Here is a 143,594-nt window from a genome sequence, read left to right as displayed (position 1 = left end):
GGTATCATTTATATGTGGAATCCAAAATATGACATGAACCTATCTACTAAACAAAAACAGACTTATAGACAGAGAACAGACTTGTGGTTGCCAAGGGGGAGGGAGTTGGGGGAGGGATGGAGTGGAAGGTTGGGGTTAGCAGATGTAAGCTATTATATATAGAATGGATAAACAACAAGGTCCTACTGTATAGTACAGGGAACTATATTCAATATCCTGTGATAAACCATAGTGGAAAAGAATACAAAAGAAGAATGTGTATATATATATATATATGTATAATTGAATCACTTTGCTGTACAGCAGAAATTAACACAACATTGTAAATCAACTATACTTGAATAAAAATAAATTAATTAATTAAAAAATAAAAGAATTTGAGTTTTGAAAGATATTTTCTTGCTTGAGGCTGAAGATCCAAGCAAAACACCTGGACCCCCAGGCCAGCTCAGTTACTTTGCTTTGCCCTAGGGTTAGAAGTTTGGGAAATCTTGATAATCAGGATGATCATTAAAATCTGTTCCAGTTCTTGGATTCTAAAGGTACCTCCTCCTTTCTTTCCTGGGGCAGTTATTCTTTCCAGAAGTGAGACAAAGATATTTCATTAGGTAAAAACTACTTCTCTCCATGTTCATGCTGTACCATCTAAACAAAGAGCCACCCTGATGAGATACTGTGAAAATTGTGGATTCAAGGACACGTAAAGCCCTAAGTGGTGAGTGTGCAAGGTCACTGGAACCAGGGGTTCTGTTCATGATCATCTAATACTACTTCACAAGGAGCTACCACTTCTAGCTGGGTGACCTTGGGCACATCCCTTAACCTTGGCTGTGTCTCAGCTTCCTCATCTGTAGAATGGAGATAATGATAATAGAACACACCTCATGTGGCTGCTAGAGGATTGCATGACTCAGTATGAAGTGCTTAGAGCAGTGCCTGGCATATATCCAGTTCTATAAAAATGTTTTGATGAGTAAATAAAATTTATTTTGGACCTGCACCTTTTACAAGATATTTTCAAACTTTTAGTTCCAATAAAAAGCTTTCCGTTACTTACTGCTCCCACCAGACTTCCCCACAGCAATTATTATGTGGATGAGTGGTAGGACAGAGTTCTTACTCCCCCTTCACCATCGGCAATTTTTCTTCTCCTTACAGGTGGTGGGGTGGAGAATTTGCATATTAGCTTGTGCTAGTTATTCTAAGCAAGGCTGCCCATATTAGCAAGAGAAAGGCGCGTTTGATTTATAGATGCTTGTGATAGGCCTGGATAACGACCTCCAAAAGAAGTCCTCATCCTAATCCCCAGAACCTGTGAATATGTAACTTTATACGGCAGATGTGATTAAGTTAAGGAATTTGTGGTGGGGAGATTATCCTGGATTATCCTGGTGGGCCCAATGTAACCACCAGGATCTTTATAAGAGGAAGGCAGGAGGTCAGAGAGGAGAGAAGATGCTATTGCTGGCTTTGAAGATGAAGGGAGGGGCCATGAATCAAAGAATGGAGGCAGGCTTTAGAAGCTGGTAAATGCAAGGAAACGGATTCTCCCCTCAAGCCTCTAGAAAGAATGCAGCCCTGATTTTAGACTTCTAACCTCAGAACTATAAGGTAATAAATTTGTGTTGCTTTAATACACTAACTTTGCATTAATTTGTTACAGTAGCAGCAGGAAAATAATACAATGCTCTATACCAAAGACTTTCTCCAGATGGAACCTGGAAAGTTCAGAGAACTTGACCTTGCAGCAAGGTGCCCAGAGTGAACCACATCACAAGCGGAGAAAGAACTCAAGAAGACAACTTTTTTTTAAAAGAAAGATTTGGCATCATCCTCTGGACTCTGTTTCACGATCAACTAAGAACGAGATCATTTGCCATCTGGCCATGAATTGTTACCTGCAGGTGCTTCTAAACATAGCAGGAAATTTTTTCCTTAGAACATACTTGAAAAGTTCTCATTTCTCCTTTGTGCCATTTCTTCCGTTGTTTTTGTTGACTGTTGCCTAAACCTTTTATTTACATTTTTACATATGTATATAATAGTACTAACAACTATCATGTATCACAAGTCTTCTGTGTATCAGGAATTGGCCAAAGCATTTACATGCATTCATTCTTTTAATCTCCACAATAACCTTGGAAGTATATACTGCAATTATGCCCATTTTACGGATGAGGAAACTGAGGCATTGAGAGAATTAGTAACTTTCCCAATGTGGCACAGCTGGGAAGAGTGTGAGCCATCCTTCAAAACCAGGTCATGTGGCTCCAGAGTCCATAAGTCTTACTGCTGCATTATCTTGTCCATCATAAAAATGAGCTTCCTAAGGGCCAAGACCCAGTGTTATTCTCCCAGTTTTTTTATCTGCCCCACTCCCACCCTGCCATGCCTAGCACATTTATTGAGCTCCTGTTATTGTTAATGCTGTGGTAGACACTTCCACTTACATTACTTCACCTAATCTCTACTATAACCTCAAGTGCCTTGTCCAAGGCCCTACGAATACTAAAGTGGGAGAACCCCAACTCCATACTCTTTCCAAACCACCATGCTGAATTATAGAAATGAAAGCACCGGAGTGCTCTGATTAGAGCCTTAGTGCTTCCACTTATTACCAGCTGTGCCACTTGTGCCCGTCTCTTCACCACTTGGGTCTCTGTTGCTTTACCTCTAAAAAATGAAGGTGATTAAACCTACCCTGTAGATTTTTCAAGCTCCTCCTGGATGCGGCTGGTGGCACATCACAGCTGGGAGACAGAGCTGCCCCCCCCCCCCCCCAAGGCAGCAACAGGTGTCTGAGGTTGGCTGGCTGATGGAGCAGAGCTCCGGAGGGCACTCTACCCTTTTCCCAGTGACGCCCAGCTCTGGTCCTCCTTCCTTGCCTTCTCCAAAAGGAGCCACCATCTGGTTGGAGATCTTAGAGATTACTTCCTCTCTAGGAGCAGCATTGCATCACCTGCTCCAACTCCCACACCATTCATTTGGTACAAATGCTGTTTCTCCCTCCCTCCACCCCCCAACCAGGGTCTCATTGCCACAGGCATTGGCAGCAGCTTAGAGAACCTTACTGTCACATAGGATGGGGGCAGGAGGCGAACACCTACCTGACCCTTTCCTTGACCATGGTTCCAGACACCTATCCAGGCACTGAAGGGAATTTGAAAATGAAAGGGCTACGAGACCTTCATGTTTGAGATGAGGGAGAGGGTCTCAGTGCCTGGGAAATAGACATGCCACCACTTTCTGCTACTTCTCTAACCCAAGGATAAGGGAGAAAGGAAGCAGCCCAGAGCAACCTCCAATCCCAACTCCAGGAACCAGGAAAGATCCTCAGCTACCTACCAAATTGTTTAAAACATAATTCAGGAGAGAGCGGCCAAGATGGTGGGGAAGAAAGACCTGACCATACTCCTCTCACGGGCACATCGACATCGCAACGCAGAACAACCATCAGTGAAAAAGACCAGAACCTGCCAGAGAAGATCTTCTACAACTAAAAACATAAAGAGGAAACCACAATGAGACAGGTAGGAGGGGTGGACGCGTAATACAATCAAGTCCGGTTACCGCCCGGGGTGGGCGACCCTCGAACGGGAGAATAATCACATTGCAAAGGTTCTCTCACAGGACTGAGAGTTCTCGGGGCTCCCACGTCGCGCCCCCCAGCCCAGGGACTCCTGCCCCAAGAAGACGAGGCCCCCAGAAGATGTGGCTTTGAAGACCGGGGGGCTTAACGGCAGGAGCCCCGCCAGACTGGGGGAAATAGAGACTTCACTCTTAAAGGCGCACACAAAATCTCACGGGCACCGGGACACAGGACAAAAGCAGTCATTTGACAGGAGCCAGACCTACCTGCTGGTCTTGGAGAGTCTCCTGGAGAGGCAGGGGCAGCTGCGGCTCACGCGGGGGGCGCTGGCCACAGCCATATTTGGGAGCTCATCCTTCCGCGTGGATGCTGGCGGGCACCAGGTGGGCTCCTCCTTCTCACTCATCAGCGCTAAATGCGTGCCAAGATCTGGCCCCGCTCAACAGCCTGTCGGCACAGGTGCTGGGATGCCTCAGGCCAGACAACTAACTGGTAGGGACACAGCCACAGACACTAGCAGACAGGTTGCCTGAAGACTTCCTGAGCCCACTGACTCCTCTAGACACGGCCCTGCCCGTCAGAGGGCCCAGGACCCAGCTCCAGCCACCTGTGGGCCAGCACCAGTCCCAGAACCCCCTGTGTCCTAGCTGCAGGACACGCCGGGCCCATACACAGCCGTGTCAGGAACCGCCCTCCCCCACCAATGATCTGACACCAGCTCTGGGATCCCTGGGCCCTGCCGCCAGACTCCAGGAGCCAGCTCTGCCTGCCAGGAGTCTGGCACTAACCCCAGGACCTGGCTTCACCCACCAGTGGGGGGCAACAGCCCCAGAATCTTCGGGACCCTGACTCTACCCACCAGTAAACTGGCACTAGCCCCGGGGCCTACTAGAGTTCTGCAGCCAGCCACCTCATGACCAGGCCCCACTAGACAGCAGCCAGCAGCATCCACGCAAGGCAGGGCCTGGCAACCAACCAGACTAGGGGCCAACCAAGTCTACCAGAGCGCCCATGTAGTCAGCCCACCCCAACAGAAGGACCCACGCAGCCGTCTTAGGGGGAATCTCTAGAGTATATAGCTTGAGTGATGAGAGGGGAGTGCACTGCTAGGATGCATGGGACATCTACAGAAGGCCACTTCTCCAAGGTCGAGAAACATAATTAACCTCCACGTACATAAAAATACAAAGAGTAACTTCGACCAAGTGAGGCGGCAGAGCAGCATATTCCAGATGAAGCAACAAGATAAAAGCCCAGAAGAGCTAAGTGAAGTGGAGATAGGCAACCTACCCAAGAAAGAGTTCAAACTAATGATCGTAAAGATGATCAAAGAACTTGGGAGGAGGATGGATGCACAAAGCGAGAAGTTAGATGTTTTTAACAGAAAGTTAGAAAATATAAAAAACAACCAGCCAAAGATGAAGACTGCAGTAACTGAAATGAAAGACACAGTAGACGGGATCCACAGTAGATGAAACGATACAGAGGAATGGATAAGTGAGCCGGAAGACAGAGTAGTGGAGATCACTGCCGCAGAAGAGAAAAAAAGAAACAAAAATTTTTTTAAATGAGGACAATTTAAGAGACTTGTGTGACAACATGGAGTGAACTCATACTTGCATTACAGGGGTCCCAGAAGAAGAGAGAGAGAGAAAGGGGCTGAGACCATATTTGAAAACATAATAACTGAAAATGTCCTTACCCTGAGAAAGAAAATATGTATCCAAGTCCAGGAAGCACAGAGAGTTCCATACAGGATTAACCCTAAAAGGAACACACCAAGATACACTGTAATTTTAAAATGACAAAAATTAAAGAGAGAATATTAAAAGCAGTAAGGGAAAAGCAATAAATAACATACAAAGGAGCTCCCATAAAGCTATCAGCTGATTTTTCAGCAGAAACTCTGCAGGCTAAAAGGGAGTGGCACGATATAAAGTGATGAAAGGGAAAACCCTACAACCAAGCATATTCCACCCAGCAAGGCTCTCGTTGGGATTTGATGAGAGATTTGAGAGATCAAAAGCTTTACAGACAAAATTCAGGATTTCAAATTGTTTAGCTCTCTGGACATTATAATATGAAATTCTATGGCTTGCTTTTTGGACACTTTACTTTTAGACACATCTTCAGTTCTCACATATGAATTAAAACAGAAGATTGCCTCTACCGTATCAGGTAAGTGATTCGTAGCTGCTCACGGATTTTATAAGGGCAGACTATAATCCCTTGGTTAAACTGCTATAGCAGGAACAATAGGGTCTGGCTCAGCGTTTCTCAGTACTGGCTGCACATAGAATCACTTAGGGGAGAATCCCTTGGGGGAGACGAAAGGAAATTTCAATGCCCAGATCCCACCCTGACTAGGAAAATCAGAATCTCTGAGGCCAGACATGGGTATTTTAAAAAATACTTCTACTGGTATTAATGGTCATCCTTGAGTAGAATTCCTGGTTAAGCGCTCACTCAGTCTTTGGAATCAGAAAGACCCACATTATTACTCACTAGCTGTATGACGACAGGCAAGTCACCTGAGCATTCCTTGCCTTAGTTTATTCTTCTGTGGGCCAATAAGTAGAGAAGCACTTCCCAATATTTTTCATGCCATGGAACACAGAGAAAATAAAAATACTTGTAAAAGCCTCCCAGGAACTCCCGAACTAGCAAACAAATGAGGGGAGGTGACCTACCCAGGTGCTTCAGCTCTCCCAAGGGCTGAGGGGATCAGTACGCTGAGTACCTGTCCACGCTCTGTCCCCTTCGAGGCAGGCCGGTTGGGAGGCTTTGCAGAGAAGAGGAAGCAAGCGGATTTTTACCAAGTCATCCCACCACAGACGACTCGAGCTCGAAGGGGACCTAAGAAAATGATCTGTTCTAACTCCATTTCAAAGAGGAGGAAACGGAGGCTGCAGAAGGGGGTGACACGCTCAAGGAGTGTGCCTGATCTGCATCAGGGACTGCCTTTGGTCGAAACCCCCAGCCAGGAGGTGCTTCCCCTCCCTTCGATCACAGGGCCGCCACGAAACAACGCCCCCATGTCTTGTCAGGGGATCTGACTTCCATCAGGCTGGCTGAGTCACCGTGACTCAGCCGCCCCACGCGCGCCTTGCAGCCCAGGAGGCCGGCTGAAAGACAACTGTCTTAAAGCACGGGTGCCCGTGCAGAATGACAGCAGCAAGTTTCTTTGCTCGTTTCCTTTTCCTCTTCCACCTGAAAAGCTACCGTCAACGCATGTGTGCAGAATTAAAGCCAGGAGTACGGGAACAGAGGTATAATCAGAGAGCCGCTCGAGACCGACAAGTCCACGGCTCGGCACGTTGAAATCATTTGTCTAGCTAGAGGCGTGTCTTCCCCCGCTTCAGGTTTATTTCAGTGGTGGAACGGTTGGCGTTTGGGGGAGCTGTTGGTCCTGACACTTGAGCGGCTTCTGCACTGCGGATCTGTAACAGACCCTTGATTCTGGAAACACTGGTGGCCCGGTTTACATGCAACTCAGAACTCCCTCCCCCACCCACGCCCCTCAGTTCCATTTCCCCATGCTGCATGAGATGAAAACCCAGAATGCGGAACAGAAAATGTGCTGGTGACAAAGAAAGGCCAAAAAGCCACTGGTGACACGGGTTTGGAAGTGGAAGCCAGGTGCATTTTCTCCAGTATGGCTGCAGACTGTCTTTGAAACAGATGTCACCCACTCCTCCGCCATTCTCTTTGCATAAGGGAGGCGCCGAACTCCAGAATAGGAGACAATAGGCATTAATATCCATTGGAATGACAGCTGTTTATGACTCGCTTTGCTCGGACACGTGTCCCCCAAGCAGAATGATTAGTGCTCTGGCAGAATACGATATTTGTGGGTAATCAAAAGCGAATGGCAGATCGTTTGGACTAATGGGAAGCAGGGTCCTCATCAGCCTTTCTGGAAGTTCCCACCAAGAATAAATAATAAAGTGAGCTCACTGCAGTAGCCTCCTTCCTACTCATAACTCGGTGGATTTGTTTAGTGTATCCTGGGAAAACTTACCTACTTTGCTAGGGTGTTATGAGGATTAATTAATGTGTATAAAGTGCTTGGAATTCCACTGAAGAAATGTACCTTGTCGATGCAAATTATTATCATTCTATAGTGCCTTTCATCCCAGAATCTGAAAGTGCTTCCCCAACAATTAATTAAGCCTTGCTACACCCCTGTGAGGGAGAAGAGCATCCTTCTGCCCTCACTAATACAGCAGAGTTTCTGCACCTGAGTCACAGAATCTAATGTTCAAGTTGCTCTCCAGGAGGGAGAAGAGACCCCATTAGTGAGCATCCCTAAGTGCTTCATAATACATGAGTCACTAACAATGCAAGGCAAAGCACTATACCCGGTTCTGATGGCCATAAGCACTTGTGCAATTTTGTTTGGTCCCTAATTGTCTGGGCTGCTTGTTTTATTTTCCCCCCTCCCCTGTAAAGCAATAAGGTTCTTATCAGATGAGAGCCCAATTAGCAGCTGTAACGAGTAGCAGTGTTCTGACTCTACCATCTAATCCTATTCCTTAGCATCTGTAATCCCAGTAACAGGTTGTACCTGTCTCCAACCATGTATACCCCAGAAGTTGACTTACCTTTTGCAAAAGTTTTAATGGGATTATTAACAGGATGGACAGTTAGGTGTCGTGTTAGCAATCTAGAAACTGCAGGCTTGTCTAAAGTGAGCATCTTAAGCATGTACTGTAATTCCTTTTTCATTACAAGTGCAGTAATTCATAAGCACAAATCTCTTGTATTGGCTCCTTTTAAAAGGATCCTGGAAATCAAGAGAGCCTGTGTAGCATTCCAGTGAGTGCTGGAGATAAATCAGCCTGCAGGGTCCTCACCAAATGCGTTTTGAAACAGAACTTCTGGCATCAGATCTGGACAAGTTTTAAGTCAGGAATTTCCTCAGGAGGCCAATGTTCTAGTCATGAAAACCTGGGAGGAAAATCATGATATCCAACTCTAATCCTGTCTGAGGGGTTGAGTTGCTGTGTGATCTCAGAAACATTCCCTAAGCTCGCGTAAAACTCCCAATTCCTCTGATGTTCATCATGGAGCTGTAAGACCTGGGTTCTCAGCTGAGTTAGCCACTTACTAGTTATGGTACCCTGGACAAGCCACTAACCTCCCTGAGGCCCCATTTCCGCATCCACAAAATGGGGATAATGGTGGCTGTTCTACGTACTTTTCATGTTGTTGTGTGGAGGAGATCATTTTTCTATAAAAGTGCTTTGTAAACCATGAAAACTGCACAAGTGTAAGTGGCTGCTAAGAGCAGAATGCAAGTCATCACAAGAACCCCACAGCTATATGATGACAAGCCTGTGCAGAATCACAAGTCACACGGAGGTAGCCATCTCCAGGTGTGGCATACTTACTGTTATCCACGCTAAGCAGCCCTGCTAAGGAAAATTGGAGAGCTCTAAGATTTGAAAGCCTCAGGCATTGTCAGATGGATTGTAGAGTTACGGTTCTGTTGATCTAGCTTCTTTCCCGCTCCCCCGAACCAACCATCCGCATCTCCTACTCTGCTAATTCCATTGAGAAGTCTTTCCCAACACTGTGTAGTCATGGTGGGGCTTTCACGTATGGAGCCTCATCCACACCCTCCTATGAGAGTGAGCACATGACACATGCTGGCCAATCAGAATTCTCCATCCTCTGGCCTAAGAAATGAGCATGAGCTCAGGCATGGCTAATTAGAGCCTTTTCGATGATCAATGGTCAGATGTTAGGAGAGAGAAGTCCTATTTCCATTGAGACTGCAAAACTGGAAGGATGTGGGTTGCCTGCCGCTTGAACAAAGCCTGTTTAGAAATATCACCAAGCAGAAACAAGCTGAGGCAAGACAGGAACATTACACATAGTACACGTGTGTACTACGGGGCAGTGACAATGCCTTGACCACATTAGCTAGGTCCTGGATCTAACTGCCCAGGTGCATAGGGAGACTCCTGGTTTCCTGATTATATGAGCCAACGAATTCCCATTTCACTTGAGCTAGTTTGGGTTGAACTTCATTTCTTGTCATAGTAAAAGGCTTGATTAATTCAGGAGTGGACTTACCAACGAAGAATAGACAAGATTTATCAGTTCACCCTTGGAAGGAAGGTGAACCTCGTAACCCCAGCCTCCATGATTGGTCAAAGCAGGTGCTTTGTGAATCTTTTCACAGCACCTATAAAGTAGATAAGAAGGTGATTTGAAATGACATTTCTATTTAAGAGAATAGTCTTAAATACTTAACCTCCTCACCAGTAAGTTGGGCATCATCAGAAGTTTGGGCTCCATTCTCTTCACATGCTTCTTACAATTTAACGCATATTGTCTACCAGTAACTATTCTCCTGATACTAGTTCCTCTGTTTGAGCCTCCCCGTCTCTTCTACTCTTACCCCCTCAGAACTTTGTTCTCTCTGCTCTGCCGTTTGCATCGTATTCTCAATAGGGTTTGATGCTCTCTCTTGACTAGACTGAAAGCTCTTTGGGAACAAGGTTGGAGCCCCTAAAAGTATAGCATGCTGCCTGATACATAGTGGAATTTTGCATTTATTAAATTGATATTGGCTGTGACATACTGCGCACTAGATTTAAGGAAAAGCTAAGGCACAAAAGAGTGACTTATTCTGAGATCAATCTGATTAGTTAGACCAGTCAAGATACTTAAGAATAACTGGTGTGTGTGTGTGTGTGTGTGTGTGTGTGTGTTTTAACTCACAGGTTTTTGATGACAGGATTGGGGTATAGATATACTGCACAGGTGTATGGTTATAAGGTCCATCTCTGGTTCCAGGTGGCCTGAGTTTGAATCCTGACACACTATCATTTGGGGCTAATTACTGCCTTGCCGTATCCCACTCTCCTTATCTGTAAAAAATAGGCAAAAAATATTTAATAAATGTAAGCTAGTATGAAGAGTGCAATCTGACCTGTAATACTCATTCAACTGTGGGAGGGTGTGTAGATACAGAATCGATCAGCGCCTCAGTACTACACAGAGGGCACTGAATAGTTTTGGGGATGGTTTTGCCTGTGAAATCAGGTGCTTGCTTCTCCACACTGAGTTGCTGTCCTGTGGGGCTGGGCAGCAGGTGGCATGCTCATGACAGCCTACAAAGGTGTGTCCCCACCATGGCGAGTCACAGATAGCGTCTGAGACACACTTCTGGAAACCAGCAAGAGGAGACACGTCAGGCTTCAGTTAAGAATCAGAGAGCTCTTTTTGTGCTCGTCAGTGTTTTTCTGGCTTGTTATCTTCATGAACATGTATTTTTCTTTATCACTATTTTTGGATATACACTTTTACTTTTTTGCCAGTTTTCCTCCCCACTAGCACTAATCTGATCTCCACTTGCATCCCCTTGCTTGCATGAGAAACACAGTTGTGCACGAGCGTCAAATAGATGAAACGATTCAAAGGGAAAGTTTATGTGTCCCCGGAGGCCTCCCTCAAGGTAACTTCTGACCCCCGTGCACTCCATTCATAGAGCTCTGAAATTTGTTCAGCTTGCTAACGAGTCGGAGAGTATTTGCAGAGGAGGGATGAGTCAGATGGGGACCATGAACAGATGGAGAAGAGCCAGTTGTTATGCTGCAAGTACATTCCCACACTGGAACGCACGCATCAAAGCCTGGAGGTATATACTGCATGCAAGGCACCCACGTAGGATAAAACTGGGTTAATTTACTACCAAGCGCTTTGTTTCTCCATTGCATAATCACTAATGTGCCCCCGAAGAGGCCGTGTTGGAATGTAAGCCAGGGCAAGGAGCCAGCCAGACACGAGTTCCCGTCCTCATCAGACAGCCTCTTCTACTTTCCTGCCAGTCCTCAGGGGCCATTCTGATCTGTGACAGGGACATACCTTGATGCCACTCTTGTCTGTTGACTTGTGCCTGGCTGGTGAGGTATGTGTGTTGCCAGCCAGATGCCAGAGCAAAAGCTGGAGACATATAAAGGGTAATTGACCTGGTGCCTCTGGATGTAGAAGCGACTCCCAGCTCTGCAGCAACTCCCTTGTGAAAATTGCTGCTCTGAAAACAGAACTCAGTGCAGCTTGAGAAGAGCCCACAGAGGGTGGCGCTCACCACATTTCCCTCCAAGGCCTTCCTGTTAAATCTCCCTCAAGCTCTGGGAGCAGGTTGTCTGCCATCCACTTAGCCAGCCCTAAACACCTCAGCTGCCTCTACTGGATGAGGGAAATTGCTTTCAGGGATAGATGCATCTCAAGAAAGTTGGCTACAAAATGGATTTCTATAAAGAGAATTCCATTTTCTCCTGGCTTCCATTACAAAATTGGAAAATTTGTCACACCAGGGGAAAAACCCTCTCAGGAGACTAAAATGAAGATTTGGGGTGAAAAAAATTAATGTAAAGCCATAGCCGCGGCACATCTCTTGTTGCAATGCACCAGGGCCCGCTGAGAACCACCTCATGGTTCACTTTTCCTTTGAATCATTTCCAGCATGTTGTAGAAGTGTTGGAACTCATGAACCTCACACACACACTGTCAATCTTTTTCCCTCTTTACCCAAATCTATGAGAACTGTCCCCATGACTGAAGGTCCCTTTCCATGTTCTTGCACCTCTCAAAACTTGGACTGTTTGCTCATATTAGTCTGCATCTGGCATTAGGCTGCAACATAAGATTTTATTTATTCATTCATTCATTTATTTATACCCTGCTTCATTCCTATAAATAATTTGATGTAGCTTACAGGGATAAAGATGATAAAATGGTATGTTTGCATTTCAGATTTACTTCTACTTGTTTGCCCTAATTAAGTCAATTTTGACATTTTAATATCACAAGTTATAGCATTAAATAATAAATATTAATCTATTTGAGTTGAAAGAGTTTGAGAGGTTATCTAGCCCTCCTTCCCTCCCAATACTGCTCCTACCATATCTTGTCCAGGAAGATGGGGGGATATTTCTACCTCTGCTCGGTAACATGACTAAGAAACTGCACAGTACTTTTCTCATGAAATGATCTATGAGAATCCCTCATTTAGGACATGAAGCTTGGTGGGTTTCCTAGGGAGTGAAGGAAAGTTCAAGTCTATCTAGGAAGACTCTGTCACAAATAACCCAGATCATTTCCTGCTGCCACTATCAGACGATTGCGTTTTTTCTCTCAATAGCAACACCTGAGGCATTTCTAACTTCTCTTTCAGTTTCTCTTTCCTTTAATAAAGGTTCCTGGAAAAGCAAGTCTTTGCCCTCTGAGCCCCAGCTCCTGCACCATCACCTGCCTCCTGATAAAAGCTGCTTATCTCACTGTCATCCACTCTCTGATTCAGTGGAATTTCCTGGACTCTGTCCACAGAATCCCCCTGCACCAAGCTTCCCCTTTTCTGGGTCAGTTCCCCCAGTTATTTCTGCTTTAAAGGTTGTGTAACTATGAATAAGTCACCGGTCCTTCTCTTGGCCCCACAAGGAGTGACTACAGGCCCCCTTTGGAGAGGGGAAACGTGGGCAGGGACATTGATCTGACAGCTTAGCTGGTGGGCTGGTTGCCAGAGGCATCTCCTGATCCATCTCTTGATCGCTCCACCCGCTCTGTGGGGCCAAGGGCATCTCCTTCTGGCCAAGACACATCCTCCCTCAGAACTGTACTAAGTCCCATCCTACCTATCACGTTGCTCCAGGACCACAGGGAGCATCCTCACAATGTACAGTGGATTTGTATAATCCGAGTTCACTAGATTATGCTGTTGTAACCCCGAGATCTCCGTGACTTACAGCGCAAAGGTTTGTGTCCTTCTCGCAGCACTCAGCAGCACTGCTCACCTGCGGCTCGGCTCTGCTCCTCGTGTCCTCCTCATGCTGGGATGCAGGCTAGCAGGCAGTGCTTGGCTGGCACATGCCATTCTCGCTCATGGCAGAGGCAAAGGGCGGTGGCTGAACCTCACGATGGTCTCCAAGTGTCTGCTTGCAGGTAACATAGGTCACTTCCACTCTGTTCCAATGGCCAAGGCACACTCATGGCTGAGTCTGATGTCAAAGGGGCAGAGACATAACCACACCTTGGAGAAGGCACTGCACACCACAGAGCGAAGAGGGATGTATAACCCTTTTGCAGCAAATGAGGTGGATAATTGGGACCAATAATATAATCTGTCTCAGTTGGTGACATTAAAGCTTGGGAAAGGCTCCCACAGGGGAGCTAACCTGTTTATTTCAACTGTAAAGTGTCACGGAGTTTCACTGTCTAGCTTTTGGGGGCATCGGATCACTGCTATTTCTTCAGGCAGCACTGAGTGTCCTCCACAGAATTTCTTGTCCCTTCTTTACGCCACACTCTTCACTCCCTCTCTCCCTCCTCACCACACGCGCGCGCGCGCACACACACACACACACACAATCTCTTTCTCTCTCTCTCTCTCTTTCTTTCTCTCTCTCCCTCACCCCCCTCCTTCATTCCCAGGCTGTAGTCTTTCCCAAAGCCTCCTCCTGTGCCTTGGAAATCTTTAGGGGGTACAAGGCACAGATGCTCTTGCCTGGCCCCATTTCCTCTGTTGGATGAAGTAAGAAGAAATCCTCAGGTCCTTCTGGTGAAAGAAGGAAGGAAGGACATCATGTGGGCCGAACTCCAGGAGACAGCTTGCTGTCCTTCACACCCTCTCTCCAACTGTCTTTAGTTATGGTCACTTTTAAAACAAATCAGATATCTCCCACCGCAAGAGTTTATCTTCTGTCAGTGAGTTTCCCTGAGATTATAGATGAGACTCATTCTCCCTGCTAGCAAAGCTTTTTTACCTTCTTAGGCTAAAAAGATGTCTCCTTCACAACTTTGGTTATGTATAAATTACTTTTCTGTTAACTCATCCTTGAGAGATGTGCCCAGTAGTTGCAATTCTAAGATTTCTCAGTGTGTGTGTGTGTGTGTGTGTGTGTGTGTGTGTTCCTTTCTTTGCTTTTTTGTTGATCTGTTTTCAGTAGTAACTGAAGTCCTTTTTGCCATATGATCAAATGGGAGCCCGTTGCAGGGAACCATCCACATCCGTTGAACTGTCTCACCCCTCAGCCACCATCATGTTTTCTCCTCTCTGCCGAAAATGCCATGATTTCTTTACACTCGTCAGGCCTTTCCTGCTGCCCAGAAGATGCAGGTACAGATGAGCATCTTCGCAGTCCTATGCCCACCGCTGCTTCTCTCAGCATTGCACTGTTCCTCGTCATTCATCCATGACCTCATATCTCTGGTTAAGCACCCACAGATTTTAGGCAAATAGCCCGGGGTTGTTACCACCCTCTGACACTTCTAAATCATCTCCAAAACAACGCATATGTGTACCAGGACTTTCCCTTCTCAGTTTGCCAAGTTATCTTTCTGAAGTCACGTAAAGAACTCCAGCCTGAATACTGCTTCCACCACCCAGTCTCCCCTGATGCAGAGCCCTCTATATCCAGAGTGGGAAGGGACCTTGAGACAGGCTCAGATCAAGACCCTAGCACCGCTCAGGGATGCCGTTGTCTCGGTTTCCATCCAGAAAAGTCACGACTTTTGACCTTCATGTTGTTTGCAGTCCTGTCCCTGTGCCTAATCCTGCTGCTTTGGGACAAAGGGTGCTAACCTGTGAATTGCCAGGCTTTTCCTTTTAAAGGATAGATGACCATTTGCAATCATGTAAAGGCAACCATCTCGCGAAAGAACACACAAGAAGAGAGGGCTGTTGATACAAATGTCCAGTGAACTCACGCTTTGTAGATTCATGGAGGGAAAGGAAGGAGAATCTTCTAGGGAGACCAATCTATTCCAGTCCCCTCGTTTTATAGAGGAAGACACAGATCCCCAAAGCGTCAAGTAAAACCTTGCTTGCAAGGCTGGTGAATGACAGAAAGTAGACTTCTCATCTCTTAGAGTAACACTTTCTGTTCTACCATGCCTCTTCCTTTAGCTAATTTTTTTCAGTAATTTTATTTCAATAACAACAAAACAACAAAAGGATATTTGAGGTATTTCTATTTTTGAGAATGTTGCATGATAAGTAATAGCAACGTTTTCCTATTGAGACAGGAGTTGGGTTTTTTAACCTAGCTCCCAATGGAACTAGTAGGAAAAACATTCAGTGGTTCTCCCCACCCAAGCACACCCTATCTGCTTGCTCCTGGAGAGATGCACCACACCAGCAATAGACAAGTTATCACTTGGACAGGCATGTGTATCTTACTCTCCATGCCTGCCAGGCCTGGGTCTTTCCCTGTCTTGCTCAAATCTAACTCTGTGTCACAGATATACTGAAGGACAAGCTGTCTCTTTGCACGGCCCCAACTAGGGAGCAGTTAGGTGCTTAGTAAATGCTATTGTGTGGTGACATGTTTTTACTGCAGTGGTGGTAACGCTCTTTTTAAAAAAATCCACATCCTGGTGACAGACCCCAGTTTGGCCAGCTGATGCTGATGTGCTCTCGGTTGCAAGATTTCTTTTGGAATCTATTCCCAAGTTCCTTTGCAGGCGCGTGGGGAAGCAGACCATGTGGAGAGAGATGGGGAGAGCTGGAGCTTGGGCTCTGAGGGTTGCCCTGTGGTGAAAGTACAGAACTTGGTGTCAGAAGTTTAGAGTTTAATTTCCTGCTCAGCCAACAAGTCTTTGTGTGATAAATAGACTGGCGTCCCGTACCCGTAGGCAGAAAGGCTGTCTGTACAGCTCTGGAGCAGGGGGATCTGTTTATTTTGCAATTAGCAAAAGGTAAAGGGTCTTGTCTGAAACATTTAGTAAGGACCCCAAACTTGACACTCCTTCCACTGATTACAGGCGTCGTCTTCCTCTCTAAACAACCCTCCTGCCACCACATTTTAAGAGAGTCTGAGAATTTTTTTTTTATCAACTCTAACAAATACCACAGCAGCGTTTGCTCACGTTGACTTTTGAACATTGTTTTCATTGGATCTGGGGTTTCTCTGAACATGTTCCCCTTGAATGGAAAGGATCAAAATACAAAAGCGATGGTAGCAGTATTTCTGATGGAATTGCCCTGGTGAGTATTTTAAAAATAGCAGCAGAAGAGGCTTTGATTTCTTCCCATCACTATGTTGCAAAAGAGTCTAAATACAGCTTTGCTTTTGTTTAACTGAAAGCTGCCATTTCTCAGTGTCAGTTGAGTGTCGCATCTCAAAATGATGAGCGCACTTAACTTGAGCTACCCCCCCAAAAAAAAATTATGAGTCTTAGCATATTTTCACGAGACTGTCATTGTTAAAATGATCCTATGAAAGATTCTACAAGGAGAAAATCTACAAAAACTTGAATCACATAGAGAAATATATGGGATGGGTTTGCATTTGCTATGACTTATATTTGGCACAAACAAGAAATGTGAATACCTTGAATTTTCCCAACCTGGGAAAATCTGTCATTAATAATGAGAGTAATAACAACAATAATACAAATAAAGATTACCAAAAAAGGATGCAAAAGCCTCTCATGAAAGTTTTTACACATTTTGATCTGAACAGTAGTAGTTTCAGAACTGATTCCAAGCAAATAGTTCCAGGTCAACCTACACTTATTGGGCTGGTCAACACTGGGGTCCTTATTCACTTAAAAAACATGGACTTCCTTCAGACAGTGTCTTCTTTAGATTATTCATAATACACTTCGATTCACAAAAATGTGATTTCTTATGTTATAGCTCAAGAGCATGTTTTTGCATGAGCCAAGTTACCTCCTGATTCAAACACAACACCACGACCATTGTGTTAGCCTGCACAAGCAGCTGCAATGTGACAGGGATGCCTGGGTACTGATGTTTCTTCTTGGTATATGTAAGGATGGGTACAGAATGTTGGGTGTAGCAATCCTTAACTCTGAGCCAATTTGCATGGCCATGGATTTTCAGGCAATTAAGTAAATGGACTTGAAAATTAACTCATGGGCACGTGCAATGAGCCCTGAGTGGGTCCATTGGCGCTTGCCTTTCTTAAGGATGATGTATCATTGATTCCTCAATGGGATTGCCTCGGTCTGCTTCTCCCATCCCGAAGGATGTCAACTCAGGTTCCAGGCAAGGAAGGATAGAAGACTTGGGTCATCTATTTCTAATCAAATGATAATTTTAAAAAATGATTCTGAGACAGAGAAGCCTACTACTTAAGCCACAACTAAGGAAAAAAAATCTGTGTTAAAGTAAGATTGCTGCTGCTTTGAAAAAGATGACAAATGAAAACTCACAAGACCAGTTTTAGGAAGACAGAATTATCTGGATCTCCAGGGACAAAAAATAGAAAAATTTTCCCACTAATTCCTTTCTTTCTTTAAACCTCCTAAAGGTTTATTGAATTACAGTCATAAGTAGGAAGAAGGCAGTTTGCCCTGCTTGGGAGGAGAGCATGTTAAGCTTTTCTTCTTTTTTTTAAATTGTAACAGAGTTTCTGAGAATTTTAAGAAAAGGCAATTCCTACCACCATAAGGGCAATATAATTTTGAATTTGGTTTGCAAGGTTGACATTTTGGAAAAATATAATGAATTATGTTGATACTTTGGTAAGTTATTTGGTAATTCATGTTGCTGCATTTAGTTTAAGACCTAGTGCATAAATATCATGTTTCCATTCATTCAAAAAGCATTTATCCAGCACCAATCATGTGCCTTAAATTGGGTTAAACGCTGGGATTCTCTGATGAGCAGTACTACTATTTACTCAGTAGTAAGTAAAATCAAGCAAGAACTATGCTCCATTGGGCCCCTGCTATAAAATTCGAATAGAATCACAGAATTTGAGAGCTTGAAAATATTTTAGAGATCACCTAATCCACTGCAACCCACAGAAAGAAATATATTTTACCCGTGACCCAGAACACATGTGTGTGTTTATGTGTGTATGAAATATATATATAAATGGAAACAGGTTTCATGAAACAATATACTCTCATTTTATTCTGATCTAGTGCATTTTTAAAAAAAATGTTGATCACAGATTTCTAAGTTGATTTCATAGCCCGCTAATGGATCTCAACCTGGACTTTGAAAAATACCAGTGTAGCAGAACCCCTTATCTTAAAGATGAGAGACTAAGCCTAAGCTAGGTTAATTGCGTGGCATAGAGTCTTGGTTAAAGGAAAGACTAACCCAGATTCCCTGTCTGCTGTTTACTGGTCTCTATCACATTATCTTGTTTTGCTTTCCTCTTAGAACTCACTATCACCACCTGAAATGACCCTGCTCCTTGTTGACTTGGAAGTTATCTGCCTCTCCTACGAGGAAGTAAAGTTCCTGAGAGCAGTCATCTTCACTGATGTACTCACCATTATTCCACCCATGCAGAGCTTGGCGTATAGTAATATAGTACCTGCTCAATAAATATTTTTTGAATCCAGGAGGGCTCTAAACTGGAGCCTGCTTTAGATTAACATGAATAGTTTGGTAAGGCCGTTACTTTGGAATAATAACATGCCTCTGATCAGTGAGGAAACAGAATCGCAAAGAAACAAAATGATTTGACATAAAGCACACATGGTATCACCAAAAAAGCGAGAGTAAGAAACTAGGTCTCCTGACCCAGTTCAGAGCCCTGAGTTTCCTCTGACATGTCTGTCATCTTACATTGTTAATCCAATTATTAATGTTATTAGACTGACTTGCCCTAGAATACTCCTCACCCCCAAAGTGCAACTTTTCCATTTTCCAAGGGTTGGGGGAAGATGAGGTCTGTGATAATGCTGTCAGTCGGGTATAGCAACAGGAAAATACGCTTCCAAATGTGTTGAAAGGTCAAAAATTACATTTCCTTCTTCTAAATTATGATCAAATCAAATGGGAAATCAAATGGGAAGTGTTTTTACATCCTAGATCCCAGCCAAATTCTAACAAAGAGACAAACTTGCTTTGTAATTTAACTTTGGGGGCTTGTTTAAAGGGAAGTAAATTGCTTCTGGTCAGAGAGGTTTTTGTTTGGCCAAGTTTCCAGTATGCTTTTTAAAACTGGTTAGAAACCAAACTCCAGGACTCCATGTCAAAGAAAAAGAGAATGAGAGAGAGAGAGAGAGAGAGAGAGGACTGCAGAGAGCTTCTGACTTTAGGCTATAGATGAAAGCCTAAATTCTGCAAAAGAACAACTTTTGAAATAACTCTCATTCTAACTTACCCCAACTCATCAAAACTCCAGTGCCCACTTGAGAAAACCCAGCTTCAGGGTTAAGGGGTTCCTCATGGCAAGTGCACCCCTGGCTTTTTCTGAGTAACCCCAGCAAGCCCGAATTGTCCCCCTGCCCATCCTGGGTCTTCATGAAGTAAGTCCATGAGTCTAACATCATAGGTGAGTGATTGAGAACTAGTGCCTTTGATCTTGAAAGTTTCCACTGGATTCTGATGAGTGACATTGGGTGTGGAGTTTGGGACGGCCTGGGAATATTCTGTGTTCTGAATCAGACTCAGCAAATGATAAATGCAGGATGCCAGGCACTCCGTGTTTTATTCTGTGACCCTAGACCAGGGTTTCCTCAAGTTTTTGTGGCCTATTTTAAAGTTGGGGAGAGGAAGTTTGGAGACTAAATGAAAAGTGATCATATTTACCGTGCTCTAGAAGCAACTTTCCATTTCATATTATCCCAGCATAAATGTTGCCTCTGCATTCCTCTCACAATGAAAAACATCAGGGTACAGAACTCCCAAGAGGGCTGGTTTCTGCCTAATGTACCCAGGGGGAAAGCCTAGAAAACATTAAAGCAGTAGCTAGGAGGTTTAATGAAGTTAACCTGCTGAAACCAGGGGAGGTTTGCTTGAACTACACCTGAAAGCACTTTGATTATGGCATCAGCTTCGAAAGAATTGTGGTCCCTCATTTTTGAGCTCTGCTGCATTGAGAAATAGAATTGCACCTTTATATTCAGGCTAATCTCGCTGCCTTGCTGAGGGCTGAAAGCATTCTTCTGAAGATGGAAGGGAAGGGGGCTGGTCCTTCCATCCCCACCCCTCACATCACAAGCCAGATGGACAGAGGGTGCTCTGAACCCTTCAGTTTGGAACAGGTTCTAAGAAGGTAAAGTCCAGCATGATAAATGCCTTCTGGTTCAGAAAAAGATAACTTTCCACTTTCTGCTAACATTGAGCCAATTCAGATTCTACAGGTTGGCTTTAAAAAATTTCTTTTTCAAATAATCCCAAGCTTTTGTAAGTTTTCCCTCTCAACACATAAACTCCCTTTAGCTTTTTAATATTACAACTTCCTTCTCCATTTCCTTTTATTTTGTGATGTGTTGCATTTATTCATTTCGGCTTTCTTTTTCATTTTTCTCTTCTGCTGATCTCTCTCCCAAATTCCTTTCCTTTCACATCTCTCCCTCTTGGATTTTATCAGTAGCTCTGCAATTTCTCCTATGGTTTCCTTTTCTGGTCACAGCTGCCCCCTAATGGTTTTCAAGATCATTACTGCTTAGGGCTACAGGAGAGAGACAGAGAAGGAAAAAGGGCCGCAGAAAGGAAGCTGGGGAAAAATATAAAATGTGTTTTTGCTTTTAACTTGGACTGTAGTCTCAAGTATCTCTGGAAGGATACCCCAAACTTGTATCAATGGGGAGGTGAACTGGAGAAGTGAAGTGCAAAACTGGGAGACTGGATGGGAGGAAAGTTTAAGTTTTCATTGAATATCTTTTGCTTGAAAATTTTTAAATGCCGTACATGTATTACTTATTCTCTTTTTTAAGTTTAGAAAATAAATAGAATCCAAGTCTGGAGATGGAAAAGGAGACAGCCTCTACACACTACTTCTTGGTCCCTTCAGAAAGCAAGCATCATTCCAATCCTCCCCATCAGGGATCTCATCCCGAAACTAAGGGTTGATTGGCAGCTCAGTAAACTGTGTAGGAGTAAATATGAAGGAGGAGAGTGGGAACTAATGACTATGGTGGGTGTGAATTAACCCACCCTGGAGTGTTCTCAGTAGCAAAAGGTCAGCTCCCTGACTCTTGCCTTTCCATCACGACTTTCATGCTCAAACTAGCATAATGTAACAATTACCCGACATGTAGATGTCTAATTAAGGCACTGTAAGTCACAGGTTACAAATTTGAAAACAGCAATAACCAAAAAAAAGAAAAGACCAAAAAACAAAAAACCTTACAAATCAGTGGGGGTTTTACATGGTATGTATACATGTCAAGGAAGGAAAAGGATTGCACACTCATGGATGGAAGATACACGTCCCAGGAATTTTAGTCTATGAAGTTAGTGATAGAATGGGAATCTTCAGCTCAAAATAAGATTTTCCTGAATGGTAAAAAATTTCAGATCATAATCCTAAAGTTTCCCGAAGTTACAAATAAATACTTGGCCTATGTTTGTGATTGTTGAATGGAATCTGAACTTTTTAGGGGCTAGGAAAGGACTTTGTCCCCAAAATCCAAAAATATCTCCTCTGAAAGCCCTGCCAAGATACCTAACATATTTAGTATTACTTACTCTTTGAGAAAAGGTACCCAATGTAAACACTATGAAAATGGAATATCCAATTAAGCCCATCCATGCATTTACATCTTTTGAGGGGATAAAAGGTTATCAGTTTCAATTATTGATCATGACTATGAAATTAAGATGAAAACCAGCTTTAAATTCATGAATGAGGATGGAGTCCTGGAAGACCCCAAGCCCAAATACAAAACTGAAAAGGGATGGAAGTCCTTCAAACCAACCCCTTCATTCTACAATGTGAGGAAACTGGTTTCAAATTGGTTATCAGACTTTTCAAGGACACCCAAGGGTAGTGGAGATCTAAGGTCCATCTGCCCTGACCTCAGGTTTCTGCTGCCCCAACCTGCTTCTCTCCACTGAGGGCTGGAGCTGAGGCCAAGAGCCAGAGCACCGTGAAAGCCCTGATTCCTGGTGAGCACTCTGGAAAAACCATCCAAGAGAGCAGACAAGGGGCACAGGGTGATAGACAATAATACAAGCTTCTCTTCCTTGCCAAACAGACACCAAACATTTTCAAACAATGCCTCTGCTGATACTGGGGTTCCCTTTTGGGTGAACAAGTAGGGTAGCCTCAGAGACTAACAAGAGTGTGAATTTCTAGGGCTTCTGTGGGAAATCTCCAGTCTGGTCTTTTGATTATCTAAACCTGAGCTGTCCAATATGTTCAGTAGCCCTTAAACTCATGTGAAATCTCTCTCTCTCTCTCTTTTTTTTTTTGAGGGGCTAGGAAATTAAATTTTTTAAATAAAATTAATACAATTTAAAATTCAGTTATCAGTCACACTAGGCATAATACAAATGCCTAATAGCCACGTGAAAAGCACAGATATGTCCTTCATTGCAGAAAGTTGTACTGGAGGATGCTGCTTTCAAGTGAAGTGTTGATGGGGTCCTTTTTGAAGCACTGATGCCTCAGATTGTATAAAAATGAGTGTAGCAGAGGGAGAGCTGCCTCATGCTTAAACCAAACAGAGTAGTGGGAGCATTGACTTCTTTAGTTTTCTTTGCCAAGGATTCCATGGATGTTTGAATGAATTTTGCATGTTTCACTTGTGCTTTTTTTTCTTTTCTCATTCATGTCTCTCTTTTACCTGATCTAGTGTCCGTGTCTGAGAAAGAGATGAGAGACACACACAGTTTAGAGTGAAGGAAATCTCAATACTTTATGGAAATCTGTGAGGATTCTGGAAACCCACCAAAAATAATATCAAATAGAGACCACAAGGCAGTGTTGAAATATATTGAATAAAGAAAAATGTGGATTGTTTAAAGAGTGAGTAGGAAAAAACCCTATTGACCAGAAACCTGGACTTCAGCTTCAAACAAAAGAGAGAATAAAAAATGAAGACCTATTACACGTTAACTGAAGCTTTGCCTCTGAGACAGATGCAGCTAAACATTAACCAGGGCAGTGTGGTGAATTACAGATTAAGACGCAATTATGTCTCCTATCTCCCTCCTTTGGGGTGAGAGCTTGGCGATGTCAGGGCTCAGATAAGGGGAAGCACCATGTGACAGGTGGCATCTATTGTGAAAGCACGAAACTTCTGGAACTCTTAGATCCTGTGTTCCCAGGAGGCAAGACCCAAATGTCTTACTTGTTTGCATATCTCCCTCATAGTCATGCTTCCACGAGCATTTAATAAGCACAGTGCGATGAACACAGATGGAAAACCATACCTGAAACAAACCTCTAGTAACAACCAATGGTTGAGTGGGTGGGTGGTGAAAGGGCTGGATCCTGTTCCATAAACCTCCCCCAGCTGGCACTTCGAACATGTGCAAGAAGTTTTGCAAACGTCTCGCACCCATGAAGTGAGGTTCTTGGTGTTTTCAAAAGGCTCTTTACTGTCACTGCTAAATAAATGTCACAAGGTAAAGCTGGAAATACCACCACTCTGGCATTTTACGGAACATGTTCTTGTGGGCTTTTCCGAGATACTTGAACCATCTGCTCCCTATCAGAAAAGTGCCTGGAGAGGAAATGTGAAGAAATACTTGTCCAGGGGTCCTTCAATGGAAGTGCATATATCAAAGGCTATGTGCAAACACAGTGTCTCAGAACAGAGGTTCCCAATTCTGACCTGCATCAGAATCACTTAAAATGTGTGTTAAAAATACAGATTCTCAGACCCAAAGAATCGGATCTGCAGGAGGATGGTGCCCAGGGTTCTGAATTTTTAACACTTGCCCTAGGTGATTCTGATGTAACCTTGGGTTGGGACTGCTGAGCTGGAAACGCCCATCTTTCCAATGGGGTGTGGCTAGGTTACAGCTTTCTCTTAGCATCTTTTACAAACCTGCTTTTTTGTTCCTCACATCCTTTCCTGTCAAAGGAATGGAATGTAGGATGGGATTATCTGTTATTATTTCACAATTAAGGATAATGATGTAAAATGTCCTAGGTGAGTCAGTGATGCTGCCAGGAATCTTGACTTCACTAGTTAGCTGTTTTCTGGTCAGTTCAGTGTTTCTGTTAACTAGCCCATTGTTTCTGTCAATGCTACTAGTTTTTAGTAGGCAGGCTTCTTTGTGGGACTCACAGGAGTGAAAGATGTGGACTCACAAAATAATGAAAAGTACTGTGCCTGGCTCCTCACCACTGCACCTCAGGTTGAAACCAAACCAATTGCAGCCAAACCTCTGAGATTCCAGTCTAGACAAAAACTGGGGCTGGCAGGTCCGAGCCAGTCCCAGTCTGGAGAATTTCCCTAAAGATTCGTTTTCCATAGGGCACAGGTGGGATTTGTGTTTAGTTCCCAAGAGTTCTTGGAAATCCTGAATTAAAGCAATTCTAAGTCCTCCCTGAGTCAGTGGGCTCTTGTTCAGAGTGGAATGGGGGAGATCTGGTCTCAGTGTAAATCTTCCCTGCTCTGATAAAGGGCTGTGAGCTCCTGGAAGTAAAAGCACCAGAAGTGCTACTGCAGGTAGTTACCATTATTTATTGAGTGCTGCCCCCTAGAGGATTAAAAGTGGCCTGGCCGCTGGGAGTCCCCAGGGCTCTGAACCAAAGACTCACCCAACTGCAGGAAATCAGGACTTGATTCCAGTGGACTGATTAGAAGTCTTGCAACAGTCATACTGAGGACTCCCAGGAATTAAGTTAGCTCCTTCTTAATGACACCTCTGAAAAATTAAAATCCATGATGCTGGGAATCAAGTCCCGGAACAGGATACTGAAACTGAGCCTTCTCCCTGCCAGACCAGACCCTGGAAGCAGCCTGATGGGGACCCTCAAAACTGAGACCCTAAGAGCAGAAGTCCAGAGTTTCATTCTTATGGTTTCCCAGTGGGCTTCAGTTTACTTTTTTCTTTCTGGCTTTCCTCCATCTAAACTCTGGCTATAATGTTCTCAGAAACAGAATTCTTCCATGTTGGGCACTTGCTAGATTTGTTGGTGGGTGGGAGGAGATACTAAATGACTCTCTTCTTTCAGCCTCCGTCACTGTAGAGAATTTGTCCTTACGTTAGTATCTTGGCAATGATGGAAGCTGAGATCTCCAATTAAGGTTCAAAATACAGACTGTCTCTACTCCGTTAAATGTGGGGGACCAGCGGTCTTTCTTTACAATTGACATTTAAAAAGGAAAAAAAGTAAATTTGGAGTTTTAAATAATACGGATATGCTCTCCAGGCCAGGAAGGAAGTGGGGAAAGAAGGAAGGGAGAGAGGGAGGGAAAAAAATGAAAGGAATGAGAGGTAGTCTTTTGGCCAGCCAGGGGATATGCTCACTGGAAGAACTTACCAGGCCTCGGTTAAATGCCCTTTCAAACCAGGCATCTAAGATTAACAGTGTGATATGCAGCCAGTGGATTTACACAGCACTGTAAAATCCTTGCACGGCTTGGCTCAACTATTTGCAAATGACTTCTGATTCAATTTTGTTTTGGTTATCTCAGTGTAAATAACAGTTAAGTGGGAGTTACAGATTTTTCAAACACTAAAAGTGATAAACAAAGCTAATGGCAAGTCCAGATAAGGAGGAAAACCACCCAGAAGAATCCACAAGCACAAGCGAAGAAATAAATGGGATAGTGAGATGTGTGTGTGTTTCTTGTCACTGAAACTTTATTTTTCTTAATCTGCAGAGTGGCAGAAAAGGTATACGCAGAGTGTTATTTAGACTGTTCCTGTTAGAGTCTTTATGATAATGTTCTAATAGGTGCCCAGTGAAGCAAGACAGTTTGGAATCCACAAAACCATCCTTAGAAACAAAGATACAAGTGTTTTCCCAACTGTTAGCTCGAGGCTGCCTCTCAACAGTCTTCACGCCTCCATTTAAAAAGAGTTGGCATAATGCTGTTTTCTAATGCTGTTTTCTTTCTCTCGACGTTGTGACCAAATTTCCAGGGGGGGAAATGTGAATAGAAGTATTTACAGTAGCATTTCGAGAAGGCTTCATGTATCTGGACTTTTTTGGAGAGTTAGGGGAATCCAATTTAATTACCTGAAAATTTTCTTTGAAGAACGTCTTTCCTCTTCTTCTGAGAGTTACAAGTTAGGGACGCAGGGAAAACTAAATCCTCACCCAGAGAGAAGTGTATGTTTGGGACACAACAGAGGATCTGAGTAGTAAACGCAGGGAGTGTTTGGGGTCTCACTCAGCCGCGGCTGACCGTCTGTGTCGCCGCCACGCACTGCTGCCTGTGCGAACGCATGGCTGAGCTGCCGCCTGGCTCCCTACTCCCAACCCCATGCGCCACCCAACTCCTCTTGTAACGCCACTGCGCGTAGCATTGTGTTCGGTTCTTCGCGTGTGGCACCGGAGTCAGGGAATCGGGGCAGAAGAAGAATTTCCTCCGTTTCCCTCTGAGTCTCCCTCGGCCAGGGGCCAGGCGGCCAAGGGCAGCGCGCCCTGGAGATGCCCGGGGGCGCTCCTTCTCCAGGGCTTTACGCACGGGCTGCCCGGCGCAGCCAGGCGCGGAGGTGCCCAGGGTGGGCGGGGGGTGCTGGGTGGGAGAGGGGTGGCTGCGTAGGAGCTGCCTTAACTTTGATCCGGCCGCGGCGCGGGGGGAAGCCGCCGCCGCCCCGCCCGAGCTGGGTGCCGCTCTGCGCCGCGCGTCTCCGCGGCTGCCTCTTTAATCAGGAACACAGAAGGGGCGGGCCCTGAGCCGGCGCGTAATCGGATAGCTCTGCCTCGGCTCTGACATCCACATGCTGCTCGGCCTGAAAAGGCAAGGGGGAGCCGGAGGGGAAGCAGAGAACGCGAGCGAGGCACCAATCCCGCAGCCCGCCCCCAGCACATCCTCAGACGCGCAGACAGTCGGCAAGGCGCTGGGCGAGGTGGAGGTGAGGGCGGGCACGAGCGAACTCGGAGAGGGGCTCGCTCACTCCCAGGCGATCCAGCCGCCGCCGCCGCCCGCAGCCGCCGCCGCCGCAGCAACAGCAGCCGCAGCAGCAGCAGCTTCCTTCCTCAGACTCCCCTCGTGAGGCTGGCCAAGCGGGTGTAGCCGTTGGGGGAGGCTCCCGCTAGGGGAACCCGGCGAGGGCAAGCGCTGGGCTGCCGCCTTCCACTCCGGCCGTCCGGCGGTCTGTGCCTCCACCCGCGTGCGGGTCCCGGGGGCCGGGGGATGTGTGTCAGTTTACGCCTCTGAGATCACACAGCTGCCTGGGGGCCGTGTGATGCCCAAGGCAAGTCCTGGCTTTTATTTTTATTATTTTTTTCTTTTTTGACTCTTGGCTTACGGGAAATACTCGTGATGTTGTAGGATAAAGGAAATGATACTTTGAGGAACTGGAGAGGACATAGATGCGTTTTGTTTTTAAGAGGGGAAACCCGTCCTCTCTTCCCGGCTTATTCCCTCTTTGCTGATTTGAAGAGCTACCCTCCTCCTGGTGAGGTGGAGGGCCAGCAAGAATAAAGGTGAAGACGGGCCGCCAGGACCCAGAAGGGAAGCACTGACCAGTAGAAACCTTTGCAGAGGACACTGTAAGGAAGAACATAAGAGAGAGAAAAATACAAAGACGTATAATTAAACAAGAAATCTACAAAAACAGCTGGAGAAAGCTTCCTTCTCCAAAATGGATATGTTTCTTCTCACCTGGGTTTTCTTAGCTCTCTGCTTTTCAGGACGTGAAGTGAGAGGCCAACCAGGTAAGCCCCTGAAAGTTTTTTCCCCCCTATTCATTTCAACATGCCTTTACCTTTAAAAGCAATTGCTAATGCAGGGGGCCACACGCAATGGCATAGAAGGAAGATCGCTCAGTACTGCATAATTTAGAGAGAGATCCCAACCGGCCCTCCCTACACCACCACCGCTACTAAAACCCAACTTTTCTCTCTTGCTAGGAGTGTGTGAGTGTGTGTGTGTGTGTTTTGAAACATAGAATTTGGCGGTGTTCAGATGTCACATATGGATTGAATCAAAGGTTTAAAAATACTCCAAAGCCTTTGCATTACAGTTTTGGGGAATTTTTTTCCCCTGTCTTGAAGCAGAACACATCTCCCTTGAGTTTCTTCAACCTAGCCAGCGAAATATAAATCATTTGCATTCCCTCCACTTAGCTACATTGAGCAATGTTAACTGAAGGCCTTGGAAACTACAAGAGTCTAGTCTGGGTTTTCAATACGGTAGATTCTTTGCAGAATTTGTGGAAGAGCCTCAGAATCACTGGGCTCTGGCTGATGGAGCAAGATGTCCTGCGGCTGAGCTAGGCGCTTGAGGCTGGGCGCTGCCGGCAACCAAGGCAGTTTGTCGCCCAGCTCTCTTTCCTGCATCCGTGTATTTTCTGGGGAAGTAAATCATAGGTTCTTTTTAAAATTATTAGTAGATTAAAAAAAAAAACCTATGTGGCCCTCAAAGGTCTCTCACTCTTGTGACGTGGTTAGAAACTTTTGAGTGAAATTTGTTCTCAACCACTGCCAAAAAGAGTGTGTGGACAGACTGCAGAGATAAGCACTGCAAGGCCCAGAACCATCTGGGGCCAGCATTTGTGAGCTAGGTGCATGCTCTCTGAGAAGGGTTTTCTGGTTCCAGGGTACCCAGTGGGGCATGTTCTTGCTTCCCCACACCACTCTTGGGGGTGAGCCTCTCTCCCCTCTGACAACAGTGTCTGGAATCTGACAAAACTCTTAAAAGCTGCTACAGGTGATTGAGAGTGGGGGAACCATCCCTAGAGGAAACGGGGGGAAAGAGACGGGGGAAAAAGAGAGGAGAAATAGCCTTCCTGAAGTACCCTTACCCGGAGGCACTTCTAAGGCTGCCACCGCAGCGGTAGTACTAACGCCTTGCAGCTCCCGGCCCTCGCCCATCACAGCGGGCTAGTGGTCCTGGGGGAGTCCGGGACTCTGATTCGCACTCCCCAACACAGGCATGCACCCCACCTGAAGCTTGGGTGTTTATTTGAGGGGGAGAAAGATTCGCGAATGCCCTTGCTATCCAAATCCACACGTTTGCTGCCGCTTCTCTGCCATGACTGGTCTTCAGCTGCAAATCCTATCAAAGAGATGGGTGCCGGTCCCACTTAGGGAGATTTCCTGTGGCTCCCCATTCCCTGTTGCCTTAATTCTAAATTCCCAGCTTGAATCGAAATTAAATTACCTCCCACAGACCTGAAAGCTGCATAAATTATGTATGTTTGTGTAATTCGCTCTCTGTGTGTGTGTGTGTGTGTGTGTGTGTGTGTGTGTGTGTCCGCGTGCGCGCGCGCGGTGAGAATGCCCACGGTACGTAATGTATTCAGGCACGGACTCTGGTAGGCCCCGGTGCGCGAGCGCGCACACACCGGCGCGCGCGCACACACACAGACACACACACACACATACACACACACACACACACACACAACGTAAGGTTCTGTGTGCTGTACGGAGCGGGAGGGGTCGTAAAGACTCAGGGGCCATCTCATACCCCAGATGTTCTCACATCTGTCCCCAAGCGTTGCGCGGAGTGTGTACGTGTGTGTGCGACACCCGCTCAAACCCACTCCCGCTCTGCCACCTGCCTCCCGCGCTCTCTGCAGAGCCCCCTCCCAGCCCAGCCCCCGGCCGCGCTGCGTCACTTCTAGCGAAGCGCAGAGGAGCCCAGCGCGGGGCTGGTCACCTTCTATGAGGCCTCGGGCAGCCTCGGACCCAGAGTGGGACCTCCTGATGGGACGCAGACCTGGGGCCCGCCCGGGGTGGATATTCTCCAGCCCCCCGAAAAGGCGATAGCGAGCCGCGGGCCGTTCCGGCTTTTCGTCGGAGCAGCCGACTGGCACCGGGGGAGCTGGCAGCGGGTGGCAAAGGGCGAGGCCCAGCTAGACCTCTGACTCACCCGGTGCGCGCCAGCCGGGAGGGGGCCGGGCCCAGCCTGCGGTGGCGGCTTGAAACCCATTCCGAGAAGGAGTCGGGGCGCGGGGGGGTGGGCGGGGGGCAGAAGGCGCAAGCCAGGGAGCAAGTGAGCAAATAACCTCGTGGCCACGGCGCGCAGCCTCTCGGACTGGCAGCGGCTGGGAGGCCGAGTGGGCGTCGCGCACCAGGCTCCCCGAGTCCTTGCCAGATGGCAGCACCGCCGCCCGCCAGCCTCCCTCCTGCCGGGGCCCCGGGGCCGCCCGGAGGGCTCTGACCCGAGCGCCCCCTCCTGCCTCCCGCACTCCACTCTGCGCTGCATCCCCCCCGCTACCCCCAGAGAGCCGACTCTGAGGGGCTGGGGCCGGAGCGCGGGCCGATCTGGGTGGCGAGAAGACGGGGTGGGATTCGGAGTGGAGGTTGCAGGCGGAAAGGAGGTAGCTTGAGCCGCGGGAATGCGCGCAAGTTGCGCGGCCTCCAGTAGCGCTGCGCGCCGGGCGCCCGCGGGTGCGCGCGGACAGGTGAAGAACCCGCGGCGCGCGGGAGTCCCACGCGGTGGGGACGCGGTGGTCCCCCAGCCTGCCCCACCCCGCGCCGTCTCTAGCGCCGCATCGATCTGTTTGGGCTACGCAGCAGAAACAGAGCCGAGCGATCCATAAACATTCTAGTAGGCAAAAATACTCCCGGCGAAAGCAAAACCGAAGCTCGAGCCTGGGCTAAGTGGGCCGCCTCCAACTCCTCCAGCCTTGTCCCCTCCTCCTCCTAAGGACACCCCCAGGGAGAAGCCTGCGGCATTTCCTCCACGCTGCCCACTGCCAGAAAGTTAAGTCGCCGCTGCGGTTCTCCGCCTGGGAGAAACCGCCGCGGTCGCCGGCGAGTTCCGCCTCCCCTCCCCCGCCGCCTCGCTCTTTGCTTTTCCACTAGAGAAAAAGAAGTATTCACGGCCAATGCTTCATTTTCACTGATTGATTTCTTTTTAACATCAGCAGCAGGTAACGGAGGCGAGGCGAGCTGTGATTAGACGGCTGCCCCCACCCTTCGCCTCGGGCTAGCGCGCCGCCGTTTTTCCCACCAGGTCCCCGGCGCCCGGCGGCTGGGTCGGGGGGCATCCGCAGAGGTAACGTCCAGGGGCTGGCGGGGTGGGGGGGGGGGTGGTAGGACGAACCGCTCGCCCTTCCGGCAACCATGGGGGTCTGGGGGTAGGAAATCAGCCTTCCGGGCCAAGCTTAGGGGATCCGGCTCGAGCGTGTCACCGCTTCGGCGGCTCCGGTTGAATTTCTCTGCAAGGGGAGGAGATCGGCGCTCTGGTTTATTGGCGTGTGCTCACCGCTCGCCTCCCTCCCACCACCTCCCTTCCTTTAGGTCTCAGACAGAGAGGAGAGCCCCCTGGCGCTAGCCATTCCCGGCCAGCGCCTGGCCACGAAACTCCCCTGTGCTGGACTTAATCTCGTGGTCCGTGGGGGACTGGGTTTTGCTCAGGAAATCATCAGGCCCTGAAAATGGGTTTCTTCAGATAGTGGCACCTCCCAGCCCTAACGTCTCCCCACCTCCGGGACACACCGCTTGGGGCCAAAAGAACCCGGACCCTGGAACCCATGAGCCCTCCTCCCCTCCCTCCCTCCCCCCCCCGCCCACCCCTTGCCTGGAGAGCTTTCATCTGTGCTTGGGTTTTAACACCATTGCCATGAACACTGGCAACCTTCCGTCTGGACTGGAGGATCAGATAAGAGGTGTAAATTGGCTGTAGGAGACAGGTCTGGGTTCAAAGAAATTCTGAAAGAGAAGCAATGACGGTCTGGGCTCCGGATGAGAGTTCGAAGAAGGTTTCTTTTGTAGCCTGTCTACCCAAATTATGGGATGGCTGTGGGCAGGCATAAAAATTTGCAAGCAGAACTATAAACTCCTGGATTCGGCACAGACAGCCTGCTCTAGGCTCTGGGGACGGGTCCCGTGCGTGCACTCAGTGGGTTCCCAATCAACTTTACCCCGTAAGCAGCCGCTGGAGGTAGGGAAGCTGGTGCCAGTTGCCAAGAGAGCACACAGTGCAAAACAGTGGAAAGAGAAGAGCTCCCCATGAGGGCTCCAGGGCAAGCCCCTTCTTGTCCAAGTTGTGCCTGGTAGGATTGTGAATGCCCAGGCAGCGCCGCAGGTCTGGACTTCCGTATCGCGCCGTGGAGCCCTCAGATGAAGCCACAGAGCACCCAACTGGCGAAATGAAATGTTGGAAGGCTGCAGTGACTGGAACCCTGGGCTATCCAGACAGGACTCCTGCTGTCTACCAAATGGCTCTCATCTCCTGCTGTTGAATATATAGTTCACATGCTGCACCAGAAAAGCCAGTTCCTATCTTCACAGTGTAGATGAGACTAGGAGTCCAAATGCCAATTCACATGCAATGAGGCATGAAAGCAAATAGCAGTTGGGGAGAAGCCCCCGGGGGTCAGTGGGGAGAGACACCGTGGACTCCATGGCTCTGAGGACCCTGTCTGGTGTTTTTCATTTCACTCAACTGCTCATTAAAGCACTCAAGAGAATGAGCTGACTTTGGGTGACCCAAGTGTGAGACAGTTCGGAGTTTACAGAATTCAGAATTCATTGGTAAAGAGTTTTCAGAATATATTCCCCCAAAGTCCCGTTTGGAAAGACTTTAGGAAAGAGATGAAACTTTCCTTTTTTAAAAGATGGAGCAGAGGCATAATACTTCTTTAATTTCTTGCACTGACGAGACAAGACTTGAAAAATGACACCTGGGCAGTAGTTTGTAGGATCATTAACATATTTGAGGTATTTTATCATCTGACCATCACTTGCCACTGGATAATCTTTGAGGCACCCTCCTTGAGTGTCAGACTTGTGTTTGATCCCTAGAAGTCAGTCTTTGTTTGGTTCCTTCCAGGTAAAGCATTCACTTTTTAAAAAAATTTAATTAACCCATTCCTGGAAGATATTGCGGAAGTTTGTCCTGGAGAGCCTACAGCCTTTTTCAAAGCTTTATCTGCCTCGATGAGAAGTGGCTGAAGAGCTTAGTGGTCTCATTACCCAACAGGATTCAGTGGGTTTGGATTCCAGGACACAGTGGCCTTGTAGCATGGCTAGCCCTCCAGGAGAAAGCATCTTCTAAAGGTTTAGGAAGCTGTCAAGTTTAGATAAGGCTGAGCTCCGATCCTATGGGACCTTGGTTGTATTAATAAGGAGAAATTAATTTTTAACCACTGGGAACATTGCCAAATTATGTGACCTTTGGCAGACCAGCTGTGCTATAAAAATAAATCCCCCATCTCTGAAAATGCTGCTCCTCTCCAGTAGAACAATAACAACTGTGGCATTTAGGATGGGGAAGAGTGAGGTTGAGGAGACAGGAGAGAAATGGGAGCTGGGGAGAAAAAAGCCTCTGATGTTGTGACACATAGTTTCAGACTTGAGCGGTCTATTCACACCCTCCCCCAAACACACACCCTGGTTTCCAGGACGCAGGAAAGAGGGCCAGGATGACAAGAATCCCAGTGCCTGTGTGCTGCGAGTAGAGAAGGTGCTAAGTGCCTCCAGCCCACTCACACCCCAGCCTCGAACACATCTCTCATTGTTCACACACAGATTCCTGGCACAGGGAGCGAAAAAGGAGTTTTCAAACAGGCAAAACATTTGTCTCTCCCTAAATGCCGCTAAATAAGTTTGCCACTGAGGGGTTTTGGGATGACCTTCATCGGACTTCTCAGTTTCTGAAGCACTGGAACCAGACCGCCTGGTTGAAAATCCAGCCCAACCACTTGACAGCCCAGGGACCCAGAACCCTTAATCTCTGTACCTCAGTGTCTTTATTTTAGTAAAATGTGTTTGATAATAATAGCTGATTTCTGGGGTTGTTGGGCTATGTCAGATTACATAGAGTACTGTTGTATACTTATTAAGCTGCCTATTCAGATGTCATTTAATCTTCAAAACAGCTTCAGTGGGGTTAACAGTATCTGGTGATCATAGAAAGATAGAAAGCACACTAACACGCTTGTGAGCTCATGTTACTTCTGTGAGTTTTTTGTTTTTTTTAATAAGTAAATAATTACTCGTTCTCAGCTCTTGCCCCCACTAAGCCTTTGTCTGGTTTTATAAGCGTCAGATTCTCTCTCTGCACACTGTTCTTCAGAGATGCATGTTCTCTGCTGGGTTCTCAGATTTACGTCTGTTCTTTGAATTATTTTTCTCACCTTGGCTTTCCACTTTGTTTTCTCGCCTCCACTGATTTTTTAAATCTCTCTCCTTTCCTTCCCTCCTCTTCTATCCTTCATCCCTGAAAGTGTGCTCAGCAGGGAGCTCTGCGTGGAAGGGGCTCCCCGAATGTGTAATAACTTCTACTCTGGCATTAAGGCCCCCAGCAGCTGAACTCGAAAAAGTCATCATAAAGACAAAATAGCTTTTACCCAGCAAGACTCTTCATAATCCCATTTCCCTCTGGGTCTTCATAAAAGAGTCATGATCTAATCCAGGAAAAAAGGGAGGGAGCTGGGAATAACAAAAGGAAAGCGTGCAGTGGTTGCGGCTGCTGGCCAGCCTAGTGCACACGGCCAGTGATACCCAGCTCACCGCCTCTCAAGATCCTGTGATAGCCAGGGATCCGGGTTCTGGCCAGTCTTTCAGCGAAGAAGATAAAGGGAATTGCAAATTACTGGACCAAGCAGCAATAATAACTGTTTTGATAAAGGGGAAAAATAAAACAGATGTGCCTAAAAGGCATATTGGGGGCCTGAGGAATGGTGCTGGGGAGGGATGGGTAGAGAAGTAAACTGAAACCCAGCAAGAGTTTAATGATAAAGTAGTAGTTTGAATCTTCTTGGGGCTACTGAAAACAAATATCTAGAACTTGCCTTTGGGAGGGTGGGGGGATGGAGTGAGGGGGCAAGAAAACCCTCAGATAAATTAATTTTACCTTTATTAGAATGAAAATGTAATATGCTTTGAACTTCATCATTATTATCTGAGGTTATTGTGTCCTAAGAGATATAGTTTACACTAGCCCTGCCTGGATCTATGACTAGGGATTATCATCCCAGACAAGTCCTTTAAACTCGGTTCACCAATAAAAAAAACATTTGCATTTAATAGCAGCCGTGGATTGGGAAAGAAGGGCAGTAGCTAGATAAGCAGAACAATTTGTGATAAGGATTTCTTAGAATTTGTGGTACCTACTGATACTTTTGGTGTTACCCTAGTCAATTCTTAATTTATTAATTCATCAAGCCTCATTGAGTCTGACTTTTGGGAAGGACTCTGAGTTTGATGCTGCAAGGTTTGCCAGAGATGAACAGGTGGTCCAACAGCATGGATAAGGCTCTCTCATGCCTTAGAAGATGCTAAAAAGCTTCAGCCTGAGAGGTTGGAAAAGGTCACTCCTGGTGTGGGGAGATCAGGGAGGTGGCATATAAGCCTAGATGGAGAGGATAAAGGATTTAGAGGTGGAAAAGGCATATCAGGGGAAGGGCAAGTAGGAGCAGAGAAGGGACACTGAGTTTGTTTGGGGAACACTCAGAAACTGCCCTTTAGATGGTTTGGAGGCAAATAATTGCAAGTAAGGTTGGAAATAATAGCTTGTGCCAAGTGTAGAGCCCAAATTGCTAGGCCGAGCGGTTTGGATTTCATTTACTAACCAATGGGGAGCCATGAATGTTTCAACAGAAGACTTCTGTTAATCAAAATAAATGAAAAAAATTATATTACCTTTTGGAGAGACCCTAAAATTATTCTTCTTCTATTTCCTTCCCCAAATGTCTGCTGAAATGGCCAGGAATTGTAATCCCAGATCTCTCATCAATGGCATCAAAATTGCATTTGCAATGAGGGCTGGGAAAGAGTGGACATAAATATAAACTAATGATATTATATTGGCTGCCCTATTGGAATTGCATTTGTTTATGATATAAGATGACAAGTAACAAGGTTACCACAGGTGGCATGATTAGAGGTCAGGGGAGGAAATCACATCAAACTTACATTGTAACGATTCAATGAAGGTTCATTTTTAGAATTCAGATTGAGGGGGAGAGAATTTCCAAAGGCCATATTTCCAGACCCAATGTCCAGTTCTCTCCTTGGTGAATTCATAGGTGTTTTAGAAGAGGAAGTTTGCCTCATTCCTCACTCCTTTTTCCATGCTCATGTGCTGGCTTCCTTTCCTGCTCTCTGTTTCTCTTCTTCCTGCCCTCCAGACAGTTCTTTTATTCAGATTTTGAACTTTATCATTGCGAAAGTTCACAGGGATTTTCATTTGCCGTGCCTTCAGGAGTGTATCACTCACTGCCACCCAGCCCCATAAATTGAATAGATTGCATCCCTTCCCAGTTGCCTTAGGAAGTGGTCAAACAGCCGCATTCCTGGGCTGATGTATTGGCTCATTTCTTCCCAGCTTAAGCCAAGATACAGGTTTTATGAGACTGTCTTGTGACAGGCTGAAGTTGCTTTGAATAAAACAAAATCCAGCCTCAGCCCACAGAAATCATTCTTTAAAAGCAGCTTATCCAAGGTTAGTGAGCAAAATTTGGTTCAAACCCTGAGCACAGGACTTAGGTGATTTGAGTGAGAGATGGGAAGAAACTCATTTTTGGTCTTTCTTTTCATGCCTCACTGTTGTTGAGATGCTCACACACAGAACTAATATTTATAAATACACAGCCACAGACTCAGTTAAGAAAAGAAATGCACGGCAGTAGAGCTAACGTGATTGAAAGAGATGTCTGAACTCTCCATAATGCGAGACAGATATATTCATCTGAAGAACCCTGGAGTTCTGTTTCAGGCTCGCCAAGCAGATGAAACAGAAGTTGACACCTTGCATAAACACCTTGTTGTCTAGGAGGATGGAGAATCTTTTTAATTTGGGGTTCATCCATGGCTTATAGATTCTTCCCCCTCCTCAGGCTTTGAATTTTAGAACGGGAACTGACCTTTAGAACCCCTCTCCTCATTTTATAGGTGAGAAAACAAAGGCTCAGAGTTGTTGACTCACTTACCCAAGGTCACACAGCTTGCCAGTGGGGAGGCCATACTTGAAAACAAGCCTTCTTACTAGTTAAGTGGCAACGTGACAACCTTCTCTCTTCTGAAATCATAGAAAGAGCTTCGTTTCCTTGCTAGTAATAATTAAATAAAAATAATGCTGTGAAAATAGGAACAGGATGGGACTGTGCTGTGAATAAAGGATAAATTATAAAGTAAATAGAGTGTATTATTTCAGAGGAAATGACACTGCTCTTCTCCACCAGGTGCCCTCAGGTATATATGTGCAATCAATGTCTTCGACTCCTTCTACATTTTCTCTTTTCTGTGGCATTTTAAAGTAACAAGGGAACTGAGGTCTAGTGGGTTTCAAACCCAGTTCTGGGAAGCCCTGATGTTCCTCCAGAGAAGCCCCATCAGAGAGGAGGGGAGGGACTTCGAGGCGGGGATACTACGCTGATTCTGGTCACCCTCCATCCCCACACCCAAGAAGAGCTCACTTTCAGCTGCTTTGCACATTAGAGTTCCGCGCAGAGTTTTGATCAAAGGAAAAACAAACACTTCTAAAAAGAACTTTGAAAACTACACACTTATTTCAGTCTACTCATTGAATTACAGTTTAGGAAGCTGAGACCCAGGAGGGTTACAGGGAATTAAGAATCCAGGTGCTGCATCCCCTCTTCTTGCTAATGTCAGCCCCCTCCCCTCCTAGTAATTTGGTCCCCTTACCCCAGACCCACCTCTGACCACAGCCTGATGCTCCAATCCCATATCCAGCTAGCCTGAGTTCCCCTGTTTTTGCCAAGGCCTTTTACCTTCAGTTCAGCTAAACCAAGTGATCTGGTTGTTCTGCTGTGGGACAGCCCACAGTCTGATGCTCAGTGTTACCTGGTGTCTCTGGCCATCGTGAAGTAAGCCATTGTAATCTGATTATTTTAAAGTCCTAGTCATACAGTGTTCCTTTAAAACAACTCCAGCTTAATTTCCTTAGGAGGCAGACCACATTTTTAAAAAGATCTTTTACTCCTTCTTAATAAATACTTCCTAAAAATTAAATATTACCAAGGAACCAGTGCTTTGTCTTAAACTGGGTTCTCTAGGGGGGTGGGTTCCTTCTGAAGTGGCAGAGTGCCTTAGAATTATAAGTGGATGGGTCTAGAATCCCTTTACCTGATACAGGGCCAGGTTACCCCAGGCAACATCAGATGGTACTTAGCTTACCAGCAAACAAGGCCACGTGAGAAAAACAAACAAAAAAAGAGACGGAAAGATATGAAGTTCAGAAATAACGTGACCTTTTATAGGTCAAATTAAAACACCTAAGTAGTCATTATGGAGGAAAATCAGACCTTTGTGACTTTAGAACTTAGTATTCCCTTAATTTCAAATTATGTCTACAGATGTCACTTGAATCCTTTCATCTGTGGGCCTCTGAGGTCTTTATCTGACCTGACCTGGCCCATCCCTTAGGCTTTGCTCCCAGATGTAGGAGAAAACCCACTCTGAACTGTCCAGGCCTGGGTTTGCCTACTTCTCTTTGGGAAGTGAATTTGCCCCAGGTGAAAGATATTCACAAAATAGAGAAAGAGGTCGCTTGTCAACTTGCCAAACAGGCTCAGTAGCTTAAAATTCAACAGGGTCAGCTTCCCTCTGTATGTGGAGATTGGCCTGAAGGCGTTTGCCCTTGAGTTCAACTCCCTTTTGGCTGGGCTGGACTCCTCTGAAACACGATAGAGAGCACTTATGCTGTTCCTTTTGGAACGTGCCAGAGACCTCCGGAGCCCTGGATGGTGTAGCTCTTCAGAAGAAAGTCTAGCTCATTTCTATTGAGGGCTTGTTTGTTTTTCAGAAATGAAGGGTCCCCAAACCTAGAAACGAAAGATCAGTTATCAAGAGGAGGTGTAGAAGGATTGTGTTTCCTTTACAATTTTTACTGATGATAGATTTCAAGAATTCAGTTCTCTCCAAGAAAAATAGAGACGGAAATTCTAGTATTTATCTTGGTGCATATATATCTGTGCAAATCATGTGTGATATTTTATGAGAGAGTGTGAAAGTGTGTACAGGACTAACGTGAATTTCTAATACGTATATATACCGGATGTGTGTTAGATATGTATGTTTGGGTGTGTTTCTGAGTGTGAGTGCCATCCAAACAAGAATGTGAGTTGATAAATGTTTGAATATTGAAAAGGTTAACTACACACAAGCAAAGCAGATGTTTTAATGAGTTCTTAAATATTTTAATAAATGCCTTGATTTTCTTCAGATAGAGAAAGAACAGGAAAAAAAGAAATGGGTTACTCCTTTTTCCTTTGGTTAAGTGAGTTTTTTAACAGCAGAAAATGCAGACTATCCACTGTGGGATATATATAGTTTAATTTTTTTTTTAAGTGGGGAAATGATTACTCCTGATGTGGGTGAGAAATGAAACCTTCCTATGAGGAAGTTTCCTGTCTTTATTGCTGATTATGTGTGCCTGGTCTAATTACTAAAAGCTTAAACTTGTAGGGCAGGGAATTGAGGGAAAGAAGTTCTTTCAAGAGTAATTGGAGGGAAGCAGGGAAGGGATGAAGAAAGGAGGAAGAGAGTTTGGATGACGTGGTTACAAAACAGGAGCTCAGCTCAGATTCCCTCTGATGAGTTCCAAGTTGAAAAGTGTGGTTTGGGGTGAGTTGGTGGCAGGGCTGCAGTTTTCAGCAAAACAGCTGGCAGAGTTGCTGTACCCAACGGAAAATTTCCTCTCCTGCTAGCTTGGTGCAAGCAGCTGGTAATCTATATCCCCACACCTCCACCTTCTCAGAGGGCCACTGTCAGCCCTATTTCCCACCCGTGGGCCAGGACCAACGGGCCACAGTTCGAATTGCTGGAAGTCATTGGGTGCCCAGCATGGCGGAGTGGGGTGGACCCCTGGAAAGACTGCAGGATTGGATGCAGAGGACTGGGGCGACACCCGGCTTAACGACTGGCCTCATCTCTGTCTGGGCGGGAAGGCTGGGCCCATTGTCCTCCTGGACTGGGGAGGGTGTGGGGTCATTAGTGAGAGGATGATGTGGTCTCTGCTAACCAGAGGAAATGGCCTGCTTTTGTTTTCCACCCAGTAGGAAATGGAACCTGAATCCATTAGATTCTGGGCAGCTCAACACGGCACAGTTTGAACTCTTGGAGGCGCGATGCCTAAAAGGCTACTTGTGTGGATTTGTGTGTCCCAAGCACCACTGTGCAGCGTGCCCATCTTTTATGCATTTAAAGCCTGTCAGGCTGGTAATCTAAAGCAGAGGTCTGGAAAGCAGTAATGCCAACAGACACAGGGAATAGGAGAGTGCACCTGTAGAGTTAAAAAATGCATGACCCTTTCCCTCAAAGAGTGAACACAGGAGAAAGCCCCGTCCTGTAGGGTAGCTGCTGAGCCGGAATGCATAATTCACGGACCCGTGCTGCTTCATGCAGATGGCGATATTAAATCGTGATTGATGCTAAGAGAGGCACACATCTTAGGAAGGTCTCCGAAAGGCTTCTGAATATTTCCAGGTCTCCTGTACCTTCCCATCTTCTGTTCTACTGTGGTATTAAGCAAACCACCACCCCCCCATTTCCCAGGACCCCCTCCTGGGGATGACTGAGCTTCACTTCCAAATAGGAGATGCTTCAAATGTCATCACCCACTTTTTCTGCCTTTGAAGATCGCCCCCTTCGCTCCTGGCCCTCATGAAGCTGTTTAACTCTAGCCGGGCACTGCTGGGGGGAAGGGCAGCTTCTCCCCTGCAGCCGCCTTTCCAAGGCTGGTGACCACTGGACAAAGCAGCAGCACACTCTGGTGGTAGGGACCAGGCCGGAGGGACAGCGGCAAGCAGCTTGGAGAAAACACAGACGTCCACTCAGCACAAAGCACTTTTGTCAAAACTCTGAGGTCAGAGCCAGTGGATTCTCTAATGCAGATTTTTCCACTCAGTGTATAATGAAATAATAAATCAAATTTGTGGTGGATGTGGAATTAAGTGTTTGGGGGTTTTGCTTTTTCTTTCTTTAAAAAAAAAAGCTGAAATCACCCTCCAGGGCCTGTTCTGGCCCAAACTGAAAATGCTTCCTCTGCATCACATGTAATTGTTACCAGGCTCACTTGTGGGTCGGCACCACAAAACCACTATTGTCAGTTCCTGGAGTCTTTACTTCTGGCTGCCTGGGCTTGGCTGGGAGATACCTAATAACATGAAGGATTTATGAGATAAAGATAGAGATGCGAGGTTTGAACGAGGAGAAGATGGGCCAACCAGGGGAGACAGGAACAGGCAGGGAGGCATGTTAGGTTTGCAGCTTTGTTGACTTTTTAAAATTTCAGACCATGTAATCGGGAATATTTATGACCATCTTCTGGAATATTTTCATTTGGGGACTGTGTGTGTGTGTGTGTGTGTGTGTGTGTGTGTGTGTGGTTGGATGAGTGGGGGGAGGATGAGCTGAAATAATCTCTCCCACTGAATGAGTAAGTAGCTTAGTCTTCTGGACTGCCATAAAAGGTCTGTAAAACAGTTTTAATCAGCCACTGGTAGAGAAGAGAAACAAGGAGAGGGAAAAAACCAGACCGTAACATATTTGAAGTTCTTTGCGTCGTGTGCCTTCTCTTCCAGACCAACCCTGCGGGGGTCGTTTGAATTCCAAAGACGCTGGCTACATCACCTCCCCCGGTTACCCCCAGGATTATCCATCCCACCAGAACTGCGAGTGGATCGTTTACGCCCCCGAACCCAACCAGAAGATTGTCCTCAACTTCAACCCTCACTTCGAAATCGAGAAGCACGACTGCAAGTAAGCACCATCCTGGGCCACGTGCATCCACGAGACACACCCTCCCCCACTCCTCCCCGGGCCCCTGCCGCGCCCGCCACCACACGGCAGCACCCCTGGCTCCAGGACCTGCTCAACAGTGGTAGATCCTGGCCCCAGAGGGAAATTTCGAGAAGTTTATTTCTTTTGGGGGAAATAAAAGCCTAGTTGATCCCATAGGATGAAGGAAAGAGCCTTCCTGAGTGAAGAACGTAAAGAATACACCCTGAATGCAAAGGCTGGCAGTAGAGGAGAATTCCACGTGGGGGCAGGGGGTGGACTGCATAACACAAGCTCTTGACTTTGGGATTGACTTTCCCCTTGGAGATCTCCCCATTTCCACTGCGGCTCTCACGTGTAGGAACCCCAGCAGCTTCCTTAATAAAACAGTAGCCAGATCCCCAAGTGGAGACTTCCTGTGCCTCCAGCCGTGGAGGATCAGGCTGTTATTTTATGAAGCAGCAGCTGGTTTCCTTATAAAAAGAGAGTTTAAAATCTGAGTCTGAACTGGTAGGTCTGAGATTCACATTGATTCTTGGTATCTGTGCTGTACAGGTTAGAGTCTCAAAGCTGGCATTATGGATTTATTTAACAAACACTCTTCTAATTGCTTTGTAAATATCAATCCACTGAATTCTCACAGTGGCCCTGGGAAGTTGGTACCATTATGACCCCCATTTTGCGGATGAGAAAACCAAAGCCCAGAGAAGTTAAGTGAGTCACCCAAGGTGACTCAGCTGCCTTCACAACATTAGTCCTGCTACCTTGGAAATGTGTGGCTTAGGAGAGACCACGCAGACATTCAGATATCTGTGAGTGCTTTAGCAATGCCATGTTAACACCAAGGTCCCTGTAAGTTAAAGTGAGGGAAGGAGCAGCATTGTGATGTCAAGAGTGTGAATGCCCTTTGTACTGTCTAGTGGGCTCCATCTTAAAGTCTTTCCTCATTGGAACAAAAGGGAGAGTTTTGTGTGCAGGATAGAATGTGCCTACGATCATGTCCTGCTCCAGTCAAGCGCCTAGAACATGCCACTGCTCTGATGGGTGTTCAGTGCCCTTACGATTAATCAGTAGTCTGAGCATTCCTTGTGACCAAGGCGTTGTGAGTGCTGAAAAATTACTAAAGGGAACAGCTAGCAGGAGACGTACAAGGGAGCGAGCCTAGGTCTCAGCCCACGCTTCCTCGTGGAGGAGACAAGCTCCTCTTTAACCAGAGCTAGGTTGGGAGGTACAGTGAATCAATGCCGTTGCTGTCCTCCTAGGACTCCTTTGCACCTTCATAAGGTTTTTTTCCTAACAAGAGGTAGTCTTTGTTCAAAACTGAAGAGTTTCCCGGATGGACGCCTCATGTGAGGAAGAGTCATAAGATGGAGTTTCTAATCCCAGATCTACTCTTGACTCCATGGATGACATAGGGTAACTCATCAGTTCCTCTTTGTCTAAGTTAAATGCACAGCCTGCGTATATTTGCACAGCATCTCAAGGGTGCCAATTCCCTGCCCGTGAACTTTACCAAAAATTTCTGTTATAAGAGCTTCTTTATAAGGTATAAGGCTTCTGGTGCCTCTGGCTGCGTTACAGAGGGTTGGCACAAACTGAAGCTTGATGTACTGAGAGCTTGGGTCTGAGCTCAGAGAGATTTGACTAAGCACCTCTCTCCACGGAGGGCCAAAATCTGTTATGCTTATGCCAGCAAATCTCCCAGGGAAATTGCTGAGAGGTCATCTCATGTATATTCATAGTGGCAGAGAGAGAAGGCATGGCTTTTGGAAGGGAAAACTCAGGAATTGGTGAGCATGGCTTCAAACACATTAGAAGCATGAAAGTCCAGGGAAACATGTTCCTGACCAGTTTGAGGCTGTGGGGTACCCCTCCCCCTCAGGACTCAGCCCCAGGGATGGGGCAAGCACAGGTCTCTGAAGCCACTGGTAGCAGAGGAACGAAGACGTTGCCTCTGGCTGGAGTTGGAGTAGGGGAAGCAGGTAGGTTACAGGTTATTTCAAAGCTCCTGGTGCTTATCATCTGTACTAAGTAGCTTCTTGTTTTTCTCCCCACTCGTCCATTCCATGCTTCCAGCTTGAACCAAAAAGTTCAGGAAGGTCAGAAAAAGATCTTTCTGGAGTCTCTTTGCCCCAGTGCCAAAATGTCAGCAAGACCATCGGGGGTCACGCCTCTGCTACTTAACCTCCTCCTTACTTCCCTCACCCTCCCTGCTTTCTCCTCCACTCCCTGTTTCTCTCTAATTCTGATTCATTTCTGTGCTTAGAAAGACACATCCAGTTCTCTCCATCTCTCACCCTGCAAGGTATTTTTAACCGTCTTCCCTGCCATCTGCATTCAGAGTAAATGGGCCCCTCCTCCCCCACAGCCTTGTTTCTCTTTCTGTGAAGGGAACAGTTCATTTCCTGAAAGTTGTCCTGTTCCTCCTCTCTCCCGCTCTCATTTTCCTTCCAAGGGAGCTCCTGGGTTGGGAAAGCACTTACTATCAGAGGAAATTAGCATCCTTTCTCCTTTCATTTCCATGCATGTTTCCAATTGGATTTGGTTCTCAAGGCCCATAGGGTGGACACCTACCAGGAGGAAACTGCCCAAAGGTCCTTCTGAGGAGAGCGTCAGCACTCCTGCAAAAAGGGAAATGAGGAAGAACGTCAGGGGAGAAAAACAAAACAAAAAAACCAGCCCTCTGTGGAAAAGGGGCAGTGGTCAGCATGCCCGCCCTCTTCTGTTTTCCTCTCGTCTTCCTTTGTGCAGGATTAACTGCAACGATGGCCCCGTGACCTGGGAATGGGCCCTGCTATGAGAGGATTAGCCTGGCCAGTGGCCCCTAAGCCTTTGGCTCCCCGTCCCTTGACATCCACATGCTAAAGGTGGAAGCCGTTGGTGAATAAACCCCAGACAGACCTTTTCCCCAACCGTCGCTTGTTAATTTTGTTCCGTTTAAGCTTGCCGTCTGCTTGGAAACTTTCACTCACCAGCCCCAGTTTTGCCTGAGTCAGTGCAATCCAAGGCCGCCCTGTGCGGTGCGCTCCGCCCTCCAGCCATCCACAGGCATCTAAGCCCCCAGCACACAGAGGCTGCGCTGAGGCCTAGTCACCCACTGCAGGCAGAAACCAAAACCCCTGTGGCCCCGCCAGGTCAGTGTGGCTGAGAGACAGAAGGGCAGGACTCAGGGCTGTCAGAGCACACAGAGAGAAGCCACTTCTTTCCTGGTGGTGGGAAGAGGATTGTGCTTCTGCCTTTCACTGGAGTCACCATCACACAAGTGGCTGAACATCAGGGCTTTAGAAACAGATGCATGCAAACCTGAATATTTTTTCCCTTTCTGAGATCTAAAATAAATGTATTCTCAGAAACACCCACCTGCGCATGATACACTGCTTATTCACAAGCCCTTGCACAGGCCTGGCATCCCATCCCATACCAGAGGCCCAAATAAAACCAGAATCAGGAGTCTATGTCCTTTTAAAAACTGGTTATTTCCCGATGGGTAATATTGAAAAACATGCTTCAGAGAGTGCGAGAACCACTCAGAAGACTTGCAAGAACATTTCTTGGGCTGGAAAAACCCACACAGATTCCTATATTCATAATTTTATATCATTTGCAATGGTGCATTGAAATTTACAGGTTCTAAAACATACTCCTTTAAAGTTCCAAAAGTTCCTCTTTAGGAAGATTTCTGATTGAGAACATTCTAAGTCATGTGTCACACTTTTTTGTCTCCTTAAACAAAACCAATACTAAGATGAGTCACCTTTTTCTCAGTGACTCAGGCTTCTAATTCTAAACCTGACTTTTTGTGACAGAGGCTGGGTAATGTCATATTTGCATCAGATAGATTTAGATATGAGTTTTTGTTGACCTTTGAATCTTCCCAAGCCTCAGTGTCCCCTTCAGCAAAACTTTGACAATGATAACTCCTCTGCAAGATTTCAGTGTCTTGTTTATGTGGATGCACAACAAATTAGCAGCTGTGTTAGCATCTTTGTCCTTTGGGGACGTTTTTGACTTTTTTCTATCAATACTCTTGCTGTTTCCTTCTGTTGTGAGTATGCCCCTCTGACCTGCTTTTACCCTTTTATTTGGGGTATGGATTTGGCTTCGAGAGGTTTTGGTGTCTGTTGGGAAGTGTTTAGTCCTGGAGTCTAAGCTTTGTCCCAGGCCAGTGCAATCCCAGGGCCAGCATGCCTGGTTTGCTTTAGTCAGCCACGCTTACTGCAGAGCGAGGACTGGGGTGCTGTCCTGGGGACAGAGTGGAAGAGCATCCGTGCCTGGAGTCCCCAGCATTAGTTGAGCTGCTCACCGTCTTTTCTTCTAAAACCATCCCCTCGCCCCTGCCCCCCACATTCTGGATATTTGAGGTTCGGGGATATTTGGCCTCTAGCTAAGTGTGTTGTGTAAACAAAGTGCTCTTGTGTTTATTTACAGCCAGAGGAGCCCTCTAAATCTTAGAAGATGTGTCTGTTTCTCCCAAGTAGGGGATGCTATCTTAGGAAAGGAGCACTTTCCCAGGTTAATAAGTTAATTACAGGAAACAGAGGGAACATACCAGACCTCAGGAATCCGGCCCCTCTCCACCCAGCCAACGAAGATTCCCCATGCTCGATAAACATCCTCCGCATACAACTACATACGACCTTACATCTGCAGGAGACCCTGTGAGGGCCGAGGCTCAGACTCTCCTCCCTCTCCCCTCCAGTGCCCCACCGTGCCATCCCCTCCCTTCCCCCTTGGAGTCCTTGATTCCTCCAGCTCTCTTTTAGGGGCCCCTACTCAGAGCTCCCCAAGCATCACATATTGCCTTGACCTGCTTGCCTTTGGTTCACGCGTAGTCATCCTGTGTTCTGAGCATCTAAGTGCTCTAAGGGCCGGACCACATGTATCTTGTTTCTACCCTCTAAGGCGCCTAGTTCTAGAGGGGGCTGAGCAGATGTGTGCAAATGATTGTTTCAGTGATTATTTTTACATCTGAGTTGCCAGGACGTAGGTCAGCGTGACACGAACCCACATTGGAAAGCCAACGCGGCCGTCGTACCTAATTGTCCATCTTGTGATGTGACATAATGAGACCAGGAAGATAAGATATGGGATCACAGAAGCTACTAAGCTCTCTGTGACTTGGTCTTTCATCAGCAAAATGGCAATAGACCTTTCATTTGTTCCTAGTTATTAAACATCTACTGTGTGCCAAGCTTGATGATAGCCTTGGGAATGCAGTGATGAGTAAGTAAATCATACCCTTTGACCCTATGAAACTTAGAGTTTGGGAGGAGGAAGCAAGTAAAAAAATATGTGGTTATTGATGATAAAGCTGCTACATCTGGAGCATCACCTAAGAGCCCGGCACTTTGCCAAGTGCTTTACATACATCATCTCATCTGATCCTTGCAACAAACCGTGAAATGGGAAGTCGTTGTTACTCTTCCCATTTTACAAATAAGGAAACTTGGGCTCAAGGAAGGTAAGCAACTGGCCCAAAGTCGCACTCTTGAAAGTGGCAGAGGAGGGATTTGAAACCAGAATACGCTACTTTGCAACCTGAGCTCTTTACTCTCATGCTCTATTGCCTCTGCCAGCACCGTGCATTCTGACTGGGGACATGGTATGAGCCCTGGGATCCAGCCTTGGCTGAGGAGATCAGGGAAGGCTCCCTGGAGGAGGTGGTGCCTGCACTGATCCTAAAGGAGTTAGCCATGCAAAGAGGGTGTGGGTATGGCTGGTGGCCCAGAAGAGAGCATCGTGTCAAAGACAAGAAGGGGAGAGAATTTGATGCCTTTGGGAACCACCATAATGAAGGGCCAGCCTTGTGACTTGTTGATACAAACCCTCTTCTTGGTGAAGAGATGCCTGGGCAGTGCTGTTTAACTTTATTTCCCGGCCAGATGACCCAGGATTTTAGAGAGGGGCTATGGTCAGGAAGCAGGAAAGACTGAGATTAAGGGGACTCTCTGCTGTCCCCTCCCTGGTCAGAGTTTCTACTGTTTCATACCCTATATCCAGGGACACCCCCCCTCAATTTAATGCCTGAAAGTGGGGTTTGGCCTGGGAAAGTCCAGGTAAAATTCTGGATTCAACTCCGCTCATCAGTTTACTCCTACACAAGACTCCCTCTGAACACACATCTCTTTCCTTTGAATAGAGGGCAGGAGGGCACACCGCCCAATTAGAGGTGTGGCTTCAGCTGGTGTCCTCCTGAGTCTGGAAATCAAAGCAGAATGAGAGTTCTCTGTGGTTGAAGAGGGTGTCTTGCATTCAGGAGAGACCCTCAGGTTGAACACTCACCACATTGTTACAGATTTACTGCCTGCCCAACCACAGAAATATTCTGATTCCCTCAAGGAGCCAATGAGCAGCAATACTTTTCTGTATTGCAACAACCCTGCTAATGACAGAAACAGATCCCCTCCAGGTACGTGGTGCAATAAACGGGAACAGCCCTGCTGACTCGAGCTCAGCTGGCAGCCGACCCCACACTCACCAGCCTTGACCAAGGACTCCACCCAGCAACTTAGCTCACTGAAGAAGTGGGAAAAAACACGGTAGATTGTTCTCCTCCACCCACCAAGGTTAAAGAGCATTTGGAACAACGGTTATTTTTGGCAGTTTGTTTTTAAATACGCGATGTTGCAATCGCAGCTCTCCAAATGCAAGCTTCACTGTGGATGTCGTTCCTAACAATGCATTTTTATCTGCTGATTGAGAAAATCACTTGAGGTTTTCTAGTACACAATCCCACTGTTCCGCCTCTCAACCCTGGCACCTTCTCTGAACCCAGAGGTCCCAGAGGGCCAGCATCTCACCCCATGTAACTCCATGTAATTCTCCCATCTAATTACACGGGGTGAGAGTCTGTCTTAAGAAATTCAGTGGGAGCTCCGGGTGTGGAGGGGATAAACAGGAGAAGGAAATGGACCAAGTAGAGAAATTAGATTTTTCTGAAAAGGGATTTGGATGTTTTCCAGTAGTCATGAGTCTTTTAGGAAAAAAAAAAAATGTATATTCTCTTTGTTTTGTCCTTTTTAGTGGCAGGGCGATTGAACCCTTTGGATTAAGAGAAACTGGACAGAATATTTAATTCCATTCTTCTACTTCTGCCTGGATAAATCATCCCAGAAAAAAAAATATATTAGCTGCCCTTGTCTTTTCTTTTAGAGAAGAGCTTCCATAATCGTCCTTCATTATGAGACCTATGCCTCACAACTCATCTCAGTTGATTGCAGAGTAGATGGTTGTATTTAATTTACATAATCAAAAATTTTTTTCCTAGAAGGAAAATGCTTGAAAAACGTTAGCCGGTTCAAAATAAAACTTGAAAAAAAGAAGAAGAAAGAAAAAGTGTGAGTTGGGCTTAGGTTTAGGAGGGCAGCAAAAAACTCCACCTGATAAAGGAAAATTCACATGATTTTTTATGCTTTTTCTCCCCTGGCTTTGTAATCAAGCACCTTGTCAGTCTCTATAAATTTTTATGCTCTGCCCCATTAGGGACTCCACTGTACATTTTGTAGCTGGTGTGGAGGGATTATCAATTGGACAATAATAGCAAATATTTATTGAGCTCCTGACAGGTGTCAGGTGCTACTACGCCAAGAACTTTCCACGTCTTACTCTCATAACAGCCCTTTAGGGATGGTACTGCTGTTATTCCCATTCAATAGATGGGGATACTGATGCCCAGAGAAATCACACAGATAGTAATGGCAGGGCTGGGAATTGAAGCCTGCTGCCCAAAGCTGCCTTTGTATACCTGTGTCCTTGTGCCCAGAGCTGTCATCTGCAGTCCCAAGGGTTAGGTATTTGGGGCCTCTCTGATTTCCTTAGATATACTTGACGAGTCTTTTCTTTTTCTCTTTCTTCTTCCTTTTCTTTGCTTCTTCCCGCCATGTGGTCATCTCCGGATGCCGACAGGGCAGTCAAGGAGAGAGAGAGATCTTTCTGTGTCTTTAAATACAAGCTGGAAGCCTGACTCTCAGTCAATTGTCTCCCTCTGCCTCCCTGTCATCCACCTCCTCCCCTGTCCCCTCCAGCCCCCATCCTCTTCAGATTCCCTGCCATCCCCCAGCACCTCACTCTTCATCTGGAATCCGAAGATGTGAGGGCTAGTAATAGAGTGTCAGCGGAAGTAATTGATTCCTCACACAGAGAGAATTCTCCTGCCTTTAGTGTCAATGGAGCTGAACCAGAGTCTTGGAGGGTGAGCGAGACATGTAAACAGTCCGTGGCTGAGCTGTCAGGACGAAGCCAGACACACCAGAGAGTGAGCGAGAGGGAAAATGCTGGAACAAATAATTGTTTTATTGGAAAGGAAAGGAGTAAATAATATTTCAGCCCAGGAACTGGTAGTTGGAAAGAGATGGTTGAGAGCTAGGAGCAGAAAGAATCCGTGCTAGGGTTTCAACGGGGGAGTTTTTCTTTGTCTCAGGGTAGGAGGTTTCATCCCCAGCCCATCCCCCACCCATCATCATCATCATCATTAAAATAATGACTGTAACAATTACAGTTGATGAGACCGCGGGTTTAGAGAGCACCTTTCATCTAAAAGTTCAAAGTGATTTATCTGTGTCATCCCTTGGAGAGCGGTAGGAGGGTAAGAAAGTATTATGATGATGATGATTTTTTTGGTCTTAACTGCTGGGAAACTGAGGTCCAAGCAGATACGGGGTTTACTTTCAGTCTCAGGGCAGGGTGCTGGGTTAAATGTTGGGGTACTGACTCCTCTTCCGGGGGTCTCCATTGCCCTACCGCCCACAGGTGGCCTTATCCTAGTGTGGCCCCCACAGTTCATCCCTGGCACTGATGCTACCTCCCGTCTGTGAGTGCCCTGCCGACCACTGCAATGTGGTGGCCGTCCCACCAGCCAGCCAGCCAGCAGCTCTGCTCACAAAGCAAACAGCCTGCTGCGGCTGTGGGATAAATAAAGGTCCTTCAAGGTCTGACTCACACTGCTCCCATCCTGAGAGGAGACTTCCTGCAATCTGGTTCCTTTTCTTGTAGAAGCGGGTGTCCTTTCTAGACATATTTCTTTCTGATCTGACTGAGCCTTCAGTCAAGAGCACCCATCATTCTGAACCTTCACAGCTTGTACTCCCCCACAAATAGCAGCTGGCTCTTTCAGAACAGAGGGGTGTTTCTGTGATGGGGAGAGGCGAGTGCTTTAATGTGCCCTGTGTGGATAGGCCTGCTTTTACTCTTAGAGCCATGGGCCCTTCAGAACACAGCCATCGAAGAAAGCTGTTACCAAGTGGCGGTTTGAGAGGCGGAAGCAGTCCCAGCTGACTGGCCACCCGGTGCTCTATTCAGAATCTCCACCCTGGCGTGGCAGCAACCCCTTCCTGCTTGGACATTAGTGCAGGCCCATCATTTCCACACCACAGTGCTTTTTGCACGGTAGTGACACGTTTGCCCCTGGAGCCAGGGAGAAGCTCTGAGCTCTGTAACCTGAAGCTCTGGGTAAATGAAATGCAAGAACAGGGCCGGTCACACCCGCCACCCACTCCCCAGGCTGTGCCCTGCTTGGATTGCCGCTTGGCACATTTTTTAGACAGGTTTTGTATTTTCCGACTTTTCTTTTGGAGGCTGGATGCCAGCAAAGGGGGATAGAAAAATGATTGGGAGCCTTGATCCCTGGAAAAAACAAAAAGGACTTTTTTGATGCTGGGATTGATTCCCTGGTGCCCGGCACACCTTGTTCCCAGCAGGCTCCCATTTTTCGGACAGATGGAGAGGTTATGATTCACTCTCACAATTAGACCCTCTGGGAGGCAGGGTTAGTGAGCTCCCATCCCAGAGGTAACTGTTTACCCGGCCAAGTTCAGGGACGCTGCCAGCACACCAGGCCCAGGAATGGTGTACTCTGATTTCCCCTCAGTGGGTTCCAGTCACCTTCTGCCCCTACCCATCAGCTCTGAGAGGCACAGAGGCATGGTCCCTGTACCTATGTATGAGATGAGGCAAACTGAGGCATGTTCAGTTGACCCAGGCCAGCTTAGAACAATTCAGCAAGTCTCTGGCACTGCTGGGGTTCACCTTCTCATCTGAGCCCCAGCCTACTGGTGAATTGAACACAAATTGTGAGCTACTCTTACCTACTTCCTACTCTGATATTATTATAAAATGCTAGCATGGGGTCTTTTAAGCTGATAGCAGAGGGCGAGGATTTTATAGACACATAAAGCAGACAGAAAGAAACACTTAACAGTCATACTGAAAACGGCCCGCCCAAAAGCCTTAAACTTCACATTGGCACCAGTTGCCTCGAAAATCCTTCCTTACATAAACATGTTCCATTCAAGCCTGTCTCCAGGAGCAGCCCAGGAACAGAGCAGATTTGTGGCCACAGGGCCTGAGGAATGTGCTTGCTAGGGAGCCGGTCAGTGGAGGGAGTGGTGTTTGGCCAGAGGGTCAGGGGAGAAGTGGCGCAGGCTTTGTTGTGTGCCCTCGAGTCTCTGAAAGTTCATCTGCCGTGAGACTTATCAGACACCGTGTCTGGAGCGGCCTCCTTGCTCACGGTGTGAGGCATTCCTGGCAGCCTGCTCTGCCAGGAACAATGAGACCAGCGGGGCCCTCGCCATCATCCCAGGGCTTCTGCGGAAAAACAACCAGCGATTATAAATAGATGTTATTTGTAGTTTCCATTTTCTTGCCTTCAAGGTTTTTTGGAATAATTCCTTCGGTTTGTTTTGGGTTGTTCTCTTTGCACACTTCCTTTGCTGGGTGGTCAGATTTCCTCCCTTCTAAAGAACCCTGGTGACCCTGGCTGTGAGGGGATTGCAAATAAGCTCAAAATATCAGAGATTTGGGATGGGAAGGAATAAAGGAAGAAAATGAAAGTGCCAGCAGCCGCTGTTAAAAAGGCATTCGGCATCAACACAAATACACAAACCAATGCAGTGTGTGAGTCCTTGGAGTTAGATAGCAAATAATAATAATGAGTTAGATAAGACATAATAACAACATGAAGTTAGACAACAACAAATAATAATAGCAGCAGCAGCAGCAGCAATAACAACTAACTTTTATTTATTGAGCATTTACTATGTGCCTGGCCCTGTGCTGAGCTGCTGATGTGCATTAACTCACCAAAACTAGAGAGGCTGAGTGCCTAGTTATTCAAGACCCAGCAAATGTGAGTGGGGGTGGGGGTGGTTTTGAACCCAGCCTGGCTGGCAGGTTCCAGAGCCTGGGCTCAGAAACATGAGACTGAAAAGAATTCTCAAAAACTCAAGTGATGAGGCACTGTTGATGGGTTTGTAGAGGAGGAGGATTTTTAGAAACCACCCTTTATAGCACCAAGGTTGAGGGGGCATTGAGATTGTCTCTAAATTTGTGACTTTTCATTTCATCTTCACCTGTTCAGTTTCCAAAGCATCGTGTGTGTGTAACTCTTCTCTCCCCCAAGTCTGCCACTCTGTTTTGTAGAAGCTGTTTTGTAGGTAATCATCAAAATAGCCAGTGCCTCCCAGGCACTTTCTAAGGCATCCAGTGCTGTGCTGGGCCTGTATATACCTTCACGAAGCTTTTACAGTCCCACGAGGTGGGGCATATTATTATTTCCATTTTATAGATGAAGAAACTGAGACTCAAAGAAGATAAATGCCTTGCCTGCAATCATACCACTAGCCAGTGTCAGAAACTAGCTGGTCTGTCCACAAAACCCATGCACTGCATTTCCCAGATTACTCACACCCTTGTAGACAGATATTTTTCTATGCAATTAAAAAAAAATTTTTTTTTCACTCCCAGACTCCTTCCCTGGGAAAATGTGCATATACACAGACACACAAAATTTCTGTGTAGAGTTGTAGGGGTTCCCCAACCTACTGAGACTCATCTGTGGACCCTGCTGGAAATCCATGGGTTTAAAAATCTGTGCTCTGAATGATCCTTTAAGAGTGTATAAATACACAGGATACTGTTTTCTCACCCGATGGGCCATATGTTCACATATGGATATGTATGTGCTTATAAAAATACTTCACTTACAAAAATTAATATGTTATCCCATCTGATCACTTACAAGCTAGATTTCTACAGGATGAGTCTTGAAACTGTGAATTCCAAATCTACTCCCTGCTTCTGTGGGTGATTTGTCTATTAAATTTGGCAAGTCTTACAGGCTTTGTTTAAACAAAACAACTAAATAAAAAGAGCGAGATTCTGTTAAGTCTCTAACTGAGACAGAGAAGTTTCTTTGCACCTGGCCCCTTCTATGTTATAGTGTTCTGGCAGTCTGGCATTCCCACTGCTCTCTGATCTTCATGCAACAGTGAGGCCAGAGGACAGAGGCGAGGTCAGTGTGCCCTGGAGTGAGATTGTATGGGCAAAGCCTACCTCTGACCTTTCCTCGTCGTGTGACTTTGGGCTGATCCCTTATCCTCCCTGAGCTTCAGCCTCTACATCTGCAAATGGATGGTAATCATATCACACCGGGAGGCCTGGTGTGTATTAAGTGAGGGTTAAATGAAATAGTATCTACACGGAGCGAGGATCTAGCCCGCTGTGAATGCTCAGTAAATGGGACCTCTTCCCATTGATATACCAGCTTCTTATTAAATGAGTGGTACCAGTGAAAGGGAGAAATTCAAAGAAATGAAATTGGTTTCTTAAAAAACCCAACCTGGTAGCTAGCTGATTTCTCCATAAAAGCTGGATGTCCCTACTGAGCTGGAGACCAGGAGACCTGGCTTTGGGCCTGAACTGACCAGAAACTCCAGCATCATGCAGACCCACCTCCCAGTCTCTAGGAGCTCAGGCAGCTTCTTTGTTGGGAAAGGTGTGCATGACAGTGTTGTTTTTTCCTCCTATTTTCCCTGCAGGTTTTAATGTAAGGATTAATAAGATGGTGTTTGGAGATGTCTTTGAGCTTCCCGGAAGAAAGGCACTCCAGGAGGTGATAAATTCTCTAGCCTGGATAATCTACTCATGAAATATGGAACTTTGAAAGTGTGAGAAAAATCTCAAATCACTTTGACAGCATTTTAATTATAGTTGATTTGTTTGCCGCTAATAGTGAAAATGCTGTCAGCATGATTTGAGATGTTTCTTCCACTCAGAATGTTATATTTCATGTTTTGAAGTCATGAGGCAACCTTTTGGTTTCCAGATACAACCAGAATAGCTCAGTGAGTGTGTTGATGCACAAAGGCAGAGTATAAAATGGACCAAACCTAACAAACCCCTCAGAAAGCAGAATTCATTCTTCTTAACACGTAACATCAATCTCAGGTCCCTCATTCATTTATTCACTCAACAAAAAGTTAGTGAGATCACACAAGTAATATAAATTTATCCGTGAAAAGGTGAGGTTCTCACCCTCATGGTATTTATAGTCTAGTGGAGAACACAGATTCTAAACAAATAAAATATATTGACAAAACCTTTACAGATTATAGTAATAGCCAGAAAGGCAATGAGAGGTCGGAGGGTAGAGAATAAGGGCATGCCAGCTGAAATGGGGCGGTCAGGGCAGGCTTCTCCTAGGAGGTGACGTTTGCACTTAGAAGAATGAGAAGGTATCAGCCAGAGCAAAAGCTAACAAAGAGTATTGCAAGCAGAGGAAAGAGCAAATGCAAAGGCCCAGGGGCTGGAAAGAAGTTGCCATGTCCAAAATGTGACGGCTTGAACATTTCATGATGCAAGTAACATGACGGGAGGCATTGTCTGGTTGGCAAAGTTTATGGCTTCAGTACTTGGGCGCATAGGTGCTCGGATATGTAGGTAAGTCCCATAGAATGGGCACAGCATTCCTCCTTGGAGCAGTTAAGTACTCTGCCTGTGATACGGAAATCCCCTCACAAGCAGGTCTGTGTGGCATCATAAAGGCAGGCTCTGGATCAGGCTAGACATCATCAGGCCCTGGGAGAAGGACCTGCATGTGGTGAATCTTCCAGCACAGGCTTGGTTGGCTGACCCAGCCTTTGGTGGCCTGCTGGGCAACATCGAGCGTGGATAGAGCTATGGAAAGTAGAAAGCTTCTTTTCATGTTTGCCTAGTGATGAGAAGAAGAGATGAGACTGTTGCTTTTTCATATCTCTCCTGTGGACTCTTAAAATTAATTACACCGTCAAGTTTCCCACGCCCCAAATGTGGGTTTGGGGAGAGAAATTAAGACTTTGAAGTCGAGAAAGAAAGTACAGAAAGCATCCTCTAGACAAAATCCTCAACATGCAGGTGTCAGAATTTGTGAAGAGAAAAGTAAAAAGGCACTCAGGGAACCATTTTAGAGAGAGGGAAAAAAACAGAACTGGAATAGAGATGGTTACTTCAGTTTAGGAAAGTAAATAAATAAATCAAATAAGAGAAGGTAGTGTTAAAGCTTTGAAAGGAATTTTTTCATTTGAGGGAGATTAGGAATGATGGATTTGCAAACACAATAGTTAATACGAGTATGTTTGTGAACTGGTTTCTATTTCCTTGCAGAAAATGAATAAGAGGAACGGCTTTTTGGGTTATTCTACTTGACTGTCATTGGGGTGAGCTCTGAGTTTGCAGCCCAGATTCCTTTACGGAACAAACGCTGGATATTAGATGCTGGATGCAAAGTCATATTTATTCTAGGGCCACAAACTTCCTACGTCTCTGCTAACTCTTCACGAATGAACCTGACAACACTGAAATGTCTAAGGAGATTTACTCCAGCTGTAGCAAATCCCTAATAAAAAAAAATTTCCCCAAATGAGTCAGTCACACAGGAGGTAAATGAGACATTCTGTGTGGAGTTAGCACGTCATTTGGAGTATGCCTTTTTGTAAAAAAAATGAAAAATAAAAAACCCAGCCAGGGGATTTGGTGATTAGCTGGAGTTTGTCCACAGGGCAGAACCCAGACACTGAAGGGAAGAGGGACTTTAGTTGCCAAATTGTAACTCTGGGTCACTTTCCCCTCAAGCAAGCCTGATAGGAAAATCCAGTTTTCCTAAGAAGTTCACGTAAGGACTGATTATTTGCTCCACAAAAGGATTCACCAGAGGGGTCCCTTAAATAACAAGCTCAGAGAGAAGCTATATAATCTGATTGATTTATATGAACCTTTTTCAAAAATGCTTCCCTTCACTGTGTATGTGTACGTAGATATGTAAGGCTGTATTGGCAGCTGGCCGCATTACCCACAAGGATTTGGGCGGCATATCTGTTGAGTAAATTGAGGCAAGTTTACAGCTATGACATGTGTTGGGTAGCCTTGCTTCATCACTGATTCTGTTAATCCCCGAAATTACTCCACAGGTGATTAGGCAACAAGATAAAAACCCTCCACTTCTGACGAACAAGCCAGCGGGGTGTCAGGGCCTCTTTTTGTCCTTCCTGTGGAAACGGGCAACACAAAGGCTGAAACTATCTCGTGGTCTTTAAAAAAAATTTTTTTAAGTATTCACTGAGTTTGGGCTATGTCCCTGGCATTATTCTAGGTGCCCCAGCAAGCTCTGTCTTATTTAGTCCTTACGGTGATGCTGTGAGGGGGGGTGATGGTTGTCTTGATGATGATGGTATTTTTTGTCTGCAAAATTCTGAGAGCTGGATTGTTTTTCTCAGCTCTTCTACTTTGGAAAACATTCTTGATAGAAGCATCTTTATTCTATATATTTTAAAGACATGCAGACACTGTAAACAATTCAGATAATAGAAGAAAGTAAAAATTACAGATTATCCTACCATCCATATATCTCACCCCTGTTAATATTTTAGTCTAGAGTCTTTCAGACTTTTTCTGTATGTATAAGCAAGGAAATATATATATACCTATATATTTTAAAGCATACTCTTAAAAACCTACTTTTTTTTCAACATAACAATATATTGTGGATATTTTTGCTTAAAAGAAAAAAAAAAAGCTAGACCTACAGCACGTTTACAGTAGCAGTGGAGTATTCCATGTTATAAATATCCAAAATTCATTTACTCCACTGTTGTTGGGCATTGACACAATGCTGTTTACAAACAAAGCATCTTTTCATTTTTCACTTGCTTTTTTAAAATATATACACACACGAACATGCATATACATCTTTGCACAATTGTCTGATTATTTTCCTAGGAAAAAGTCCTAGCAGTGGGTTTGCTGGGTTTGAAGGGTATCTACACATTAACTTTCATCACATTTTTGCCAAAATGCCCTCCAGAATGTTTGAACAGATGTACCTTCCCTCTTATACTGCACCTCCACTCACTCGCACTATCTGTTAGGGAAAGTCATCTCTGCTCTGTGGTTCAGCCTCTTCCCCTCTGAAATGGGCGTGAAAATACAACAGATCGCCATGAGCACTTATGAAGCACATGCTAACTGCCAGGCTGTGTGCGGGGACACTTTATATACATTATGTGGGTCATTAAATTTCAGAAAAACCCTAGGAGAAAGATTCTAGTATCCCTATTTTACTCTTATTTTCCCCATTTCTGAGGCTCAGAAAGATAGAGTAACTTGCCTGAGGGCACCCAGCTATTAAGTCTGAGCTAGGATTCAAACCCTGTTCTGCCTGCTCCCGGATGGGAGTGGGGTAGGGAGGGCACTGGCTCCTCCGGCCAAGCTGCGTAATGTCTGCTCCGTGGATAGAGGTGCTTCTCCAGCACTGTGCACCCTGGTAAGGAAGGCATCACCATTCCTCAGCGGAGAGTGACTGTCCAGCGGTGCTTTACCTCAGTGTGGAAATAACAAGGAGGGGTTTTCCAGAAGCTTTGGGGGAATTTCCTTGGAGAACAAACCAAGCGTCTTTTCACTTTTGCTTTGGAAGCAAGGAAGCACATCTTCAAAGTCAGCAGCATCTCCCACACTGAAATCACAAGACCTAAACAGATTCCCCCACCCCCACCGCCTTTCCCAATCTGTGTCCATCTCCCCAGAGCATCTGGGGAAAACCCTGCCGTCTCCTCTTCTCCAGACTCTAAGCAGCTTCTCTGATGCTTTTGACTGTAGGATTCCAGCCCTCTGGGGTCTAAGAATGAGCTCACCCTGGTCCACTCCCCATACTCCCCTCGAAGGCCTGTTTATTTGGAAGCGGCCGAGCCATCGGAACTGTGGCTCCCCGGGGCTGCAGGGAGGCCTCCGGCCACTCTGGTTTAAACAAGCCACTCCTGCAGGCTGCCGGCTCCCACAGCCCCTGTGTGTGTGGCAGGAGCCAGCAGGCACGTCCCAGGGAGGGTGGCCTTTCCAGTCCCTCTCTTTACCCAAAAGGAAGAGATTTCAGACATGTTGTTTTAACAGGTTGATGCAAAATAAATAAACAGGGGGAGAGAGGGAGATGGTTTATAGTAAGTAAATAACGGTACAGTGGCCAGCAGTTTGAGGGAGCTGGTGGGGAAGACATTTTCCACGTCAATACCTGTGACAGGAGTATTCCCTGGGAGCCCAGACGAGGAGCCCAGTCTCGGGACGGTGAGGATTGCCAGACCACACACCGAAGCTGAAAATGTGCATCTGTACAGATAAAAATGGCACTGTGTGTGTGCTGTCCTGTGAACCTAGCCAAGGATGTCTTTGAGGTGTCTGCCCCCACCCGGGCCAGTGTGATCCTGTTTGAAATGAGCTCAAGCCTCAGCGTGGGGAAGGCAGCCGGCTCTGGCTCTTGCTGAGACTAATAGTTCTGTGCTCAGAGACGCTGGGTCCCCAGGGACTCACCCCCTGCTTTTGGAGAAAGGTTTTTATTGCCTTATCTAATATGGTGCTGATTCCTTTTAAAAACGTGTTGTTGACTAGATAGACACTGCTGATGTGAACTTTGCAGAGTCATCCCAGGGAGGGAGGTGGCCCACGGTTGGGGAGTCTTTGTTACTAAGAGTTAAAGAGAAGAGGGGATGACCCAGGAGAGAAGAACTTGGGGAGGAGGCAGGAAAATAAACAAATGTCTCTGAAACATCCCAGTGTGCCTGAATCGGTGCCTAGCACCTTCCTTACGTTTTTTCATTCCATCTCCATTCCAATCCCCTGAAGTGGATATTTTTATCCTCATATTACAGATGAAGAAATTGACGCTCAAAGGGGTTAAGTAACATGCAGAGACACGGAGATAAGAAGAAAAGACTAATATTCAGAGAGATCATAATGGAAATAAAAACGGTGCTACCGAATGAAGAAAAAACTTTGATAGAATGATGCTACTGCTCTTATGTGAGCAAGAGATAAGGCCTTAAAGTCTAGCCATCCACTGAGATGCTCATTCACTGTGGCTTTAATAAAGAAACGCAACTCCCTATATCTATGTTTGCCAGTCTCTACAAGCAAATGTAAGTGCCCTTTGTTTATCAATCCAAAACACCTGAATGTCTAGAAGTGGATGGAGAGCACCTGAGCTGGAGGGAGACCCTAGTCCTTTTCATCTCCTACAAGTGATCTTTTCTCACATGTGCCTTTTTGTGCCATCTGCACCTAGGTATGACTTCATCGAGATTCGGGATGGGGACAGCGAATCCGCAGACCTCCTGGGAAAGCACTGTGGGAACATTGCCCCACCCACCATTATCTCCTCGGGCTCAGTCCTCTACATCAAGTTCACCTCTGACTACGCCCGCCAGGGGGCAGGCTTCTCCCTGCGCTATGAGATCTTCAAGACAGGTCAGTGCGGCCAGGGGTGGAAAGAAGACGGGACTCCGCCATCTGTGTCTGGCCGTGGGGCGCTGTGTGTGGGGACTGCGTAATAGTTATGTGCTCATAGACGGAGCCCAGGGGGTAACGGTTCTAATTTTATCCAAACTGAGCAAGTTGATGGAGGGAAGAGAGGTTCAAGGTAAACCTGGAGACAGCCTGAGATGAAAAGCCAGGTTAAGTTAGCAGCCAATTTAAGAGGGCGAGCAGCTGGGTTAGTGCCTGGGTGCGGCATGTTGGGCAGATAAACATTGTGGCAACGAAAGAGTAGGTGTACCTATTAAAGAGAAAAACATTTTGGGGGGACTTCCCTAGCGATCCAGTGGTTAAGACTCTGCGCTTCCACTGCAGGCTGCCCTGGTTTGAACCCTGGTCGGGGAACTAAGATTCTGCATGCCGCGCGTTGCAAATAAAAAAATGTTAAAAAAAAAAAAAAAAATTAAAACACAAACATTTAGAAAAACACTTTTGGAAAGAATTTGATTTCTGTGTGTTTATTAAAAGTCACAATAATCTTCATGGTAAAAACAAAACTTGGCTGAAATTCTTCCTAATTACTTCATGATTTAAATAGCCTTTCTTTAGAACTGCATGGGGAGGAAAGACAATCTTTTCAGTGTTTGGAGTCTCTAAAACTCTTACTATGACCCTGCCACCACCAACGGGTTCGTGCAGTTGCTTTTACATCCAAATATGGCTCCTAGAAATTTCCCTTGCTGATCCACTGTATCACGTCTACCCATTGAACCCCCGCTTCCTAAATGCCGATGAAGCTGACACCCTGAAAACGACAGCAGAAAAAGAGGCAGAGAACATTGCACTTTTCTTAAGTCGATTGCTTGCTTTCCATTAGGTCCCCCTTAGATGACTTTAGACCCTGAGAATATGGGCCAATGCTTAATATCCATAACTGGGTAGAGACAGCTTTGATTCACAAGACGCTGGTTCAGCATCTCCACGGAAGCACTCCAAGCGGCCTGCCCGTCCCTCCAACGTGTGAGCTCATTTTCTTGAGGCTAAGTGAAGCGTCTCCTCCAATTCTCTCTTCACCCCTGCCCATCCCCCCACCTCAGGGCCTCCCCCAGCGTCTACGACGGTGTTTCCCTCTCCAGCAGCCCAAGTTTTACAACTCGTGGACAGAGTCTGCTGAAAGGGGAGGCTGTCAGCCTTGTCATCGAGGGGCCCAAGTCCGGCGCCTGTTGAGTTCAGTGTGAGGGGAACTATTCATATATATTTTCTTTTTCGCCAAACAATTCTTGAAAGGAAGTGGTAGCTGCTGAAAGCACTTTTTATATCCACTCTATCTAAATATTTTCCGGATCTGTCTGCCTGAGAACAAGATCGTAGAATCCAGTGAAGGGGTGGGGACGAGGGAACTGTGTGGAGCCAGAGTGGGGGCCAGGACTGTCCCAGGGCATGAGTCCCAAGAAGGTCCATCAGCCACGGGTCGTCATGCTCTTGACTACATGAGGTCACAGGGACTGGCAGTCTGTGAGTCCAGAGGCTTGGGGCTGAGCTAAGCTCCCAAATAGCCTCATCCACATTCCCCTGCATCCTGTGCAAGGTTCAGGTTAGTCAGTGCCACCGCACTGACGGGCTGCTCACTATACCACCCTCTGCTGGGGATCAGTGGGGAGAGAGAAGAGAGGAAAGAGGGATGGGGGAGACGGGGGTGCAAACCCGCAGCGCATAATAGATGCACAGTAGATGCTATTGGCTGAATATGTATAAATACATATGTACCTTGAAAGGCGACCTATAATGTGAGGCAGCGTGAGTAACTGTCAAGGTATGATTAACATCTGTGGATATGAAAATGAGGGAACTGTGAAGTGGCTTGGCCAGCAGGTTACGTGGGAAGTCTGTCAGGTAGCTAGGTCCCCAGTGCCAAAGCTGCCACTCAGCTCCACTGTGCTGACCATGAAAGGAAAGCAGCCCCAAGCAAGGGCTTCCAGGGAGCTGGCCACCGGAAGTCAGAACGAGGGTGGGGGGAACAATTCCAGCTTATCTCTGTTTCATGCTTCCCAACGCAGTATTTCACAAAGGATGCTGCCACATCCTCCAGAAATCGACACAAAAACGTGAATGTTAATTCTACCCATTGTGCAGATTTGAAAGGTCGATTTTAAAAGACAAAACACACAGAGGGTATCATAACTCAGCATTGCTGTTTTGAGGACAGGCTGATGTAGGATTTTGAATGAGGCAGCAAGTCTGTGGACAGCCTAGAAACAAAGGGGTCAGCTAAGGTAGGTGGCTTGGGCATGGAGAAATGGGGCAGTCTACTTTAAGGACTGGGATTGCCTGGGAAGGAAGAAAGAGATTACTGCAGCAGCGGGAGATAACAACCCCTCCAACCACTGCCATTCTTCTGGGGAATGTAAGAGAGAAGGTGAGAGCCCAGTGGCCTCAGAGCCATTCACACACGTGCCATCATGCCTGCTGGAAAGAGCAACTATCAGCCTGAAAGGCAATCCTTGATAAAGCACATGTATGGCCAGGGGTGGCAGGGTGCAAAGTTCAAAACTGAGAAGTTTAGGAAGATGAGCATTCTTCCAGGTGCCATGTCCTGCACCTAGAGCTCCACTATTGGAGCCCTGAGAGAAAATACACAAAATTACGTCATCCACAGAACATGAAAGAAACGCACGGACATGCTGAAGAAATCCAAACAAACACAGTTGTGTTTGCTAGTCAGATTCATAAAGAGAGAGAAGGGGGAACTGTAAACACAGATACGCAACTGTGCAGAGGACTCTGGAAGCCTTCGGCAGCACATCGTCCAGAGTTATACTGATAGAAATAAACCCACAATTCAGTACAGATGGGGGCAAGTGGCTGGAGAGGGAGGTTCGTGTCTGCCCTGAATGAAGTGGTTTATGAAAGAGTCAATGTATGCCCAGACAGTCCACATATAAAAGGGTAAACCAAACAACTCTCTGACTTACGTGATCCCAAATCACCAAATCATGAGCAGAGCAGAGGAAGGAATTTTAAAATAATTTAAAAAGTAGCATTGGAAACTGAATCATTGGAAAATGTGTGGTTTTTGTATGTTGTTTCCTGATTATCTTCTTTTTTTTTATAAATTTATTTATTTATTTATTAGCTGTGTTGGGTCTTTTTTGCTGTGCGCAGGCTTTCTTTTTAGTTGTGGTGAGTGGGGGCTACTCTTCGTTGTGGTGCACGGGCTCCTCATTGCCGTGGCTTCTCTTGTTGCTCTAGGCACATGGGCTTCAGTAGTTGCAGCACATGGGCTCAATAGTTGTGGCTCACGGGCTCTAAAGCTCAGGCTCAATAGTTGTGGCGCACAGGCTGTTACTCCGCGGCATGTGGGATCTTCCTGGAGCAGGGATCGAACCTGTGTCCCTGGCATTGGCACGTGGATTCTCAACCACTGCGCCACCTAGGAAGCCCCTCCTGATTATCTTCTGACCAAAGTTCAAGATCAAGTTTTTCCTGGTGCCCAGAGACATTTTGGAAACTGAAATCTCAGGTTATTCACAGACAAAGAAAACCTGGGGTGCCCCCTACTCCCAAAATTGAAGAACTGGACTTACCTTTTGTAGTCAGACCCAGCTCAACCTTGGGTAAATCCACGATGTTTTCAATAGCCTTATGCGTGTGGATTCTTCTTCCGCTTGCAGAGTTATTGTACAACTTACAGTGAAAAACCACCAAGTGGGCATTTTTCATACCAGAGTCCTTTTGGTATGAAATCATTCACTGCAGCCAAAATTCCCCGGCTTCTATGGACAATCTTAGCATTGCATGAACTTGAGTATTTGTTGACTGAGCTATTTTTTTAACCTTTAATCCTTTTAACACATTGCAGAAAAGCATCTTGGATGAGGTAGATAACTGCAAGACTCAACTTTCCTCCCAGGCATGGTCACCCTTTCCTGAGCTCTCTCCTCCACATTTGATATCCAGCTGCCTGCTTTCTGACACAGACCACAGTCCAAACAACGAAATGGCACAATTATAGATGGATGTGCGATTGTAATGGACAAGCTTGATTTTTCTACATGAAAAGGATAAAACTGTTTTTCTACTTCATTCAAAATAAGCCACAGGATACACCCATGCATAGCCACTTGTCAGAGATAGATACACACTTTTCTTTTTTCTTTTTTGCCTTAAGGACGTCAGATTAAAAAATTCTCTCCAGTCCATTACAGGACCACAGAACCTTGGAAACTGTGGATACTTTAGAATCTCATGTTCTCCAGGTCTCTCTTGGGCTTTCTAAGTGTCCTCTGTGGAAGCGCCTGTTCCCTGTAGATGACAGGGACCAAAGAAAGATTCCACTATAAATTCCCCACTCCCGGGATTCCCCTTGCCTTGGAAAGGAATGACAATAGGGTCAAACTCTAGGGGGGAATGTCAGGATGCCTTTTCTAGTTCTGGAAGCAACTTGTGAATAGAGTTAATTTCCTCTGGCTAAGTGGCCCAGCAGCCATAAATGCTAACCTTTTCAAAATTCCTCTTCCTCTCGGCGCCCTGAAGACCTGCCAGCTGGCTTGGCTTTGCTCAACCGCCTCATCCTGGACCGTTGAAGAGGCCCCCAGAAGCTGGGGTCCTGATGGTAAACGAAGCCGGGGGCTCCGTGGTAAACAAACTGGGGGAGAGGTCGTCTCAGCTCCTGCCTCCAGGCCTGGCTGCCCACTGAGCCACCCTGCCTTGGAATGATGGAGTGCAGAGCCTCTGGGATGTAGCATTAGAGAGCCTCTGAAGACTCCTGGAAAGATTAGCTCTCGCCCCAGGTGTCCCAGGTTCTCACCCTGCCAAGGCGCAGTGCTGGCTGGAAGGGTGGAGGTGGGTAGGCAGGGATATTGGAACTTCCTGTCTGATGCTAAAGAAAGTTCCCATCCCCCTCCCCGGCTTATTTGCATGGCACCTTTTCCAAGTCAGACGTTTGCCGCTTTCCAGAAAGCCGTCATCAATAAAGAGACTTGCAGAGGGGCTGCTGCAGGAACCACGGTTGAAGACATCGCTGAGGGCTAAGATCAGTGTATTGACATCACACAGTTGTATTTCAGAGGGATCCCCAGAGGATACTTCCTGCCAGTAAACACCTGGTTTATCTAGTATTTCTGTGTTTTTTCTTCATGCTTAGAGTGCCTATTATTCTCCTCATAAATCCTGCTCCCTTTTTAAATTTTAAAATCAGAACATAGTGAAATCAATACGAATTGTGCAGCATTTACATTTATCGTGTTAACTTGCGAAACTTCTGGCTCCGTGCAGCTCCCTGGGCCCCTGGTCTGGGCTGCAGTGTCCTGGGACCTTTCCGGGCCGGCCCTGGCAAATGGTGGCTGAGTTACAGTGCATGAGGGCCCTTTTAATGTGACTCCACCTAGAGGCATTAGGGGAGACGGCTGTAACCCTTTTACGAGCTCCCTCCCGCTGCGGTCCAAGTCTGCACCAAGATGCGAATGTGTGCGGCATTTAATAAGACGCCTCGGTGAGCCCCAAGAAAGCAGATACAAGAGCTTAGGAGAGAAACAAGGCCATCCCCACCACAAAAGAACCAGAAGCCTTCCAAATGTCAATGCACTGCCACATTTTTTCCAAACTTGCTCCTGGGGCAGCCTTTAACGTCTCCAAACCCTGCTGTGATCCACCGGCTACAAACCTCAATTGTTAATTGTCTGGCCACTACAGAGCCGCTCGTTTTAATATAGTCATGACATGAATGAGACCCGAGCTCCCCTTTGCCCCTCCCCTGAGGCACCTTGGATCTTGGAGGGAGACGGGGGCACCGAGTTGGCTCTGGTACAATAGGGGCCAGTGTTGAGGTCAGCAATAAATAAGGGGTAACATTGTTTTCCCTGCTGGCAATCAGCAAGCCTTCCTTAAGGATTGAAATAACTTACATTTCTGAAGCAAGCAGCTGAGTAATTGAGAAAGAAGACTCTGTTCCTCTTTTCAGGAGAATCCATCGCTCTCTCCCCCTCTCTCTGTGTCTCACACACACTTCTTTCTACACCACCCCCCTTCCAAATCCTCAATTGCTACTCTTACTCTAATATGTAGAGCAAGCCTGCTCGCCTCCCTAATTTCTCTCCTAAAGATGGTCTGGCTTAAGGGCTTCAAACGTGGATGTGAAAAGTATATTGCTTCAAGGGCCACTGCAGTGGAAACAAAAACTTTGTGGGTAAGGAAATTTGGGCCCAAACATTTAAATAACCCATGTGACAGAGGCAACAGAGAAAGGCATCCTCTTCCACTCTCTTAATGCTATGGTTCTCATTTACACACAGGCTCCGAAGATTGTTCAAAGAACTTCACAAGCCCCAACGGGACCATCGAGTCCCCCGGGTTTCCCGAGAAGTACCCACACAACTTAGACTGCACCTTCACCATCCTGGCCAAACCCAAGATGGAGATCATCCTGCAGTTCCTGACCTTTGACCTGGAACATGACCCTTTGCAGGTGGGAGAGGGAGACTGCAAATACGATTGGCTGGACATCTGGGATGGCATCCCCCATGGTGAGTGATGGAGCTGTCACCAGGCACTTCTCAGTAGCTTTGCCTTTGCCTGTTAATTGCTTTAGTACCAATAAAAAAAAAATGAGAGAGAGAACAAAGACTTTAAAGTTCCTCAGGGTTTATCTATGACCCATGATGACTTTCTCTTCTTATCCTTCACCAAGGATGACTTCAGAGAAAGTGTAGAAAGGTAGTTTCCTCTCTTGGAGATGTTTCTTTGGAGAAGGATAGGAGGAGACTGAGTAGATGCTTGGATGAGGACGAGGAAACCTATAGATAATGTTCTTTTCTGCTCCAAAATCATCAGGATTGCCACAGAAAGTGACTCAGTGACCACCCTCTATGCCCAAATAGGACTCTAGAGCCAGATTGACTAAGTTTGAATCTTGGCTCTGATATTAGCACCTCTGCAACCTTGGGCAAGTTACTTAACCTCCCTGTGTCTTATCTGTATAAATAAGTTGCTATTATCATCATTATAATTACTATAATTTTATTATCATTTATATAGTCATAGATGTTAAAAACGTGCATCCCCCAAGGCCAAGAAGAACCTGTATTTCTTAGGTGGAGACCAGCATAAGTTGGGTATATTCAGTATCGGTGAGGAAACCAATCTTTCACTTTTGTAGTCATTCTAAGTATTTTGCAGTGTAAGGAAGACTTGATGGCTAAGCAATTTCATTTCCTGAGAAAAGCATAAGACTTAGGAAACTTGGGTTGGAGTCCCGGCTCTGCTATTTCCTAGCTGCATGAACAAGAAGAAGTCACATGTACTCTCCAAACCTCAATTTCTTCTTCTGTAGATCAGGCATTATAATGATATCTTTCCAGCCCATCTCCCAGGGCTGTGAGAACAGAACAAGACCAGGTCAGTGAAAATACATCTTAATGTGCAGGAAAAATATTAGATATTGTTCTTAAAACAAATCTCTGGCTGTTCTTTTATGCCAAGGCATCCAAAGTGATTCTGTATTGAATGATTTGCAGTTATGGGAAGGGAGAATGTACGGCGAATGGGGTTTGGCATTTCCATTTCTGTGACCTCTCTTTGTCCTGTATGTCCAGTCGGACCCCTGATTGGCAAGTACTGTGGCACCAAAACACCTTCTGAACTCCGTTCGGCCACTGGGATCCTCTCTCTGACCTTTCACACGGACATGGCGGTGGCCAAGGATGGCTTCTCTGCGCGTTACTACCTGGTCCACCAAGAGCCGCCAGAGAGTGAGTTGGCTGGTTGGGAACCTCTATCCTATCCTCCCATCTGGGCTGTGAGGGCGTATGTAAGGGGAAGAGAGGCTGACCTCTGCAAGAGAAAGAGATAGGAATTCTACAGAATTTGCTGTGGCATCTGAGCTCAAGGGACGGGAGCCATATCCTCTTTCTAGGCAGAGATTAATGAAAATAGGATAAATGTCAATCTGGCTGCTCATTTCTTTAAAGAAAAAGTGTGTATACCAAGAATTAGTTATTCCCATGGAAAGTCACAAAATCATCTCAAGCCTCAGAATGAAAGGGAGGTCAGTTAGGATGTTTATATCGAGTCCTCTCCTATGCTAACATTTTTTGAGTCTGAGGCCGTTTCCCCCCCTCTCCAAGCCTCAGTGACCACTGTCAGAACACTGAGCAATTTTAAACCTCTCTCTATATACATGTGTTTTGACATTAAACATCTCTGGCCCTGGCTAGAGTTTCTCCCACTTAGGCTGGTACACTGCTTGGACTTTCACTTTGTTCTAATAAACACAGTTTTTCAAGCTTCTACTGTGTGTCAGGTACTGTGCAAAACATAGAAAGTATAACCCTGACCCCAGCGGTCATGGAATTTGCCATCCAGACCATCAGTCTCTTGCCCTGAGCTACATCTTTAAATCAGCTCCTCTTGGACATGTGCTTAAGAGGTGCTGCCATTTTCACCAAGAAACCCCAATGATAACCTGAAGGACTAAAGGAACGCTTTCAGGATGATTGGAGCTGGGCAAATCCTGCCAAGGCTGTAGACAGCTTTCCACATGCATCCCTGCAGACACGGCAGCCTGGCCGACTAATGGGTTTTGTTCTGGGTTTTGCTTTCGTTTTTTCTTCAAAGAGCTCATGAAGATTGAGCGACAAGAAAACATATTGTAACTTGCACTGGGTTCTTCAAACAGCCAGTGTGGTCACAGAGCACAGAGTAGGTTTGATACCTGAAAAAGATTGCAGGTCCTCATCTGACACATGCACACACGAATACTGACCAGTGTCCGTGGGATCTGTGGGAAGGACAGCAATTAAACTGACAGCTCAAGGCCAGAGGGAGTGACTTCTGGGTCCATTTGCCCAGGCAGGTGGTGCAGAGTAACATAGCATGACACATTTGTGCTCATAGAGAGGTCTCCCAAAGACAGGTATTTATTGTTTTGTAATGTCTGTCTTCTGTGCCAGGACTCATGAGACAGTTGAGTGAAAGAAAGAAAGAAGCAAAAGTGCCTCCTGGGTGTTTATTAGTAAAGCAGGCTTCCCACAATGTATCTGCCCACCCAAGTCTATCACATGTTTACCTGTATTTCAATAATGGTGTGTCTTGGAGTCCGTGAGCATCAGTAGCCTACAGCACTAACAGTTCTTGTGATTTCAACTGTATTTTTAATTTGTATGATGATTCTTATTTATCCACAGCCTGATTTATTTTAGGTTTAGTTCCTTTCAGACCCAGAGGGGTTGTCAAGCTCTGTGACTTGGCATAGTTGTTTTTAAAATGTGAGTGTATAATTCAGTCTTTAAGATGAGGCAGTGCCTGCAAGGACTCATCCCTAGAAGGGAGCAGTGTTTTGGGGGTCCCAGGGGTTTGAGGTTGAGAGACCTAACTCTGCCCTTGACCATCTCCATCCCACAGACTTTCAGTGCAATGTCCCTCTGGGAATGGAGTCTGGCCGAATTGCTAATGAACAGATCAGTGCCTCATCTACCTACTCTGATGGGAGGTGGACACCTCAACAAAGCCGACTCCATGGCGATGACAATGGCTGGACACCCAACTTGGATTCCAGCAAGGAGTATCTCCAGGTACTGACTCAGATACCAGAGGGTGTACAGAGTGTGTGTGCATTGGTGGGCAAGGGGGCTGGCTCCTTCGCTAGAGTGGACAAAGGACACAAAGAAAATAAACACAACATACTTGAGAATTCCTTTCATCCATCCATCCATCCATCCATCCATCCATCCATCCAAAGAAATCCATATTCCAGGTACAAATAGACTATGCCAGACAATATGCTAAATGCCAGGATAAAATGACAAGTCAGATGGACACTGCCCCTTCCCTTGTGAAGATCCCCAGGCCTTGGAGAAGTTGCTTGGCTAGGAAGCTGTTTGTGCATTCACTACAGTTATCCAAGGAACTTCCATAAACAGTTCCAGAGCATCCTCATTCTTGGCGTAGGGAGGCATCAGAGACTTAGGGGGCATTTTCCCTAAGGCCAGGCATGAGAAGCATCTCATGATCTTTGCTGTTTGGAGGGATCCCTGCCAGGAAGCTTTTGCCTATAGCTATCAAGAGAACACATGGGAAAATGTTACTACCAGGAGTGAAAATCCAGTTTTTTGGATGCCCTGCAGCATCTTTTCAGACTATTGTTTGCTTTCCTTCTTTCAAGACTTGCAGCTCCTGTTGAGTAAGTTTTTCTCCCTTGCGCTGCACACTGGTCCGGCTCTCATCCCCAGGGAAGAGCAAGCTGCTAGTTCCATGCTAGAGCAGCGACTGCATTCATGACACATGGCAGACAGCCTGTGACCCACTGACAAGCCTGTCCTAGCTCTGATAGGACATGGCGACCTCTGCTCTGCAAGGACGTTGCAGAGCAGACATCGGGAAAGGGAGAAAGACCACTTAGAAACTTTCAGGGAGTCCACAGAGGTTCTAGCAGCCCAACCCTAAGGCCATCTGTCACTATCTCTCCTCTGCCTCTCCAATAATCCTTCTCATCTTGCAAAGCTTCCAGAAAGTTCTCCTTTATAGCCAGCATCCCATTGATTGTAGTCCTCATTTTGGATCCTAATCATATACTTTCTCTCATTGCTGTCCACCTGTTAATCATACATACATACAGCACTGCGTACTTCTTTTGAATGCTTAATAATGCCTAGCACATATTAAGTAGCCAGTAAATGCTTACTGAATCAGATTTTACCAGTGTGTGCTGGCTAAGTTTGGATCACAAAGAGATTGTCAATAAGAAACATTGTGGCCAGCAAAGGAAAGACATTCAGCAATTTCCAAATTGGTTTGGTGTTGCGGGAGGGGAAGTACCTCAAAATGTTGGCCATCCTCCTCTTCAGGCAAAAGGTCAGGACTTGGTGCATAAGCCTAATTGCTTAGGCAGACTCTGCATGCCCTTTGACCCCTTGGTGACCTGAGTGACTAAATACACAATAGAGTGAGGGATTGAAGGGAGGCAAACAGCTCTGAGCTGAGACTTTGGCAACTAGGGCATCATTAGTGAATTGGATTGAATTGGACTGGATCGGAGAGGAGTGGATTGGATTGGATTTAGCCATTGTTCCTTTAAAACAGCATCCACTTTCACTATCCAAGGCAGGTCGTGGTTTAGTAAGAAGGGGTCATAGTTCTAAATGTTCAATGATTCCTTTAAGATAAACATAATTCCTGTCTGTTCAGCTTTGCAAAAGAGATAAAAAAAGAAAAAGAATCACGTTACCATTTCAGAGGTGTCCAGTGTAGTTCGAATATGTTGAATTTAACTGTCCAGTGGATGCAAATGGATACTGGTCACCGATACTTATGAGCAAATCACATACACGGGTTGTGAGCTACGTATGGCAATCGTGTCCTTTGAAGAAAAGCCAGATGCTGCCCTGTTGTTGGGAGGCAAGGCCCCCTTCCTTCTCCACCTCTCTTCCTCAGGTGGACCTCCGCTTTCTAACCGTGCTCACGGCCATCGCAACGCAGGGAGCAATTTCCAGGGAAACCCAGAATGGCTACTATGTCCAATCCTACAAGCTGGAAGTGAGCACTAATGGGGAAGACTGGATGGTGTACCGGCACGGCAAGAACCACAAGGTAAACCCATTTCCCCACCGCAGGGGCACGTGGGGTGGGGCAGGAGGGCTGGCACAAGAGGGGCTGCAAATCCACCCCACGTGGACGAGGAGGCCTTTTCCCCTGAGGCTTCAATAGTTGACAGAGGCAGCCGGAGACGCTGGCCCTGGAAATATTCTTTCTTATGCTAAAGTCACGGGAAAACACCGTTTTCTCCGACAGCCTGGCTGCTGTCGCATCTTGCACAGCAGAGAGAGAAAGAGAGCCTGCAGAGCGCTCTCTGACTGCAAATGAAGGAGAAAATGTGTTCCCAGTCCGTGTCTCCCCGCACAGGATTCATTGAGCATTTATGGCCTGAGTCCCTTCCACATGCTGGGTTAACAATCACAAAACCCCATGAAACTGCAGTTCGGGAGTTACCGAGGTCTGGAAATGAAAGGGCACAGATCCTGGGAGGGAATCACAATGTCCCGAAGAAGAAAGAGGACAATAAATAATGAGGAGAAATTCAGTTTGTCGGGGATGGGATCTGAACCGGCAGTCATGCTTGGCAGCAAGGCATTGAGTCCGCTCGGCTGGTGCCTTCAGCGTCTGGGACTCCTGGAGGTGCGTCCGCGTGGCTGACGTGGGGCTCTCGTTGTACATATGGGTGACTGTCTGGCACTCAGCTTTCTTAAGACACGTGGCATTCTGGCGGTGAGCAGGCTGGTGCTGGCGGTGTGCATCCTGGTTGTAAGGTAGACTCAGTGTGTGGGGGCTTTTTGGAAAGGGCTGGTGGTCTCACCTGGGCATGGTGAGAACTCTGTTCCTTGTGGGCTGGCTCTCAGGTCTCAGAGGAGAGCTCTCATCCTTCCTAAATGAATTGGGGACTGAGGGAAAGGGTCTCTCCCCTTCGTGCCACAGTCCCAGCAGCCCCCTTGTCTATCAGGTGGTGGGTTATCAAAATGGGACGCAGGTGGCCCAACCTAGAGAGGTCAAAGGTCTTTTCCAAACAGGGTCCCCTCGGCACCTGTCACTGCCCCAATGCAGCTTGCTCTTGCTGGTGTAACTGGAAAGCTTGGACCCAGAAAATCCCAAACTATAATGTTGGCACTGTTTCATTCGGGAAATGTGAGTTTCTAAAGCAGTGGATTTTTGAAAATTAAGATCGCCATAGTAACGTGGCACCATTCATCTGAAATCATGGCTTCTAGATAGTACCAGGTCTCTCTCTCTCTCTCTCTCTCACACACACACACACACACACACACACACACACTCTCCCCACTTCACAGATAAAGAAAGTGAGAGACTTAGCAATTGAAAGGCTTCCCCATCTTGACGTGTTGAGGCAGGTCTGGTTTCTCATTGCCTGCCTTTGTTTCATGAAGAGTTACCAAATGCTGCTTGGACGTGGCAAGCCAGAGTCGGCATGGGGTACTAGCAGCACCATGGACTGAGTCCCCATCCCAGCCCTCTCCTTTTCACGCCCTTTCTCTCCACCCTCCTTTTTCGGTAAGAAACTGGTAGAACCCAGAAGCTCTTGCCAGGCAGGTGAGGGCCAGCAGCTGGGTCGGGGTGGGTACTGGGGAGGAGGAAGAGCTTCCCCTGACCACTTCCCTGTGCAGGCTCAATGACTAAGCAGCACTGGCCAGAAGGATACTGTCGCATAAGCCGATTTTAAAAGCACGCAGATGGACCGGGATGCTATTTAAAACACCATTTGTAGGAAATCTGCTTTTGGAAATACCTTAGCACTGCACATTTTGATAGAATGCTGTCCTCCCTGGCTTTATCCCTGGTATTCGTTCTGCAGGGAAGATATTCCTGAGAACTGAATTTAGCTTTCTGGGCTCCTTTAGAACCATTCTTCTCAACTTCTGTATATCAGATACATCCTCCTCTCTTTTTTCCTCTCTCTCTCCTTTGACTCCTCACCCATGGCTAAACTTCTTTCCCGAGGAGCCAAGGGGTAATTTCATTTTTGTTTTGTTGTTGTTGTTGTTTGGCTTTTTAGTGAATCAATCCTGCCCATGGGAAGGGCGCTTGGGCAGAGGAAAAGCCCTTTCTGTCCCCATTAGAAATTCATCTCCTTGGCACCTAGAAGGAAGCAGGAGAATGGAAAGCCTGCCAATTAAGCATTGCCCCTTCCCCATGCTCTCTCGTCCTCCCCGCGGGTGTGGCAGGTGAGGGCGGAGACCTGCCGGGTCCTCGCCTCCAAGGGTGATCTCTGCTGCTCCTTCGTTAGCAGATCTGCTCCCAGACGTCTGTACTGAATGTGCAGATTCCGCACCGTTCGTGGCGCATCAGCGCAGCGCTCTGGCTGTTCGGGTTGAAATAGTTGAGTGAACCATGCCAAATAGATTTGTCAAGTCTGCTGCAATTTGATTTGATGCCATGAGGGGAGGCGGGGTAAGGAGGGGACTCAGGGGCAGTGCGGGGAGAGGCTTCGTCGACGCCAGGTGCTACGACTGAGTTTCTCTTTGTAACCGCTGGATGGTGGGCGCCGTGCCAAGCTAGCTGGTGCTAAGTGGTGGGCTTGAAAGCGGAATTCAGCCAGCAGGACATGTGAGCAAAGCCCAGCAGAGGTGGAGGCAGCAGGCTGCTCTGCTCTGTGGGGCAGGGGGAGGGTTTGCAGACAGGAACCAGGGCACAGGGTGTGAGGAGGGGATAGTGATATTTGGGGCAGAAATGTGGGAACTTGATTTCAATTCCCTGGTCACTGTCAACACCAGTATGGTATACCAGAGACCAGGGAATTGGGGACGTTAGAGAGAAACAAGATTAATGAGCACTTAGGGTGGTGGGGGGTGGCTGTGCTGGTCCCTTGCACCACACTGTTTACGATTTGGACCCAGGCTGGGCTGTGGCAAAGCCTGAGCCTGTAGGGGGAAGACTTCCTGCCAAGGGGTATTGCAAGCATCCTCCTGGCAAAACGCAGCCCAGTTGCGCAAGCAACATGTACAGCACATCCTCAAATCCTTCTCCAACTCCACATGCCATAAAAAAAACGGAACGTGTGATTTTCCTTTGGGGGGACCCTCCTTATGCATATCTATGATGTAACCACAAGGCAGAGAGCGCTTCTACCTCTTAGAGCCATATCCAGCCCATGTGCTCCCTTAGATTATACAAATTGCTTCACATATATTTCTTCAGAAACCACAAGCATAAAACTACTGCTTTGGGCTTCCCCAGCTGTATTAATAACACCCCAAACATAGACATAGCGTCGTAGATACAATAGTATAAGGTTCGTGTGTGTGTCTATAATTATAGGCACAATTATGTACACACAAACCAAGGGAGGGACGTGGAGAAAGATGGAAGGAGCTGGAAGGCACGAGGCCTTGGCCAAGATCCTGCTCACCTCTGAGATGCTGGTTCCATGACTCTGGGCTGGAGGCAGTGAGATGGAGGCTGGTGTCAGGGCAGGAGGACAGAGGCCGTACCCTTATACATCTAAGCAAAAGCCCTTGATTTCAATCCTCCTTTATTTGGTAAACATGGGCATCTTTCTTGCTGACATTGTTCTGGTTACCTTGCTCTTAGTCACAGTGTTGCTGGGCTGTTCTGATGTATTTGGAAGAAATCTGGGCTAAAAGAAAGAGTCTTTTGGGTGCTATCTGTATCCTGATGGCCAGATTGAGGCTGGGAGGGTGAGGACAGGGGTCAAGTAAAGTCTGAATCTGAGAGTTTTCAGAATGACCCCATAATGAGTGGCAGAAATGCACCAAACTCATCATGTGAACGTAACAATGACTTCCAAAGGGCTCGGAGAACGCTCAGGCACTGGCTTATTTGCTTCAGAACTTAACAGTGTTTCAGACTGTGGAAGTGAAGCTCTCAGGCAAAGCAGTTTTCGCCAGGGACAAGGAGAACCATGGAGTCCCTGTGGAAGGCACCGGTCACCAGGCTTTGACATCAGGCCAGTGTGTCCATAATCTGATCAGGTCTGGCTCACTGTCTTGCATCCAGAGGGAAATTGGCTTCCTTGGTGTTAAGGGCAGGGGTCGAAAGGGGTGCATATTCATGCAGATCTGAAGGCAAGTCCTGCTTGGAGGGTGTGGCTCCAAGCACTGGGCTCAGCATTTTGGATTTTAGGCCCCATCACAGAATCCTGAGATGTAGTGTTGAAGGAAGTTGCTTGGCGTTTGATTTGGCCACATCAGAACAAATAAATCCCCTACTTCAAAAAACCTCTGTTCTATATTTACGTTCCAAATTAAAATAAATCGTTGCGAAAGCCATTTGAGAATTTAAAACCCTCCGTGAAATTATCAGAGACTTAGGAGGAGAGAGTGGCGTCATAAAACCACACCCCCCAAATCAGTCGCCTAACGATTAGAACCATGTTGCATCCTTTTTCAGATCTCCTTGGCTGATGCACTATGTGACCTTGGAAATTTCTCTTCACAGCTCCATGCCTCAGTGTTTCCATCTGTGCAAGTGGAATGGTACTGTAGCTACTGTTTCAGAGCACCTTGGGACCCTCAGATGGAAGGCTCTCTGCAGATGTAATTAATGTATTAGACCCTCAGAGCTCTTCTTGGGCAAAAGCAAGTTATCAATTTAAAAAGTAACAAGGCCCCATGGGAGATTTATCTGCCTCTTACAATCATAGGTCTGGAAGGGACCTGATAAGTCATCCAGACCGCTCCTGCATCCGATGGAGCCTGTACTTGAGCTGCCTCAGACGAACAGTCATACCCCTCATTCTTCAGTTAGCAATTATTCCTTCTATGAAATTTTTGGGGTTTTCAAAAAATACCTTTTTTTAAGCCTCCCGGTGGATGACTGGCTTTCCCTTTTCCTTTTTACTGTAATAATTTTGTTTATTGTATATAAGATTAAGACAATGACTCAAGCCATCAGCTAGCAGTGGGCATCAGACTTTAGAAGTCCTGGGTAGGATTGCATCGTCTAGGGTTATGTATGTTTAGAAGAGGACCAATGTCCTTTCCAAACTCAAGTCCCCCAGTTTATCTGCCCCCCTCAGTTATAACCAAGAAGAATCCAGGGCCCTTGGTAATTAAGTTTGTCCCTTATCCATTTGCCATGGAATGAGCTCAGACCTTTAGCCTCTCCACTTAGGAAGCTCCAGGGAAAATTTCATTATACGTAAGCTTGGAACCTTTTCTCCATCAGGCTCCCGTGGCTGGTTTCACCCAACTCCCACGGGTGCTGAATCGTCTCTGGGAGCTGAGGCCAGCCTCCCTGGCGCTTACAGCCTTGATGCTAAATCCCTCATGCTTCTCCGGCCCCACTGTGCACAGGGGCCAGTGGGACAGAGCAGATAACAGGGGATATGAAATGGCACTGTGATTTTGCTTGGGCTGCGAAAACACTCACTTTGCCCTAACCCAAGCATCCCCAGATGAGCAGGGGTGTGAACACCTCACCAGGTGGGCTGTCAGGTTCTTTGCCATCACCGGTTCCCTGCTTTCTGGTTTCTTGAGATTCCATCAAGAAGAGGAGTACAGGTGGCAGGTAGATCCAGCAACGTCCTTCCCTGGACCCTGTGCATTCTGCTTTCTTCCCCACCTGGAAGTCAAAGGTGCCTCCTTAAATAATGTAGCCGTGTTGTTTTAGAAGGGTTTCAGCGTGGAGGCCCTTCCCACCCAGGCAGAATGTCTGTTTCTACCCCACCATCACCGCAGGACTTCCGGCCCCTCCTCACTCTGATGCTCCACGCTCCCCCAGCCCATCTCTCCTCCAGCCCCAAATCCCTGAGCTGCCCTCCTCTCTTCTCCTCCCTCATGCTTTCCTGTCTCAAATCCTGAAACCCTAATCCTGTTGGTGTGCTATGTTCCAGGGCTCAGTGTCTCGAAGGGGGTAACATAATCCCGCAGTAAATCTAAGGGGCCCCGCAAGGCACACACAGATGGGGATGTGCACATGCCACCCACCTCCGGCCCCGCCCCCGCCCGACACTCCGCCACAAGCTCCTGCTCCTCTGTCTCCTCCCTGACATCCGCAAAACTCCTTGATGACAAAAGCAGCCCGAAAGTAAAGGAGGAGGAGGCAGGAGGGCATCGTGGTCATAAAGGAGCATTTGGTGGTTAGGGAATGTCTTTTGCTCTACCCGCATCCCTTCCCTCCCTTAAAATCCCTCTGTCTCTCATAGATATATATTTATCCGTGAGAGAGACATCCCTTCTGATTCTGTATCTGGCTAAGTTCCCACATTCACTAGAATGAAAGCAGCTTTAAAAAATTTTTATAGTCTTTAAGGAAGAGTTTTAAGAGAGACATGTCAGGACCATGATTTACAAACAGGAAGAAAAAATGTCTATTACCTGAACATCATTTTCTCTGAGTGCAGCAGCAGCACCCTGCCACCCCCCACCGCCTGTTTGGTGCAACAAATTAATTAAACAGGATGGCATTCAATGATTAACAATTTATTTCTACGTGTAGCCCCAATGGCTGGTTTTAGAGGAAATGCAAGGGAAGAGGCTGGGAGAGGGAGGGCCAGCACTAGGTTCTGCAGTGAGGATGAGTCGGTACCATCGTTCCTGAGACGAATTTTTAATATCTGCTCCTGGTTTCCCCCATCTCTGCCCTCCATTCCTGCCACCTCTCTTCGCTGCCTGCTTTGTTCTCCTCCTTGAGTGTCTGTGCCAAGTAGATTGAAAAGGCAAACTTTGGACGCAATGAAACATTTATTAGCGGAGAGAAATATTTATTTTTTTAAAAAGGAAGAAAAAGATCTCCTGCACAATTTCTACCTCAGGGCTCCAACACTGTGTTGTCTTTGAAAAATTTCCTGCTTTCTGTGTGGTCCCTGGAGCTGGCTGTGTTCAGGTATTTACAGCAAAATAGAAATAAACTGTAGGTCACACCACAGGTAATGAAGTGATGGGCACGTGCAGGCGGAATAGTGCAGTCCTGTCGGGTGGGAGGCCGTGCACATAATGAGGGCCTGCATGTGTGGGCCAAAGGGCCCGCCTCAGGGAGGAAGGTTAAACAGCCAGGAGCGCCATAAGCCTGCCCTGTGGCCTTCCACCAAGGATCTCAAAGACTTTGATGGACGTGGAGCATCTACGCTGGCCTGGGCACCCAGATGTTGCCGGCAGAGATGAACGGTGTATGGGAGTGGGATGTCGGGCTGGCGGAGAATCCCCCCACGTAGAGGCCTCCAAGGTAGACAGTGACACGCTCGCTGCTCTCAGCAGTGCCTGAGTGAATGCATATTCTTCAAAGAGGACTTCGGGAGGGGTCCGCAGAGCGAGGTGGCTGGGACTAGAAATGGGATGAGAGAGAAAAGGTGACCTCAGAAACCATCGGTGATGCTTTCTGGTTAGGTGTTTCTTATTAGAGTATACATATTATTTTCTTCAATTTTTTTTTTTTACGTAGTATTATAGTCTATGCCTTGCAAGCTCACAGGAGTGGTCGAAACATGTTGATTTTCTTTTTCTGGGGGGGGAAAATGAGGGGGGGTTGTAGATAACAACCACACTGGGATATTGGATAGCAGCCAGTTTCACTGGCAGAGGCCCCCCTCCCCCCAAGGGGCAAATCAGAAACCCATGACATGCCGCTGGTTGCTGATTCTGTCTTACTGCAAATGAGTCCACGGTCTCAAGAATCAGTCGGAGAGTGTTGGATTATGTTCAGAACTCAGCGAGGCACCAGGCGGATTATCCAGACCACTTCGTGCCCTGAATTGTGTTTTAAACTTGGTTTACAGAAGGGCACTGAAGAAACCTTTATGTCCAACATAGCTTTATACATATATAAAGTGATCACAACATAATCAACGCCATCCCCACCTCTTAAGAAAGCTAGGGTCACCTTGAACACATTTCTGGTTTTCCTGTGGGCAGGACAGCAACCACATTAACATTTTTCTTTTAAAATTAACAAAAATGTATACCATCTGTGACATCCAGCTTGTAAAGCAGATGTTAAAATGTGATTATCACGTTTGGCATATGTCTGTCTGGGTGTGCCGTACGCTGACAAGCCGCTGGGTTTTCTCAGCAATATGGACTCCTCACTGCAAAGTTGTGGCCTGAAAATGCCTGGCTCTGAGGTGGGATTTGAGAGGCAATGGCTTTCAGAACTTGAACTTCCCCCAGTTGAACAAAGACCTATTTATTGCTTGTGACATAGCTTCCAGTCCAACGTCTGTCCTGGGTGTGGTGCAGGCACTGGAGCCAGCAGGGAGGGCTGGTAAAGTTTAGTGTCTATCTGCAAGCCAGTTATTGACTTTATTTTCCTGAAGGAGAAACCAAGGTATCTAAGGTTTATTGATTTGCCGGTAGTGATTCAGTGAGTCGGCAGGAAATAGGGAGTAAAACCAATTTCCTGGCATCATTTCCCAAGCACGCAACTCCTTACCTTGCAATGCCCAGACTGGAAGCCAAGAATCCATCTCAGAGAATTTGATCAGAAAACATATGAAGGGTGATTCTGAAACCACAGAAGCATTGAGAAAGTCATAAAGATGTATAATATATGATAGCATTTACCAGCTATAAATAGGGCGGTACAGGGAGAAAAATAGAGACCTTGTAAATCCATTGGGTCAGGAGAAATAGAAACGGCTTAATATTTCATTAAAAATGGACTTTCATAAATTGCACTTTGATATCTTTGGGCAAAAAACAATATGTAAGGACGAAGGTGTTGTTATTTATTACTCTTCATTATTTATAATCTGAACTGTTATTGAACCAAAACATCAACAAGGTATATTCTCTCTCTGAGTGTGGCAGTCACCATGTGTTCCGGGCACTGTTTGAAGTATATGAAAGTCCACATCACTTGTCCACAAGAGCACTTAGGCTACAAGGGACGATGGTAACTAAAATGCCGGGTTAGAAAGTGGGACACTCCCAAGGCAGTTCTAAACGAGGAACTCTTGTGAAGAAAGCCTTAGAACCTGGGTGCCGGAACGAACCTTACAAATCAGCTCATACAATCCCCTCCCTTCATAGAGAAGGAAGTTGGGACCTGGGGCAGGTAGAGGTATTTGCCCACACTTAGGGGCTAATTAACAGCAGAGTCTGGCTCCCGGTTCAGTGATGTTTGGACTTTTTTCCCACTATGCCCACCTCAGAGTGAGAGGTATATAAAAAGTTTATTAAAGTAAGGTGGTATTCCTTCAGCCAGGGGTCCAAAGGGCAGGGGGCAGTTACGAGCACAAGATCAAGGATAAACACGATGTCGAAGAGGAACTAGGCTCGGAAACAGGAAGGATAACTTGAGGTCGCGTTGAAAGAAGCTTCGTTTGGTTCCAGGGGTGGGAGAAGAGTGAGCACACCTGAACAGCAGAGTGACGGTCAATCTGAGCACCAGGTAGATGTCCTCAGGTAGATAAACCGTGTGCCCGCCTCCCTTTCTGACCGATGCCATCGTAGGCGGAGATCCAGGGGGCTTGCCCGAGCCTGTGGCCACACGCGTCCGTGGGAAGACCAGCCCCCTCCCCAGATGCGTACCCACGCTCATGCCCGCTCATGCCCCCTCACGCCCACACGCGGCCGGCCTCCCCAGGGCAGTCCAAAGACACAGTCGTTTCCTTACTGAGGCAGGAGAGAAAAGGTTTCTTGGTGTTGTCTGCCAAGGCTGAGGAGGGAAGGGGTCAGATAAGATAAAACTGGGTATTGAAAACACGTGAGCCGTGCTGTGTTTCTAAACGGTACCCGCGTGGTGCGTATGCTGTGGACTCACAGCTGGGTTAAAGGTCGCATCCCCTCGACACTCCAATTATGTATTCACGTGGCACATCAAGCGCCCACCCCCACCCCAGGCTTATGAGCTCCTTAGCGTCTCCTGCTGGAGGCCACACACAGCTACCGTCACCATCCTCAGGGAGCGGGCCAGTGGGGACCCTGCACTGCTCACGGCACCCGTCTGAAATAAGCAGAGGGCTGCATCTGCTTCTTCCCTGCCAAAACAAAACACAAACACAAACAATTCAGCCTCATTCCGAATTCTAGGAGAACTGATTCATCGCTTTCCCTTGGGTTCAGTGCCTCCATCCCCTTCCTCAGAGCTGCGGAGGAAGCCCAGGGCCGGGCATGGCGAGGCCTTGGTCGTGCTGCACCTTGGGCCCTCCTTCCAGTGGTCCCTCCCCACGGTAGATCACAGAGGTTCAGGCACCTCTCTCTTCCCTTAGGCCTGCTCTCAGGTGTCTGGCTCTAAACGTCTTTCCTTCTGCATGCGCGGCCCTTTCTCTTCCCTCGCTTGTTCTTCTCGGCCCTCTTTGTCCTCAGTCACTACGTGGGAAGCAGCCAGACTGAAGCCGGGGGGCATGGCTGGGCACACAGTCCTGCCTTGGTGCTCCTGGCAGCCAGCAAGGCAGCGGAGGAGGAAACTGGCGGCCTGAGGACCAGGGTGGAGGCTCCCCGGGGCAGGAGAAGGAGCAGCAAGGCTGGGGCTGCGGGTGCGGGGATCTCCCCTGGAATCAGTGGGCTCAGCACCAGAAACAAGAGGTTTCAACTGAATACCGTGATCCGGGGAAATGTGTTTCCTCCTCTCCTTTCCTCTGTTTCTCTTAAACAGGCCACTTCCCCTCATTTGGTTGCAAAAGACATGATGGCTTTTAGCCTTCACAGCCACCATCCGTGGGGTGCTATTAATGGCTCTCACTTTTGACCTTAGCAAGTGGGAAATACAGAAGGTTCAAGGTTGCCAAATGGCAGAGTTCCTAGTTACAGTTCCTCAGGAAGCAAGGACCACGTTGTTAATTAGCTCTAAGCTTCTGTGCTTCTCTTTGCTGTTACCCAGAGCATTCTACGTGGGGATTATAAACACACTGGAAGCAAGCACATCACTGAACTCTACCTCCATTCCACCCATGCTTGGGGACCGTAAGGGCTCCATGACTCCTAGCCACCACCATAAACACTGCAAATGTAAAAGAGGTGAGAGTCAAGGGAGAAAACCACAAGCCTGAAGTTTCAAAACACGGCAAGGGCTTGAGATCCAGACAGACGTCTCTGAGCCTCAGTTTTTTCATCAATAAAGGGAAAATAATAGAACCTACTTCCCAGGATGTTGTAGGCCTACTTGTGTTTACACAGTCTGGCTCAATGGCATTTCAATATACCGGTTTCCCCATCTTCCTTGTCCCAGGCCTGTCAGTGCCCAAAGAGCTCACATGTTATAGGCGCCATGAGCTGAAGGAGCTCGTCCCCCTCCCCAGGAGAAATTGCTACTCGTTGCAGAGTTGGCTGTGAGTGGACTTACAGTCATTGGGTTGTTAGAGCTATGACAGGTATGATCTAGAAGTGATAGTTAGTTGGTTTTTCCCTCCATTCTTATCCAGGGAAACCAAGAGAAACTCAGGTGTACTTGTTCCAGCTACTATTTTTTCTTTTCTTAATGGAGAGCACAAAAAGCATAAGGTCCATATGGCAGTTATTGATTTGGGCCATCTGGTAAGCTAGGACTTGCTTCTACCATGTTGGATTAGAAGCTACTCCGAAAAGCCTTTCCTCCCATAAGAGATGCATTGGTCAGATGGGGACAGGGATGGATTTCAGTGCGGGGCGGGGACTACAGTGAGAGGAAGCCAGAGCAGGACTCCAAGGGTCTGTCTGCAACCCTGACCCTACAACAAAGACCAGAAAGAACCAAGAAAGTGTTGATTGACACGGGGGCACCGGGGGGTAAACGGTGCCCCCACCCTCTCACCCGTTCACGGAGCAGGGAGGCCTCTAAGTAACTAACAAAAACACTTGCGAAGCACACTCTGATTATAAAATACCCTGCAAATCTTTCTATATGCCTGCAACCTGAGAAAAAGGGAAAATCAAGTTCAAGGTAGTGAGAGAGGTCCACAAGCCCTAAAAGATGACATTGTTGCTCCATTTTTAAAGGATATTCTACTTCCCCCCACCCCCTCTCTCGGCTTCTGAAAGCATTTCCCTTTTCATAGTGCCTTCCTCTGCTTGCCCCCAGGCCCAGAGGCAAAATTTTCCTTCCCTCCAAAATTTTTCTGTGAAGACCATGTATTGTTTTCAAGTTAGAGCAGTGTGAGAAATTAAATTTTTTTCACGGTGTTTCTAAAACAGCCCCAAACAACAAACCCAGTGATGATTTTTAAGCTTAAGGGAAATAAAGTTGAACAGAACTTCCCCCACTCCATCAAAGACTGCGTGGCTCAACTACACACAGGAGTTTCAATAACATGGATTCGCGTGTGATGTTGCAGGTCTTCCAAGCCAATAACGACGCCACGGAGGTGGTCCTGAACAAGCTGCACTCGCCGCTGCTGACACGCTTCGTCAGGGTCCGCCCGCAGACCTGGCATTCGGGCATTGCCCTCCGCCTGGAGCTGTTCGGCTGCCGGGTCACAGGTGAAGTGGGGCTCCTGTGAGGTTGGGGAGCGGACAGTGTCCTGGGCGATGCTCCTCCTTCCAGCCTCTGCAAACAGCATGTTTGCACCACATGACCTTAACGGAAGGCTCGCTTTTACCTATAACTCCCTGTACGGGGTACTGAATGCACACTGGCTCTAGACCCTGCCTTGCCGGGTACCATTTCTTCACGCCTGCTCCGCTCACGCGTTCACTTACAGAAGGCCCGCTGTATGCTGGGCCTCAAGCTGGGAGCTGGAAGTGGATAAGAGAAGGGAACAAGCAGGTGAGGTTTCTGAATGCTGGTGGGCAAGATAGACAATAAACAAATGCAAGCGCAGGGATCATTCTACCCTAAGATGCGTGTGTGAAGAAAAAGGACAGGATGCTCCGAGAGTGACGGAGGGTTCCTCACTGAGTGTTGATTGAAAGTTTAGGGACAGCCTTTCTAAGGGTGTGACACTTAAGCTCCACGGGCTGAGTGAAAGGTAGTCGGATGGTGACTGAGGGGAAGAGCATTTTGGGTAGAGGCAACAGCATGTGCGGAGGATGCAAGACGGAAAAGAGCTGTGATGATACACATGGAAGTAAAGATCTGGCCCCAGGAAGGGTTGCGTCTAGACGGGGAAACAATCTCCTAGGTAACAATTCACTGATCAGCTGAGCTCCCCTACGCTTATCACCCCCGGAGGGTTCGTGGGGACTGTGTCACCAACAAGGATGTGAGAGGCTTTGGCCAACAGCATAAGATGCTCAGCCATGCCAGGCACTGTGCTGAGAACTTTTAGATAGTCACTGATGGAATCCTTGCAACACCCGCAAGAGGTAAGTACTATTATTAGCCTTCCTTTAGGCCTGGGGAAACTGAGGTACAGAGCACTTCAATCATTTTCTCAAGGTCATACAGCTAGCAAGTGACAAAGCAAACATGAATCTAGGCAGTCTAGTGCCCAGCCAGGCTCTTAACCACAATCTCTTCCACCTTGAAATGCATAGAAATCAGTGCTGACTTGAAGTGTTTGACAGTCAGGTTCTTGGACAGCTCCCTACGGACAGGAGTGGTCCCAGCTAGTAGGGTGCCAGCATGACCTCTTGTATCTTCCTCCCTCTCTGCAGATGCCCCCTGCTCCAACATGCTGGGGATGCTCTCAGGCCTCATTGCTGACTCCCAGATCTCTGCCTCCTCCACCCGTGAGTACCTTTGGAGCCCCAGTGCTGCCCGCCTGGTCAGCAGCCGCTCAGGCTGGTTCCCTCGGCTCCCTCAGGCCCAGCCGGGCGAGGAATGGCTCCAGGTAGACCTGGGAGCGCCCAAGACCGTGAAAGGTGTCATCATCCAGGGGGCCCGCGGAGGAGATAGCATCGCGGCGGTGGAGGCCAGGGCATTTGTGCGCAAGTTCAAAGTCTCCTACAGCCTAAATGGCAAGGACTGGGAGCACATCCAGGACCCCAGGACCCAGCAGCCAAAGGTAGGATGTTCCCGGAGGACTCCTGAACCTTGCCCCAAAACAGGAAGGTTGATTGGGGGGCGGGGGGGGGAAGGTGTTGATTTCCCATCTAGACGGTCATCACCACCCCCATAAGCCAGTCAAACAAGTATTAACTGAGAGATTACTTCATGCCAGGCCCTCTGCTAAATGCCTTATTTTAACCCTTGCAACATCTCTAGAAGGTAGATCCTTTCATCCCTCCCATTTTAGAGACGACAAAACTGAGGCTTGATGTCATGCCCAGGGTCACACAATACATGTGGCAGAGCCATGATTCAGACACAAGTCTCACCCCAGAGCCCAGCTACTCAATACTGCCTTTCTAGTAACTTCGACACTCTTTATACCCTCTTTCAGATAAAGTTTCCTTGGAACTGGCCAGACATCCAAAGGGGATGTGGTTCTTGGAGGCTCAACTATAGAAACTAGGGAATTACTTCCAAAAACAACTGTGTTTTTCCGAGTGTTGCTACACTCCTTTGTATTTTCCTGGGCTTGACTGCTTAGATCTTTCCGGCCACTCACATGGAGGCTGGGAAGAGGCAAGAGAAACTAACTCCAAGCCAAGAGTGCAGGCCCTCCTGCCATCGGAGAACTGAAAGTCAGCCCTCAACACAGGGCACCAAGGAGCCCTAGGAAAGGGAGAGGACATCACGCCTCTGTCCCTCTCCAGGCTCCTCTCCCAATCAGCCAGTCGTTCTGATCCTCAGTGCTAAGTTACCCCTCGATTTCCTCAGAAGAGCAGGGCCCCCTATTAAGGAAGGGGTATCACATGTCTCTGTTTAGCCCCCTTTGCTAAGCAAATGTTTCCATTCTTAATGCAGAGGCGAGGGCTGGGTTGGAGGTTTTGCAATGCTGATGTAAACTCCCAGCTCATAATTCCAGAGGCTTGGAAAGGCTCAGGGCTTGGTAACTGGAACCTTCAGTGGATGGAGCAGAAGTCAGACCACAGGCTCCCCTGGGGACAGCTGACCCTGGCTCTTCTTGACCATTCTGGGGGCCTGGGAAAGGAGATGATCTTAGCCAGGGTCAGAGCCTGCCCTCAACAGCGCCCCTCTTTTGGAATCCTGGGCATCCTGCAAAATGAGGTGGCTCTGCCGCATTTCTAGATGCTAAGCAACTTCAGCCCCTGGCACACCTGCACGCTAACGTTCCCCAAGTCACTGGTTCCCAGGTGTGCTCTGGGTTGGGTTCCCCACCTGGCTTCAGCCAGGGCAGCCCCACTGTCGTCAGTTTCATGTAGTGTGGCTTTGGACGAGGTTTCCTTTGACAGAATTTCTTCCACTCAACCAGGGTTGGGGGAACACAGTCTCAGACTATCAATAGAAATTGTCATTAGCCTAGAGAAGGTCACTTTCTCTTCCGCCTCTCAGGGACCTGGGACTTTCTAAGTCTAGATTTTCATGCTGGGACTTTCTAAATCGAGACTTTTAAGCATCAGGGAAAGAACTTCTTTTACTGATAAACTGAGAACTTCAGAACAGGCAAGACAGCCTAAATGCCCTTCCCTCCTCTCTAGCCAAGTCCCGCTTAAGACTCACTCAGAGCCGAATTTTGAGTCCCCAGTTTCACTCTCAGGATAGAGAACAGAACCCGACAATTACCACTTTCATCTGCTCCCTATTTTCCATGTTTCTGGGAGCCTGACTACCTCCCACATGAATAAAAACCTTGGTCTGAGAATGGGGCTCCCATGAACCGTCATGTGCAGTGACCATGAATGAACTCTGAAGCTGCCATCTGGTTGGATGTGAGGGGTGGGGCGGGGAGGCGGGAGGAAGGGGCAGAAGGGAGGCGTGAGGAGGGGTCCCACCTAAGAAGGGCTGCGCGGCCTGTCTCCCCTGCAGCTATTTGAAGGGAACATGCACTACGACACCCCTGATATCCGGAGGTTCGACCCTGTCCTGGCACAGTATGTGCGCGTGTACCCCGAGAGGTGGTCGCCCGCGGGCATCGGGATGCGACTGGAGGTGCTGGGCTGTGACTGGACAGGTAAGGCCTTCTTTCCACTGCAGGTCTCACTGACATGGTCTCATGACCGCGCTTCCTGGGATGGCCTGAGAGGAGGTCAGACCATGACAGGACAGGGTGGAGGGGTGAAGCCTCATCCGTTCAAAACCCTGCAGCCCTCTGCTTGTCCTGGGCACCACCTTGTTCTATCTCAGACCACAGGCACTGCAGCCTCTGGACTCAGGACAGTTTCTCAGGGGATGTGCTTTGTCATTTTTAAAGGATCATTTCAGTCCTCCAACCCCAGTCTCTCAAAAACAAATCATAACCACACACTACCCACCTTAATTCAATTAGACCCTGACTCTTCAGGCCAGAGGGCTGTGGCTGTTGATTTAGGGAAGGGAAAAAAAAAACACTCATGATAATAAAGTAATAGGTTTATGTCTGAATCTGGCCTCCAGATGTCAGTGGCTAAGAGACTTCATTTCCATTTCGAAGTCACATCTGTAAAAGGCATTTATTTGCTCGGGAGGGACCCTGTTGCGAGGGAACCTGACTTCTTCCCCGGTGTGAGGCAGGAGCCTTGCTCGGTCCGCCTCCACCAGCGTCCCAGGCTCCCTCGGCGTCTCCTGAACGAGGACGAGGCCCGCTGATCCTGGTCACCCTCCTTGTTTCCCGGGAAGCGCCCCGTTCATCCTTCCGAGTCGGGCCCCACCTCCCCTCCAGGCCCCCGCTCTCCTCCCAGGGTGGAGCTGGCGCAGATCTCAGCCGGAGCCGGGGCTCGCCCGCTGCTTGCCAAACGCAGCTCGGGGGTGCACCGAGCCAGCGCCAGCAGGAGCAGCAGGCAGGACCCCGGGCCCCAGGTATCTGCATTTTCCTAGCTGTGCCGTACCTGTCAGCAGCTCACCCAGCAGGGGATCGTGAAGGATTAATAAGGGCATGTCGGAGACGTGCTTTTGGCTCCCGGGGAGAAAAGTGCTGCCTGTGCGTGGTTGCGATGGCGCCGTGGAGGAGTCCCGTTGAGTCGCGCAGGCTGGGAATCGGGTCCACATTAGCCTTTCTCACCTTTGGACGGAAGGCAGCCCCAGTGAACACATTTTAGTGGGAAGACACTTTACTCCCCTGCACGCAGGAGTGAGGCCAGGTTCCCTGCAGCCTGCTGAGTGTGCCTCACCTGTCCTCTTGCAGGCGCCGAACACTGCCCTGCAACAGTGACGCAAGCTGGCTGCTTCTGGCCAGAATGGCAGGGTTAGAGATGCAGGGGACCCGAGGGCTAGACCAGCGGCTTCCAAGCGTTTCTGACCATCATGCACAGTGTAAAATGAATTTATATCATGACCCACTTGACTTACAAGCATGTGTGCACACACACACACACACAAGCACACACATGTGTGTGCATATGAGATATAGTGCATATGGAATATATATCGTTAAGCACCTGGACTCTGGGGACAGATTGCCAAGTTCAAGTCCTGCCTCTGCTGATCTCAGTTATGTTAGCCGAAGAACAGGGCTGACCGTAGTGTATCTACACCCCGCCCCGAGTTGTCATGTGGAGTCAATAAAATAATGAAGTACTTAGCCTGCTGCCTGGCACCTAATAAAATTGTCATAATAAGTAAATGTGACTGAAACAAAAGGTTCCCGAAGCAGTGCTCATCCTCAGCACATGAGTACACTCTGCAATATATAGTCCCTATTTTAAAACGCTAGTCGCGACCCATGAAATTGATCCACAGCCTATTAACAAGGATGACATACGGTTTGGAAAAAATCACCGATCGGGCCAGTTTTCACAGAGGGGGAAACTGAGTCCCAGAGAGAGAAGCCACTTGCCAGAGGCCACTCAGCTAGCTGGGGACTGACTCACACTTCCCTCCTGTCCCCGGCCCTCCATGCCACGCCTCTCCCAGGCTGGCCTGCTTTATGACCGGCTAGACAATTGCTAATGGCCTTTTCCTCTTATGGCCCCCCACAAGCTGGCCCAAATGACACCGGCGATGGTCAGAAACAGGTTTCTCATTTCAAAGTCCTCCTGGCCATTCCTTGGAAGGTCAGAGTAGGGGCTCGATACCCTCCACCCAGCCTCCTTCCCTTTGAAGTCTCTGACATCTGGTTTCAATTGCCGGGGAGCGTAGTTTGATGGGCAGTTACCTCCAAGTGTCCAGTACAAACACAGTGGACACGGAGACCAGCTGCCGTTTGCTCACTTTCGTTCACACGCCCTGCCCTCCCCTTGCCTCACCGGCCCCCCCTCCCCGTGCCCCTGGATTTAACAGTATCTCCGCCACCCAGCTCAGCCCCTCTGCTACCTGACATTTCCAGGAACAGCTCTCCCAGGCCACGTGGCTTTCTGTGTTCCAAATCTCCGCTCATTTCTGTGACTTGTCCTTATTCCTTTCTTCATTCCTGCCCCAAAAGGATAACAGGGAAAGCAATGGGTTGGGTTGAGTTGCTGCAGCTAAATAATTTGACAGGGCTGCTTCACCTGTTCACTTGTTTGGTTTCAAATGATTACTTCTTGCCTTGCTGCCCTTTGCTTTACAATGGAGTTTGAGATTCTATGACACAGTGACAAATTTGAACTTACAAATTAGGACGCTTTGAGGTTATTTGCTATTTACTGTGAGCAAGAGGCAGATCCAGCAAAGGGAAGTATGAGAGGTTGTGTGCGTAGTATTTAATAGCAGAAAGATGGGAAGTCGACCGTGAAAAAGCTATTCAGTGTATTTAGCGATTTCCTTCAGCTCCCGGCTTTATTAAATGGTATCCTGAAGGGTGCCTGACAAAGGCACCTAATCACGTACAATAGCGCAAAGGAACATGTATAGAAATGGGAGGAGCCCGTGCACAAGCTTATCCAGGAAGTCTCTTTGGAGGGCAGCCCTGGGATGAAGACCCCACCCCACAACACATGGACTTGAACACCAGTTACCAGAGCTCCTTTTGGCCCCACCCAGTGCCTGACTCATGGTTTCATTCACTTCATACACGGTTGCTGAATGAATGACTGCCTTGAGCAAATAAACAAGTGAATGGATGGGTGGATGAATCACCTGGAGCCAAGGTCAGAACTGATTGCCCGCAGCCATGTTTGCCCAGCCAGGTTGAGTTGCCTGCTACTTGTATGTTGAATACGTTGCCAACATTGACAAATCCGGTGATTTTCCCTGGGGATTTTTTTTTTTTTTTTTTTGCTTCATGTGAGGGAAAAAAAATGTTTTTGCAAGATCTAGCCACACTGGGCCACCTCCCCTCAGCTTCTCAATCTGCTGGAGCCAGTCATGGTGATGGCCTCCTTTAAAACAGGTGTCCCTCTGCCACCTCCTCTCCCACCCTTTACTCTCCCAGCCCCCAGTCGGCCATCCTCCCTTACAGTAGCAGTTTGCCTCCTGGAAGCGTTTGAATTTGCCACACCCTGACCTAAAGGCACAGCCACAAATTATTTCCGCCAAATGGAGCCTGCGTCCCTTTGAGCCCGTATTCTTTTCCATCCGGTTTTGTGCAAACACGAACAGCAATGTCTGGGGTCACACCTCCCAAGCCGTCTAGCTTGGCTATGACTTCAGCCATTGTGCTTCTGATTATCTTGTAACAGGTGGGCCCCCAAGTTGGCTTAGCTTTGGTTCAAAAAAGACCCGTCTGACTCAGAGGAGGCAGAGAAGACGGGGAAAGGCCTGTTTCACATGGAAGCAGAGCTGAGGCGGAGGCACGACAGCAGCCGCCCGAGAGGCTGTGCACAGACTGGCGTTTTCCAAGGGCCGGAAGCTCACTTCATTAACCCAGATTTTTTCCAAGACATTTTGGATGAGTGTCCTTCCTTGCGTAGGTGTGTGCGTCACCCACACGTGTGTCTTAGAACACCCAGAGCATGGTTGAGCCCTGCCCGGGGTCCGCGTCACCTGCATTCGTTGCTGCCTGGTGTGCGTGACCTTTCGCGCTGCGCTCTGGGCCTCTGCTGCGGAGTAGAGTGTGGGTTTGTGTTCGTGCCTCTGTTATGGCTGTTGCTACAGCGTGGGACCATTCTCCTTAATATAGGCCATGGTCCTGACTTCCTCACAGCACACAGAAGTGACTTCAGGGATGTGTGTGTGTGTGTGTCCATCTTGGCTTTCCTTTCTTCTTCCTTCTTGGAAGGCCCACCCTTGGAGAGGAGATTTAGTATTTGGCATCTTCCTCCTGCTGCGTTTTGACACAGGCTGCTGCGTGTGGTATTCATTCCTCTTCCTTTGCCTTTCTGCAGACTCAAAGCCAACAGTTGAGACACTGGGACCCACCATGAAGAGCGAAGAGACCACCACCCCGTACCCCATTGACGAGGAGGCCACAGAGTGTGGGGAGAACTGCAGCTTTGAAGATGGTGAGGATGTGGCCAGAGCCATAGATCTTCCAGGATGGCACGGGTGTGGTGGAGGCTGGCCCGTGACTGGGGCAGGGACCTGGGAGTCCCTTAGGTCAGAGGTCAGGGAGGTGTGGTACTTAGGGGCTTGGGGCAGTGGCTCTTTACAACCCATCTGGAAGCATTCGGATATTGGAACAATCAGTACAGCCATGTGGGCATGAACCCACTGGCCAACAGCTGAGATAAGGGTCCATCCAAGGAGGACACCTCCTTTGAGAAGCCTCCTTTCCTAGCCCTCACTTCATACCTTTAGAACCCACAGCCACGATCGCCCCTTCTGCTAAGCTGGTCTCCATGGCACAGTCAAGGGCTGTGATCTGGGTGACTCAGGTTAAGTCAGCAGTTAACCATGATTTAACTGCATTCCCCTGTGCCTTTCACCACTACTGGTTGAGAAAGCATGACAATTATGACTATTAAAATAGGGCATCCCATCCTCCACGAGGCGAGTGCAGGTCAGTGACAAAGGCAGAACTACGAAAAGGCACCTCACCGGTTCCTCAAAACTTAGGGCCTCCTTATTTCCGATCAGTCTCTCCACGTGGGAAATCTCTAGCATTTTCATTTTATCTTCTAAGTATGTCCAAGTTAGGTAAAAACAGTAATTGGCAGAGCCCAAAAGGACATCACATTTTATATCTTCCTGCTAAGGTCACAGAAAATGAGGACATTCCTAACAGACCACAAATTTTGGAACACCTGGCATTTTTGGCGAGAATTTAATGCTTGACAGCCTCAATTTACAGTAAATTACTGATCATTATTAAACGTTCATTAAATCAAATGAAGGAAGATTGGTGAAGAGGCTTGGGAAGTGATGGAGACATAAAGATGTAGCACCGAGTCAGTAGGTAGATAGATGGTGAAATCTGTGGAACCCACACCCTTAGCCACTTAACAGTATGAGGAACTGCACTGATGGAGTGGACGGCTCCCAAAACTGGCTACAGAGAAGAATGGGAGGAGAGCCAAAAATAAATGCTGAAGTTGTGTGACTGTACAATGATAATTTAATGCACATGCTTTCAGGAATGTGCTTTTGTATATTGTGTGGGCGGGGGGACACTCTTGGTCAGGGATAGTTGAATACAGAATTCTGACATTTTAATGAACTTGTTTTTGTTTTATGAAGAGGGGAAAGAGACTTGGAGAATCTTCCAAGACATGTTGGAAAGAGTTTGAGAGCCAGAAGGGGAGTGCATTCATTTACTGTATGGTGTTGGATTAGCAGGGTTAGCTTGGTGCTGGGCAAAAGGAGGAGGTTTTATCTAAATAGCAATCTAAAGGAAAATTTAAGGGTTGTGCTGCAAACTTTCAGAAGTTTAGTATAATTTTCCCGTTTATAGTGGTTTGTTTCATTTGAGGTTTCTTTGGTGGTTGCTCCCTTCTCTCTCTTTTATTTATTTATTTATTTATTTTTTGCAAAAGATCTCTTTGTGGAATTGGGTTCCTGAGATACAGCCTGCATATAAACATTAGAGAGGAGTTATGGTATATTGAATTACTCCATATTTTTGAACGGAAAAATAGAAATTTAGACGTTGTCGGGAGAAGAGGATGGTGAGGGCTAAGGGCTGACTTTTCCAAGCCACAGGTTGATGCTTTGGTAATAGATTCCATGTGTTTCTTCTTGACTCAAGCTGACGTTGGCCAAGGGTAGGCAAATGTTAACTAGTCTTTCTTGGGTAGGGGAGACATGAGCAGGACCTGGTGGCAATCTGCCCCCGAGGCCAGCAGTGCCCTTCCCCTCAGAGGTGAGCCCTCCTCGCCCCCGGGGGGGGAGCAATTTGTTTCCACCGGTCTGCTGTTCCCTTTAGACTTCCTAACCTGCCTTCCCCACGGAAATTCCTCTCTGGGAACCCTGAGAAGGGAAGTGAAAAGGCCAAAGACCCCACTTCCTCCCTGCTACCAGCGTCAGCCAACACTTTTCCGCTGTCTCCGCAGCTACTGCGGACAAGAGTCCAAATTTGGGTTCCCGTTTCCTCTCTTTCCTCCAGTTCCACCCCACCCCCCACTTAATCACATGTTTGGCACCAGCTCACACTGGATTTTTAGAGCTGAGTGGAACCTCAGAAGAAACTCTTTGGGTTCAGTCTGTTCGCACAGAAGTGAACAGCCAAGCAGACGGGGACAAGACACTGGGTGGCCTCTTCTTAGGTTTCCATTCTCTGCTGCCCCTGAAATCCTGGCCTTCAGGCGCTCAGGGCCACGTGAAATTGGTTTTCCTCCGGTCAGCGCTGAGCTGGGTGGCAGGCTGGTCTGGCCCCCTGGTTTTACCCTAACGTGCCAAATTGCCCTCCTGGCAGTGTCCTCCTTGGGGATGCTGAACTGACCCGTCTTCTGTAACAAGAGGCCTGGCACAGGGAGGTGAAGGGGAGCAAACAAACCTTCCTTGTTTCCAAGGTCACTTTCTCCCTGCTGGCCAGCACCTCCCGCATTTTGAATTCCAGCCTCTCTGGATGCCAGTGGGCTGCCCATCACTGCTGACAGCCAGGCTGGCAGGATCCCGCCTTCCACTGAGGCACTGGGGAGACATTCTTCTCTGGCATTTAGGGAACAGCGATGTTCACATTTGTCTGCTCTCCAAGGTGGACAGAAGAGGCCGATGAGAGCCTGAAGCCATTTGGTGGCCTCATTTATAATTGCTTACTATGGGAACCACTGGCAGCCTTGGCGTTCATGCCTGGGAAGGATGAGACCAAAGGCCGACCCGAAAGCCAACAATCGCCAGCATGAGTTAAATGAATAAGCCACGGAAGCCGTTTCTTTCCCTGCTCTCCCCGTAGGCCTTGCCAGCCGTTTACATAGCACCACTGTAGCTGTTCTCCGAACCCATTTCGTTTGCCTTGTTTGGGTTTTTTTTTTTCCCTTTTAGACAAAGATTTGCAGCTCCCTTCAGGATTCAACTGCAACTTTGATGTCCCCGAGGAGCCCTGTGGTTGGATGTATGACCGTGCCAAGTGGCTCAGGGGCACCTGGGCCGGCAGCGCCGGCCCCCGCGACCGGACGCTTCCAGGTAAGCCAGCTGCGAGTTAAGCAACGAGCAGGTTAAGGCCAGCCTGCGCCATGTTTTGCAGCTCCACATTCCCTGACAGGCTTTGTGACGTCCCACCCGAGAACAGTCTCTGCTCTTTGCCCGCAAACCACCGGTCTCTGCGGACAACGTCACCCTATGGAATCGCTGGTTGGCGGTTCCTGGCCCTCTCTTGTGATTACAGAGCAGCCTGGCAGCTGGGAGGGAGCGAGAGAGGTCCTAGGAGGGGGATGAGTCAATGTCCCTTTGTTCCCATAGCTGGCACTCGCTGTCACCAGCACAGAGCCCCTTGTGACTCCAAGCTGGATATTCTTCCTAAAATGGCTCACTGGGAAACTCCCGGCCCCAAGTCCGACGGATACTTTTTGGAGGGTATCATCACTTCTGTCGAAAGCCAAGTCGAGGGCCTGAAACACGGGCGCGCCCGTGGGTGTCTAGCAGAGCTGCCTGGCCCTTGGCCTCTTGAAGAGTGCTCCTGTCAGTCCTCGGAATACGGTGAAGCTGCCCTCTTGGTTTCAGAGAGCCAGACTTCAGAGCCTCTCCTGCCACTGTTGGTAGACGGGGGTGGCCTTTAGCGCTTCTAAACAGGCAGAAGCAAGAGTTGTCCAGCTCTCTCCACGGTGGTATGCTTTTACAGTGGTGTTCCAGTAAATGGTTAGCAACCGGCTCTCCAGGTTTAAAAAAAAAAAATCTGCTTTGTAATTAATGTTTGCCACTCTCTGTGATGTAAATCCTCCCTGTGGTTGAACGGAGGCTACCAACATGACCACATCAGAGGTAGAGTTGAAGTACAGTGACACAGCCTTAGATAGTTTTTCCCATCACACAGATACAATAGATATAAATAACTTCAGGATCGTCCATACCGGGAAAGTGTATTACAGTAATTAGGAAGTATTGCATTTTGAGACTTTATTTCCTTTTGTTTTTCATATACTTTATTTCATTGCACCTTTATGTAATTCAATGTTAATAATGCTTGCATTTCACAGCTGGCTTGCAAAATTACAGAAAATTCCACAGTCGGCTCTCACAAGCCAGTACTTAGCACACATTGCTCTAGCACATCACACATTAGCTCTCAATGTTCCTGGACCTTAGGCCCCCATAAGCGTTTGAGAGGAAAGGGGTTAATTCTGGAAATTAGTAGATCATACGTTGCCCGCCTCGAGAATGAAAGAGGGGAGGGGCCTCCCCTTCTGCAGAGTCCCCCAGAGCTGCTCTGCTGCCCCTCACCCCAAGGACTGGCCATGTCCCCTTGTCCCCAGGGGTGGCAATGGGACAGACGCTGGGAGAGCACCTCAGGCCGCCTCCTGACACAGCCTGCACTTGCTTTCCCGGAGGGTCACGGCATCTGCTCTGGTGAAAAACATTTTCATATTTCAAGTGTTTATCTCTTCAGCATTTGAGTGCTCCGAGAGATGAATATCTGAAGATCACCACGGCCTCGGGCAACAGGAGAGAACACTTACCCCCATCCCAGCCTTAATCACCCTCCCCGCCTCATTCACTGCAATAATGTTTAATTAATATAATGAGCCTCCTGCACGTTGGGAAAAAAATACTTATTTTTATAACCCAGCCTGAATTTTTCATTTCATTTCCTCTCCTTTGAGACTTGGCCCAATTAATTGGTTGTTTTTTCCCACCCCCCACCTTTTATCCGAACGTAAAGGAGACTTGCCGGGCGGGGGGGCATAATGTTTATATGCGTGTGTCTGTGCATTGTAGGTGTCGTGTGTGTATGTTTGTGTATGTGTTTCTTTCTCAAGGTATTGGTGGGTTTTGTGTGTATGTGCATATGTTGTTCTGTGTAGATTTTGTGTGTTCGTAAATACATATGTGTGTCTGGTGTGTGTGTCTGTATGTTTGTGTTGGAGTGTGTTTGTGGTTTGTGTGTGTGTACAAGGGGGCAGCTGGGCAGAGGCATTTTGAATAAAGGGAGGTAGATGATACAGCGGGGGAGATTTACTGGCTCTTATTCAGCATCCATCCTCAGGTTCTTTCTAATAATTCCGCTCGCTCCCTTGCACTCCTCTGAGCAGATTTTCTCTAAGAATGCCTGAAGTCATCCCTGTCCAGGCTCCAAGGCCGCCAATTAGCAGGTGACACTTTGTGGAGAGCTTTTTAGATACGCTCCATCTGACGTGGTCCCCGCTGCCCCCTCCTCGCCCAGCCCTCACCCTCACCTGACGCCCCATTGGCTGACCCTGGCTGCAGGCTAGGAATCCTCATCCTTGCCCTCCTTCCACTTGATTCATTACACCTTGTGGTTTGGGAGGGCTTCTCAGAGCAATCTCGCAGAGCAGGCAGAAGGCCAACCTTTGGCTGGCTGGCTGGGGACAAAAAGAAAATTAGGGCCATAAGGAACTGCTAGATCTAATGTTGTTTCTCCCTTAAGAAATAGAGAAAGAAAATACTTGTTTTCCTCTTTCAGTGGAACCCCTGAAGTTTGGAAAATGGCCCTCGGACCCTACCTCCAGAAAGCAAAATCATAATATTGTTTTCAGAGCCCTTCTGTCCATCCTCGGATGATTTAAAAAATCGTGTGCTGGATTTTCCATTTTCCTTCTCCTTACAAAACATGATACTGGGCTCTAAGCAGGAGAGGATAGAAAGCCGTTTCTGTTCAGGGTGGTCCTTTCTTCTTCTTCAAAAAATTTGGGGCCCCGAGGGGAGCAGTTGGGAGAAAGGAAACAGCTGTGCTTGGTTAGGGGCAGGGCAAATGCTAACGGGTTCAGAGTCCCGGGACCTTCCAAGTCAAACCTGAAAGCTGCTGTGTCACCCACACTTCGCCCCTCCGCAAAGAGGAGGCCACTCCACTCTCTAAGAGACGTGTGCCATGGGTTTTATCTCCTTGTTAGGTAAACAAAAGTAATTACACTTAAGAAAAGAGGTGTCTCCATCAAGTGCAGAGGGAGAAGGGAAGCAAGAAAAAAGGAAATAGCCATGTTGAAATATCATACACAGACTATGTGATTGGAAGTGTCTGTGGAAACTACTTACATTCCTTAGATGTTTTCTGATTTAGTTCTTTTCTCATGTTTTGTTTTTTCTTTCCTTTTCCTTTTAAGCAAGCAATTAGTTCTGTTCTTTTGGCTAGTGGTAATAGTTTCTTAAGGCTGACAAGACACCCACTGGTTTTATTCCACTGTTTTTGTTTTCCAAGATCGTCTTTCAAGACACTCAGAATTTCTTTTTTTAGTTCTTTGCTTGTGGCTTAGAAGTCTGGAGCGTGTTCATACCAGTCCCTGGGGACCCTGTTCCGAACTCAGTGACCCCTGGTGGTTGCAGAGGAGCTAGGACCCTGTTCTCTGAGAAGGCACTTTGCCTTTGCTCTGTAACTACAATGACACAGAAAATGTCTCCCCTCGTGGGAGCCACTGTATCTCCTGTAGACATTCTCAAGTGCATTGATCAGAAACAGAACTTTGAGGAAAACCAGATTCAGCTCTTTAAGGAACGAGGCAAAAACTCCTTGAGATGCTAGAGGGAACATGTGTGTCTAGACCTGCCCTGTTTAATATGGTAGCTGCCAGCCACGTGGCTATTTTAATTTTAATTAGAATTACACACAGATAAAACTTCAGTTCCTTCATCACATCAGCCACATTTCAAGGGCCCAGTACCCACTCTGTGTAGGGCGGCGCCGATAGAGAACGCACGTATCATCACAGGATGCGGTCCTGGTCAGCACTGCTGGCGTACCTTCTGGCATGAAGAGTACCTTTCAGGGCTCTTGCTGGTGCTGTTGCTCCTGGGTTTGGTGTAAACCAAGAGAAATTTGGGGGCTGTGCCTTCTCTTTGATCCCTTGGTGAGAGTGTTCAGTGCCTGGTATTTTTGTCACTGTGTCATTCTACCTCAGTGAGTAACATAGTAAAGTAAGAAAGCAACATAGCATTAGACAGCATAGGGACTATTTCATTCAATCAAAAAATAAATAAATACTAAGTAGTAGCAATAATAGTAATTATTATTATAATTATTATTATCTTCAGGAATGAGATGACTAGAGATAAAGGGTACATGCCAGGTCAGCTTCAGAATCCTCAAGTGTGTGGTCACCCTAGATGTGTGTCCTTTTATATAATGACTATAGTATTACTTCATGCAGTAAGTTCAAATTATGGAAGCGATGTACAGAAAACAGGCAAAGGCTATTTGGAATAGTACACCTTTATACAAGGACAGAGCTTTGGCTACCTAGTATTTATATGTTTATTGGATTGAGAGACCAGAACCTTTACTCTGGGTTCAGAAACAAGTGAGAGTAAGTCAAGAATGCAGTGTTCTGAAATGTTTGAATTTTACCAGTGGCGCCTGTTCCATCAGCTGTAAGTGGTCAGCCTGTTGACGTCTCGTAAGGCTGTTTTGTTGCAGACTGGGCCACTGAATAAACTCCATGAGAGTGGAGGACCAGAACTGTGATTCACTATGGGATGTACACACAAGAGGATTAAGTGTGGGTGGGTATGGTCCGTAGACAGTCACAAAGAAATCAGTGAAAATGGACTGATGAGTCACCTTGCTTTCAATGGGCTTGATTTTGGGTGGTGAGTTAGCAGTGACTCTGTGAATTAAGAAGCAACTCTGAACTCAAAAGACCTTCCTCATAGGTGGGATCAGTGGCAGCAAACAATCCAGACCCTGGATTAGCATCAGCTTGAACTGCCTTCAGAAAGAAGTTGCTGTGGCTTGGCTGGGGCACGGCCACTACACACATGGAGATGGGAACTTCTCGGGCTTAGACCAGGCTAGATTATTAAAGACCAGGAACAGCTGGGCTGAAAGAAAGCCTTATTTGAGGAATAACTTCAACTAAAAAAGGAAGGCATAGAGGCCCTTCTTTAAGGAAAGTAGAAAGGTGGACCTCTGACTTTGTAGAAAAGACAGCAGTAGAGAGGAGAAGCTCTTCTTCCTTTCTTCTGAAAGCCATGATTGGTTGAGTGTGTAGGTTGATAATAAAAGGGCAGTGTGATAACAAGACTCACTCGATTGCAAACCCTCATGAAAGCTGACATACCAAAAAAACAGCTCGAGATAGATTCCTGCAAAGCCCAGGCCTGAAACCTCAAATGTCCACAAAATGGTCAATTGTAAACCTTGAGAACATCCTGCTGAGTTCATTCAAAGTCAATGTTTCCCTTAACCAGTTGTTAATTTGAGGACCTTAGCAGAGATAGTCTGACCTTGGGAGGCCAGCTGAGGGGCTGACTCATGTTTTAAGCATGACCTATGCAAAGAGACTCCATCTCCTGCAGCACTAAATATTCTTTCAGATGGTTGTTCTAGTAGGAGGGCAAGATGCTAGCCAGGAGATGGGTGTGCTGGACAGATGGTGTGTTTGGCTTTGCGATAGCCAGGAGGATCAGACTGGTGATTTATTTTAGGGTTTGGTGAAGTGTCACACTATTGATTCCATTGCTGTTGGGCCAGAAGCGGTCACGTGATCACCCGGCACGCATGTGGCTGAAGCCAGATGTGGTCGTAAATTGCCAGGTGAATGTCAGGAGACTCTTTCTAGAGACAGCAGCAGGTTAAGATGCCTGAATGGCCTTGTCCTCTGCACTTCCTCTCTGCCCTTTTGAACTCCTGTTGTTCATTCCCGTGGGATTGTTTTCCCTGTGTCATGGGCAACAACAGATGTTTTGAGTCAAAGACCTAGCAAAATGCCTCCCAAGTATGTCAGGTTCGGGAGAAGAGGGATTGTATCTCTGGGACATTTTTCCTTCATTCTCTTTCAGCTAAATATATTTCCCTGCATTGTTTTTTCACTGGAAGCTATCCATTGCCGACATCACTGCCATCAGCTACAAAAGCAAGACAGCCTCCAGCAGTCAGAGCTGGTTCTTAGCTGGTCAGTTGTCATGTTTGGGGGCCTCTTAACAAGCCAAAGGGCTTTTCTGCTAAAGTCCAAGTAAATCAATAACGTAGCCCACCCATGCCAGGCCAACCCTTTGCTCTATCAAGTCATCAACAGCCGCTGTCTGTTAATACTTCCTCCATAAGTTAGAATGTTCCAGAAGAACAAACTCCACTGATAGCACATGTACTTTGCTCACAGCACATATATGGGTGCCATGACTTAAAAGAACTGAAGCACTTGGTTTGGGAAAGGGTCAGTGTGGAGACCTGCCACAACCAAAGACCTGGAAAGGGGACATTTAAAGAGGCAAGGGTTGTGTTTCCTGAGGAAGCAAAGACCAGAGTCTTAATGCTTCACGAATGAAAATGTTTCTAAGTCAGAGGACAGAAATTGGCTGCGCTCCATTGGGAATAGGAGGAGGACATGTGTCTAAATGACAGCAGGAAAACTTAAAACTGAATTTAAGAAGTTTCTGACAGTTAGGGCTGTGACCCAGAAAACACATTGCCAGCATGGCCTATGGAAACTCCTTTCCTGGAGAATTTAAAGCAAAGGGTGGACAGCTGTTCTAGGGATGTTTTCAGCATGGTTCTTCTGGGTGGCAGGGCTGGCCCCGTCTAAGTGGTCTTTTGAGGTCCCACTCTCATTCCAGAGCCATGTATTATTTTATTTCATCTACTGTAGATTGATGCGAAAGGCATGTGGTAAACAGCGTCTGACGTACAACTTGAGGCTGGCTGGTTTCTGAGGTTAGGATGGATCTGGGAACTGTCTTATTCCAGAGAACATCTTTACTGTCCTCGAGGCAAACCTTACTTCCTTTGAGTCTTGGATTGGTCTTCCCAGGTTATTGGTGCTCTTCAGACCCTTTTTCTTTCTAAAAGAAACAAAAAGGCAAGCACAGGAGGCAGTGTGTTTACTGATGGTAGTAGAAATAAAGATTGTAGCTTTTATGGAGCTTCTCCTGTGTCCCTGTTTGTATGCAAGGCACTTTACAAGGCTCTTTCCATTTCCTCTTCCTCATGACCCTATGCAGTATTGCTGTTATTATATCCATTTCACAGATGGGAAGACTGAGGCTTTAAAAGACTAGCAAACATTAGGATTCCAGCCCAGATGAGAGGCGAGGCTCTGGCAATTTTACTCAGTCCGGTCAGGGCTCAGATCCTACTTCCAGCACTCACTAGCAGTGGTCTGAGACACATGACTTCAACTCTCTGAGCCTCCGTTTCCTTTTTGGTAAAGATGGAGAACATAATACTTAATTCACAGGGAAGATTACAGAAGGCAACAAAGCCCCAGCATGATATCTGGCACATTAAGGTGCTCAGCTCACATCCGTTCTCTCGCTCCCGCTCTTCCTCTCCCTCTCTCTGGGCTTTTCCTCGCCAAAGCCATTCCTTCATGATGTCCTGCTTCTAATCAGTCCTCTCTCAGTGACAGGCAGGGACGTTTTGCAGCTCAGCGTCCCTCTGACTGATGTCTACTGCTAATTCCTTAAATTTACATATCATCTTTCTTCCCTCGAGCTCATAGCACTTAACAGACAAGTGGGGCACAAATGATTTCTCTAAGTGAAATTCAGAGGCCTGCTTGTCTTGAGATTCTGCAAACTAGTGGATTAGCTCAGATGTCAGCACTGAATTATGATCCTTCAGCTGCTCGTGCTTAGCACGCCACCGGCATTAACTCCCTGGTCTTCCAGGGGTCCTTTAAATCACGCACAGTGATTGTCATCTTATGGTGAGAGAGAGAGAGAAGAGAGGAGGGGAAGAGCAGGGAGAGGGGAGGATGCCAGCGCAGGTCCCCGGGAGAGGCAGTCTGTGACACCTTTGGCCTCATCGTGCCTGAAGTTTTAGCAACAGGATGGGTAAATAAAACAGACCCGGATGAAATCCAGCCAGCCCGGCTCTTTACACCTCCACACACATTTTACTTACTAAATTCTAACCATTATGCTATGATTCCCCTGCTGCTTAAGAATGTAAATTCACACAAGTGACAGTGTTTCTGCCAAGCAATTTTCAGGCAGCCAGTGGGTCTTATTTGTGAAACTGTGAAGGAAGAGGCTGAATAATAAGTCTCTGAAATCTGGTTTCCTTTATATACGAGGTGGAAACAGTAAAGGCTTGGAGATGAGTGGAGCATGGGAGCGTTTGGGGATTCTCGCTGGGGGCTCAGTGGACTGGATGCTTCCACGGGTCATCCTGCTTTTAGATCTGTGTATTGATTGTAGGCATATTCACTTTGCAAAAGCTATTGTGCATTTTTATTTATACCTCCTCATATTTCAGTATAAATGTTCCTTAATAAAAAGCAGAGCATCTCAAAAAAAAAAAAAAAATCACCTCACCTTTGTAAAGGGCTGTTGGTTCAGGAAAGTGGGAGGGAATTGTGAGGAGACTATATGGACCTGAGGGGTTACCAGAGGCCAGCGGATTCCCCCTCTGTTCTTATTTCCAATAGACAGCCTCACAGCATTCTTTATCCATGTGTTTGTCATTCAGTCATTCATGGGAACCAAATTTTCCCGAGTAGTGGCACACATATGTCACTATGTAGGGGCAGGGGCAAGAAGCATTATTAACCCTTCTGTGTGTAAAGCCAGGACCTTGTAGTCTAACCAGGCCAATAGAAAAGACACACACCAAAGAGTTAAATCACAGTACAAGGCAGCGGGCCGTGATCTGCTGAAATGCATGAAAAATGGCTTCCAATCTTTTTAAAAACATGTTAAAATCAGTGGTACGGTCAGTAAATGCTTGAGTTGTTGAGAGAAGAGAGGAATTAATGTTGAAATGTACCAGAATGGTTAGGAGAAGAACTGGCAAAAGTGGTGGGGGAAGCAGAGAATTACAGGTAAAGGGAGAAAAGGGAACCGTGCCCAGTAGAGAAGCCAGTTTGCCTTGAATAGCATAGATCTGATTACATGGACCCCAGACAAGGTACCGGAGGCACAAGTGATGTGAAGGGCCTACTGCACGAAGGTGGGGAAACCTGAAGTCAAGTCCAGCTCTGCAACTCACTAGCCTCTCGCCCTTGGAGAAGGCACTTGAATCTTTCTGAGCCTCAGTTTCTGAATCTTGTGCAAAGTAAGATGAATAAGACCTGGCTCACAAGCATAGAGCAGTGATTAAATTATGAATGCATGGCAACATGCTTTGTAACCTGTAAGGCGTTATGCAAATAGGACTTATAATTATTATCATTAATACGGGTAGTAATGAGATCTGATAGGAGAAGCATAGGTTTAGAAGTTCTTTGCGTGTCTGGTTGTGGCACCAGTGTCTCCTCCCTCAGCAGATCACCATCATTAAAATTCTCTGCTGTAGACAGCTGCCTACTTATCTGTGCTAACTTTGGCCTTGAAGAGGTCCCACGTTGTGAGGTATTAGACCGACGTGGTTCTGGATGGTTAAGGAGTCCCAAACTGGAATCCCAGCGATGCATCCTGAACTGGTCTAATTTGACTTCAGGGGAGGGTAGCTTCTAGAGCAATAACCTCAGAGAATCCAACCAGAAAGGACTTAGGGGAGAGGAGGAGGAGGAAGAGAGGTGGCCAAGAGGAAGGGAGGAAGGAGCTGTTTCTGGGCCGCTGATGGGAGGACTGTCACAGGCTCTGCTCTCACTAGAAGGGTGATGTCCACAGGAATAACAACAGCAAACCAGTGGTCCAGGAGTACCCTGTTGGTTCAGGGCTCTGGAGTCCCCACCTGTCCTTCCCTGACAAGCCCAGGAGGTTCACAGTCCCTGTGGAGTAAGAAAGCTCTGTGCCCACGTCTCAGATTAACATGATCCCAAGGTGTCGGTGTGCTGGGTATGTGGTGCAAAAGTGCCCCCACCATCTTGCAGAAGTGTTCAACGTAAGATGTTTCAGGGCCAAAGGAGGAAGTGAGATTTTCTCCTCTGAGCAGGTGGCCGGAATGTTCCAGCACGAGCTGGATTTGGTGGTGCACCTCCCCACACCTGTGTCTGCAACATATGGGGTCTGCCAACAGGAATGAGAACTCGGTCTCCCACATCGTACCCAATGTATTTAAAAGCTAATCAGCCACAAGACATGTTCTTCAAACATCTGGATGGGTGAAAGCTTCATTTCCCAATATGTGTGTATTCTCTGCTGAACACTTAGCCTTTGTTAGTGATGATGACAGCACCTGTTTTCATTGGGGCTGTGTTTGCCTGGCTATCTGAGAAAGGCCAAGTTCAGGCCTCCCCAGTCTGGGCAGGGAAGGGAGTGGGGTCTCCGGCTCCCCGAATCACCCCTATTCAGCCACCATTCCCTGTTCTGCTTGAACAGGGAGGCTGGGCTTCTGAGGTGCAGTTCCTAGAGCCCAGGCACCATCCAGTAGCACTGTTGGAGGCAGAAGGTTTTAAATGTCTTCCATTTGGACAGTGCCCAGCCAAGATGATAAAGGCTTGAAGCAGAAACCACCTGGCCAGAAACATCCTCTGGTCTAGCAGCCATCTCGCCCCTTTATTATCCAGTTCATTAGAGTGCACTGGCCCTTTGGGTGAGCTGATGGTGAGTAAAACGTGGGTCTGGCCTCTCAGAATCTAGGGGGAAAAGACAAGCACAAGCACAACCAGCCAAGACCTAAGGCCAGTAGCACCAGTTGCCCTTTGTAAAAGACACAAGAGAAGTGATGCAGGGAAATAGGCAGGAAAGACCCTCTTGATGTAGAGACTCAAGAAAGGGCTTCAAGAGAATGCAGCATTTGAACAGGCCTCCAGAGCCCTGAGAAAGGGGCAGAAGGCCTGAAGAACAAATTCATAAATAAACAGAAGATGCCCAGACTCTGTCCCAGCTTTACCCCGGGGGAGGGGCCACAACGGCCAGCTGGTGTCTTTCCCCGGCATTTACCAGGAACCCCTGTTTGGGTTTGTTTTCCCCTAGATGACAGGAATTTCTTGCGGCTGCAGAGTGATGGCCGGAGAGAGGGCCAGTACGCGCGGCTCATCAGCCCCCCTGTCCACCTGCCGCGGAGTCCGGTGTGCATGGAGTTCCAGTACCAAGCCACGGGCGGCCGCGGGGTGGCGCTGCAGGTGGTGCGCGAGGCCAGCCAGGAGAGCAAGCTCCTCTGGGGCATCCGCGAGGACCAGGGCGGCGAGTGGAAACACGGACGGATCATCTTGCCCAGCTATGACATGGAGTACCAGGTGGGGTGGCGCCGGGAGACGGTGCGGAGATCCGGGGGATCGTTGTGATCTGTGTTCCGATATTTCAAAGGGCCGTGCCCATTCATCATTAGGGAACGCGGTTAAGCGCCGCGGTTTTCATTGTGTTTCTCGCGTTGCCATGGCAACTAAATGACACTCTTATTTGTTATTCAGAACGTGCCTATCTCTACACCCAGACTTGGTTCTTTGTTCCTCCTATCGCCTTTTGCATTGCTGAAATCTTCTCCAACAAATGTTTCTTCTCTCCATTTTATTTTAGATTGCTATCAGGTAGGCTGACAAAGGGACGCAGAAGCCAGGGAAATAAACACAAACAAACCCTCCACACACAAGGGAGGAGGCCTGTGGAGCGCCTCAGACTCCGAGGAGGAGAGGGACACAGCCTCCCAGCCCTGTCCCAGCAACTGTGAACACGGGGAGGGGAGGGTCGCTGTTGGTGCTCAGTGGCCAGCAGAGCAGAGAGACTCCTGAGTGAGTGGTTTCTCTCCCGGCAGCTCCAGGAGTTGAGTTCTATTATCTCTGCCCCACAGAGCAAGAGCCCGAGGCACAGATGGGTATGCGCAGCTGGGGCTGAAACTTGGGTAGGAGCAGGCACACTGTGGAAGAGGTGACTGCGAACCAGCCAAAGCATTAACCTGCTCCTCCCCAGACGAGAAACAGCAACAGATGGCTGGTGAGGCAGCCAACTGCTCGCTCAGCTTGCCAGAGGACATGTGCTCGTTTGCAGAGAGAACCTGGGGACGGCGAGAGTGAGGGCTGAATGGAGACCACGGAGCAGAGGGGCTCCTGTGTGCAGCCTGCAGTTGCTCTCGGGCTTGTAGGGCAGCCTGAGTCCCTCCCCACCTCCACCTGCCTCCCCACTTATAAACTTCCAAGTACGGTGTTGCCAGTACCTGTTGGCATTTTTGTCTCGTCCACTAGATGGTGAGATTTTCTGGGCAGAGGGTCTTGTCTTATTAGGTTTTGTAACTGCCATGGTGCCTGGGACATAGTAGGTGCTCAGTAAACTTGTGGTGAAGGAAAATCACTTCCCTGCTAGCTATAATAATGGAGACGTAAGACAGTATTACCCCCAAGGCGATTCAAACGTGCACACTACATTTCTCACCTTACCCCGAGCTGCTCATGTCCTCTGAGTTTCCAAATACCTGGATTGGGCATTTGAAAGATTTATGAGAAAAAAAATTAAAAATGGCTAGGAAAATTTCAGCTCTCCATTAAACATGCTCTGATTATAGTCCTTTTAGTCAATATATTCTGATACTGGACAACAATATCCATCACTTTGTTATATATGTGTTTTTTAATCCCCTCAAATATGCATCTGATTTGAACCAAGTCTTTTTAAATTAAGATTTCAAGCACCATAGCCATGTGGTCAACAGATGTGTACCAGGTGCAGTGATGTGTGTGCGCACAAGCATGCATACACACATGCACATTTTAAGCTGCAGTTAACAGATAATTGGAAATCTTTGCGCTGTTTGGACGAGGAAGCTCAGTTAACCATGGCTCTTTTTCTTCTGGCTTCTAGATTGTGTTTGAGGGAGTTATAGGAAAAGGGCGTTCGGGAGAAATTGCCATTGATGACATTCGGATAAGCACCGATGTCCCGCTGGAGAACTGTATGGGTACGTGAATATCTGTCTCTTCGTGGCTCTTCCAAGGGCTGGGATGTACAAGAGGAGGCAGCACATCATTTTCAAACACAGCTGTTACCCAGTGGGTGGGGCAGCGCCAGTTTATGCGGGAGGCGAGGTGTGAGTGCAATTATAGCTTAGGCTGCATTCAGGATGGGAGAGGTGTGAGATGAGGTGAAGTCTTATATCCCTGTTCCCATTCAGAAATAGACATGCACTAAGTATATAAAGATTCAGGGTGCCAAGACCCCATCTTCAGACTCCAGCTTTTAGCAAAGAAAATGCTAGAGAACAAGAGCAACTGCCAGTCAGAATTACATGCTGGAAAGGTTTGATGGATTTAATGGAAGCCCTCACTGGTGAGCAAAAATAGTACATATATTATATCAGAGTGATAACACAATTACCCAAGTAGTTCCTTTACATGAATGAATTGCAGAGCAAGCTATGGCATGTGAAGTAAGAGTTTAGATTTTGCTTTGAAGTGAATATCTCTAATGCCCAAGATGCTAAAGTTGTAAGTTTAAACATTGCACGCCAGGTGACCAGCATAGGAAGGACACTGTCACCTTGGACAGAGCTCTGAGCAGTCAGCCCACCTGAGATGCGCACATTTTGCCTAGTTCACCCCCATGGGCGCAGCAGAGCCATGGACATTCCCAAAAGCAAGAGGAAATCCTGAGAAGGAATGAGACTTATTTTCAGTCTCAGAGTGACTGTAATAATTCGTCAAGTGCTTTTCTTGGCACGTGGGTCACAGGTGGTGTGTGCCTGATGATGTCAGAAGCACCTGGGACTGCCCTCGTCCCCTCAGGCAATTCTCGGGGCCCCAGGCATCTAACAGTAATCCAGGCTCTGAGAAAGTAATCAGTGGTAAGTGACTGATTACAATGCTTCAGGGACCCATTACTCTATAAAGGACTTTTTGTTCCAAAGCAACTTTGAGAATCTTTTCCCCACCCACCCGGCCCCCATGATGATGATGTGTTAGACATGGTCTAGAGCATGTGGAGGACATGGGATACTTTCCGTGGGATAGTATAAAAAAGCTGGAGGAAGCTCATCTTCATCATACCTTTTGTTCACCTTATTTTTTTCCCTTTATCTAACTCAAATTCTTTTCTGTTTTTTTTTTTCCAGAACCCATCTCAGCTTTTGCAGGTGAGAATTTTAAAGGTAAAAAAAAAAGTTCTTTGTAAATTTCTGCATGCCTTTTCCTTCCCTCCACGTATATGGATTTGGTGGAGGCAATAAACCTCCAAATTTGACAAGGCTCACAAGAGCAAATAGATGCCACACCTTATCACCACTAGGTGGCGCCAACAACACCTGTAGGTGAGGGGAAAGGGGGATTGAGATCCTCACCGTCTCTTCTTTAATTAAAGTTTAGAAACCTATAATAGAGACAAATAGGTTACAGATAAACCTTTCAGCCTTGCATTGTCCAACGGAGAGCAATGAGGTTGAAAATGCATGAGTGGTGAGAAAGGAGAGGCTGTGGGGAGACTGAACAAAAAAAAAGTCAGTACTAAATTAAAAGTGAAATGAGGTGGCAATGATTTATTTTCGCCTGAAGATGGTTTCTTTCCAGTCACAGGGTACCAAGGCAGCGGTCTCAATTAACCCTCAGTGAGGTACACTGGTGAGCAGTTTTGTGAGGGAAGAAAGTTAGGGGAAAGACACAAGGAATGATAATCCGAAGTGGGGAGCCTTGCAGAACTCAGGAGCTTGTGTCTGAGTAAGAGAAGAAGGAGGCTCATTTGGTGACTGGAGTTAGAGCACTTGAAATACAGGACTGAAAAGCAGAAAAGAACATTTTATCCCTAAAAGAAGTAAATAGAGAGCAGAGCAAAGAAAGAGGAATGTGAGACGCTCGCCTTATCCAGAGAGGGAAGAACGACCTCCAAACTTGGGGATGCTAATGTCTGTGTTGTTTAATGCCGTGGATTTCACATTTCACCCTCTTTGTAATCCTCTTGGTTGACACTGTAACTGCTTCCCCCTGGGTTCCAGTGCTAAGCATTTAGAAGCCACTCTATAAATGCTTAACTTGAGTTGGCCCGGGTGTAAAAGCGCACTCAGAGACACTCACCCTCACCTAGTGACAGAACCTATTTTATGCAAACAGACATGAGGGTTTCTGTGCCCTGTTTGCATTGGCTGGCCTTAACCCCACAGGTGACAGCATTTCAGAGATAAGGGAAGTGATTTTTACATCTGAAGTCTAGACTCGTCATCTTCACTCCCATTAATCTGTCCAGCTCCTGGCTGGAAAGAGATGAATTCCTCGTTTGCCACCTAGATGTGCTCTCTGACTCCAAATCTTCTCGCCCACTTTGCCACTCCTCACCCACAGCTCTAAGACAGTAGATGAGGAACAGGGCAGAAGAATGGGGACGGGCAGACCTATATAGAATACCGTTTCTTTCTTCCTCACCCTTCCTTGCCTGCCTGAACCCATCCCCACTCCCCACTGCACATTTTAAAGTATTAAGAGTATTCACGTGCATTTGTTGGTGCTCCCCGGGTGTGAGATTTACGTTAATGCAAATCGGAAAGTATTGGAAGGAAAGCTGAGATCAAAACTGAACGGCTTGGATTACAGTTGAATTCAAGTTCTAACTTTCGGGACCCAAGGTAATGTTGATGTTGGGGACGCGAAACTTGCTTCTGTTGTTTCACATGACTTTTACTGATTGTTGAGACTCCAAGCTCCCAGGAAAGGCTGGTTAGAGGCTTTCAAGCTCCACTGCGGACACTGGGCTGCATGAGTACGCATGTGTGGGTCTATGCCTGACAGGCACGGTGGCTAAGCGCTTTGCTTCCGTAAGAGAATAAACAAACCAGGGCACATGTGCTGTCCCGGAGGCAGTGTTTACCATGAGCTTTCACAGGCCAGTCATGTTCTCTTGTAAAAATATATATATAAATAAAATATCCTCAGAGCCGCAGTGCTCATTTAGCCAAAATAAACACAGGACTTAGGGACTCAAAGGTAAGAATTTCCAGCGCACTCCCGATGGTCTGGTTTGGGGGTTAAGCAAGGACAGCCCACAAGTGGCACGGATTGGCCCACAGCTACTGTCTTGGGAAATAACAGGCCTCTTTGGAAGGAGGAAACCAAGTTGTGGGGAGCAGAGACTTGACTGAGGAGTCCAGAGCAGGATGGGAGTTGAGAATGGACAGTTTTGATTACATTGGCAAGTTTTACATGGAATTCTGACTTGGTAGCCAGATGAACGCAGGGCCAGGGAGGCTTCTATTGGGCTGAGGCCCCTCTGACTTCAGCAGACACCTCTGGGTTTTGCCTTGAGTGAAGCCTTCCATTTGGGGGAGGAAAGAGGACCATTCGCTCTATTTAACCTACTGACGTCTCCCAGTCAGGGCCGCGGCAGCCCTGTCTTGCTGGGGGCATGGATGGCTTGGGGATTAAACCAGGCTGTTCACTCAGAAAGAGAAACAGAGAAATCAGGTTTGGGCAAGTAGGATTTGGAAAGTTGATGGTGAAACACTATTAACAACAGGCATATATATTGTTAGTATGTTTTTTGAATTTGGGTTGTTTTTCTTTTCCATTGTAAATTAACCATGAGACAGAAGCAATCTTCTTTAGGAGAGACATTCAATGTATTCTAGGTAAATCTTCAAGGAAATGCAACAAAAGTGGCCTCTGGACCAGGGCGTATTAGATAGTCTTGATCTTTTATATTTTGAAGTGTCTTTCATTTTCTGCCTCTTACTCATTTCTTGCCATGGAACATTTTCTTTTTATTCAAACTGCCTTGTGTTTTCTGCTTGGTGTGTGTACTTTGCTTGTATACCAGGGTATGAGTCAGTAGTAAAGAGAAACAAGCCACGGAGAAGAAGAGAACCATGTACAGAAGGGATGAGGAGGAGGGAAAGAATAAGCTGCGTTGTCATGTGATGCCTAACAAGACCTTTTTACTGTTGTTCTGAACAATGTAGCCTGGGTGTGCTTTTCTTTTTTTCTTTCTTTCTTTTCTTTTTTTAAGCACTGGCTATAGACACAGTGCTGCCATCTTTTTCTAGAATTTGAACTTTTACAAATGAAAAACTGTGTGTAAGGGTCGGGGGTGGGGGAGAACCAAAAAGTAGTATCATTTAGGTGATGGATTATTTTTTCATAACCAACACTTTCTTTTTTCAATGAAAGTAAAAAGAATAATGAGGAAGCCAGTGAAAATATATAAAGCCCATAATCAGAGCTCTGTAGTTGTTAACCAGGTAGTTATTTTTAGCAGGTCGCAGTGGAAGCAAGAGTTCTGATTCATGTTAGAGGCTGTGGGCTTTGAACAAAGCAAGAACAGAGACAGAGTCTGGTACCCTACCCATCAGAGACCCGTGGAAATCCCAGGCACAGGCAGTAGTGAGAGTTAAGGATTCTGAAGTGCTGCGTCTACCACAGAAGGATGCTAAAAGGAACATCAGTAGCTCCTGTTCATGGCTGTGAATGTGGGTTTTATGTCTCAGACCAGGTCCGAGGGCCATCGGGCCCATCTCTTGGGTCTCGCTTTGTGCAGGCCTCTGCAATTTTCATCCGGGTAAAACCAGGAGGAAGTGGACAGCACAGGCTGTCTCCTGGGCATAGAGGGGGCCCCTTTTGGGCTAATGACAGAGCTGGCTGGGGTTTGACCCTATGCATCAGGTTTTCCGTTCCGTTTGTTTGGTACCAACTGGCCCATCTCCCCCATTTCCCACCCCTATCTCTCCATCCCTGCCCTCATCCCCAGTCTGCCTCCCCAAGGCTTTGCCCCACCCCCCAGTGTAATGACCCCCATCCCAGGGCACAGGACGTGGGGTTGGCCTCAAATTCCCTCTCTCTTTGGCATCCCTTCTTCCCACGGCTCTCTCCACTAGAAGCACTTTCGAGACACAGTGAGGGTTAAATGGCGTTCTTGCAGTAATCCTCTGTTGAAAGGCAGAGAAGTATTCCTAAACCCTGCCAGGGCTCCAGATAGGCAGCTGTGGGGTGTGACTCCTTCTTCTCGGCCCCCCTCCCCATGACATCCCCAGCTGCCAGATCAGGGCTAGGTGTTGCTGAGCTGGGAAGCCTGGAGGTGAGATGTGCGTGAACCACTCACTGCCTGGCTGCTCCTGCTCTCCTGAGCGGACGACTAGGCATCCTTTGTGCAGTTCTCTCGTCACAGAGGTCTCACACACCATCCCCCTGCAAGTTTACCATTCATCTAAACAACTGCCAATATCAGTTTCTCTAAGGGGAGAAGGAGTTTTTTTTCGCTGACTTTTCCTCTCTCCAGGAAGAGAAAGGACAAGCCTTTAGTTTAAAAGAAGCAGCTTAAGTGTCACCAAAAAGAGGGCAAACGTCCGAGACGTCAGCCAGCCACGGATCTGAGTTTCGAGGGATTTTAGACAGATGTGGGGGAGCAGCAGGGCTCCTGCTAACCTAGTGGAAACCTTCTGGGGATCCCCACACACACCGCCTGCAAGGCAAACCAAAAGAGTCATTTCACAGGGAGATTTTGTACTTTTACATTCTTCTTCCAAACAGATCAGTGGGCGTGACCACATTCTTTGACTCCCTTCTGTAAACTTTTCTAGAGGAGCCAACCTTCTCTTTTGTTTGTTTAATTTCACAAATTAAATAAATCTTTGATCTGAAATGTCCCTTCACCAGCTCTTCGTTTTCAACCTATACACAAAAGACTGCAGACAGGCCAGGCCTGAAACACTTCTGATTTGCAATGGGCCTTTTTTTCCCCCTCTGAGAAAGATGATTTCCTTTGGTGTCTTTTGAAACATTTCTTTTGGAAACCTGGGTGACTCCTCCAGATCTGGAGGACATTTTGTAAACTTAGGAGATGCTTTCTCTTTTTGGTGATTCAGTGAGAATTTGACAGAGTCCTCAGACAGAGTCAGACAGAAGTAAGAGACAGAAAGGGAGAGGGCTGCTTCCTGCTCCACCTCTACATGGTTAGAACAGGGGTCTGCACACTTTTTCTGTAAAAGGGCAGATAGTTGGGCTTTATGACACTGTGTCGCCTGTACTCACTGCCGCTGTAGCACAAAAGCAGCCATAAGCCATATGTAATGAAGGTGGCTGTGCTCCAAAATACACAGAAATAGGCAGTGAGCCAGATTTGGTTATCTGACCGTGGGAGGACTTGGTCCACGTGCTTCCAGTCCCGACCCTGCCACTTCCCAGGGCGTGAGCTTCCTCTGAGGGCTCCGGGCCATCTCCAGGTTTTCACTGTGTGGTGCCCCCACCCATGTCCTCAATTCTTCTCCAGGCAATGGGGAGAAAATCACGTATCTGCACAGGTTCTCAGCTCTTCTATCTAAGAGTCTTGAGGAATGAAGATGATTCACCGTATGGCCCAATGCACAGCACCCGGAAAGTGTCCACTCATTATACCTGTAGTTATGGCCACATTTCCAACTGCTTATTAATTCAGGAACCCAGCTTGCACAATAGGAATGGAAGGAACCTACCTCCTGTGTAATTTTTTTTCCTTATTATGTTCCCATGCATGGCTTCTTTGAATTTATTGTGTCTCAGAATTCAAATTCTCCACCTGCACATCGCCTCTTTCTCCAGGGGGCTCAGAACATTCACAGGTGGAAGCCTGCTCAACCTTGCAAATACACGTAGCGTGATGGACTATTTAAATTTCTGTTTCTCATTATCTCACACGATGAGAAAACTTTATGGAGAATTAAAAGGTGGAAATTAATGAAAAATAGAACAGGCATTGAAAGCATTTTTCAGTTGGGGGGAAAACAAGGTATGTAAGTGGGGGAAGTTAGAACAATCAAAGGAGACATTCAGGTGAGCACATCACCAGCGCTGGGCAAGGTTGAAGTCACCTGCATTTTTTCTCCCATCCTGGGAGACGTGGCCCCAGTTCCTGTGCTATGAAGCAATGGTCTGGCCATTTCATATGGCTGAGGTGGCAAGTGGGTATAAAATGCAGCCACTCACCAACCTGGCACCTGGTGCAGGCAGCATCTGCCAAAAGGGGGCACCATTTTGTCTTTTGACATAGAGGCATGGTATGAACTAACGATCTCACACTTACCAAGAATAACTGTTCTGTGAGGTACCATTAGGTCATCAACATTTTTTCCAGGGAGTCTGAATGTAGGTCCAAAGTGCATTCCTCCCTTTATCTGTCCACTCACTCATCTATTCACCCACCCATCCACCCACCCATCCATCCATCCATCCATCCACCCATCCGACATTCCTGGGATTGTGGCTGTTATCTGGGAAGGTGCTTTGGAAGGGGATTTAACCCCTATTGATCTCTACCTTCCTTTTCTCTGACTGGCAAACCACACCCTCCTTAGCATACAGCCCCTGAAGAACACCACAGAGCCAGACTGCAAACCAGCAAACCACTAGCCTGTGGGAGCTGAGTCTCTTTAGCTGGAGAACATCCTAAGAAACACTGGCCCCCAACTGCAGGTCATCAAAAATTGCCTGAGAAGGATGAGAGGAGAGCTGTTAGGTGTATCCTCTTTTTTCTGACTCCCTTAACATTAAAAGTGCAGATTCACATGGTATGTTTCCTCATTTCTCCAAACCAATGTCCAAGGAAAACGCTTAAGGATTCAATTTGGTGTCCACCAAATGGCTTTTGTCACTAAAATTTTCTACATGGCTATGATTTCCGGGGAGGGGAGTGTTAGCAGGAAAGGGGAAGAGGGTTTTATAATAAAGTGGAGTCTGTCTTCCAGAGCAGAGCAGAACTTGAGGCCAGGAGTCCATCGCTGATTCTGAATCTGTAATCCATGTAATGTGATTTCTCCTTCTCCAGCGGGTCTGCTAGATCCTCCCCACTGCGTCCCAACTTTGTCTCTATCACAAGCAACACTCTAGGAGCCGCATGAAGGCCCTGGCGTGTTGAGCCCTGGGGGATGTATTTAATGTTGAGAACCAGCATTTTGGCTGAGGGAGAGCAAACCTTTGAACTGAGACTACGTGGCGATGGTGGGAATGTGCGCAGTTGTGACCATTTTCTGCTTGACGGCAACGTGTGCCTTTGCTTTGTGGTCTGGTCAGGAGCTTCAGAGGGAGAAGTTAATCCCTGTGGATTTACCGCCTTCCTTTCCTCTCACGGGTGAGCCGCAGCCTCATTAGAGGGTGGGTCTCACCGCGGAGCCAAATCGAAATCAGAGGCGGACCCGAGGACACCCTTTGGGGAGAGGCAGGTGGCCTGGAGAAACGTGGAGCCCATCCCCATACACATTGTTGTTTCTCGTGCATTCTTCTGAGCCCGCGTGAAAATCCAACGGCAGGATGGTTGCCAGGCAGCAGATTCTCTTGGTGACCTGAATAATGAGTTGACACCAGTTCCCTGTGACTCTTGAGCTGGCCATTTCAAGGAGTCGTTGTCAGTGCCTTGCTTTCTCTTTCTCTCTGTTTCTGTGCATAATTTTCAATATGGTCACAAAGAGAGAGAGAGGGAGGGAGGAGAGGAAGGGAGGGAGGAAGGGAGATTTCTCAGCTACAGTAACGAAATTATTAAAAGATGGAAATGGTCTCGCAATAAATAAAAATAGAGTAGGAGGTAAATGAAGAAGACGACGTAGACAGGAGCCTGGTGGAGATCCTGGGATTCTGGGGTCCTTTCTACCCCAGGGGCTGCGGCTGCAGCCACCAGAGTGTATACCGGGTGACACATCCTTGTCACAGCTCCTCCAACCACGCGGCACTTCTGATGCACCTTGGCAGAAGGAGATCCTCTAAAACTAGAGGCACCAGTGATGAAGAGCTGGGAAGGTAGGCAGGCTCTGACAGATTTTCCAAGAAAAAGGCTCTCAGTTTTCTAGCACTTCTGAGAAGACATCAGAAGGTCTGACTCACCCCTCAGCTATTCCCCAAATCAAAGAGAGGTGCTCTGGGGTTCGGGCTGCAGGAGTTGGCAAACACGGACTCAGAAATAGGAGTCTTCGCCTCAGTTCAATCTTTTAATCACGAGCATTTATGGAGAGGCTTCTTGGTGCATACCCTAAGGTAGAAACCAAGATGAGAAGGAGTTCTTCAGCTTGAGGGTCTTGTAAGGGAGGCATGAAAATGTAAATGAGCCTTGTCCGCATCTTGAGCAGAGATCCACCCACAGAGTAGGACCAATGGTGCACGGAGAAGGCAGCAGCACCTCCTGCCCATGGCTCCCACCTGGGCTATCCCATGGATAGAGAGGATACATCTTTCTGGCCACCACTACTTGATGTTGGCAGCTAGGGAGGAATTTTTCGTAGGTTAAGCATACATCATTTTTCAGAAGTAAAGATCATGTCTGGTTTTGGCAAGCTCAAAAGCTCCTAGTCCCATTCTGGGCCAGATTCTCATCGGATGTAAATCGTTGGGAGAATCAAGTTGTAGCGCTGTTTTGCATCAAGTGGGACTCTAGCCAGTCTTTCCCCAGAGTTACCCTGGGCTTAAATCTACCACATCATCTCCATAGCAACCAGAGCCTGGCCGGTGAATGTGGTTGCCTTCTAAATCCTCTGCTAGCTTCTCTTCCCTCCTCTATCTTTTCTCTGATTAGAATGGGCTCCCTCTCTTGGCTCTCACTCACTCCCTGCTCTCACACACCTACTATCATTTTGCACCCACATTTCTTGGTTGCAACATCCTTCCAATCAGTTTTTAAAATCCTCCATTCAATTAAAAATATGAAGATGCATTAGTCATTGCTTGACAGTGGTAATTGACCTGTTTAGACAAGACCACGCTGATTTCAGTGGGCATGGAAGCCTTGGCAAACCAAAGTGGAATTCCCCTTCAAGTCTAGCCAGCCTAATTAATACATGGTTTGAGAATGCTGGCCAGCCAGACCAAATAGTGTATTTCTACCCATTTGGAAAATCAGCCCTATGGAATCCCAGAAGTCATTTCAGCACCACGTACTTGCATGTATTCCTGTGTGTGTGTGTGTGTGTGTGTGTGTGTGTGTGTGTGATGTGTGTGAAATAATGATTCTATATATTATAGAGTAATGGTGGTTTAACAGAAAGAAGAAAAGTTTTGGAGTTATACAGCTCTTGGTTAAATACCATACTTACCACTTACTTGTTGTGTAACCATTCATTTAACCTCTCTGAGCCTCTATTTCCTCATCTGTAAAATGGGTCTGACAGTACCTACCTCACAGGGTTGTAATTAGGAAATAATATCAATCATTGAAAAGTGCTTGGCACACACTAAGTACTCAGTACCATCTTATTCCCCTGTCCCCTTCCCTATTCACTCCAAAGCATGTGTGTGTTTCTTTTCTTTTTTCCTTTTTTTTTTTTTTAATTAATTTTTGGATTAGTCTGCATGCTCTCAGCCTAGCAACACTCTTCTGTGTCTCTCCACCAGGGGGCACCCTCCTACCGGGGACCGAGCCCACAGTGGACACGGTGCCCGTGCAGCCCATCCCAGCCTACTGGTATTACGTTATGGCCGCCGGGGGCGCCGTGCTGGTGCTGGTCTCCGTCGCGCTGGCCCTGGTGCTCCACTACCACCGGTTCCGCTATGCGGCCAAGAAGACCGATCACTCCATCACCTACAAAACCTCCCACTACACCAACGGGGCCCCTCTGGCGGTGGAGCCCACCCTAACCATTAAACTAGAGCAAGACCGCAGCTCGCACTGCTGAGGGCAGAAGCAAGGACGGCACCCAAAACAAACAAGAAAGACTGCAAACACGTTGCCTCGATTTTGCACTTTTTTCTCCTCGCCTAGTCTCTGTGTGAACGCTCAGACATCTCTCTCTCGGGGCCCAAACCCTGTGCGCTTGTATCCATCCCGACCATTCTCCTTGGGTTTTTTGTTTGTTTGTTTGTTTGTTTTCCTTTTGTTGATTCCAAATCAACCAACCCCAACTCTAATGCTGCATCTTGGAATACGAGAAGAGATACACGCTAAGCACTTCACAGCTCAAGGCTCAGCTGGTTCCCTTCCAGAGACTGGTTCCCTGTTTCTTCCCCTTGCCTTATCCATCCCTCCTCCTCTCAGTGGGCAGTCTGCCAGGAGACTTGAGGGGAAACCCGGATCTGTGTGTTTGTACATAGTATACATTTGCGCCTGTGAATAGCTCTGTGTGTGCGTGGGTGTGAGAGAGAGACTGGCTCATGGGGGGGGGGGGGAGTGTGTGGGCGTGTTCAGAAAGGGCCCCCTTTAACTCTTGTGTTACTTCTCCGGGGGTACATGTTCCAGAAAATAATATACTGTACTAGTTTTGTTTACTTGGAGAAGAGGTTGAAGCTTTTTGTTGCCTTATCTCGCTCTGGCTGGGTTTCTGTTGGCTACCATTGTCATCTCCGGGTACCTAAAAAACTAGAAGCCACGTGAAAAGAAATGTGGCCCCTCCCATCCCTATCCCCATGCCCAATCCACCTGACCTAAGAGGAAGTTTCCTCCACTGCACTCAGACATGACCTCTTGTCCTGTCTTGGGCATCGTTGAAGTCACATGATAACAGCCATTGGGTGCATGTGGAACCCTCTCTACTTCCAGCCCTGAAGCAAATCTGTCTCATGTTGCCTTATAAAAGAGAAGTTCATAATGAATGTTTAGCTTTTATTGGTTAAGTCCAATCTTGGAATAAGTCATAGAGAATAACAGATCTGAGACTGATGTAGGAAAAGCAGTAGCCTGTTGAGAGCAGGAGGAGATGGAGGAGAAGGAAGGATTGAAATGTTGTCTTTAAAAAACCTCGTCACCCCACCCCCACCCCCCCCGCCCGCCCCGGGGCATTCATGGTGCCCCGGCTTGGGATGGGGTAGAGTAAGAAGGTTACAAAACGTATCCTTTGGTATGGTAATGCTCATTGTAATAGAATTTGTAAAATATGGGGGAAAAGGGGTCCTTTGCTTTCCTTTCATGGTGTTAATGTGTGCCTGAATCTACAGCCACTAAAATATATGGCTGTTCACCTGCTTATTTGAATGAGAATAAAAAATTACCATTTTTTAAAATGTACCAATGTACTGCCCCTTAAAGCACTCATGGTATTTGGCAAATACACCCTCATAGGCTGGCCTGGCATTTCCAGATATTGCTGCATCATCAGGACAAGGTATAACGAAGATAAATCTGTTGCTGCCCATTTGTCCTCTCTAAGCAACGCAGGGAGAGGGATATTAGAGATAAATTGCCTAATGATATTGCATGAAGGATCGATTCAATAATGAAGTCAATTTCATTGATAGAAAATGCATATTTTAACAATATTCTAAGTGTACTGGGGCTCAGCCTTGGGGTTGTTTATTTCTCACCTTCCTGCTAGGAATCCACTAGGGAAGTGTAAGATTCTCTCCAAAGATGGTTGTCTGGGCTGAAAGCCTCCAGGTACCTTCTGAGAACAAAATACTAATGATTTTTTTTTTCCGGCTGCTTGAGAGAGATAGACTCTTAGCATTCTTTCAGAATATCCACATAGATCCCTCCAACACACACATTCACTTTCGCATCTGGTTTGTTTCATGCTTCTGAAAGAATGGTGCTCTCCCACTCTTATTCTATTTCAAAGAGCTAGTCTGTCCCAACCACAGCAGCCCTGCCAAGAAAAAAGATGAAAGGCTAGAGCATGAGCTACCTTGAGATTTCAAGAAGCGTCTTACCCCAGCTGAAGATGGAGAAAGAAAGATGAGGAGAGGGAGGAGGGACAGCGGGATACCATGGATACCTTGTGATGACTTCCATGCCAATCACTGAGGGCTTTTTATCTCAGGTGTCTGTATCCAGTGATGCATTTGGGGTCAGGCATTCCCTTGAAATGACTGACATCCCCATAGGCGCCCCATGGAGGCATGGTGTCAGGAAATTACACCTGGAAAGTCCAGCCAGTGTAGCAACTGAGTTACCATACACCCTTGAGGATTTCCCTTCTTTAAAAGCAGATGACAACAACCTTGCGAATTTGCTGCGTCTTTATCTGGTGCCCCATGTGGCATCATCTTTATGTACATGCTGTTGCTGAGAATATGAGACTGCTCAAATCTCTGTGAATCCCATGATGTACTTCAGCTGGGGATGTCACGCTTCTCTCTCTCTGTCTCTCTCTGCTCTCTCGGCCCCAGCAACTTTCATGGTATTATCCAGGTACTATGCTAAAACGGCAGCTCTTCTATAAAATGTCATGCCTTGCAGCTTTAAAAAGCAAAATTCTGTATTTGGTGAAAGGAGGGAAGTGTCCCTCTCTTCTAAGAAAAATAGTCTGGACAGGTGAATGCATGCATGCATGTTTAGAGTTGCTTCTTGGAAGACAAAAAGGTGATAGCAACTATTAAAAATAAATGAATGAAGGAATTGAAGGTCTAGCTCGGGCCGGTAAAGTTTTTGCCTTAGTAGAGCTTTCATGTTAACAGCTCCAGGAGGGAAACCATTACCTCTGGGGTAAAAATCCCTTCCTTGGTATTATGCTAGCAATTGCTGTCCCCTAATTGCCAGTGAAGGCAGGGGAAAAAAAAAGATCATAGCATGGCCATTGACAAAACAGAATGCTGAAAATAAATTATCTTTTCCCTTGTCCCACATTTTTGGGATTAAAGCCAGAATAGGATAGGAAATTCCATAAGATTTCTGAGGTTGATACCCCCATCTGTAAGAAGATCCTGTCTTTGAAAATAAAACTAGCAGGCAAGTAAACACCTAAATAATTGAAAGTTACCAAAGAACAACAACAATACAAGAAAACGTAAAGATTTTTACTTCCTATTCTTATCCCCTCACCCTGTAACTGTGACATCTCTTGCATTGCTCAGTTGCCTGTGTGTCAAAATAACTTGTGGACGTTGGAAACTATTTGAAAATGTATTGTGTGGAATGTAATAAAATGATAATATTTTTATACAAACATCTGGGGTTTTTTTTTTTTTTCACCTTGGCTTTTGAGAACAAAGTTGAAATGTAGGCTTTGAACATACTGATGTTTCCGAAGTTTACACATCACCTTCTGAGCTACAGGGCATTTCTGTGGGAGGTAGGTGGGTTTTCTCCTTGAGGCTGAATGCCAGCTTCTCCTTCTTTTATTTTTATTACTGCTTGTTAGGAGTCTTATCCAATTTGTGCAGCTGAGCCAACTTTTATGATTGGTGTGGGATTTTGCAAAAGTTGCTAAGTGCTAAATTACTCAATGTGATTCCACAAAATTTCTCTTGATGGCAAATCCCTGGAGATTGGACTCTACTTTCAAAGGGCCCCGGGGGGGGGGGGGGGGCCTGGAACCAGGGAAGCTGAATCATGTACTCAGCTCTGCAGAGACAGATAGCTTCCTTTGGAGAAGAATTGGTGACATCTTACCCCTTGCCCACCAAATTATTACTTCCATGGGGACGTTGCTCTCTAATTTATGAGTAATTTCCCAGACAAAACGGGAACTTGTGGCATGTTCAGGACTCAAAGATATTCCAGACTTTGGAGCAAGTAATGAAGATAATTATATGATTACTGTGAACCTGGAAATATCATGGTGGGACATTTTATGAAAGGAAAATTCTATAAAAATTTTGAGGCGAGGGACTTGGGGAAACTTACTCAAAAAGCCAGATCTTATTGAGGAGTATTTTTCTTTTGCTTCTCTTTCTTGAGTAGTTAGTGATGTAGCTATATAAAATATTTCTATCAGAGGGATATTAGGGGCAAAAAATCTAGGAAAGACAGCCTCCCAGATATTCAGTGTTTCTAGATGGTGGTCAAAAGAGGTGGTGGAAGAATTTTCCACCACACCCTATTCGTGGGGTGTATTAGAAGCATTTCATCAACTCAGGAGCCTTCCTCAGAGTCTGAGAACATCCTTCAAGGTCCCAAGAAAAGGGGCATGTCCAGGAGATCTTATTTCTGCCAGAATCCTGCTTTTCTTCCTATCTAAACCTAGATCCAGGAAGGAGTCCTTTTTACAGCTATAAACCTTCCCAAGCAGTGCTGAAGGAAACGGGCTTCTGGGTTTTCAGGTCTTACAGGAAGCACTGTCAGTACAGATGGCTCAGTATAGATGTCACTGTCTGTCCTCTGCAGGAGACTAGAGCAGAATGTCCATGATTAGAGCATTGTTTGTTCCTCTAATGACAAGTGTCAGTACCCATTTTGTCTACATAACATTTGGCTATCCTTAAAACCATTTGTTCCCATTAGCAAAGGATGAAGTGAAAGCATCTCAAAAGCATTTATTTCCAGCAAAGAGCCAGGCTCAGTCAACATTTTCATGAGCTAGCCTGGGACCGAATTTGCCAGAGTGAATTAAATTAGCCCTCACTTATGCTTCGTTAGCATTGCTGTTTTTGGAGCCACCTTTGAGAGTTTCATCATTGTTTTTCTTCCCTTGGTTCTGATCCCAAGGCTAATTCCATACGCACTCTCTCTTCCTCAAAAGAGCAGGCTGTTACCATTCTAATCTTGGGCGTCAAACAGCACTGTTATCAGTATGGTATTTCAGACCTAACCCAAGCATAAATGTTACAGAAACTGCATTTCCATGGATCATAAACACCAGATGTCAAGGCCCAGTATGGTCTGTCTTGGCTCCTACCTGGCCTTTTATGATGGTTTAAATGTGCGTTCTTGCGATTGAAGCAAGACACTGCCCTCCTGGCCCAGATACCCGCAGCCCGGCCAGTCGGCTGTGGCCCTGGGTTTGTTTTCATCACCTCTCTTCACGGACTCGGCTGTTGTTTTGCACAAACGTTGTTGGCCTTTCTGTAATCTCTGATGAAAAAAGCTTCATTTTTAAGTTTTAGTTTTTCCGCGTTATGGGCTCCACATCTGAGCCGAACTGCAGATCTGTAGGTGCGGCTTGTTTTCTCTCTCTGATTGTGTGCATCACTGGGGCCCTTGCAGCTGTAATTTGCCTTTCATCCACTTCAACTGCAGCCCAAAGAAAACAAAACAAATCCAACCAGAGGAAAAGGAGGGAAGGGGGAACACCAGCTGATGGTCTTACAATCAGCAGGGGAAAGATCGCCTTATATAAATAAATTAAAAGCTAGGAATAGTGTAGGATTTAATGAAGCCTGACACAGATCAGGTGCACTGGAGTGTGTCTCGAGGTTAGACACAATCTGCGCCCTTAGAAGGCGTCAGGCCACAGGCCTCAGCCAGACTATGTTTGCTCTGTGTGGAGGAGTTCCTTTTGGCCCCAAAGTTAAGCATAAAAGAGACACAAGATTTGGGGACTTGCCAAAGAGCAAACCGCCTTCTAGCATGGTTTCTGCATGGCGCAATGCAGAATCTTGCTGCTTCAGGGCAAACAGCAGAAACCATTCTTGTCCCAAGCCCAGTGGGCAGGAGACCCAGAATACTTCTGCTCTCTTTCTGATAAAGTAATTGTTCCTAGGCTTTGCTGTCACTGACCTCCAAGCTCCCAACAAAACTGAAGTCCCATGGGCATTGGACAAGAAATAGGAAAGGCCATTTGAAGACTCAGCCACGGATGAGCTGGAGGCAGGGCTGGTCATTGAGTGGGAAAAACACCTATTCTTGGAGACTCATGACTAGAGTGGTTATTGATACTGAAAAAGGTCATTGGGGGAAATTTTAAGATCATATCTGGCTAGGTTTCTTTTCTTCTGTTTTTAACTTACAAGTTATATGTGACTTTATCCTCAGAAGTGCAAATAATTTTTCTCCAAAGAAGTTCATTTCATTGTTAACCAGTTCCACTTTCCTCCCCAAAGGGAACCATGAGAAATTGTTCAAGGTATATATTTCCAGGCCTTGTTTTAATACCTTTACAAACGTATATGTTCATGTCTAATTATGCAGTGTGCTTTGGTTGGGGTTACTTTGGTTTTGTGTAAATGGTATCGGCATTTGCTCACTTTGCTAGATAACGTGCTTCTTTTCATTCCACGAAGGCTTGAGGATACTTTGTTGCACACCCACAGGTTTACCCCATCCTTTTTAGCTATTGTCTAGTATTTCATATCATGTGGATGTACCATAGTTTATTAACTGCTCTCCTACTAGTGGAGATTCAGTTTGTGTCTAGTTTTTCTTACTTACAAGAAAAACTAAACAATACTGCAATGAACATCCTTGAAGTTGCCTCTTAGTGGACATTTCTCTGGGATAGAATATCTGGATCAAAAGGTGTGCCTGTTTACATTTTAAAAGATACTTCAGGTGGCTGAGTTTTACCTTTAAAATGAACCTGCCCCCATTTGAGAGGGTAACAAACTAGTGGACACCCTGCATATTTTCCCCTGTCACATGCAGAAGCCACATAATCTCTGTGACTCTCTCTCTCTCTTTCTCTAAAGCGGGTGGAGTGCTTGCAAGGGAAGACTTAGGACAATTTTAGTTGAAGGGAATTTTAATCGCAGGGACTGTTTTTAATGCCGATTTGTGGAGACTGTGGGCCTGGCTATAAGTGGCAGCTCGCTGGAGCTGTGGCTGCTGTGGCCTGGGAGTTAATTCCATCCCTGAGTTCAGCAGGCAGAGCCCTGTTCTCCATGATTAATGAGTTCCACGTGGTTGCTTCAAAGAGTGACTGTGCTGTGCCTTGCTGTTATTTATTTATGTTTTCTACTAAAAAATTCATGTAAAAAACATCCTTTAAGGTCAGTGCACAGTATTGTGCTGCAGACAAAAATATTCCAGCAGCCACAAGTAGGTCCATGTGCCAACAGAAAGTCCCCAGTCCTTGAAGCCTTGTACCCAAGGCCCCCACAATGGCCCTGAGAGGAGAGGAGCAGGGCTGCCTGGCTGCAAAGAGGTGCCCAGCTTCTTTCCGAGGAGGTTCTGAGCGAATGTGACCCGAGGAAAGGTAGTTAGAGGTGAGTTGGTTTTGCAGGGGGAGGTTTCAGTGTTCGGGCAAAGCTGCGAGCCCCAAGTGGCCCCAGAGAGGACAGGCAAGTAGAAGAGAAGCCAAGGGACCCATTAGTTCAAAACACCCTCTCTTCTAAGAGTTGCTACCCTGATTTCTACTGTGTGCTTATACCAAGCGGTCATAGGAATGTGACTTTGACTTGAGCATAATGGATAGTGTGACGGCCATATATGGGCTCTATGAGCTTTCTCCAACCTGCCAAAAATCCAGGACTGCTGCCTCTAGGGCACGAGGCTTGGGTATAACTCTTGATGGCACCCGGGGCGGGGCGGGGGGGTGGGGAGCAGCACGAGAGTGAAGTGTGGGTGAGCTAGAGTTGTGTCACCACACACACACAATCTTGTTTTGTCTTCTGTGTGTACTTCTGCAAAATGGAACCCTTTTAGTGTCATTAACTGACATGCCCAAAGGCAAAGGCTCTGATCCAGAGCAGAAATGATAGAGCACCAGGTCTTGGCTTTCAACAGCAGCAGTTTCTTTCTCAGGCGGCAGGACTTATTAACTGGACGCTGGAATGGAGTTCTCTGGAACTCGCTAGAGAGCAGCCAGCTCTAGTAACGAAGGGAATGCGGAGGGAGCCTTGAGCCTGAGGTGCCCTTGACCAAAGTCCTAATCTCAGTCAGCCTGCTGGTTACCGAGGCGCCTTTCAGCACAGTCTGTTAAGAAACTTCTCCTCTCTTTGTGTCTCCCTACTGCCACCACGGGGCTGGGAAAAGGGACATAAGGACCTTGGGGGCCGTGTGGTCTCCCACATCGTTTCCCTGGGGCACTTCCGACAGCTGGTACCGAGGCGGGAATATAGTCACCAGGACCTAGACTGGGGCCGGCGTGGGCTGCAAAGGAGCCCCCAAAGTGCCTCGCCAGCCTCGGCCAACTGCAGACCCAGACTGCAAGCTCAGCAATAGTGTCCGTGGGAAGCCCTGAGCCCTCACCGCCGGCATCAACCTCCACCCTCCCCTTTCTGCACCCTCCCCCTCTCTCGGTGGCCCCTTTTCTTCTCCTGGGACATTCTTACACTCTCTCTGCCTCCCTCCGCCAAGGCCTCCTGCCAGAAAAGCACATCAGATTCCTAACCCAAAGGCTCGATGGCTTGCTTCCTCCAAATAGTTACATTTTTACAGGAGACCAAACCTAAAGTCAGAGTTATTCTCTTATGTTATAACCACAGTTCTCAGTCACCAGCAAACTTTTAGGGGGGGGAACATCTCTTGAATGTACAGAGAGAGGTACCTTTTTGGAACCCCTAACATCTCATCACGAGGTCATGGACCCTTGTGTTCAGAAGAGCCCAGCTTTCAAGTAAAGCAGACTCTGTTGGTGAGATCGCTGTGTATAGAGAGTTTTTTCCCAAGGACCTACCACACAGAGGGACAATCTTTAAGAAGACTGTTTTTCTCATTGAAAGTGGATGCGATTTTGTTTCTTCTCCTCCATCTTTCACTTGTCCCAGGTTGTACCAAACCTCTGCACCTGTGCAGTATTTCCAGTATATGCACTTCTTGAACCTGGGGACTGGAAGAGAAAAGCAATGTTAAAACCTATTGGCAAACTCCCTGAAATGTGAAGATATGAGACTTTTTCCCTAACATCTCAGGAAAAAATAAGAATGCAGTGGAGGTAGGGGAACACTTTTTCTCGGAACTTTTCTTTTTCCCACCTTCATGCCCTAAGAGAAGGTAGCCAACAAAAGAAGAGCCTATTTCTTGTGGACATACCCACTTACAGAAATGGAGAATCTCTCTGATTTTTCAAAGACCTGGAGCAAAGCAAAGATTCCAGAATTTTCCTCCATCCGCCATACTGGGTTTTTTCCAGCCTCTACAATCATGGAGCCTGTGTTTACAGCTACACATTTCTCTGGCTGCCTCCTTTTCCTTATTTTCACGCCACTGTTAGGGCTCAGTGGGGCCGCTCTGGCCTCAGCTGCTCATCCGCCTCCACACTTGAAAGTATTATTAGGTCATTTCACAGCCTCCTCGTTTGCAGTTGGTATTTCCAATTCTTTTCAGTGTTTCTTCCTGGTTATTCAACTAAAAATAATAGAAAGTCGTGTTCAAAGTCTTCTGCTATCACAAACCAAGCCCCCTTTTCTTTTCCAGCTTGAAACCATTTGCAAACTCCAAAAAAATATTTTTTTTCCATGATTTTGTGTAGATTTGGCTGTGGCCCAAGAGATAAAAAAAAACCCATGATAAAGGATCTTCTGGTGGTGTTTCTAAACTCAAGCCAAACCCAGCACGGGATGAATGGCTCTCAAGTAGCCTGACTCTAATGGAGGAGCTTTGGCAAAGTTTCGATCTACATCTGAACTTTTGGCTCCTTATAGCAACTGGGGATGAACAAACTGAATTATGGAAATTAAGTGTGGTAGGGAGTAGGAACCTTCAGCCAACACTAAATACTAAGCCGAATTAAACACACTGAAGGGCCAAGAAATATCTGCTAGTGCTTCATAATTTCTCATTTATTTAGATCACAGTGTTGCATCTCCTGCTGGGATCAAAACAGAGTGGCTGAGAGAATTTTCTGAAGGCTACTCCCATCTGAACGGTTCAGTGATTTCGTTGACTCTGGGGGTTCAGGAACTGGGAATCAAACTCAACAAGGGCTCCAAGTGGCCAAGAGCTAATCCCAAATAAATCACAGCCCCAAACAAGGCGTCCAAAATGTGGCTGACTCAGTTCTACTGCCCAGCTCTTCAGTGAATGACTACATTCTCTACCCTCCTTCCTCAATTTCTTCCTCTTTGAAGTAGACACGATGACACCTGGTGCCTGTGAAAACGAATGATTTCCTCTGTAGGTGTCTCTTCCATCCTTGCTTTAAAGGCTGGTTGCCGTTTGGTGGGTTGAGTGGACATGTGGGTTAAGTGGCTTCTCACCAGATTTTGTCAGCCCTGCCTCACTGAGCTGGAGGCTTCAAACTTGGGGCACCATTTACCGGCTGTGTCAGGTCCTCAATTGCCCGTTAGCAGGTCTGGTTCCTAGGCCAGGTGAGCAAGTATTGAAAACATAGAACCTCACGGCTTCCCTTCACCTGTCCTTTGCATGGTCTTCTCCTTCCAAGCGCAGGTTAGGTGGATGCCTTCAGGTATGACAGCATCCAGGAGAGGGCAGACCCGGGGCAAAGACTGGGGTGGTGAGCCCTTTTCTGTAGGAGTTGCCTTGTCTACAGCCAGTCGCCCTTTTCAGGGAGCCCTCGGCAGAAAGGCCATCAGAGCTTTCTCATTTTCTTCCTGTAAAGATGATAGCGTTCTTGAGCAGGACAGGACATCAGTGCTTACTTTACAGAGGAGCAAGCTGAGACTCGTGGAGGTCAGAGACTCGTCCGGGCTCTCGCACCTGGGTGGAGTGGCAGAGCTCGGAGGAGAAGGAGGCAGCCTCCTCCCAGGGCAGTGCTCCCTGTCCAGTGCTCCTCTGTCTCCTGTGCTGCTCCTCTCCAGGTACTGTCCTTGGAGTGTGTCCCCTACACATTCTGGGTGGCCAGACTGTCATCAGCTTCCACTAGGCCTCTTAAGCCACTGCTCAGAGTGGGCCTGGAAGGGACTTTTCAGAGAAAACCAGCATATGTTGGTGTCCTGATCAGTGTGCGAGTGACTCAGGGACTGATGGTTTTAAATCACTTATCTAAAAGTAGCCAGTGGTTTGGGGCAGACTCCCCACTCTCCTAACAATCCTGTGAAACTCTTTTTTTGATGCAGAAAGTAAACAGAACAATGTCAATGAAAATACAGTCACAGCAACCACAGCATATGAGACATGGGGAAAGGGAAGATCAAAATTTTTCTGTGACTGCAGAAAAGCAAACTAACCCCAAAGGATCCTAATTTAAGGGGGAAAAAAAACAGAAGAAAATGAGGGAATGAGGAAAGATAAAGGGGGGGGTCTGTGTGTGTGGGTAAAGAGAGAGAGAGGGTAGAAAGGAAAACCTGAATGAGAGAGGGCATTGTTGTTTGAGACCTAAACCACACTCGGGGAGTTTTCTGCTTGCAGATTGGAGTGTCTGGGGTGTTTCCCCTGCATGGCGTGTGTGGTCTTACACCGCCAGGCAGTGTTCCAGACCCCTCTGGGAGAAATGCATCTTTTTAGAGTAGGCTCAGCTCATGACTGGTATGGCTGTTCCCCAATTGTGCCAAAGTGTTGCAATTTACTGACAAGGATGCTGGAGAATATTTGACTCTTCTGGGGCAGAGGGGGTTCCTAGACAGTCCAGAGGATGCTTTAGTAACTAGCCACTACAGGGTCTTTTGCTCTGGAGAATCAGAATACTCGGAGATAGGTGAGACCTTGAATCACTCTTCACTGGGTACCTAAGCCACCTCTCAGAGATGCTGAGGGAAACAAGGGGACTGTTCAGCCTGAGATGCAATGGCAATATTAAAATGACCACGTTTTGGGGTGGTTTTTTCCTTGGTTTTTTTTAATGGGGTTTTTTTTGTTGTTGGTTTTTGTTTGGGGTTTTTTTGGCCATACCATGTGGCATGTGGGACCTTAGTTCCGCAACCAGAGATCAATCTTAGTTCCCCAACCAGAGATCAAACTCACGCCCCCTGCAGTAGAAGCGTGGAGTCTTATTTTTTTTTTTTTTTAATAGCTGTGTTGGGTCTTTGTTGTTGCATGCAGGCTTTCTCTAGTTGCGGAAAGCGGGGGCTACTCTTTGTTGCGGTGCGCAGGCTTCTCAGTGCGGTGGCTTCTCTTGTTGCAGAGAGCAGGCTCTAGGTGCATGGGCTTCAGTAGTTGTGGCACATGGGCTCAGCAGTTTTGGCTTGTGGGCTCTAGAGCACAGGCTCAGTAGTTATGGCGCATGGACTTAGTTGCTCTGCGGCATGTGGGATCTTCCCGGACCAGGGCTCGAACCTGTGTCCCCTGCATTGGCAGGTGGATTTTTTAACCACTGTGCCACCAGGGAAGTCCCGGTCAGGTTTTGTTGAACTGGGGTTTTTGTTCGTTTTTTAAGTAGTGGCTACTCTACTCACTTGATTTCTCAAACTCTGTTAAACTCCTTTCCAGACACTCATGAGTTCTTCCTCACACTGTTCTGGTCTGTAGCAGCTGGTGAAGGGAGGCAGGCAGAGACCTCTCATGTAGGAAAATACACGGTGGAAGATTTGTGACCTGGCAGGGCAATCTCTTTGAATTCCTCAGTGGATCTGATAAAAATGAATCCAAGCCCCAAACCAAGAGATCAGTGTGCAAGTAAAAAGGCTGAGGTGCCATGTTTGAGACCATCTCCATCCATCAAGCAGATAAAGGAGCTGGAACTCCCCACTCCCACCCCATCCCTTGCAACAGCCTCCATTTCAAAGCTGCCTCCTCCTCCCTCCCACATTTTTTCCCTGCAGTGGCCCAACCTCATTTGCCCAGTCCCCACCCCGGACTCCGTCAGCACTTAGAGTCCCCTCCACAACACCTCACTTTCTTTTATGCTATTTTGGCATGGGTGAGTTCTTGCTTCCCAATCCCACTGATGGCCTCAACTGTAGACACTGGGTTCCATACATCTTCGTTTCCCAAAATCCTCCATGTGGTTCCTGGGCATGTCGTCAACCCTCTTAACAAGCGAGGGTTGGTTGATTGGTTGGTTAGATAGTAAGTGAAGACTGCCATTTGAAGAATAATGTAAATCAGCCTTCCCTCTCTGGGGAATGCCTGTCATGGGAAAATGTGAAGCCCCAAATATCAGATCCCCGCATCCTCACATTCGTGAGACATCTCCAAGAGTTGCCATCAAAGCGGTGAGCCAGCAATGAAGGCAAACAGTCAGAGACTGTGTGCAGCCCATCAGGATAAAGAAAAGGCACACCCTTGTTGGAATGCGGTAGGGATGCGATAGGTGATTTGCAGTGCCCTGCCCACACCCAGAGAACTTGAGTGTATACCTGGGGGAGCGGAGGGCAGAGAGTGTCCTCTGGCCCTAACACAGTACTGAGAGCCAGAATTCAGATTTCGGAGTCAGACTGACCTGAGTATGAATCCACACAGGGACCCAGAAGGAAACAGGGTCATGTGAGCACAAAGGTTAAAGTGGAAGTCATGTGGGTGGTAAGATCTATTCCTGACCCGTGTTGTTGTAAAGGCGGGGCTCATTCCACTCTCCCTCATGCGTCTCCCATTCACAAACACGCCCACCTACTAAAACAGGGTCCTGGAAGGTCCTCTCCAAGTTTTTCCTTGTTAAAAAAAAAATTGAATTCGAGGCCCCTGGCCCCCACAGTCTTTCGCCATCTACCTCACTTCCCTACCAGTTCTCCGTCCTGGGGCTGTCACGTCCCCTTCCCTGGGAAGTGCTGCCTTCACTCCCTGACTTAAGCTCCTAGGTCACCCCTTCTCCCTCCAACCCACCCTGGCATTTTCTTTACTAGAACCACAGGGATCTGGTGGACAGCCACGCTCCCTGCCAGCATCCTGAGGAAACAGGCTGAGGTTTACCTCCCAGGCTCAACAGAAAAGGAAAGTGGCCCTTGCAAGGCAAAGAGGCATCTGAGAAACAAAGCTCTTAATCAAACACAGATATCAAGAATGTTAGCAAAAAAAAAAAAAAAAAAAGAATATTAGCAAGAGGACTAGAGAAAATTGCTATCAGATTAAATTGCTTTCTGTACAAATGTTCCCTTTATTGGGGTTTTCCCCAGTGTGTCATTCTTTAAGGCTTTGTGAACAGATGCGCTTTTGAAAATGTTGATTAACTTATCCTTTTTTCGACCCCTTCCCACTCACCCAAACTCCTGGGAGCAGCGATTATGCAAAAAGCCAAGTCAAGCCTCAAAAGTGTACTTCACCTGAAGTAGCCTTTGATCCTCCAGGTGCAGAAATATGTCACATCTGGCAATCAATTTCATAGAACCTTAAAAATGGACCTATTCTTGGGAGGTCATCTCATCCAGTCCTCTGCCCACAGAGACGAGAGGCTGTGATCTCCTGGGACAAAATGTTCTCACAGCCATTCCTCTTACCATTTTTTCCTCCAAGATCAATGCCACATCCACTCCATTCCAGCCTGTGATCAATAGTGTCTTAAGAGTCCTTCCCTGAGGGTGTGAGATGGAGCAAGATGGCTTTCTCGCCTCCAAGAATTTGTCACATCCTCGGCAGAGACTGAATCCCTAAAAGCAAGAGCACAATTTGGCCCAAAAGTCACTGGCAGGCGCCCCACAGTTTTCGTCCGGTGCTCATCCACATACTCTTATCCAATGTTCTGCATCTTTTAACCATGAAGGTGTTAAGACATATGAGCATCCCATAAAAATGATTAATTGTTGGAAATGTGATGGTTTTCTTCCATGTTTGTTTTCCTCCTAAGATTAAAAAAAAAGAAGCTCTGGGTTGATTTCTTCAGCCCAGTTTGATCCCTGTGACAGACACCACCTGCCTCTTGTTGATTCACGTTTACATCTTCATTCCAAGGACACAGCCTTCATGGTAGAGGCCTAGAGAATAATACAGGGGATGGGCATTGAGGTGGGGAAGCTGGCGTGGCCTGCGGGTGCCAGTTGCTGTGCTATAAACATGCCAGAACAGGCTGGATTTAGGGAGAACTGGTGCCACAGAATGTCCATCCTTCCAAGTGGGGTCTTGGCAAGTTGTTTTCCACCTCCCTCACTGGCAACCAGAAGGATGAGAATGTGCTCTAGCACTCTGGCTAGGAATGAGGAAGACTTCTAACGTGATGAAAACCACTGCCTCCAGGGAAAGACTGAATGTCAAGTGTGACAGTGATGGATTGGTCCTCCGTTCTGGTCATGGTCAAGTGAGATGTTGTGCGGATGAGAGAGAAGTTCAGGCTGGTCTGAAGTTCTTTTATTCTTCTTGTTTGATACTTTAGCTGTTTGGAATTTGGGGTTTGTGTTAAGCCTTGATTTTTTAATATAAATTTATAGTGCTGACATCAAGGTAGTTCACCTGACTTTGGGTTGAAACTCCTGAAGGGCCACATACATTCACTGGCACCATTTTGACCTGGCAGCTGGGACAGGCATAATTAACTTGTGAGAGAGGAAGAAATGATAAGACCCTCTTCTTCACCACATATTCGAATCTCTTTTTTAACGTTTAACCATTTAAGACAGGTAATTGCTATTGGCTCTGGTTTCTATAAGATGGACAGCATGGTGAACAGAGACCTTTATTATCCTTCCCATTCCCCCCAGAAATTATCATACAAAAAGAAAAAGATAGACCGTGATAATACTGGAGAAAATTCAGAGTAAATTAACTTAGCTCTGTTCAAGCCTGGGCAAGTCAGATTGGATGCCCATGTCTGATCTATTCTAAACCACGAAGAAAGCCAATGGGACAAATGGACTGGGACGGGAAGAGAAGACATATGAGCACAGATATGCAGAGGTAGACAGATGTTATAACAATCTTTCTAGTTCTAGTTCTGCACTGAAACGTATTACGATGAAATGTGATTTCCTTAAATTACATTTAATTTGAAATCCAGGAGAGAGATTCTTGTACTTTGTGTCCACTTGGATGCGTGCAGATGAGGAGGGGCAGTGTGTTTTACCAAATGGACATCACACTCATGGCAACTCACGATGGACCTGAGAGACCGCTGAAGCTGCCTTAGATGGACTCAGACCTACATTGGTTGTAAGCAACAGCCACTATAAAGACACAAGGGAGCATCTACTTGGCAGGAGAGGCCTTTCTTACTGTTTCTGTTCTTCTGGTTGTTGTTGGAAGGAAGAACAAGTCATTTGAAGGGGAGAGGACCCAGTAATGTACACACTAAATGCTCTAGAAGCAGATGTGGTTCTCTAGCTGCCCACAGTGCTGGGCAGCCATTCTCAGCAAGGTAGCATCTCTGCCTTTTAGCCATGCCAGTAGAACTCTTATAACTTTTTTGTTTTCTTTTTCATTATAGTGGACATCCCAGAAATACATGGGAGAGAGGGCTACGAGGATGAAATTGATGGTGAGTATTGCTATGATTTAGAAGATAATCATGAAATTCAAGTTTGGCTATAAAGACATCACCAAAAATAATGCCCAGAGTATTGGAGGGCCAGAATTTAGAACTATCAGCCAGAAATATAAGTGACAAGGATCCAGAGAGGAATGAAGAAACCATCAATTGCTCTGTCAAGGTCAAATTTAGAGATTTAGAAAGTTTATGGATTTCCCTCTGCCTAACCTGAAACAGGTCTACTTTGGGCAGCTTTCAACTGATGAACTTTGAATCTGAATAAGCCCTTTAGGAGGAAAGCCAGGCTCGTCTATAGGTGTCACTGCTTGAACCCACTGACCTCCTTCCAAAAGGGGCCGAGTGAATGAGCGTCAATGTGAATATTCTCTCACGCCTGCTGTGGTTTCCAATTCCACAGCTTTCAGGAACCCTCTCACACTCTCCAAGACTCAAGTCGGGGCTTGTTGTAGGATTTAATTTTCTCATCCACACTGCCCATCTCATGTTTTCATATTTATTCCAAGCTCTATTTTCCTACTTCAGATACACATACTTCATGAGGCTGAAGGGTCCTGACCGGAGGGCGCTGAGCAAACACACAGATGTAATATCTTCCCTTGACTCAGAGCAGCGCAGGTCTCTCTGGGCATCTCTGAGTGCCAGAGTTGATCCCCAAGAGACATCACCAAGGTTCCCCTCAAAGAACAGCTTTAGACCAAGATTGATGCCTTTAAGAAGAGCAGTTTATAGAGCAGCTGTTTTTAACCTGACCTTAATTAAACACTTCAAGTGTAGTTATAGAAACAGAGTGACTAACCCAAACAGCACCTTGTTAACTGAATGCAGACTCTCCCTGCAAAGCCTGGTCTAACATTCCTTTTATGGGCAAAGCTGCACAATTGGCCTTCACAGAGAGGCTGCAATAGATCAAGCAGCAGAAGCCCTAAGATGGGGTAGAAAGAGCAAGGGACACGGATGTAGAAAGCCTGATTTATATTCCTAGTTTAACTGCTTGCTAACTCTGGGAACTTGAGTTACCTAGTCATTTAATTTCTTAAAACCTCTGTTTCCTCTTCTATTTTTTTTAAATTACAACATCACCCTGCCTTCTTCATGAGATTATTAGGAAGTCCCACGAAATTCTCCATGAATGTGATCATGCCTTGGCCACACTATAGAAATATAAGTATATTAGTTTGCTGGGGTGGCCATAACAACATACCACAAACTGGGTGGCTTACACAACAGAAATTTATCTGTCTCCAAATTTCCCTTTTTCATAAGGACACCAGTCATGCTGGATTAGGGCCCACCCGAAGGACCTCATTTCAACTTGATTACTTCTGTAAAAACCCTATCTCCAAATATGGTCACATTCTGAGTTACTGGGGGTTAGAATTCAACATCCGATTCTGGGGGTGGGGCCCATAATAGCAGTAAGGTGAGATTCAGGTCGAGAGTTCTGGTGGCTCAAAAAACATCTGCTGCTTGGATGGCCAGGAGTGCTAACTTGGGAAGCTCATCATGTGAAAATAGCCTCAGCCTGTCCTTTGATGTAAGCTGAAGCAGTTGGAAGTAAGGGATGAGGAGGCAAAGAAAGAAGGGTGCCTAGAACACAGGGCCATCCCAGGTGCTCCAAAGGCACCCTGAAGGTTCTGCGAAAATCTGAGCTCACGTGATGTGAATCAGATTCTTTCAGTATCAGATCCTTAGACTATACTTACTATGTGCTGGATGCCAAACACTTTGCAAATATTAATTCATTTAAACCTCCTAACTACCCAATGAAGTCATTAGTAACACCATTTCACAGATGAGAGAACTGAGGCAAAGAGAAGTTAAATAACTTGCCCAAGTTTACACAGCTAGGATGAGGCCGGGCTGGGCTTTGAAGCCAAGCAGCGTAGTTCCAGAGCCCTACAGATTAGCCCTGGGCTCTGAAGAACCTCTGAACTGGGCTGTGGGGGCCTCAGTTATTTCACCCTGAAAGAAGCAGTGTCTGCAGTCTCTCGTGTCCTTTGTGTCCTAGATGAGTACGAGGTGGACTGGAGCAACACTTCTTCCCCGACCTCCGGGTCTGGGGCCCCTCTGGCTGACAAAGAAAAGAGCTGGCTCTACACCCTGGACCCCATCCTCATCACCATCATCGCCATGAGCTCGCTGGGTGTCCTCCTGGGGGCCACGTGTGCAGGGCTCCTGCTCTACTGCACCTGTTCCTACTCGGGCCTGAGCTCCCGCAGCTGCACCACGCTGGAGAACTACAACTTCGAGCTCTACGACGGCCTCAAGCACAAGGTCAAGATGAACCACCAGAAGTGCTGCTCAGAGGCCTGACGGATTGCACCCAGATCACATCTGACGTTTCATTCCAGCAAGAGGGGCTAGTGAAGATTACAATTTTTTTTGCTTTGGAAACTGAATGCCATAATCTCGATCAAACCAATCCAGAATACTGAGGGTGTGGACAGAACAGACGGGTGAGTCGAGGGAGGAGGGGAGATGCAGCCTTTCAAGGGGTTGTGACCCACCTAGGACCTCATGGCTGAATCACTGCTGGGACAAAGATGGGAGTGCATCTCTTTGGGGGTCACCGTTCTATTTTGTTTGTGAGTTTGTTATTATTCTATTTTATTTCTCTGGTCTGTGAGCTACTCAAAGAGGCAGAAGAGAATGACTTTTCCAGTGTAGAGCAGAGCAGGGATCAACAGTCTCTGCTTTCTCTTTCTAATCAACACTTGGAAAGCAAAGGGTCTGTTCAGACTTTCCAGCTTTAGGGAAAAAAAATTCCCCCTCAAAACCTGTCCAGTTTAACCCATCCTCCGATCGTCTTGTCACTTCCGGGATTTGCTGTGGTGTAGGTTCTGCCCGCCAGCTGGACAAGCTGCCGTTTCCAGTCCTAGCATTTCAGTAGGATGTTGTTGCCTTTAACTTTTTTTATCCAGGGGAAGATTGCCATTTTAGGGTCAGCATGAACAGCTCTTTCTTGTATGCGATTTAAAACAAACCAGAAAGGAAACGTCACACATCAAAATCCATAGAAACACCTCCATGTTAGAAGCGGACAAGCCTTAACGTGTGTTGTGAACAGGAGCCAGTCACTCAATCTAGACCCAGAATTTGTGGCCGTGAGGCTACTCTGTGGGGCCTCTGGTGGTGGTTTTGCTTTTTCTTTTCCTTCCTCTGCATTCTTCTAAAACACACACACACACACACACCACACACACACGCGAGCAGATACATATACACACATGCACACATGCTCATTTGTCAGGTCTCTAAGCCCCGGGGAACAGCATTGTTTGATATTGTCTGAGATGCAGGTGGGAAAATACAGGCTGTTAGTACGTTTCTCCATCAGTGAGATGTAACTGGTCACCACCGGCCGGAAAGGAGCACAGTGGAGAGAGAGCGTCCGTCTGCTGTGATCACGTGATGGCAAAGGCTGCGAGGACTGTCAGAGACATCCTGATAAGTCCATGTCTCTGAAAGGCTGGTAAACACTGACTTCTCCTCAGAGGGACAGCCACCACCTCAGCCTTTCAGAAGCATCAGAACTAGGATGTCCACGAGTTGATTCTAACCAGAAGACGGCAAGCACTGTGGACCAGAGTGCTAATCCTTCAGCCCCAGAGAGACCTATGTTCACACACACACACACACACACACACACACAGCAATGTTTGTATTTTTTTTATTAAGTGCCTTGAAAAAAATGAAGAAAAAAAGCCTATTTTCCTTCTGTGTAGAAATCAGTGAATACCATACAAGTTAAGGCATTCCTCTGTTCCTCTTCCCCAACCCGGTGGCTCCACACCCAGTGTCCCCCGCACCACTGATCCTACAGATGGAGTAAGCCCTGCCACCCGAGCGGTCGCCATAGCCCCAGGTGACCCTCAACTGCTGTCGAGGGGAAGGCATCCGGAATCGCGTGAAACTGTGTGGAGGATACGACGGTCCGCGTCAGGACCCAGATCTTGATTTTGTAGGAATGCCTAAGGATTGCCTGTGTGCTGGAGATACATTTGAAACCCAGACAGTATGCCCAGCCTATTGCCTATCAGTAGTAAACTGTCAGACCGTTTTTGCTGCTATGGTCACCCATGATTTCATGTGTCTCATACCCAAGTGAAAGGGGAAGGGTGAATGGGACTGGCTGGTTCCTTTAAATGTTAACTTATGGAGATGCTAGTTCAGATGGTGATGTCACAGTGTTCTGTATGCAGAGGGGGAGAGTTCATACCGACAGCTATTTATTCATATGTGTGTGTCTTTGCCAGCCTCTGAGTTCTCTGTATCTACTGTGTATGTGAATGGTCACGTGGGACTCAGTGGTGGTGTTGTGACTTTGACCTAGGGCCCAAGTGTCACTCCTGATCTCGGCACTCGTTGGCACAGTGGTAGTTAGAGGTGAAAAGTAAAGCTGTCAAGCCCGAGGACTTAGCTTCAGGCCCCCGCCGAGCTGGGCGTGCGGCAGAAGCAGATTCTTAATTAGCCCACCTTCCTCTTCACCTTCCCGTGTAACTCAGTATTCAGGAAGCTAGCAAGTCCAGGGGGTTCCAGACTTGCCTGCAGAAGAAGAGAGTTCAAAAGCCGACACTGAGGGTCCTGGCCCTCTCATGTCCCGTGGGCCATTTTACAACTCCCCAGAAACCAACCCTGTCTCTGGCCTGCGGTTCACTTCTAAGTTATATACAGCTCAACCTGCATCCTTCTAACAGGCCTGTATCCATATTCACCATTGGCTGGTTTCAGGCCCTGAGTGGGCTCTGAGTGCTGAACAAAAAGCAAGCCATCCAGGGCTACATGTGGATACCTCACCAGCACTGGCGGCTGGTCTGTTGTAAGACAGAAAGACAGCGGGACCTGATTATGACCTGGCCAGGGGCCAGCCCGGTGCACTTGTTGTCTCTATCTGCAGGTAGGCTAGCTGACCCGTCTCCTTGAGTCCTTCCCTTTGGGAAACCCAGCTCACAGTATTGATCTCCTTTTTTGCCTTGTACTGAATGACACGTTACCTCCATGCTCTCCCGGACGGGGCGGTCCACAGGGCCACGGGGCTGCTTCCTCTCTTAGGTGGGGATGGGGAGTGGACAGGGCTGAGGGTCCGAGGAATGAGCATGAATGGCAAGAAAACAAGGGAAAACGTTAAACTGTCACACAGAAGATTAACTTTTCCAAGGTTTGCAGTTAAAGGTATTTGACCATTCGCTGGCTGAGCCAGATCAAGGGAACTTGAGAGCTTTTACTGTGATTCTTCAATGTAAAAAATAAACAACAATGTCAAACTGTGTTTATATGATTTGTATAAAGCCTTTTTAAGATTACTATTTAAATAAACATTATACCAGAGATATTTTTCTGCATGTTTTTTTTATTGGAGACAAAGAGACTTCGGTTCAGGGTGACCAAATCATCCCAGTTTGCCTGAGATGTTCCTGGGTTTTAGCGTGAAAGTCCCGTGTCCCGGGAAACCCCTCAATCCCAGCCAAATCAGAATGGTTGGTCACTCTCTTGGGACAATGTTTCTCAGCACTTTTTTTTTTAAGCTCTTTATTGGAATATAATTGCTTTACACTCTTGTACCAGCTTTTGAGGTACACCAAAGTGAATCCGCTTCTCAGCACTTTTATGTGACGTTAGAAGGTAGATTGGCTACCTGGCCAGGTGGATTACTTTAGCTCAAAGCCTCGCCTGGTAGATTTCCGAGACTGTGATCCCTACAAACATTCCTCCTCCCTAGACATCACCAGTCCCTTGCAGTTTTTGACTCTTTGCTGCTTCCTTCCTGCTCAAACATTTGCTTGTCAATGTCTCTGGTGATTTCAAGGTCTATAACAGTGCTTCTCAAAGTGCGGTCCCTGGACCAGCAGCACTAGCCGCACTCGGGCACTTGTCAGAGGCGTGCATTCTCAGACTCCACTCCACATCTACTGAATCAAAAACTCTGGGAGGAGAACCTAGAGATTCACATTTTAACAAGCCCTCCAGGGGAGTTCTGATGCATCTTCAAGTTTAAGAACCTCTGGTTGGGCTTCCTAGGTGGCGCAGTGGTTGGGAATCCGCCTGCCAATGTAAGAACCTCCGGTCTAGGAGCAAGAAGGAGTAGCCTGGCTTCACAGTATGATCAGGGATCTTTCCACCTGTGGGTTATTGGATTCAAAACAAACTAGACTTCTGCCAGGGAAAGCTGAAGGAGGTTGAGCACACTCCTAGGTAGTACAAGTTTCCAGAGAAGGAAGACGGAAAAGCCTTACTATGAACTTCCCACCGCCACACACTCGGGAGGCTCTAAGCTGTGAACCAGAGCTGAATTTGCCCCCGTCCTGAAACTCTGTTCACATTTAGTTCAATCATTTATTCAAGAAATGTTTTAGAACACTTCCTGATTTTGTAAGCTCTTAGAGCTTACACTCCAGTGAAGTGGACAGAAAGCAAACAGCCCAAGCTCATAAAATAAGGATTGCTTATGGCAAAATTCGACAAGGGCAATAAACGCATAGCTCTGATAGAGAATTACTAGATATTAAAGGTATAATATTTGTGTCACTTGAGTTCATATTTGCAAAACACGGCTATTTATTACTGATGTTACAAGATTTGTGTTAATTATATTAAATACAACTTATCCATTTTATAGTCAACAACACACCGTAATGAAACCTAATGAATCTGATATAATACAATATATCTCTTGGAAACTTTTCTTAATATTAAAGACTATTTATTTATTTATTTATTTTGGCTGCATTGGGTCTTAGTTGCGGCCCGCAGGATCTTCATCGCAGTACATGGGCTTCTCTCTAGTTGTGACGTGGGTTTTCTCTTCTCTAGTTGTGGTGCACAGGCTCCAGGGCATGTGGGGTCTGTATTATAGCACATGGGGAGTAGTTGTGGCACATGGATTTAGTTGCCCCGAGGCATGTGGGATCTTAGTTCCCCGACCAGGGATCAAACCCACTTCCCCTGCACTGCAGGACGGATTCTTTATCACTGGACCACCAGGGAAGTCCCTCTTGGAAACTTATATACGTTACTAATAAGAAAAAAACTCAAAGTGTACACTTTAAATACACGCGGTTTATTGTATGTCAATTACATCTCAATAAAAGTTCTTTAAAAAAAGAAAATTATACTTCAATAGAGTTGTTAAATATAAAAAATTAAAAAAAATAAATAGTTACCATGGTCACTCCTTCTAAATGGTTGATCAGGGAAGACCCCCCCCCGAAGAGGTGATATTTAAGCTAAAACCTGAAAAGATAAGGAACAGTCAGCTAAGCAAAGTAGCTGGGAAAAGCTTTCCCAATCAAAGGAAGAGCATATAGAGATCCTGCTGTGGGAAAGAGTTTGCTGTGTTCCTAAGACCACAAAGCAGGGCAAGGAAAGAGGGAGCAGAGCATCAGGGGGAAGGGTATCGAGACTAGGCAGCCAGGTAGGATTCTGTAAGGCAGTGAGGAGGTGCTGTCTTGCATCACTCTTTGGCCTTCCTTAATTTACAGAAAAGGCAGCCCTCAAGTGTACCCCGTCCCCATTCCTCACGAGCCAGTAAGGTTACCCCAGTCATATCTCCGCAGCTTTCTTCTCAGCCTCTCTTGTGATCTTTATGGTATCATGTGTCTCCTGAGATGCCTGCTTCTATCATTTTCCTGACCCTAGCGACCATAACAGAGGTTAAAATGAGAGCGACTTTCTACTTTCCTTTAGTTGAGCTTGTGGGTATTTTTAAAGCCCTGATAGTCTAATATCTCCTGGTCCCTAGCCATCTAGTGTTTACATAAGATCTTTTTTCTTTTTTTTTTCCCTTATCTGCATCCTTCTGGAAATGTTTATAGAATCCTCAGGGGAGGCAGTGAAATGAAGTTGGAACAGGCCCATCCTTGAGGGAAACAGAACCCATCTGGATGCCGAGGCGCCTTTGCCCCTGCAACGTTGGTGGTGGTGAAGGCGGGGTAGGGATCTTGAAGAAGACATGGAAAGATGAATCTATTCTAGTTCTCACAGGCTTCAGGATCCAATCGCCGGCTGAGCGAAACAAAACTCCTAGGGAAATGTTTCCCTTGGGGGACAGGCTGTGAGGTGAGGGGATGCTGATCAGAATGGGAAGTGCTACCTGTGTGCGTCCTCAGCGCTTCCTTCCCTCCACCCATGGGCTTCAGCGCCAGTAACTTTAACGCCATTTCCCGTCAACAAAAGGGAAGGGTCCGAAGAAACCTAAGGCCTGAGGCAGAGGCTCGGCTTGCCCCTGGATTCCCACCTCTCAGAAGCCCCGAGCCTGCTCCCGCCCGCCGAGGCCAGTCTTCCTCATCCCTGGCTTCCTGGGTGTCCCTGTGAGGAGCTCCTGGCAGAAGGACACGCCTTCACTGTTCTCCCTGAAGATGGGGCTGGCATGTCCTGGGTAGGCATGGATTAAGTTGTTTCTGCAGCTTATCCAGAGAATGACACCTGTGTCCTCTCTCTTCCCAGCCAGAAAACCCCATAGTTTTGTGGAGGGGGGAGCGCTATTTCGGTCACAGCTGGCTTCCAAGTGCTGCAAGAGAAAGAGGCCCTTGGCCACAGGTGAGCGGTCCCTTGTTCTTCCTCCTGTGCAGTGGCACCAGGTGAGCAGGGGCCCTTTCTCTGCAGAGGACCTGCCTGAGCCAGCCTGGCCCACGTGCACACGGAGGCACCTGGAAAAGCCCCCCACCAGTGGAGAGGTAAAGCCCTGAAGGGGGGTGGGAGTTTGGGGGGCACTCCATTCCAGGCCCCTCACCAAATCAGCAGGCCCAGGCAGCTGTGATCAGGCATGGACCCTCCTCTACCCTAGTTCAGACAAACCTCCCCTGTAAACCCGGGC

The 143,594-nt window shown here is 47.1% G+C and overlaps 1 protein-coding gene across 4 annotated transcripts; it reads left to right on the top strand.

The window, feature by feature from the left end:
• The first annotated feature begins 27,179 nt into the window (after nt 1-27,179).
• NRP2 (neuropilin 2) lies at nt 27,180-140,110 on the top strand. Of its 4 annotated transcripts, none has more exons than XM_057744367.1 (17): nt 27,180-28,107; nt 41,895-42,072; nt 60,446-60,627; nt 66,924-67,154; nt 68,223-68,378; nt 70,030-70,199; nt 72,058-72,213; nt 84,341-84,485; nt 85,602-85,951; nt 87,820-87,964; nt 92,172-92,288; nt 95,206-95,346; nt 106,129-106,391; nt 107,947-108,043; nt 109,193-109,213; nt 134,720-134,770; nt 136,791-140,110. In XM_057744367.1, the coding sequence occupies exons 1-17, from the start codon at nt 28,035-28,037 to the stop codon at nt 137,093-137,095; spliced, it is 2,781 nt and encodes a 926-aa protein (XP_057600350.1). In that variant the 5' UTR covers nt 27,180-28,034; the 3' UTR covers nt 137,096-140,110. The 4 variants fall into 4 exon arrangements, with proteins under 4 accessions (XP_057600350.1, XP_057600349.1, XP_057600352.1 ...); XM_057744366.1 differs by having other exon boundaries at nt 109,193-109,228; XM_057744369.1 differs by lacking the exons at nt 134,720-134,770; nt 136,791-140,110 and adding an exon at nt 118,401-121,850.
• Nucleotides 140,111-143,594: the final 3,484 nt, after the last annotated feature.

The sequence above is a fragment of the Hippopotamus amphibius genome, chromosome 8 (genome assembly GCF_030028045.1).
Source record: "Hippopotamus amphibius kiboko isolate mHipAmp2 chromosome 8, mHipAmp2.hap2, whole genome shotgun sequence".
NCBI lineage: Eukaryota > Metazoa > Chordata > Mammalia > Artiodactyla > Hippopotamidae > Hippopotamus > Hippopotamus amphibius.
This window is presented reverse-complemented; position numbering and strand designations above follow the sequence as displayed.

Excerpts from the sequence above, each read along its gene's own strand:
- NRP2 (XM_057744366.1), top strand. The coding sequence starts at position 28,035 with ATGGATATGTTTCTTCTCACCTGGGTTTTCTTAGCTCTCTGCTTTTCA. Across the intron at positions 60,628-66,923 it reads CTATGAGATCTTCAAGACAG|GCTCCGAAGATTGTTCAAAG; the intron begins GTCAGTGCGGCC and ends ATTTACACACAG. Across the intron at positions 134,771-136,790 it reads CTACGAGGATGAAATTGATG|ATGAGTACGAGGTGGACTGG; the intron begins GTGAGTATTGCT and ends TTTGTGTCCTAG.